This window comes from Ahaetulla prasina, chromosome 7 (genome assembly GCF_028640845.1).
Source record: "Ahaetulla prasina isolate Xishuangbanna chromosome 7, ASM2864084v1, whole genome shotgun sequence".
NCBI lineage: Eukaryota > Metazoa > Chordata > Lepidosauria > Squamata > Colubridae > Ahaetulla > Ahaetulla prasina.
Window position 1 is genome coordinate 6,885,499 of NC_080545.1, and position 144,179 is coordinate 7,029,677.

At 43.4% G+C, this 144,179-nt stretch overlaps 1 protein-coding gene across 1 annotated transcript; it reads right to left on the bottom strand.

Moving 5' to 3' along the window:
- Positions 1-8,353: 8,353 nt before the first annotated feature.
- On the bottom strand, positions 8,354-102,359 carry SLC2A13 (solute carrier family 2 member 13). Its single transcript, XM_058189536.1, has 10 exons — positions 101,544-102,359; positions 77,271-77,430; positions 74,215-74,423; positions 51,403-51,511; positions 43,053-43,216; positions 41,821-41,941; positions 34,023-34,148; positions 12,666-12,787; positions 11,606-11,758; positions 8,354-9,357 (listed from the first exon to the last, which is right to left on the bottom strand). The coding sequence occupies exons 1-10, from the start codon at positions 102,172-102,174 to the stop codon at positions 9,131-9,133; spliced, it is 2,022 nt and encodes a 673-aa protein (XP_058045519.1). The 5' UTR covers positions 102,175-102,359; the 3' UTR covers positions 8,354-9,130.
- Positions 102,360-144,179: the final 41,820 nt, after the last annotated feature.

Sequence of the window (144,179 nt, forward strand, 5' to 3'; positions counted from 1 at the left end):
CTGCCCTGCAACCAAACAACAACTGTAGAGTAACCTGGGATTTAAAATCCTAGATATTCTATGCCAGGGTCTCCAACCTTGGCAACTTTTGTTTTTGGTTTAATGACCCCGTAACCCCTTGTGGGGTAGAGTCGGGCAACTGAATGGATCTTGACTGTTTACTGGCCAGATGCCCTTCCTGTCGCCAATGCGGAGTTTTTGTTCAGCAGATGTATTCTCATGGTGCCCAGAGAGAGAGAGAGAGAGAGAGAGAAATATCTGCCTCTCCCTAGGATCGAACTCACAGCCTTCTGATTGTGAGGCGAGAGCTCGACCTCTAGGCCACCGCACACCACCCGATCCTAAAACGTGGTGCCAGTTGTAATATGAACTAAAATTTCCCCCTCGAAGGCAGGGGTGTCCAACTTTGGCAACTTTTAAGACTTGTGGACTTCAACTCCCAGAATTCCCCAGCCAACATGGCTTCTGGGATTGAAGTCCCCAAGACTTAAAATTGTTAAAGTTGGATACACCTGCTTTATTTATACCAAGTCTGATAAACTTTATTGTCGCTGTCCTACTTAATTACGCTGAAATCCATCAGCAGCCATGTCTAATGATGATGAACCCTGCCCTGCAACCAAACAACAACTGTAGAGTAACCTGGGATTTAAAATCCTAGATATTCTATGCCAGGGGTCTCCAACCTTGGCAACTTTTAAGCCTGGAGGACTTCAACTCCCAGAATTCTAGGAGTTGAAGTCAGGGGTGAAATGCTTCCAGTTCGGACCGGATCGGTCAATCCGGAGCAATGGCGGCGGGTGGTTCAGAGAACTGGTAGCAAAAATCCCTGTCCAAGTGCACGGTTGCCGCTTCTTTTAAAAAATGCTTTTAAAAGGTAAAAAAAAGAGGCTCTGACGATCACAGCTGAGCTGTGCGATTGTCAGAGCCTTTTTTTTTTACTTTTAAAAGCATTTTTTAAACAATATTCACCAAAATAGATTGTAAAAAAATGTTTGCAAAAAAAAAAGGCTCTGACGATCACAGCTGAGCTGCACGATTGTCAGAGCCTTTTTTTAAAAAAAACTTTTAAAAAGCATTTTTACAACCTATTCGTTGAAGTCCTCCCAGGCTTAAAGTTGTCAAGGTTGGAGACCCCTGTTCTATGCTATCTCAAACATCAACCGCTTGGTCATCTTTGCTTATATAAAGTCAGTAAATATCTGGATCTAACATCTCAATTCTTTCTAGTCCAATGTCCGTTCTCTATATAGAAGAAATTCTCTCAGTCTCGTGTAGACGTGCTTCTAAAAAAAAAATATTCTTACATTTCTCTGCATAAGAAGACAGCTTCCATTTGACATGATCGGAAGTGGACTTCACATTCTTGTCACCACCGGTTCGCCCCGTATCAGAAATGTTCTGAGCCATTTTAAAAATGAAGAGCGAACCGGTAGTAGCTTCCTGCGGGTAGCTACCTGTGGACGGCGCGCACGAGCGAATTCCCATGTTGTTTGATGCCACATGGACAGCATGCTCGCATATTTCCCGATACATATTTTTTGGGTAAATTTATTTTTAATCACATTTTACAGACTGAGGAAAACAGCACGGGACCCATCCGCGCATGCGTGCGGCATCAAACACGGGAATTCGTGTGCGCCATACACACGTGTGGTGTCAAAAACCACAGCGATATATGATGGGATTGTGCCCAGGCGGGTGTGTAGGTCCACCCGCAGGCCGCTACTACTGGTTCACTCAAACTGGTCCAAACTGGATGAATATCACCTCTGGACAGGATTATTAAATATATCAGAAAGAGCTTATTTCTCCGAGTTTACTGAATGGATTTCCAAATTTAGTACTCTTCATTTTTAAAATAGCTCAGAACATCTTCGCCATGACCACTGACGGTGGACGTCAGTTATAAGCATTAACCCAACTGGTTTTAAGGATTTCCCGAGATATATATATATATATTTGGTAAATTTATTTTTAATCACATTTTACAGACTGAGGAAAATACTCAAGAAAATAATGCACATGGACCACTCAAAAAGCTGTTGGAAAGTTGAAACCAATCGAAGGATTTTGATAAATTAATTGGAAGAGTAGAATTCAACTACCTAATCTGGAGCCGGTTTAACTTCTGTTACGTTTCTGGATATAACAATATTCAGACTTGTATAGGTAACGGTAAAACATGATGGCTGCAGGCAGTTTAAGAATTTGATTCATCAAGCAGATCTTCCCATTAGTAGATTGTTTTCGATAGATCGAGACAACTGATAAATAGAAGCAGCAGCAGCAGCAGAAATATTTAAATGTTCAAATAGAAACAGCAACAGAAATATCTAAATATTTTGTCCTCTTCTAGTGCACCACTTGAAGCTATCGTGTCTTTTAAAAACAGACTTCTAAATCCAACAGACATCTAAAAATAATTAAAACATCAGAATGTGTTGTGCTTCAGCTTGTTGTTCCTAACGATTATTAAAAATAGACATTTTCGGTCGACGGAATTAATTCAATATCTACCCTATTTAGAATCTGAGATCTGTAACGTAGCTTTCTTGAACTTAAAAAATACCGCTTGCAAAATATAAAGAAAACCCTTGCTAAATAGAAGTATCCCACCTTTTACTCGTTCGTGTATAAACATAGATCCCAAAAAATAAAACACCCAATTTGTAGAGGGCTTATTTCAAGTATTCATTTAATTCAGCAGTATCATAAATAAACTCTTTTGTCAGGAAGGATAATTCTTAGCATAAATGACCAAGGCTGGGCTAAACTATAAAGCGATATCCAAAGGAAGACCATAAACCAGTAATCCTGGTTAGAATATGGGGGCAATGAACCTTGTGCTCTTTGTTAGTGAGTTGAAATATACTTGCTTTCAACTTCTAACAGGGGGAGGATGATAATAATAACAACAACAGTAGTAACAGAATTGGAAGGGACCTTGGAGGTCATCTAGTCCAACCCCCTGCTCATGCAGGAGGCCTGTACATAAGGGAGACAATAAGCTTCCTAAGGATGCATGACTTGAACCAAGGCCACCAAAATTTAAAACGATGATTAATACTTTTCGACGAGCAAAAGCTTCAGCAGAGCCTGGAAAAATAAGGTGGTTAAATCTAAACGGGAACGTGGTTTGCAAAGCGCAGCATGCGGCTTTCTAGGACAATATTTAATCATTTCAATAAATCAGGGAAGCCATGCACAACTCTTGATGCCCCAAAGGAAAATAAGTGAAGCGGAAGAGAAGAACACTGAATTTATCCCATTCGGTTTTGCACCCGAATCCTTCAAAGGGGCCGATTTCCACGGATCTCTTTCTCGCGTGCTGGATGTCCTATTTTTTCCCCTCCCACAGTTTAAGGCTTTAGGCAGGGAAACCAGTAAAAGGCATATATTTAAGGGCAGCATTTTGTAACTGGACTTCTTAAGTTAGTGGTAACACCGGGCTTGCAAATTCCGTGTCGATGCCGCGAAAGGTCAGAACACGACCGGCACAAAGGACAGAAACCAGTTTCATCCTAAAAGCAAAACCTGGTGTCATTTAGGTAGGAGGAAGGTAGTTGGCGAGTAGGATTAAGCGACATCGGGATGCAAGCCCCGCCTCTTTCCTCCAGCCCAAAGGGGGCGGAGCTTGGGCTTTCGTCTTTTCGGTTCGTAGAAGCAGCCAATCTTTATAAAAGATGGGGAGGTTAGTTACTTTAAGGCAACACTTGTCTCTTTATTTGAACTGGAACGGAAACGCTCAAAGTTAGCTTTGACACAAGGAGAACCGGGAATCGTAAGGTCGACGTGTCTATGCCCCTTTCACTTTTAAAATAAAATAAAAAATAAAAAAATGAAGTTCAGCCAATAACTCCTTGGCTGAACTTCCGGAAGGCTCAAAAAAAAAATCTGTTGAAACAGAATAAGAGAGTTGGAAGGAACTTTGGAGGTCTTCTAGTCCAACCCCCTGCTTAAGCAGAAGACCCTACACCACTTCAAACAAATGGTTATCCAACATCTATTTAAAAACTTCCAGTGTTGGAGCATTCACAACTTCTGGAGACAAGTTGTTCCACTGATGAATTGTTCTGTCAGGAAATTTCTCCTTAGTTCTAGGTTGCTTCTCTCCTTGATTAGTTTCCACCCATTGCTTCGTGTCCTGCCTTCAGGTGCTTTGGAGGCCGCGGGGGCCTGAACCTCGCCAAGGTCAGTGCTGCAGGTGTTAGGCGGAGACACGAACTGTTCCCATAACAAAAGAAAGCTTTATAATTGGACCATTTGCACGGGGAAAACAAGAGCTGGTTTTGCTTCTGCAGTTCCGAGATGGGGTATCCAATAAAATTATATTTTCGGGAATTCAAAAATCCCAAAGACTGTCTACTTCTTTCGAGTCCGCTAGTCGGACTGTTGACAATTTGAACACAAACAGTTGGGTTTTCTGCTCCACTGCTAAACCTCAGGCCCGGTTTGAATCTTGTTGCTTGTTTCAGAAGCCAGGTTTAAAACTTCCCCAAGTAGCTTACTTCCAGCATGTGGAGGAACTGAGCTTTAGGACTGTAATATCAACCGTTGAACCAAAATTGCTATTTACTAAAACAACAACCCTATTCCTACCTGTCTTGAAAATTTTGATGTGCAAATGGCACATTCGCAATTATTTTTAAACCTCATGTTATTATTATGACTTATTCGATTAGCTATAATGAAGAACGACATCATTTAAGTAGTGCATGATTATTATCAAATTGTCAATTATACAACGATGGGATAGCTTTACATCTTGTATGAATACGATCTTTCATTAATCCTTGGATTTAATAGACTGAATTTTAATCCACGAAACGGAAGAGAATTTAAGACGGTATTTTAATCTTGAATTAGCCATCTACTAATTAACGGCCCCAAAATTACTTTTTAAAAATACTTTTAGTGAAGAAAGTTATAAGATTTCTTCTCCGTTTGGGAGAGTTTAAAACTGACAGTTATAGATGATAGTTATAACCTTCTTTTTGCTTTTCCTGTAATCCACATGGAAACATTATTTCCTCTTTTAAAAAATAGCAAAATAATATTTATTTATTCTTTCGCTCGGTCTGTGATGGATGGAAAACACCTTCTCTTTGCTCTCTGCCACCTCTAGGGAAATACCGGCCTTATTGCAAGAGGCTGTTCATTGTAAGTCCTGAAATGAAATCTTCACGCTGAAGGACACACAGGTATCCTTTAACCCTCCTTGTGCAGCTCTCCAAAAGTTGAGAAATTTTGCTAATGAGGATCAAATAATGTCTTGCCCTGAAGCAAAACTGAATTGCTTCTGATCTGGGTTTTTTTTTTTAGGAAGGGGAATGGTGGTGAATTGCTTTCATTTGGTGAAGCTTCTTTCTAGGTTTGACATAAAAATCATGATTAACCAGGTCACCTCCCTGAAAATTCACTTCCTTCGACGATGTTGCTGTCTCATGCTCCAGGTTCCCTAAGTACTGGGAGAATGTCTGCCCTTAACTATAAGGCCTCGACAGTTTACTTAATTCAATAAATCAGTGGGACTTGTGCTTTTTCAAAGGTGCTTTTTCAAGAGTCAACTGGTTTTTCCTTTGAAGACGTTTCGCTTCTCATCCAAGAAGCTTCTTCAGCTCTGACAGGATCATAGTGGGGAATGGAAGGATTTATACTCCTTACAGACCGCTGGTCATTTGCTTCCTTTTGTAGAGTCGTTGAAGTTTATCTAGAGATTTAGCACCACTCAGGTGACCTTAATGACACAGATAAACCTCCAGGTAGCCTCAACGACTCTCTAAAAGGATGCAAATGACCAGCTGCCCGCAAGGAATATAAATCCTTCCATTCTTCACCATCCAGTCAGAGGTTCTGCGACCCAACAAGACAGACACAGACTTCAGAGGACAATTAGAACCGCAGAAAAAACAATGGCTAACAACCTGCCTTCCATTGAGGACCTGTATCCTGCACGAGTCAAAAAGAGGGCCGTGAAAATATCTACAGACCCCTCGCAACCTGGACATAAACTGTTTCAACTCCTACCCTCAAAACGACGCTATAGAGCACTGCACACCAGGACAACTAGACACAAGAACAGTTTTTTCCCGAACGCCATCACTCTGCTAAACAAATAATTCCCTCCACACTGTCAAACTAGTTACTAAATTTGCACTACCATTAATCTTCTCATCGTTCCCATCACCCACCTCCTCCCACTTATGACTGTATGACTGTAACTTTGTTGTTTGTATCCTTACGATTTATATTGACTGTTTCCTAATATGATTTGATTGCTTATTTGTTCCCTATGACTATCATTAAGTGTTGTCCCTTAGGATTCTTGATGAACGTATCTTTTCTTTTCTTTTTTTAATTTAATTTAATTTTATTTTGAATTTATATCCCGCCCTTCTCCGAAGACTCAGCTTACACTGGGTTAAGCAATAGTCTTCATCCATTTGTATATTATGTACAAAGTCAACTTTTATTGCCCCCAACAATCTGGGTCCTCATTTTACCTACCTTATAAAGGATGGAAGGCTGAGTCAACCTTGGGCCTGGTAGGACTTGAACTTGCAGTAATTGCAAGCAGCTGTGTTAATAACACAGACAGACTTAGTCTGCTGAGCCACCAGAGGTCCATAATGTACACTGATAGCATATGCACCAAAGACAAATTCCTTGTGGGTCCAATCACACTTGGCCAATAACAAAAATTCTATTCTTGTTGTGTCTTGCCCGCCCTCAGAGCAGCCGGGGCCTTCTTATCTGCTCCCGAACACGGAGGAATGTATGCCTTCCAGCCCCAGTCCTGGCTCCATGCCCAGACAAACTGTAGAAGAAGGAGCATCTCCCTGCCCCAGCCCTGACTCCATGCCCAGGCAAACGGAGCAGCTAGACCCCTCCCCCTCCTCCACAGCAGGTGAGCCTGAGGAGGGTTTACTCCCAACAGCTGCTGATTGGAGTAATCCTCGCATCAGAAGATTGGATAGGCGGAGGCAACAGAGGGAAGGGAGGGGCAGGCCTTAATGAGTGCTGAGTCATGGAGCCACACCCCATGGCCTATATAAAGGATCTGCTTTCTGGCAGTCTCTGAGTCAGGCAAAGTCGAACTTATCTTGCTGAAGTCACTTTCTGGTCTCCTGCCTGCCTTGGGAACTTTGCTAGGACTTTGGGCAGAGCTGCAGAGCCATGCCTGATTCGGATTTCCCTGACCCGGCCGTCAGCGGAGGAGTGGGACACGACAATTCTGTTCTAAAAAAAATTCTATCCAGTCAGAGCTGAAGAATCTGGAGCTGGTGACCCTGAGGACACAGATAAACGTCCACGTGGCCTCAACGACCCTCTAAAAGGACGCAAGTGACCAGCTGTCTGAATCCTTCCATTCCCCAACATTCAGTCAGAGTTGAAGAAGCTTCTTGGATGAGAAGCAAAACATCTTCAAAGAAAAACGAGAAAGTCCAACTGCCTCTTGAAACAAAAAAAATATCTTTGGGACAACCATGATCTGGGTGACCGAGAATATCCGCGGACAGTGGAACGACGTGCCTCCAGAAGTTGGTAATGCTCCGTATCACTTGAGCTTTTCAAGAAGAGATTGGGCAGCCATTTTTCTGAAGGAGTATAGAGTTTTCCTGCCTGAGCAGGGGGGGGGGGTTGGACTAGAAGACCTCCAAGGTCCCTTCCAACTCTGTTATTCTGTATTGTTTAACAAATGCCTTTCATTCTGCCAAAATAAATAAATAAATTAAATCATCGCAAGTAAAATCTGAAAACTCAGATGGGCGGCAAAGTTAGACTGCAAGAATCTGATGACAAAATTATCTTGGGGGTGTGCGGACTCTCCACGGAAGAAGGCTAATCTCTTCCTTCTTAAGAAAATTGAAAGCTCATCCTTCTCCATTCCCTCGCTTTGCTTCCACTCGAAACTGAATCAAATTCGGTTAATTCAACGCCAAATTGTTTGCTTAGAAGTCACCCTGATGAGGTTCTCATATTGGCTTTTGAGATTCGCATTATATATATATATATGTAGGTCTTTGGTTATTCGGGTTTTCTCCCGCGTAAAATTGGAAGTGTCTTGGCGACGTTTCGACGAAGTCTCATTCGTCATCTTCAGGCTTCAGCTTCGTGCTTCACGAAGCACGTGCTTCTGATCTGGTTTCAGCTTCGCGAAGCACGAAGCTGAAGCCTGAAGATGACGAATGAGACTTCGTCGAAACGTCGCCAAGACACTTCTAATTTTACGCGGGAGAAAACCCGAATAACCAAAGACCTACATACAAACACCCGCGAAAACCTCAGAAAACAAATAAATATATATATATGGGGTGGGTTTAGACCAGGAAGAAACCCACCCACCCACCCCTCAAAAATGAAGCAAAATCTTCACCACAAGCTTGGTAGAATCCCAGAGCCACAGACCACAAATCATTTAAAATGTTGTAATTCTAAGATCTCAGCTTTCCTTGTGCAAAGGACCATCGGTGGGAAAGAATAATTTCTAAAGATAAGTGCATCCAGAGAAAGCAAGCCCCCAGAGGTAGCTGCTTTCTCTCACTGCACATGTCAGTTGCCTTTTTAAGATGAGTATTCATGTTACAATCGCTTTACAATTTCCCCTCAAAAAGACCCCATTTTTTCCTTCTTTCTGTTTTACTCCTAAGAGGTGGGGCTAACGTTTGTTCCCAAGTCCCGGGGTTCCAGGTTAACTGCTTTTATGAATCGCCTGGTTTCTGACTTGTTCTTTTTTAAGCGTTTTAAATTTTCGAGCTGGTCAACTAAGACGCCACCTCATCCCTCAACTCTCGTCCTGAAGTTTCAAGGACCTCGGCAAGCATCCAGAACAGGAACCCTTAAGAGACCTCAAGAGAGTCACTTCCACTCTGCAAGCTCTTTCCTTCTTGCCAATTCTTCTCGGCGATCGCCTCTTGGCTAGCGGATAAGAGGATGTGGGATTTTATTTCTATTTCCCCCCCTCCCTCCCTCCAAAGGGCACGGTTTAAAAATAGGGAGCTGTTTCCACGGAGGCAGTAGGAAGGAGAAGCAGATCAGAAACAGGCCAGTGAGGTCACTCAGCGCAGCTCCTTCAGCATCCCTCAACCAAGGCTTTCGAAAGATCTAACCGATCGGCGGCTGAGATTTATTCCACGTCAGAGGCGTCGTTGTCGGAAAGATGGTAATTACTTCCCTTCACCCGGATGTACTCGATATACCTCCCGTCCTCCGATTCGGGAATGCCACATGTACATAGCGAAGTCTCAAACAAGCATTCAATTTCCTCTAGTTTTTTGCCTTTGGTCTCTGGAAGGCAGCCGTAGAGAAAAAGGAGTCCCACGAACGCAAATCCGGCATAAAGGAAGAACGCGCCTGGAGTTAAAAAACAAAAGCAAAGAAACACGTCACCCCACACAGAGTTAAATACATAGGTTGGGATTTTATTTTTATTTTTCAAAGAGAGTTTCTAAGGCTGTGCTTCTCAACCTGGGGTCCACAGATCCCTGGAAGTGGGGCTGGCACAGTGCAGAGGTGGGTTTCACATATTCTTAACACCGGTTCGCCATACGCGCACGTGCTCGCTTCACACGCACAAGCACCTCCCCGCGCATGCACCTGGCCTCAAAAACATGACTAAATAAGGTAAAGGTTCCCCTCGCACGTAAGTGCTAGTCGTTCCCGACTCTAGGGGGCGGTGCTCATCTCCGTTTCAAAGCCGAAGTGCCAGCGCTGTCCGAAGACGTCTCCGTGGTCATGTGGCCGGCATGACTCAACGCCAAAGGCGCACGGAACGCTGTTCCCTTCCCACCAAAGGTGGTCCCTATTTTTCTACTTGCATTTTTTACGGGCTTTCGAACTGCTAGATTGGCAGAAGCTGGGACAACTCACGGGAGCTCACCCTGTTACGTGGTGGTAGGGATTCAAACCGCTGAACTGCCGACCTTTCAATCGACAAGCTCAACATCTTAGCCACTGAGCCACCACGTCCCTTTTTATGGCTAAATAGGACGGTATTATGCCACAGCGGGGGCAGGCCCACCCTCAATCACCGCTACTCGTTCAACCGAACCGGTCTGAACCGGCTAAATACCATCACCGGCGCAGTGTCATCACAGGGAGTCTGCAAAGGTTTGAAAAAAAATGTTATGCTTTAAATCTCGAGTTAAGTCTTGGGGCTCCATGGCCACAAAAGGTATTTAAAGGGGGTCCATGGTGAAGAAAAGGTTGAGAAACGCTATTCTGACACTTCGCTTAAGTTCCATATTTCAAAAATATTACACAGGTGGTTTCATTCAAAGCATTATATAAAATCAAGGACACCCCTACAAATCTAATATTCATTCATTCATTCATTCATTCAATTCCTATACCCACCCATCTCAGTCAATGATTCTGAGCAGCTTACAATTGTGTGTTTGTGTATATGTGTGTGTGTGTGTATTCTATACCTACCCATCTCAGTCAATGGTTCTGAGCAGATTACAATTGTGTGCTTGTATGTGTGTGTGCATGTGTGTATTCTACACCCACCGATCTCAGTCAATGATTCTGGTTGCCTTATATATATTTTCCTTCCTCCCTCCCTCCCTCCCTCCCTCCCCTTCCTCCTCTCTTTCTTTCTTTCTTTCTTTCTTTCTTTCTTTCTTTCTTTCTTTCTTTCTTTCTTTCTCTTCCTTCCTCCTTTCCCCTCCACCTCCCTCCCTCCCTCCCTTCCTTTCTCTTCCTTTCTTTCTTTCTCTTCCTTCCTCCCTTCTTCTCCTCCTCCCCTTTCTTTCTTTCTTTCTTTCTTTCTTTCTTTCTTTCTTTCTCTTCCTTCCTCCTTTCCCCTCCACCTCCCTCCCTCCCTCCCTTCCTTTCTCTTCCTTTCTTTCTTTCTCTTCCTTCCTCCCTTCTTCTCCTCCTCCTCCCTCTTTCTTTCTTTCTTTCTTTCTTTCTTTCTTTCTTTCTCTTTCTTCCTCCCTTCCCCTCCACCTCCCTCCTTCCTTCCTTTCTCTTCTTTCTTTCTTTTTCTTTTCTTTCTTTCTTTCTCTTCCTTCCTCCCTTCCCCTCCACCTGCCTCCCTTCCTTCCTTCCTTTCTTTCTCTTCCTTCCTTTCTTCCTTCCTCCCTTCCCCTCCTCCTCCCTCCCTTCCTTTCTTCCTTTCTTCCTTTCTTCCTTTCTTTCTTTCTCTTTCTTCCTTCCTCCCTTCCCCTCCTCCTCCCTCTTTCCTCCCTCCCTCCCTCCCAGTATCATGTCAGAATCATGTTTGCATGTCAGAAGGTCGCAAAAGGGGATCACATGACCCCGGGACACTGCAAACCGTCGTAAGTGTGAACCAAGTGTCTGAATGTTGACGTGACCAGGGGGGTGCTGCCAGAGGCATAAGGGTGAAAAAAGGGTCCTAAGTCACTCCTTTCACTGGCGTTGTAACGTCAAAGGGCCACTAAATGAAGGATTGTAATTCAAGGACTACCGTATATTACAGTTAAAAATATTAAGGATGTTTTAAAACATTTTAAATTTACAATAAAGCAACTCAGGTTGCCAAGCCAAATAACTGAAAATGAAAAACGAAAACCCCAACGTAGCCGAAATTAAATTGTTCTGGGTCTTGTTTTAAGAGGGAAAAAAAAATACTTACCATAATAGGTCAGATATTCAGCTGTGTGCAGGAACGTCAGCGATACCAGAACGTTGAAAATCCAGTTGACGCCAGAGGAACACGCGTTGCCTGTACTTCTTGCCCAAAGGGGATAAATTTCGGAATTGACGGTCCATGGCATTGGCCCCATTCCTTTTGGCAAGTAATTGAAAAATAACCAGTTACAGTAATTTTAACTTCCACCGAGGATTCTTAAATGATTAAGGGGGGGGGGGAGATGTCCTGAGTAATATTTGCCTTCAATATAAATGCACGAGGTGAAGACTATTCACCCTAATATCGGTGGTTCTCGACTTGCGGACACAGTTGAGGCCAAAATACAGTTGTTAAGCAAATCATGCAGTCGGTAAGTGAATCCATTCCCCCGCTTCTCCCCCCCCCCGCATTGCCGCTATGTCTACCTGGTTCAGTTCAAATTAAGATTCTCAGTCTACAGGTTTTTTTCTTCATTCGATTCACTGATTTTTATCCACCCTGGAATTGATTTTATCCATGTGAAAGCAGCACCGCCTTCCTTAAACAAGGCTAGATGGTTCAAGGAGATACAGTAACCGAAAACAGAATAACAGAGTTGGAAGGGACCTTGGAGGTCTTCTAGTCCAACCCCCTGCTTAGGCAGGAAACCCTACACCACTTCAGACAAATGGTTATCCAATCTCTTCTTTAAAACTTCCAGTGTTGGAGCATTCACAACTTCTGGAGGCAAGTCGTTCCACTGATTAATTGTTCTGACTGTCAGGAAATTTCTCCTTAGTTCTAAGTTGCTTCTCTCCTTGATTAGTTTCCATCTGTTGCTTCTTGTCCTGCCCTCAGGTGCTTTGGAGAATAGTTTGACTCCCTCTTCTTTGGGGCAGCTCCTGAGATATTGGAACTCTGCTATCATGTCAAACAGGGCAAACCAGCGCTTCCAGTGTTATTTTCACAGAAAAATAAAAATTCAGACATCTAAGGTTTTTGGCCAAGGTTACTGAGTTTTTCCAGCTGATATCATCCAATTTCTTTTGGTCAAGGAAAGTTAAGTTCATCAAATTTGGCTTACCTGGTGCGAAGAAAACCAGGTACAATATGAGCCCCAGCAGCGCGGTCCACGAATAGGGCGTTGGACAGAAGTTATAAGCCCAAAAGAGATCTTCGGTTTTGAGTTTGGTTTCATTGGCGCATCTGCAAGGAAGGAAGGAAGGAAGGAAGGAAGGAAGGGGGAGGGAGGGAGACAGAAAGAGAAAGAAAAAGAAAAAGAAAAGAGAGAGAGAGAGAGAGAGGAAGGGAGGGAGGGAGGGAAGACGAAAGGAAGGAAGGAAGGAAGGAAGGAAGAAAAGAAAAAGAAAGGAAGGAGGGAAGGAATGAAGGAAGGGGAGGGAGAGAGAAAGAAAAAGAAAGAGAGAAGAGAGAAAGGGAGTGAGGGAGAGAAGGAGGGAGGAAGGAAGGCAAAAGAGGAAGGACAGAAAGAAAGCAAAGAAAAATAAAGGAAGGAAGAAAAGAAAAAGAAAGCAAGGAGGGACGGAGAGAGAAAGAAAAGAAAGGAAGGAGGAAGGAATGAAGGAAGGAGGGAGAGAAAGAAAGAAAGAGAGAAGAGAGAAAGGGAGTGAGGGAGAGAAGGAGGGAGGAAGGAAGGCAAGAGGAAGGACAGAAAGAAAGCAAAGAAAAATAAAGGAAGGAAGAAAAGAAAAAGAAAGCAAGGAGGGACGGAGAGAGAAAAGAAAAAGAAAGAAAGAAAGAAAGAAAGAAAGAAAGAAAGAAAGAAAGAAAGAGGGAGGGAGGGAGGGAAGGAGGAAGGAGAAAGAAAAAGGAAGGATAGGAAGGAGGAAAGAAAGACAGAAAGGGAGGAAGGAAGAAAGGATGGAAAGAAAGGAGGGAGGGAGGGAGGAAGGAAAGAAAGAATAAATAAATATTTGAAGAGAAATGCAATGCTTGTTTCCAAGAACACAAAATTAGAACAATCTTAACTCATGGTTTTTAAGCCTAACTCTTCTCCTGAAATAAATTGAGTGGTTTCTGCTTAAAAGTAGATAATGGATCACTGGGCATGTTATAAAATCTCTGGAACCATATCAGAAATGTACTTTATTGTGAAATTACTCAGGCAGTTAAAAATCATATTCCCACTGCATAATTCCCAATGCAATTAGGTTGTTTTTAAAATGATGTTTATTTCCTTTCTCAATCAAATAGGCAGAATTCAATCACTGAATTCTGCGGCCTATTTAAATTGAGGACTCTACGGCATGTAAGAGAAGCGGTGGCTCAGTGGCTAAGACGCTGAGCTTGTCAATCGAAAGGTCGGCAGTTCAGCGGTTCGAATCCCTAGTGCCACGGAACGGGGTGAGCTCCCATTACTCGCCCCGCCTTCTGCCAACCTAGCCGTTCGAAAGCAGGTAAAAAATGCAAGTAGAAAAAACAGGGACCACCTTTGGTGGGAAGGGAACAGCGTTCCGTGCGCCTTTTGGCGTCAAGTCATGCCGGCCACATGACCATGGAGACGTCCTCGGACAGCGCTGGCTCTTCGGCTTTGAAACGGAGATGAGCATCGCCCCCTTAGAGTCGGGAACGACTAGCACATGTATGCGAGGGGAACCTTTACCTTGACCTTGACGGCAAATGTAATTCTTCAGGGATCTACAATTTGGGATTGTAACTCTTCCAATATCTAAGGGACTGCCACAGAGCAGGAGGGGGTGTTCAAACTGTTCTCCAAAGCAGGGGTCTCCAACCTTGGTCCCTTTAAGACTTGTGGACTTCAACTCCCAGAGTTCCTCAGCCAGCTTTGCTGGCTGAGGGACTCTGGGAGTTGAAGTCCACAAGTCTTAAAGGGACCAAGGTTGGAGACCCCTGCTCCAAAGCCCCAGAAGGCAGGACAAGAACCAACGGATGGAAACTAACCAAGCAGAGAAGCAAGAACAATTAATCACTGAAACAATTTGCCTCCAGAGGTTGTGGGTGGTTCCATTTTAAGAAGAGACTGGACAGCCACCTGTCTGGAATGGTCTAGGGCAAGAATGGCTAACCTTTTTCTCGTCGTGTGCCGAAAATGCGCGCCGGCACCCATAACGCAATGTGCCCCCTCTGCGCATCCGCGCACGGCTCCCCTCGCCCCCCACGCATACGTGCATGACCCCCCCACCCGCCTCCCATTTTCGGTCCAGCAGGGCCCCGCTGCAGCCTCCTGGGACCAAAAATGGGCTGGGGGGACACACAACCATACCCTCTGCCCCCCCCATTTTGGGCCTAGCAAGCCTCTCTGTAGCCTCCTGGGCCCAAACCTGGGCCGTATAGGGGGAGCACCGCACTCCCCTGCGCATGCATGACCCGCATGCGCCCCACCTCCCGCACATCCCCAAAATCAGCCAGCTGGCGGGAGGCACGTGCGCGCATGTGTGGTAAAGCTGAGCTGGGGACGGCTCGCGTGCCCGCAGAGAGGGCTCTGCGGGCCAGCTGTGGCCATAGATTAGCCATCACGGGTATAGGGTCTCCTGCTTGAACAGGGGGGGGTGGACTAGAAGACCTCCAAGGTCCCTTCCAGCTCTGTTATTCTTCTGCTATTGACGGCTGTATATCCTACAGCCATTGTTGTAAACCGCCACAAATAATAGCACATTTCAAAAGGCCCAGTTCCTTCCCTGAGCATCACGGACAGCCAAATTTTCACCTTGATGTCAGTTTAAAGGAAGGACAAGAGAACAGCACAACTCCGCGGCATAGGAGTTAAATTCAGTATTGCTTTTTTAGAATTATTTTTTTCTTCCTCGCAGGTGCGCCGTGATGAATGCAGGCTGATTATCCCTTCTCAAGTGTCTTGAAGAAAAAGCCAAAAGAATATTATAATTGGCCTGGTACATTTTGGAAAGTGCCTTCAGCTGCCCACTCATTTAATGTTTTCTTGGGAATTGCTCCTCGGTTTACTGTCTTGCCCTTCCCCCTTCCCGTAGGGATCAAAGCACTGAACAGCTGACAATCTCAACTAAGCCAAACATCCCTCATTAAAACGGACCCTGTGTGCAAAACGCAATCGCACTGTAAACTCAAAACCTGGGAAGATGCTGGGCTGCCACAGATAAGAGGGGGTCAAGTTATTCTCCAAAGCACCTGAAGGCAGGACAAGAAGCAACGGGTGGAAACTAATCAAGGAGAGAAGCAATTTAGAACTGAGGAGAAATTTCCTGACAGTTAGAACAATTAATCAGTGGAACAACTTGCCTCCAGAAGTTGTGAATGCTCCAACACTGGAAGTTTTTAAGAAGATGTTGGATAACTGTTTGTCTGAAGTGGCGTAGGGTTTCCTGCCTAAGCAGAGGGTTGGACTAGAAGACCTCCAAGGCCTCTTCCAACTCTGTTATTCTATTTCTATTCTATTCCACTCTCCACTCCATTCCATATATTCTATTCTATTCTATTCTATTCTATTCTATTCTATTCTATTCTATTCTATTCTATTCTATTCCATTCCATTCCATTCCATTCCATTCCATTCCATTTTTTCTATTCTATTCTATTCTATTCTATTCTATTCCATTCCATATTTTCTATTCTATTCCATTCCATTCCATTCCATTCCATTCCATTCCATTCCATTCCATTCCATTCCATATTTTTTCTTTTCTTTTCTTTTCTTTTCTTTTCCTTTCCATTCCATTCCATTCCATATTTTCTATTCTACTCTACTCTACTCTACTCAATCATTTAACTGGGATGGTATGAGGGTCCTGCCTTGAGTAGAGGGTTGAACCAGAAGACCTCTGAGGTCCCCGCCATTTTCGTCCCAAAAACTATGATGCGTCTTATACTCCGAAAAATACGATAATCAAACAGAGAAGCAACCTAGAACTAAGGAGAAATTTCCTGACTGTTAGAACAATTAATTAACTTGTCTCCAGAAGTTAATCAACAATTAAACAAGTTGTGGATGCTCCAACACTGGAAGTTCTTAAGAAGATGTTGGATAACCATTTGTCTGAAGTGGTGTAGGGTTTCCTGCCTAAAGCAGGGGGTTGGACTAGAAGACCTCCAAGGTCCCTTCCAACTCTTGTTATTCCATTACTCTGCTTTTCTGAATATTTTGCACACAGCACTGGTATTTTTTTACTCTGTTCTGTTTGGCCCTTGCAGAATTAATATTCATGCTTGCATATAAAACTGATTCTCCTCCCCCACCCCTTAAGCTCTGAAAGATGCAGAATCGTTTGAATATGATCCCAGGTTGGTATAGTGTCGGTCGTTTGATGATGTCGAGGGATGCAAGTTGGCTCCCAAGGCAATATATAAACACACACTACACACGGGTCGCAGCAGCACCAGGCAGCTGGGAAATCATTTAGACAGAAAATCAAACCTAAATTACAGTGTTCAATACGGGCCTGAGGGAAGCAATGGGATGCGTGCCGACCAGTGAAATCCCACTGCAGAAGCCGAATTGGTACCCGAGAGACCTCGGAGGTCCTTGTGAACAGAAAGTGTTTGCAAAATCCCACATTGATATTCCTCTGAAGCTCAGGCCTTGGTGTACCAAAGACTTTACGTAAATCGAAACTTCATTTGGGTCATGAATATAAATTGTAGATGAGAGCATGTTGGGAGGAAACACAACGATGCATTTATTTAATAATAATAATAACGACAGAGTTGGAAGGGACCTTGGAGGCCTTCTAGTCCAACCCCCTGCCCAGGAAGGAAACCCTACACCATTTCAAACAGATGGTTATCCAACATTTTCTTAAAAATTTCCAGTGTTGGAGCATTCACAACTTTCGGAGGCAAGTTGTTCCACTGATGAAATGTTCTCACTGTGAGGAAATTTCTCCTTAGTTCTAGGTTGCTTCTTTCCTTGATCAGTTTCCACCCATTGCTTCTTGTTCTACCCTCAGGTGCTTTGGAGAATAGCTTGACTCCCTCTTCTTTGTGGCAGCCCCTGAGATATTGGAAGATTGCTATCATGTCTCCCCTAGTGCTTCTTTTCATTAAACTACACATACCCAGTTCCTGCAACCGTTCTTCATATGTTTTAGCCTCCAGTCCCTTAATCATCTTTGTTGCTCTTCTCTGCACTCTTTCTAGAGTCTCAACATCTTTTTTACATCGCGGCGACCAAAACTGAATGCAATATTCCAAGTGTGGCCTTACCAAGGCATTATAAAGTGGTATTAACACTTCACGTGATCTTGATTCTATCCGTCTGTTTATGCAGCCCAGAACTGTGTTGGCTTTTTTGGCAGCTGCTGCACACGGCTGGCTCATATCTAAATGGTTATCCACTAGGATTCCAAGATCCCTCTCACAGGTACTACTATTGAGCAAGGTACCACATATACAGTACCTGTGCATTTTGGTTTTTTTGCCTAAATGTAGAACCTTACTTTTTTCACTGTTGAATTTCATTTTGTTAGATAGCACCCAATGTTCAAGTCTGTCAAGATCTTTCTGTATCTTGAGCCTATCTTCTGGAGTGTTGGCTATTCCTGCCAGCTTGGTGTCATCTGCAAATTTGATGAGTTCCCCATCTATCCCCTCGTCCAAGTCATTGATGAAGATGTTGAAGAGTACTGGGCCTAAAACAGACCTTGGGGTACTCCACTGCATACTTCCCTCCATGTGGATGTAGTTCCATTGAGGACTACATGTTGAGTGTGGTTGGTCAGCCAGTTACGAATCCATCTGGTGGTGGTGCTGTCTAACCCACATTTTTCTACTTTATCTAGTAGTAGGTTATGGTCTACTTTATTAAATGCTTTACTGACGTCCAAGTAAATTATATCGACAGCATTCCTCTGGTCTACTAATTTTGTCACTTTGTCAAAGAATGCAATAAGATTAGTCTCGCATGATCTGATTTTGACAAACCCATGTTGGTTTTTGGTTATTACTTTGTTTGCTTCTAGGTGTTCCGTGATTCGTTGCTTGATTATCTTTTCCAGAATCTTCCCCGGTATTGAGGTCAGGCTGATAGGTCTGTAGTTTCCTGGTTCTGTTTTTTTTCCTTTTTTGAAGATGGGAACTACATCAGCTCTTTTCCAGTCCTCTGGCAGCTCCCCTGTGCTCCAGATGCTAACGAGCACTGCACATCAGAACAACTAGACAGAAGGTCAGTTTCTTCCCGAACGCCATCACACTGCTAAACAAATAATTCCCTCAACACTGTCTAACTATTGACTAAATCTACACTACTATTAATCTTCTCATTGTTCCCATCACCCATCTCCTTCCACTTATGACTGTATGATTGTAATGTCTGTAAAGACAAACTGTTTAATAAAAATTATTTTAAAAAGAAAAAAAAAGAAAAGAAAAAAGAAAAGAAAAGAAAAGAAAGTTGGTCTAAGGGGTTACAATTCTTTCTCTGAACTATTCCCTCTAAGGAAAGTCCCCCCTTTCAATTGCCCCTAAATTAAGATGTTTTTAAAAGGAAGAAAAAATAAATAACCCATCGACAAATATTCTCTTAACTTTAAACTGGCGCCTCAGTCCTTCTAGGCTTTTAATTGCTTTGCTGATCTTGTTTCCAAGATCAATTCCCAGGCTTCCTATCTCCCAGGATCGAAAAGTCAAAATTGCAGGCAGTTGTTTTCCAAACTTGTCACATTTAATTAGCTTCTCCTTCTAAAGTAATTCCCAGAGCTGCTCAATCCCTCCCAAAAGTTCAGTGCTTCTGAGCATATTTGTTAGAGCTGGAAGAAAACTGTCAGAATTTTAGCAATTCCCCTCCCAACCTATATTTTAAAAAAAACAAAGCAAAAAAAAACAAACTCTGGAGATATATCAATAAGATGATATTTTAGTTTTACATCATATTTATAGTTGTAGTTGTTGAAAAAGCTGAGCCAAATCTCTCTCTCTCTCTCGCTTTTTGGAATAATTATTATTTTGGAATATTGAATTATAAATCTTTTGAAGGGAGCAGATATTAAAAGTCTTCTTTGCAGAAAAAAATACTCAAGATGAGGGCTCGGCATCAGAGGCAGAGAGGGAGTTAGACAGCAGCGAGGCAGAGGAACAGCTGGAGCCCGTTCCCAGTGTCTGCATGCGCACAGCTGCCAGAAGACAAGAACAACTAAGAAAGCAGGGCCAACTCAGGAGTAAAGCCACACCTTGGATATGATTGGCCCCTCCCATAGGACATAAAATACACACACACACACACACACACACACGACACTGACCTGCTGCAGCCTCTTTGCCTGCGCGAGCCCCCACCCCCGGCGCCCCGTTTTGGCTTCCAAGTTGGTGCAGGAGGCTTTCCAGGCCGAAAACGGGGCACGAGGTCACCCCCCCCCCCATGTCCCGTTTTGGCCCTGGAAAGTCTCCTGCACCAACCGGGAAGTCAAAACGGGGCACAGGGGGCAGGGCACATGTGTGTGTGGGGCCGGCGCACATGCGCGAGGATGCGTATGCATGTCGGCAGGGGACATGCGCAGGGGGCACTCGCATTGCATTTTGGGGGTTCGGCCACGCGCACGTGCATACAGGCCGAAAAGATTAACCATGTAGAAGATACCAAGGCAAGTCAGAGAAGCTAAACCTTATCAAGCCACATTTGAAACCTAAAAGGCCTCAATTCCTCCCCAATTACAGCTAGTCCTCGACCTACGACGGCAGCTGAGCTCTTTCTGTTGCTAAACGAGATAGTTAAGTGAGTTTTTGCCCCGTTTCACCACCTTTCTTGCAAGAGTTCTTAAGCGAATCACTACCGTTGTTGTTAAGTGAGTAATAATAATAATAATAATAATAATAATAATAATAATAATAATAATAATAATAATAATAATAATAATAATAATAATATTTTAATTTGTATACCGCCCTTCTCCCGAAGGACTCAGGGCGGTGAATAGGCAGATAAAATATAAATACACACAGTAATTAAAACATCCTTAAAAACTAATTTAAATGCCCAAAATGTTAAAAACGTACTCCCCGTAAAATCACAAAATTTTAAAACCCATCCAATAAAAATAAAATCAGGCTAGTCCAGCCATACGAAATAAATAAGTTTTAAGTTCGCGAAAGGTCCTAAGGTCAGGTAATTGTCGAAGTCCGAGGGGAAGTTCGTTCCACAGGGTCGGAGCTCCCACAGAGAAGGCCCTCCCCCTGGGGGCCGCCAGTCGACACTGTTTGGCTGACGGCACCCTGAGGAGTCCCTCTCTATGGGAGCGTACCGGACGATGGGAGATAGAAGCCGGCAGTAGATGGTCCCGTAGATAGCCCGGTCCTAAGCCATGGAGCGCTTTAAAGGTGGTAACCAATACCTTGAAGCGCACCCGGAAAACAACAGGTAGCCAGTGCAGTCTGCACAGGATAGGTGTTACGTGGGAGCTCCGAGACGCTCCCTCAATAACCCGCGCAGCCGCGTTCTGAACTAGCTGAAGTCTCCGGGTGCTCTTCAAGTAACACAGCTGTTAAGCAAATCTGGCATGACTTTGCTGTCAGAAGGTCACAAAAGGGGATTGCATGTCTCCCCCACACACCCCGGGGACACTGCAACCATCATAAGTATGAGTCAGTTGGCAAGCATCCAATTTTTTTTTTAAATTTGCATTTATATCCCGCCCTTCTCCGAAGACTCAGGGCGGCTTACACTATGTCAAGCAATAGTCTTTATCCATTTGTATATTGTATACAAAGTCAACTTTTATTGCCCCCAACAATCTGGGTCCTCATTTTACCTACCTTATAAAGGATGGAAGGCTGAGTCAACCTTGGGCCTGGTGGGACTAGAACTTGCAGTAATTGCAAGCAGCTGTGTTAATAACAGACAGACTTAGTCTGCTGAGCCACCAGAGGCCTGATCACAGGACCAAGGGGATACCACAATGGTGGTATGAAAAATGGTTCAAAGCAGGGGTGAAATGTTACCGGTTCGGACCGGATCGCTCAATTTGGTAGCGAAGGTGGCGGGTGGTTCGGAGAACCAGTAGCAAAAATTCCTGCCCCCACCTCCATGCCCAGCTGAGCCGCACGATCATCAGAGGTTTTGTTTGTTTTTTTAAAAAAACTTTTGAAAGCATTTTTTCTTCAGGCAAAAAAAGGCTTTTAAAAGTAAAAAAAAAATGCCTCTGATGATCGTGCGGCTCAGCTGGGATCGTCAGAACCTTTTAAAAGTATTTTTTTGACAACCTTTTCGGCCGAAGAGGTTGTAGAAAAAATGCTTTTAAAAGTTTTTTAAAAAAAAGTTGGCCACACCCACCCAGTTACATTACCCACCCCCACCAAGCCACGCCCGCAGAACCGGCAGTAACAAATTTTACATTTCACCCCAGTCCAAAGACTTTTTTTCAGTGCTGTTGAATGGTCACTATACGGAACTGTTGTAAACCGAGGACTAAGCTGTATTTTTTAAATAACAGCTGTTCCAACCCACACATTACCCATGGATGAAAAATCCGATCAAGTAAGCAAAGCAATATGTTGCCTGAGGCTGCGCAGGTAGTCCTCAACTTATGACTATAACTGAGCCCAACATTAACGTTGCTAAGCGAGACGCTTCTTAAATGAATTTTGCCCCATTTTACGACTTTTCATAGTTCACAGTTGTTAAGGGAATCCCTGCAAAGACAGATTATATGTTTATATTATGTATGTTCGTGTTGTGTTGTGTTGTGTTGTGTTGTAATAAAACCAATAAAAACTAAAAAAAATGTGGCAATGAAAAAGGGGCAAAACTCGACCACAATTTTTCCTTTTGGGAATTATAATGGATTGTACAGGGATTGAGACTAAATTGATTCTGAATTTAATAACAGCAGCAAGACTGTTGATTGGACAATACTGGAAGAAAGAAGAGGTACCTACAATAGAAGAATGGATACTGAAAGTCATTAATTTGGCTGAGATGGCTAAAATCTCAGCGTTTTTAAAAGACAATACGCAGGAAAGATATTTAATTGAATGGAAAAAATGGATTGATTATCTACAAAACAGATATCAGATTAAGAAATATCAGATTGCCTTTGAATAATTAGAAAGTTATTTTATGTAATGGGGAGGGGGTTGGGAGATGAAAAGCTTTGGATGTGGTTATTTGGATTGGAAGGAAAATTTTATTCTATGTTTGGTTTATGTATAACAATACCTTGTGATTGACCCGGGAAGCCGGGGAGGAGGGGGAAGGGTTTTTTTGGGGAGGGGGGGAAAAAGTTTTTGTTTTTTAAAACTCTTTCAATAAAAAAAAAAGGGGGGGGGCAAAACTCGTTCGACTAATTTCTTCACTTAGCCATGTAAACTCTGCTCTCAATAGCGGTCGTAAGCTGAGGAGGGTCCTGTACTGACGGGGGCCAGAGGACGACATCGTCAAACGAACAGAAAGCCAGCAAGGAATAACATTCTCCGGCTTGCGCACAACTTTATCATGACAACTTAAAAGAAACTTGCTAGGCAACTGAAGTGGCGATTGTGGTCATAACGGTATCGTTTTCATTAGCTTTGCTTTATCGATGTGATAAACACGATGAAGAGCCAGACTATTTAGATTGTTCAGAACATTTATCTCAAATTGATCTGACAGCAGCGTGCGGAAAGTGTTTATAGACCCCCCCAAATAAAAATAGCATCCTAGATAACTGCCAAAAGCTCTTGGGAAAGAAACTATAAATTGATGATGGCAACTACTTATCGAGAAAACTTGTCCAAAGTGTTTTATAGATGGCACATACCACCGGCAAGACTTGGCAAAAACGTTTAAAAATATGTCCACCAAATGTTGGAAATGTAATCAGAAAACCAGACACATACTATCACCTGTGGTAGACATGCCCAAAACATGCAATTTGCACATGTACGCCGTCCACACATGTGTGCGGCGTCAAAAACATAGTTGTTGTGACTCCAGCCCCCGAACCTGGCCCCATGCCCGAAAGTGACTCAGCAAGTGAGGGGGAAGGGCTGGTAAGGCTTACCTCGGGAGCATCTATTCCTGTGGCTCGGCTCCAGGAGCCAGACCCAGACCAGTTGGAGGATGTAATGAGGCCGTCATCCCGATTCCTCCCTTCCCCAAGCTACGCCTTCAGATCCAGCTGATAATAATAATCAAGCTTGGCTTGACCAGCGCTTCAGAAGATTAGAGAGGCGGCGTCATCAAAAGGAAGGGTGAGGCAGGAGCCCCACCCCACAGGATATATAAAGAGCTTTGGGACTGCTCTCACTCCACGGGAAGCAAAAGTTTAGCTGAACCGTTTCAAAAAGAGCTGAAAGTCTTCCTACGTGAGTCATTTGTTTGAACTTTGGCAGGCAGCTGCAATTTCTCTGCCAGGACTGATAAGAGCTGTGAATCCACTGGCTGAAGGCCAACTCGTGGGTCTGAAGTGGGGAAGGAGACAGAACAATAGTGATATAGGATGGGATTGTGCCTGGGCTACTACCGGTTCGCCTGAACTGGTCCGACCCAGCTGAATACCACTTCTGATTGTAAGTCAAGGACCACCTGTATTCTGCGTAGCTGAAGCACTTTCAGCCTCTTTAATGAACCGTATTTATCTTCCTTTAATACTTTCTCATTTTTACAAATTGAGAGAGCCGAGTTGATTCCCCCCACCACCAGTCTGAGAAAAGCCATTGAGGTATTTTTTGTTCTTTTTTTTGGAAAAAGGTGAAACAGGTGCATTCTATTTTTGTGAACGACACAACAGCTGCTTTAATAAGGATCGATAAATCTATGCTGAAGGAAAGTGACTTAATTGATGTGCCAGAGTCTGAAAATGAGACTGCATTTATTAAGCAGTCTGTTACGCTTGATAATGATGACAAAATTTACATGGCGCTCTGCGAAGTTTGGGGAGGGAGGAATTAAGTTAGCCACAGGTAGTCCCTGACTTACGACCACAACAACGGAGCCCAAAATTTCTCTTGCTAAACACAGCCGTCCTTAAGTGAGTTTATCTCCCATTTTATGACCTTCTCTTCCCACCATTGTTACATGAATCCCTAAAATTGTGAAGTTAATAGCAAGTTAAGTGAATCTGGCTTCCCCCATTGGTTTTGCTCGTCAGGAGAGTCACAAAAGGGGATCACGTGACCCCGGGAAACCACAACTGTCACAAATATGAGTTGCCAAGCATCCAAATTTTGATCAGACCCCTCCCCCGGGGTTTCTGCAATGGTCGTTACATGCAAAAAACGGTCATAGGTCCCTTTTTGCGGTGGTGTTGTAACTTTGAGCTTCCACTAAATCAGGGGTGTCAAACTTGATTTCTGTTGTGGCCAGACAGCAGCCCGCAGATCTGGCAGCGGAGTCGGACAGTGAGGAGGCTGGGGAGGACAATGGGCCAGTCCTGGAGTCAGGGGAAGGCCCTGACGAGGGCTCTGTATCGGAGGCAGAGATGGGGCCGGGGCCATCTGGGAGCGACGCGCAGACTCCAGAGCCTCCAGGGGAGGACAGCAGAGAGGCAGAGGAACAAGAAGAGCCTGTTCCTAGTGCATACATGCGAAGAGCTTCCAGAAGGCAAGAGCAGCTGAAGAAAAAAGGACAACTTGGGAGTAAGGCCAGAAGATGATTGGCCCCTCCCATAAGGCTTAAAAGAGCAGCAATGAGCCGTTGGGTTCTTTGTAGAAAAGCAACGTTGATTCCATTGCTTCTTGTCAGCGTCCCTTGAACTTTGTGGGGTTTTTGTCAAGAAAATCCTTTGGCAGGTTGCCAAAGACATCAAAGTTTGGTGATAAGGCCGATGGACTGGTTATTAAGAATTTTGTTTTGGACGAAGCGGAGAATGAATTAATTCTCAGCTGTTTTAATGAAATAAGTTTGTTGAGGACTGAATTGTGTTTACTAATCACTACTTGGGCCTTGGTCACAACAATTTCATTGAGGACTGCAACAGGGTTGTGTCTGACCTTGGTGGGCGTGGCTGGGGGGGCGTGGCCAGGGTAGGTGTGGCCAGCTCTATATCACTTGTGTCAGGGGGCACCTGTGGTGTCCCGACTGCTTTGCCAGTGAAAATGGACTCCCGAGCTCCGTTTTCGGCTACGACGGTCTCCTGCATCCCTCTGCCAGGGAAAACGGTGCTCGGGAGGGCCAAATGTGGCCCTCAGGAGCTCCGCACTCAGCCCTCCCAAGCTCCGTTTTTGCTGCAGAGGCACTGTGGACGAGTCCTTTGCTATTTCCAGGGGGGCCCTGCGGGCCAGATCTAAATACCCTGTGGGCCACATTCGGCCCCTTGGCCTTGAATTTGACACCCCTGCCCTAAATGAACTGGTGTTACTCATGTTTGCCTTTATTCATTGGGCAACACACATTTATTTGTGTGTGTGTGTGTGTATGTGTGTGTGTGTTTTTTTATCCGCATAGCTCCTTGCTATATTAGCTTTTAAGGAAATGGCTGGTTGCTATAAAGAAAATTATAATGCAGCACGGCGGTTTATTAAGGAAGGAAAGGGGGAGGCGAGCTGGTGGCAATTGCCAGGGGTTTTAATGAAGCGGAGAGTAGCTTTTCACATTCGTGGGCACAACAAGCGTTTGGAAAAGATAATTTATTTTTTTTAAAAGGTCATGTTAGTCCAGCTGCCTTGGATGTAGCCATGCAATGCTTTTCAGAATACTAATCGAGGCTCGGAGAAGCATTTGATCGGTTATGCGAGTCAAGAGAGCAAATTTCATCTCAGGTCAATAATGTGGACCGCGGGTAGTTCTTGACTTACCAACATTGCTTTAGTGACTGTTCAAAAGTTACAACAGCCCTGGAAAAGGGTGGCTTATGATCTTTCTTCGCACCTTCTGTGGCTGCCCTCTTGGAAGGATCTGTAGAAGAATTACTAGATTCTCGAACAGCTTTGCTCCTTAGGGTTGCATCTGTCTTGTAAACTCGCAAGATTCTCTTTTTTTTTGGCCACGTGTATGCGTACGTTCAAACTAGACTGGGATGTTTCTCTGTGTCATATATGTGTGCGTGTGCGGGTATATGCGTAAGGGTTATCTTTTGAGAGCGGAATGCAATGAAATTTCATTTTTATGGATGCTGATTAGTGTACATTTAAAATGACAATAAAGTTTTATTCTATTTTGCGTTCTATAGTCTATTCTATTCTATTCAGCATTCTATGCTATTCTGCAATTTATTCTACACGTCCTTTCTATTCTATACTTCTATTTTATTCTATTCTATTCAGCATTCTATTATATTCTGCACGTATTTTCTATTCTATATGTCTTTTCTATAATATACTTCTATTCTATACTGTTGTGACCCAGGCCCAAATAGGTAGTAATAAACTTAGCCCGTGGAAAAGCTAACTTTATTCGAACAGCTGGGAATTACTTCATTCTCAGCGTCGTTCAACTCAAAGTAAAACAAATGCCTCCCAACACAAATTCCTCAGTTATCTCGCAAACCTTAGTCCAATTAGGCAAACTGCCAAAGGCCCTTCCTGGCAAATGTCCAGAAGCCACAAAAACAAAGACATACACGAAGCAGAAGATAAAGCTGAAGACACAGCTACAACGTTGTTTTCCGGCAAAGCTGAAATGCTGGTGCTGGTCTGTTTTAAGACTTATGGGAGGGACCAATCATCTCTTGGCCCTACTCCAGAGTCGTCCTTTTTGATTGAGCTGCTCTTGCCTTCTGCCAGCTCTTCTCATGCGTGCATTAGGAACAGGCTCCTCCTGTTCCTCTGCCTCACTACTATCAGTCTCTGGATACCCTGGAGTCCGCACCCCACTCCCTGAGGGCCCTGGCCCCACCTCAGCCTCATCGCTCTCCGACTCCATTGCCAGCTCCGTAGGCTGCTGACGGACCACAAATATACTTCTATTCTATACTATAATCTACTTCTATAATTATTTCTATTTCTATAATCTATTTCTATTCCTATTTTAACTTTATTCAGAAGTTGTGGATGCTCCATCATTGGAGGCTTTCAAAAAGAGATTGGCTAACCATTTGTCTGCAATGGTACAGGAACTCCTGCTTGAGCAGGGGGTTGGACTAGAAGACCTCTAAGACCTCTTCAAGCTCTATTATTCTGTGTTCTAAGAAGCTTCTTCGGTTCTTGGTTGAGAAGCAGAACATTTTCAAAGGAAAAAACCAAGAAAGGCTAGTTGCCTTTGGAGATTAAGATATCTTCAATTGTATGCAGCCCAGAGAATGAAAATTAAATTGTATTCTATATCATTGTCATTTTCTTCTATACTTGTGCTTTAGTTTCTTCCTTGGGTACAAAGAAGAATTCTTCCATTAGCCATTAGAGAATGAAATTTCTACCGGAACCCGTCCTCTAGAATTTGAAAAATGCTATTAGATTCCGAAATGAATTATTCACCACCATCCGACACAACGCTAAAACTAAGATCTTAGTTGTCTCATGAAAAACATGAAATACTATCCTTAACCCATCCAAAATATCTTTTTGCATGGTTGGACGGATGACAAGGTTTCCAGTGTGAATTCTGTTATATCCTCTTTTATTAAAAAAACGAGAATTTTAATTGCTTGCACTGTAGTTCCCTGACAGGGCGAAGGGCCTGTTTCTTTCTTTACGATCAGCTGAAAATGCTATGGAAGTTTAATAGCACTATGTAAAAAAATAATAAAAAAATTGCAAATTGCAATGCTTTCTATATAACGTACTAGCTGATAACCTGGCATTGCCCAGGTATTTCGTTATCCCAATCCTGAAATTGCTCGTGGCATTCCAGAATTATGCTGGATCATACACACACACACACACACACACACACACACACTTGGGGTGCTAAGGGTGTCTTACCCCTACAGTATTTGTTTCCAGATAGTAAGTCATCTGTGCAACAAGTTTGGTTGAAATTGCCCAAGGCGTTCCAGAGTTATGCTTGAACATACACACACAGAGAGAGAGAGAGAGGAGCCATTGAGAGGGGCCTTTCTTCCCCCTACTCCCATGCCCACGATCCCTGCCCTCTCACTTCCCCCTTCCATGCGCTCCTCTTTCCCATCCTGTCTACAATCCTGGCATTTTGCCCCAAATCCACCAGGGGGCGCCTGCTGCCAAGAGACGGGAACATCAGGCACTTCCCCATTGGTCCACTGGAGGGTGAACGTCACAGCTGGCTTTCCAGAGGAAGCTGCAAAGGAACGGACATCACAAACAATTGTCATCACAAACAATTGTCGCTCTGGACGCTGCACTCGGTCTCCTTAGTGGCCCAGGCGTTCCAGAGTTATGCTGGAACACACACACAAACACACTCACCTGGGAGCCATTGAGTAGGGCCTTTCTTCCCCCTACTCCCAAGCCCATCATCCCTGCCCTCTCCCTTCCTCCTCCCATGAGCTCCTCTTTCCCGTCCTGTGCGAAAGCCCTGCTTCTCCTTCACAATCAGCTGAAAATGCTATGGAAGTTTAATATTGGCCAAGTGTGATTGGACACACAAGGAATTTGTCTTTGGTGCATATGCTTTCAGTGTACATAAAAGATACGTTCATCAAGGTACAACATTTACAACACAATTGATGATCAATATATCAATATAAATCATAAGGATTGCCAGCAACAAGTTATAGTCATACAGTCATAAGTGGAAAGAGATTGGTGATGGGAAAGATGAGAAGATTAATAGAAGTGCAGATTCAGTAAATAGTCTGACAGTGTTGAGGGAATTATTTGTTTAGCAGAGTGATGGCCTTCGGGAAAAAACTGTTCTTGTGTCTAGTTGTTCTGGTGTGCAGTGCTCTATAGCGTCGTTTTGAGGGTAGGAGTTGAAACAGTTTATGTCCAGGATGCGAGGGATCTGCAAATATTTTCACGGCCCTCTTCTTGATTCGTGCAGTATACAGGTCCTCAATGGAAGGCAAGTTGGTAGCAATTATTTTTTCTGCAGTTCTAACTATCCTCTGAAGTCTGTGTTTTTCTTGTTGGGTTGCAGAACCGAACCAGACAGTTATAGAGGTGCAAATGACAGACTCAATAATTCCTCTGTAGAATTGGATCAGCAGCTCCTTGGGCAGTTTGAGCTTACTGAGTTGGCGCAGAAAGAACATTCTTTGTTGTCCTTTTTTAATGATGTTTTTGATGTTAGCTGTCCATTTGAGATCTTGCGATATGATAGAACCCAGAAATTTGAAGGTTTCTACTGTTGATACTGTGTTGTCAAGTATTGTGAGACAGTAATAGAACTATGTGGACAAAAAAACCAATCACAAATTGCGATGCTTTCTACATAACATATAATCAAAATTACCCTGCATTCAGCAAACGTTTCCTCTGCCTCTAATTAAAACTTCTGCACTGCAATGTCAGAGGTTCGAGGAATTCTTCTTCGGTGTGGCCCTAACAATGACTGACTGAGGAAAAACGCATCACACCCGAAGGTTATTTAACAATTACCGTGAGAAATAAAAAGCAATGGTGAAAGTTTCCCGCAATAGAAAGAAATACAGGTAGCCCTTGACTTGCAAACTCATTTGAGCCCCAAATTTCTGTTGCTGAGTGAGTTTTGCCCCGTTTTACGACCTTTCTTGCCACAGTTGTTAAGTGAGTCACTGCAGGTGTTAAACTAATAACAGGGTTGTCAAGCAAATCTGGCTTCCCCATTGATTTTGCTTCTCAAAAGGGGATCACATGACCCATTCCTGTTGTGTCTTGCCCGCTCTCACAGCAGCCGGGGCCTTCTTATCTGCTCCCGAACACGGAGGAATGTATGCCTCCCGGCCCCAGTCCTGGCTCCATGCCCAGACAAGCTGAAGAGGAGGGGGCACCTCCCGGCCCCAGCCCTGGCTCCATGCCCAAGCAGGCTGCAGAGGAGGGAGCACCCCCCGGCCCCAGCCCTGGCTCCATGCCCAGGCAAACGGAGCAGCTAGACCCCTCCACAGCATGTGAGCCTGAGGAAAGTTTATTTCCAACAGCTGCTGATTGGAGTGACCCTCGCATCAGAAGACTGGATAGGCGGAGGCAACAGAAGGAAGGGAGGGGCAGGCCTTAATGAGTGCTGAGTCATGGAGCCACACCCCATGGCCTATATAAAGGATCTGCTTTCTGGCAGTCTCTGAGTCAGGCAAAGTCGAACTTATCTTGCTGAAGTCACTTACTGGTCTCCTGCCTGCTCTGAGGACTTTGCTAGGACTTTGGGCAGAGCTGCAGAGGCAAGCCTGATTCGGATTTCCCTAACCCGGCCGTCAGCGGAGGAGTGGGACACGACACATTCCATTCCATTTCATTCCATTCCATTCCTTCAATCGTATTCCATTCCATATTTTTTATTATTCTGTTCTGTTCCATTCCGTTCCATATTTTCTATTGTTCTGTTCTGTTCTACATTCTATTCTATTCTATTCTATTCTATTCTATTCTATTCTATTCTATTCTATTCTATTCTATTCTATTCTATTCTATTCTATTCTCTACGCCAGTGGTAGTCAACCTGGTCCCTACTGCCCACTAGTGGGCGTTCCAGCTTTCATGGTGGGCGGTAGGGGTTTTGTCCAATACTGAAACACTTTCCTTTTTTTTAATTTGATTGACTTTTAAAAAAAAATTTCACAGCACTATTTAAAAACATTTTGATTAGATTTTCATAAAATTCCCCATGACAATTTACATTTCTGAAAATATACTATTTGTATCGCCCGCGCATAAGTTTAGTTGACGTTACCTAATTGAAACTAAATGGCGCTATAGTGCGACCGCAAACAAAAGAGCCTCGTCCCAGAATAGCTCGCGCATCTCCCCCCCACACCACCCAGCTGTAACAGAAAAGCAGAGCGGGTAGCCGTCGCCCCTCCCCCAAACCCAATACACGATGTGCGAGAGGCATGCGCAGACGACAATACACTTTATAAATCACCATTACTGTGGAACCGGTGTGCGGTTTAGAAAATTTTACTACTAACAGAGATACAAAAGTGGGCGGTAGGTATAGAAAAGTTGACTACCCCTTGTCTACACCATGCCATGCCATATTTTCTATTCTATTCCATTCTATTCCATTCCATGTTAATGGTGTTAATACCACTTTATAATGCCTTGGTAAGGCCACACTTGGAATATTGCATTCAGTTTTGGTCGCCATGATGTAAAAAAGATGTTGAGAGTGTAGAAAGAGTGCAGAGAAGAGCAACAAAGATGATTAGGGGAATGGAGGCTAAAACATATGAAGAACGGTTGCAGGAAGTAGGTATGTCTAGTTTAGGGGAGACATGATAGCAGTGTTCCAATATCTCAGGGGCTGCCACAAAGAAGAGGGAGTCAAGCTATTCTCCAAAGCATCTGAAGGCAGGACAAGAAGCCGTGGTGTGGCTCAGGCTGTAAGAAGCCTGTTATTAAAACACAGCTGCCTGCAATTACTGCAGGTTCTAGTCCCACCAGGTCCAAGGTTGACTCAGCCTTCCATCCTTTATAAGGTAGGTAAAATGAGGACCCAGATTGTTGGGGGGGCAATGAGTTGACTTTGTAAATATACAAATAGAATGAGACTATTGCCTTACACACTGTAAGCCACCCTGAGTCTTCGGAGAAGGGCGGGATATAAATGTAAATAAATAAATAAATAATAAATAATAATAAATAAGAAGCAATGGGTGGAAACTAATCAAGGAGAAAAGCAACTTAGAACTAATTTCCTGACAGTTAGAACAATTAATAAGTGGAACAACTTGCCTGCAGAAGTTGCGAATGCTCCAACACTGGAAATTTTTAAGAAAATGTTGGATAGCCATTTGTCTGAAATGATGTAGGGTTTCCTGCCTGGGCAGGGGGTTGGACTAGAAGACCTCCAAGGTCCCTTGCAACTCTGTTATTATGTTATGTTATTATTTATTCCATTTCATTCCATATTTTCTATTGTTCTGCTCTGTTCTATTCTATTCTACATTCTATTCTATTCCATCCACTCTGTTCCATTCCATATTTTCTATTCCATTGTGTTCCATTCCATTCTATTCCATTCCATTCCAATCCAATAAATTTAATAGATAAATAAATAAATACTGTGAAGACTTACTTCAGAATGTTATTGTGACGACTGGTATGAAAGAACCCTACTGAAAAAGTGGCAATGAAGCAGACAGGATTTGTTTGAACACGATAAGATACAAGACAGCTTGTGTGCAGTGTATATATATGTACTGTACAGCTAAATCAAATGCATTTAGTTTTCTATATCTGAGTAAAACCTGCCTTAAAATTCAATCTAAGAGCACCATGGAGCACATATCAAACTGCAGTCTTACACACAGACACAAAAAAAAAAGAACGTAAATGCAACGTAAATTTTCTCTACAGATGATACAGAATCACAGTCACCAGGAGCAATAATTCAGTCATAAAATGGAAACACTCAATCGGCTTTTAATATAATAAAAATGCTGGCGTTTCTTGCACCTACAGCAAACAGATTTTGTACTGATGAAAGGGGTCTTTAAATAGCGGCGCTAAGCATTATAAAATATATCTTCCATTCCAAATGAAGTCTTCTGTGAATTTTGTTACTCTCGCGTGGCACATATGACTTCAACATCAAAAGTAATTATTGTTTAAAAAAATATATCTGTCCATCTATCCCCAGTGTGGCTAATTAAGAATAGAGGGGAAACACACTGAAGTCCTGACATCATCAAATAAGTTGGAAAGTCACAAGACTGCCACGTACAAACGCTGCTTTCAGTACCATTACTGAGCCAACCTTGAGCCGGTAAGGATCGAACTGCTGACAGAGGGCAGAGTCAGCCTGCAATACTGCATTTTAACCATTGTGCCACCAGGAAGAGAATGAGAAATGGAAGGAGGGAGGGAGGGAGGGAGGGAGGGAGGGAGGAAGGAAGGAAGGAAGGAAGGAAGGAAGGAAGGAAGGAAGGAAGGAAGGAAGGAAGAACAGCAATAGCACTTAAATGTATATATTGCTTCAGTGTTTTACAGCTCTCTCTAAGTGGTTTACAGAGCCAGCATATTATCCCCAACAATCAGTGTCCTCATTTTACCAACCTCGGAAGGACGAAAGGCTAAATCAACCTTGAGCCAGTCAGGATCAAACTGCTGGCAGTGAGCAGAATCAGCCTGCAGTACTGCACTCTAACCACCGTGCCACCAGGAAGGAAAATAAGAAAGGGAATAAGAGAGGAAAAAAGGGAGGGAGGGATAGCAGTAGCATTTAGACTAATATACCATTTCACAATGCTTTACAGCCCTCGCTAAGTGGTTTACAGAGTCAGCATGTTACTCCCAACAATCTGGGTCCTCATTTTACCGACCTCGGAAGGATGGAAGGCTCAGTCAACCGTAAGCCAGTGAGAATCGAACTGCCGGCAGCCAGCAGAAGCAGCTTGCAGTACTGCATTCTAACCACTGCACCATCATGGCTCTTGATTTTATCTTATAGTGTGTTTATGAGAATTCCTTTTCTCATAAAAACACTGTTAAGTACCATCCTGAAAACTAATGAAGAAACAGCGGTGTTTTCTTTCTAAGGTACACCGAAAAGCATTTCTTACAAAATGAAGCCACACCAAAAATAACTTACCTGCCCCAAGCGGCTTCCATTGTCGATTTCTTGCTAGCCGGAGCGCAAGACGATTCGATAACACTTGACTTGTTCAGTTTGTAGCAAAACCCGCACATTGGATCCAGCATGCAGCCATTACAATTGCTGAAACGAAGAACGAAAAGTCACCGGAATAAATAAGACAGCCTTTTTTTTTTTTTAAAGAGAAGTGTTCATTAAAGAAGAGTGGGAGTTCACTGGTTTCTCAAAACGACAAGCCAACGATGTGCCAAAGGTTGCTTTTTTTTAAAGAGAAGTGTTCATTAAAGAAGAGTGGGAGTTCACTGGTTTCTCAAAACGACAAGCCAACGATGTGCCAAAGGTTGCTTTTTTTTAAGAGGCAACTGGACTTTCTTGGTTTTTCTTGGAAAACCATGAATGAGTGAATGAAAATATAATGGCCTGGCTAAAAAGGAAGTCCCGAGGAATCGTATCGCAAAATGGGAGTGACAGAAGGCGAGATCCTTTCCCTGAAAAAAAGCAGATGTCAGGGTTCCGAGGGATGCCCTAATTAAATCACGAGCCTCGAGCCAAGATTCAAAAGAAATCCAGTTATTTATTAGGAGCTTCATCGGCACATTCGCAAGTGAAGCCAGCTCTGACTCTACGTAATTTACGCCCCAATCAAGTCCCTGTTTCCCCCCTCCCCCAGCGTGCGTCATCAATAGCAATTTCACGGGTTGTACTCCCCTCCAGCCGCTGTGGGTAACCCTGGGATACAGCCTTGAGAGACAGAAGTCTGGAATGTGCATCTTTTCTTTGGCTGATGTGCCGTTTCGTCGGTTTCACACACACACCCCCTTGCTTATGGCAACTCGAGAGCAGGCCAGGGATGCCTTGTGAGTTGACAGCAGACCTATATTTTAAGAGAACCAGTTTGGTCTAGCACAGGGGTGTCAAACTCGATTTCATTGAGGGCCGCATCAGGGTTGTGTTTGACCTTGGGGGGCTGGAGTGGGCGTGGCCAGGGTGGGTGTGGCCAGCTCAATCTCATTTGTGTTGGGGGGGGCGTCTGTGTTGGCCGAGCACTCCGCCAACAAAAACAGGCTCCCGAGCTCCGTTTTCGGCTGTGACGGCCTCCTACAACCCTCTGCTGTTTTCGCTGGCAGAGGCACCATTGGCCAGTCATTTGCTGTTTCTAGGGCGGCCCCGCGGGTCAGATCTAAGCACCCCACAGGCTGGATCTGGGCCCCAGGCCTTGAGTTTGACACCCCTAGTCTAGTGGTTAAGGCACTGGGCTACAATGCAAGAGACGTTGAGTTCAAGTCCTGCCTTAGCCATGAAAACCAGGTGACTAACTCTGGGCCAATCACCGGGAGACTTTGAGTTCTAGTCCCACCTTAGCCTTGAAAGTCGGCTGGGTGACTTTGGGTTGGTCATTCTCTCTCTTCCCACCTCACAGGGTTGTTGTTATGGGGAAAAAACAGGAGGAGGAAAGTGTGTTGGCTAAGTTTATTGCCTTGAGTTATTTGTAAAAATAATAAAGAACACAATATAAAATAAATAAAATTAAGATGCTACTTGTTGTCTTCTTAAAATCATACTACATTTAGATTTAAATGAACCTTTGATATTACATCAAAAGCGCTGAGTCGAAACAAAGAACAACTTTCTTCTAATTAATATATTAAATAACGGATTGCTTCAAAGTCCTTTTAGCTTACTTGGTAAGCGGATAAAGATAATTGCCGGAGGGGCGAAAAAAAATCACAAAAAAGGCAGATCCAAATGTTACTTCCCATAAGCATAGAAAAAAATTACAGAGAGAAACATCTTCCACAACAGACACAAGTTTTAAAGATTTTTTCAGAAAGCATGCTGTGGAAAAGGGGGGAAACCCCCCCAAGAAAAATAATATTCCAATTACAAAAACAACATTCGTACTAAATAAACATCAATGAAAGAAGGAACTGGTGGAATGCAATTAAAATTAATTGAAGCAATGGTGCCTGAACAGGATTTACTCCCAAGTCTTTAACAAATATCAAAAAGCAGATGCCAAGTAGTGGGTTCCCACTGCTTGTAAAAAAATATTGAGTATTTCAAGCGTAAAATCTGCACCAGCTGAATCTTCCAAGCGATATCTATATATATAAAATGAAGGATGGGAGTTCTGGATGGTAAAACCGGCTTGCTTTCATTTGTAACAAATCCACTTTTAGCAAATATTTCTGGCTATCGTCTCCGAGCCGACAGAAGCAGAGAAAACCAAGAAGGGAATAATATGGGAATGGGATGGGAAGTTACGGGAATACATCCAGTCTTTTAGAAAACAACTAATGCAACCCCAAAGGTGCTTTTTTCAGGAGGCAACTGGACTTTCTTGTTTTTTCTTTTGAAGATGTTTCGCTTCTCATCCAAGAAGCTTCTTCAGCTCTGACTGGATGGTGGGGAACGAAAGGATTGATATTCCTTGCGGACAGCTGGTCATTTGCATCCTTTTAGAGGGTTGTTGAGGCCACTTGGAGGTTTCTCTCTGTCCTCAGGGTCACCTGAGTGGTGCAAATGGTTCCTGTAGTCTGCAATTTTTCCTCTGGAAATCCGTTCCTACTCCCACACCATTCAAAGGGTGTTCATCCCAAATTGTATAGCTAAACGTCTGGAGACTCTGAGGACACAGATAAACCTCCAAGTGGCCTCGATGACCCTCTAAAAGGATGCAAATAACCAGCTGTCCGCAAGGAATAACAATATTTATTTCGAAAGTATCAGACGCGTAAACTCTCTTTTGAGTTGAAAACTGGCCTGCTGCCCCTCTGGCAATTTTAGATTAAATTAGAGATTTAATAAAGAGAACCGTACTAAAAGCTAAGTTAAGTGCAAGAACCCCCAAAACCGTTTTACTGCTTAGCTAATAATTTCAGGATTTATTACCAAGTCATCCTTCATCTCGACAGCATGAACTTCCCAATCAAATTTTAATTACATGTCGATTAGAGCAAGGGGAAATGGCTCGAGCAGGCATTTTAAGGTTTCTTCCGAGCATCTCTGGATCAAATCCTTCGGTGTGTTTTTTTTTTGAAACCATAATCTTTTCATTATAAAATATGTTTCTAGAACTCAGAATAACAGAGCTGGAAGGGACCTCGGAGGTCTTCTAATTCAACCACTCTGCTCAGGCAGGAAACCTTGTGCCATTTCAGACAAATGGTTGTCAACTCTCGTCTTAAAATCCTTCAGTGATGGAATCACCCACAACTTCTGGAGGCAAGCTGTTCCACTGATTAATTGTTCTCACTGTCAGGAAATTTCTCCTCAGTTCTAGGTTGCTTTCTCTCCTTGATGAGTTTCCATCCGTTGTTTCTTGTCTTGCCTTTTAGTGCTTTGGAAAATAAGTTCACCTTCTAGTCCTTGTGACAGCCCCTCAAATACTAGAATACTAATAACATATCCTCCCCCACCCGCCCAGTCCTTATTTTCTCTATTTTTTTTCTCTGAAACAAAAAAAATGACCAATGACCGTTTTCATACTCAGAACCAATTCAGCATCTCCACGTTTGTGTAATAAAAATTCAGACGCATGGCAACCGACTCGTATTTACGACGGTTGCAGTATCCCGGGGGGTTACGCAATCCCCTTTTTTTGAGGCCTTCTGACGAGCAAAGTCAATGGGGAAACCAGATTCATTTCACAATCCGGTAACTAACTTAACAACGGCAGCGATTCAATTAATAAGTATGCCCCCCCCCCAAAAGTCGACCATTAACAAATTTCTGCTTAACCGCAGAAATTTTGGCCTGAATTGTGGTCGTACGCTGACACATCAGGGGTGTCAAACTCGATTTCATTGACGGCCGCATCAGGGCTGTGTTTGACCTTGGGGGGAGGGGGCGGGGAGGGGGGAGTGGCTGGGGGGGGCGTCATTAGCTCAACGTCACTCGTGTCAGGGGAGCCTGTGGTGGCCTGAGCACTCTGCCAGCAAAAACAGGCTCCCAAGCTCCGTTTTCGGCTGTGACGGCCTCCTGCAACCTACAGTGGTGGGCTTCAGCAGGTTCTGACCAGTTCTGGAGAACTGGTAGTGAAAATTTTGAGTAGTTCGGAGAATTGGTAATAAAAATTCTGACTGGCCCCGCCCCTCCCATCTATTCTCTGCCTCCCAAGTCCCAGCTGATCGGAAGAAATGGAGATTTTGCAGTATCCTTCCCCTGGAGTAGGGAGGGAATGGAGATTTTACAGTATCCTTCCCCTGGAGAAGGGAGGGAATGGTCCTTTGCTGTTTCCAGGGCGGCCTTGCGGGTCAGATCTAAGCACCCCGCGGGCCGGATTCGGCCCCCCGGCCCTTGAGTTTGACACCTCGACCTATATTGTCTTCTATCAATTGGATGAATCTTATATAAAGTAAAAAAAAATAAAGTAAGGTACCCAGAAGCACCCCGTGTTTCTCTCCTTCCGCGAGAAATTCCTTAGCAACACTGCGTTGATTCAACAACAACTCCTTTATATCACGGAGATGTTATATCAACATTATTATATCAAATTCAAGAGCATCTCATAATGAAACAATTAAAAAGCAGCAGAAAATTAACCCAGAAGAAAAACAATGGACGATTAAAAGAATTTAGTTAAACAGCAATTCATAAGTCTTTACTGGCTTGTATTCAGGCCAATCCAGAATGTTTGTAAAACTGCATACAACTCAAGCAAATTTCAGCACATTTTAACAACTACCATCTATGTATGTACCAGGGGTGAAATGCTACTGGTTCGCACCGGTTTGGGAGAAGTGGTAGTAAAAAAAATGCTGCCAATTTGTCTGAACTGGTATTTCCAACGATCAGCTGTGCCGCGCGATTTATACCCTGCTTTCTAGCAAATATAAATCGCGTGGCATAGCTGTTCCACCCCTCACTGTTCTACTTACCTTCTTAAGCCTCCTTTTTCAGCGCTGCGCAGTAGCGCCTATGGTGCGCATGCACACGAAGCCTGCGTTTGCCAAGCACTGTGCACGTGTGTGTGAGCAATGCACATTTGGCGTGTACTGCGCATGCGTGCGCAGCGAACCGGTGGCAGAGCTCTGAGGATTTTACCACTGGTATGTACCGATTTTTAACACATTGTCAATCAATTGTACAGCCCAATTAGTAATACCAAGGCTTAATTCCATACAATGAAGAATAATCATCCTGGCATAGTTGTGAATTCAACCACTATTTCTGTCCCTTTCAACTTCATTAATGGATGGCAAACTAAAATCATATTTATGTTATGTTGCTATCTGATGTTACGGATGTAATTTCAACAGTTCTTGCTCACCCATTAAGTTTCCCAGGTTTAATTTCTGTTGATTTGCTCCATAATTGGAGTTAAAGGAACTTTTAATCATCTGTAGACGATGTTTATAATTAAAGAGTTCACATCGAAGAGATTCCTGCAATTTGCCCTTAAAACAGCCTACGTTGCACTTTCGCAGGTCTTCCCTCTGCTCCTAATTCTCAGTGAGGTGCTTCTACTGAGCCTCCTTCTCGGTCAGATCCAATTTGAACTGAGCCAGCTGTTTTGCCAACTCTTTCTCCTGGTGGCTGCTTAGCTCCAACAACTGCTTCCTGTTGGGGCCCAAAGGAGGCCAGGCGGGGAGGTGAGGAGGGGCTGGGAGGGGAGGGGTGAGTAGAGGACGGCGAAGCGCCCCTCGACGTGAGTGACATCGATTTGGCCACGCCCAGTCAGTCACATGATCACCTAGCCATGCCCACCCAGTCGGTCATTAGGCAGATCATATTAGTGGTCCGCGGGATTTAAAATTATGAATTTAGTGGTCCCTGAGGTCCGAAAGGTTGGGGACCCCTGTTGTAGACAACATTCGTCATCATCTTTTAATGACCCCATCAGTGGTGGGATTCAGCAGGTTCAGACCAGTTCGGGCAAACCGGTAATTGTGACCTATGGGTGGGTGGGCCTGCCCTGCCCCCTGCCACGTCCCACCTGCCCCCTGCCTTGGTGCTATGCCATCCTATTCAGCCACGTTTTCTAACCACACACACAAGCAAAGTGCATGTATGAAAGGCGCGTGCGGGGCAAAGCGAGTGTGCACACTCACTCACATTTTCGGTGCTGGATGAACCGGTTGTTAAATTATGTGAAGCCCACCTCTGGAGCCCATAATCCCTTGCGGGGTGGAGTCTGGGCAACGGAATGGAGCTGAGTGTTTACTGGCCGGATGCCCTTCCTTGTTGCCAATGCGGAGTTATATTCAGCAGATATATTCTCATCATGCTCAGAGAGAGAACTATCTGCCTCTACTTAGGATCGAACTCACAGCCTCCTGATTTAACACATTAAATCACTACTACTTGTATCAACTTGCCAGTTAGTGTGCATATAGAAATATGTATTGCTACTCCCATCTGACTAGATCAGTGGTAGTCAACCTGGTCCCTACTGCCCACTAGTGGGCGTTCCAGCTTTCTTGGTGGGCGGTAGGGGTTTTGTCCGATACTGAAGCACTTTCCTTTTTTTAATTTAATTGACTTTTTAAAAAAAATTTCATAGCATTGTTTAAAAACATTTTCATTAGGTTTTCATAAAATTCCCCGTGACAATTTAAATTTCTGAAAATATACTATTTGTATCACCCATGCATAAGTTTAGTTCACGTTACGTAAGTGAAACTAAATGGCGCTATAGTGCGACCGCAAACAAAAGAGCCTCGTCCCAGAATAGCCCGCGCATCTCCCCCCCACAACCCCCAGCTGTAACAGATAAGCAGAGCTGGTAGCCGGCGCCCCCCCCAACCCCAATCCACGATGCGCGAGAGGCATGTGCAGATGACGATACACGGCGCATTACTGTGGAACCGGTGGGCGGTTAGAAAATTTTACTACTAACAGAGATACAAAAGTGGGCAGTAGGTATAAAAATGCTGACTACCCCTGGACTAGATGAATCGTAAAGGAGAAGGAGCTATTTATGCCCTCAAGATCATCATTTCAATGCAGGAATCCAAGTTAAAAGGTCCTTCGTAAATCCAGCTTTGGCCTGAAAAGATTTAGCAAAGAGGGACTCAGGACCTCCTCATGGTAAAAAGGTTTTACGGGAATAGAGATTCTGTGACAGGTAGCTATCAATTTACAACCATTTCTTTAGTGGCTGTTTAAAGTTAACCAACCACAGGCCAATGACTTGTGAAAGCAAGTTCGTAAAATGGGAAAAAACTCATTTAATTTCCTTCGCAATGAAAACATTGGCCTCAGTTGTGGTTTTAAGTCAAGGACTAGCTGTAGAATTAAGTACTTTATTCCAGAGGTGAAACACTCCTGGTTTGGACCGGGTCGCCCGATCCGGTAGCAATGGCGGCAGGTGGTTCGGAGAACCGGTAGCAAAAATCCCTGCCCCGCCCCATGCCCAACTGAGCCGCACAATCATCAGAGGTTTTTGTTTTTTTTTTAACTTTTAAAAGCATTTTTCTTACTGTTTCAGATAATTCCAGATAAATTCAGATAATTTAATAGACAATTATTAAAACAGCCTTGTAACTATTGAATCAAAAACTGCAGTTTTGAATATTAGGTTAAAAGAGGTCTTTGTTTTACATTCTTGTGTTGTTGTTCTAATTCACTGTGGGGAAAAATAATTAGGGTATGTTTTTCTAATGTTTGAATAGTGCCAATTAAAATATTCAAAGGGATATCAAGACTGCTCCTGGATTCAGGAGTTCTGCACCCAAAATGCTTGGCTAATTGTAAATTCTTAACTAATGTGAACATTCATTATATACCGCATTTCATCTTAGAACCACTGCAGAAGCTTCAAAGGTTTAATGAGCTAATCAAAACTACTTACCTATATTTTGTGCAGCTGGAGTTTTGGCCCGAGTGGCTTTCGGGGTTAAGAGTGACTTGTGGTGAAGTTTGAGCCGAGAGCAAAAAACCCAAAGCTAAAACAACCAGGGCCACAGTAGTACCTATTAAAAAAAAAAAAAAAAACATTCCAGGATATTGTACAAAATTCACACATATTCACACAATTGTTAAGCGAATCACTTAATTCAGGGTTAGGGTTAGGGTTGAAATCCCTAATCCTAACTTGAAATCTGGCCCTCAATTAAATCAAATTTGAATTCATTGAGGGCCACATCAGGGTTGTGTTTGACCAAGGGGCTGGGGGGTGGGGTGGGCGTGGCCAGCTCAATGTCACTCAAGGCTCCATTTTTGCCCGTGACGGCCTCCTCTCTACCAGCGAAAATGGAGCCGGGGGGGGGGGGAGCGGCACTGGCTTTCATGGCTAAAACGAGACTAGAACTCCCTGTCTCCTGGTAATCGGTCTAAAGTCACCCAGCTGGTTTTCATGGCTAAGACAGGACTAGAACTCCCCATCTCCTGGTGACTAGCCCAAAGTCACCCAGCTGGCTTTCATGGCTAAGGCGAGACTAGAATTCCCCATCTCCTGGTGATCGGTCCAAGGTCACCCAGCTGGCTTTCATGGCTAAAACGAGACTAGAACACCCTGTCTCCTGGTAATCGGTCTAAAGTCACCCAGCTGGTTTTCATGGCTAAGACAGGACTAGAACTCCCCATCTCCTGGTGACTAGCCCAAAGTCACCCAGCTGGTTTTCATGGCTAAGACAGGACTAGAACTCCCCATCTCCTGGTGACTAGCCCAAAGTCACCCAGCTGGTTTTCATGGCTAAGACAGGACTAGAACTCCCCATCTCCTGGTGACTAGCCCAAAGTCACCCAGCTGGTTTTCATGGCTAAGACAGGACTAGAACTCCCCATCTCCTGGTGACTAGCCCAAAGTCACCCAGCTGGTTTTCATGGCTAAGACAGGACTAGAACTCCCCATCTCCTAGTGACTAGCCCAAAATCACCTAGCTGGCTTTCATGGCTAAAGCGAGACTAGAACTCCCTGTCTCCTGATGATCAGCCTAAAGTCACCCAGCTGGCTTTCATCGCTAAGACAGGACTAGAACTCCCCGTCTCCTAATTTCTAACCTGATGCGTTAACCATGAGGCCAAATCTCTACGGTCTGTTTTCAAAGGCGCTTCCATTTGTTCCCCTCCATTCTTACATACCCGCTAAACTTCCCAGGGTAAGTTTGCGCCGCCCAACTTTTTCTACAAGCCAGACTCCCACAAGCGTGAAAATGAAATTAGTGAAGGCGGTCAAAGCGGCAAGCCAGATAGCCAGGCGGTCATCTCGGACACCCGACATCTGCATGATGGTTGCGCTGTAGTACCTGAAAGACAAATAACCTTATATGTGAAGTACATTCACCGATTCGGACAACAGACGAAGCGACAGATCGGTCTTTTGTCATGGATAGCGATAGACGAAACGGTTCCGTTCGAGGGACGCTAGTATTACGCTCAAATCCGTCAAGACACAATAAATTGGATCCTTGGAAGATTCTGGCACTCGGGCAAATCGATGTTTCTCTCTCGGCATCCGTGCTACTGTTATTATCTCAAGCAATTAGTGAGCATAACACCGGAAACAGATCCTACAGGGAAGAGGCATGAGGGGAAAAAAGGCATGCTGTAGTCGTGCAAAATGTGATTTCTTGCCTTCCCCGCATTTGAAAAATTTCTAAAAACTGTATTCTGGTAGCTGCGGCAAATTCTTCACTGTGGCAAATCAAATTAACTGGTCTGAAATATTAAGGGAGAAATGGAACGAGTTGTTATTTCGGTGGCAATAACCACTGAAGTAGGGGTTTTATTTTTTTGTTCCAAATTTATGGCTATCCACCGATCCATCTTTTTATCCTTCCATCTATCCTATTATCTATCTATCTATCTATCTATCTATCTATCTATCTATCTATCTATCTATCTATCTATCTATCTATCTATCTATCCATCCATCCATCCATCTATTATGTCATCCATCCATCCATCTCTCCAACCATCCATCTGTCTGTCCGTCCGTCCGTCATCCATCCATCCATCTTTCTGGAAGCAGTGGTGAAATGTAAAATTTGTTTCTAATTGTGGCTTGATGGGGGGGGCTTGGTGGGGGGCAGAATGTTACTGGGTAGGCGTGGCCAACTTTTTTTTTACTTTTAAAAGCATTTTTTCTACCACCTCTTCCGCCGAAGAGATTGTAGAAAAAAAAACGGCTTTTAAAAGGCTCCTCTGACGATCCCAGCTGAGTTGCCTGATCGTCAGAGGCTTTTCTTTTCTTTTAAAAGCATTTTTTTTGCCTTTAAAAGAAAAAAAAAGCCTTTGATGATCAGGCAACTCAGCTGGGATCGTCAGAGGAGCCTTTTAAAAGCATTTTTTCAACAACCTCTTCGGCGGAAGAGATTGTAGAAAAAAATGCTTTTAAAAACTTCCGACGATCCCAGCTGAGCCGCGCGATCATTAGAGGCTTTTTTTTTTAACTTTTAAAAGCATTTTTTCGGCCGAAGAAAAAAATGCTTTTAAAAGTAAAAAAAAAAACACAACCCTCTGATGATCGCGTGGCTAAGCTGGGCATGGGCAGGGATTTTTGCTACCGGTTCTCCAACCACCCGCCGTCATCGCTACCGGATTGGGCGATCCGGTCCGAACGGGAGCATTTCACCCGTCTGGAAGTCATATTACCTTGATGCCTTCAGGATCCAGGCCTGCCACAATCCTACCATGGGAAGTTGGGGGGTGGGAATTGCATGAGTGGAGTAGAATTAGCCATAATAAAACTTTGCAGAGAAGTTCAAGGCCAGGGTGTCCGACAGCTGTGCTGAGAAGAAAGTGGAGGTTGTCTTCTGTACTGGGGGACATGTGGGAGAAGTGGGCAAGGTCTTGAACTTTCTTTTGCGTGAGGAAAACCTGGAAGCTCTCAGATTCGGGTTTTCCCAGATGCGCTCTCACAGAGAGGGACTCCTCAGGGTGCCGTCGGCCAGGCAGTGCCGGCTGGCGAAACCCAGGGGAAGGGCTTTCTCTGTGGGGGCTCCCACCCTCTGGAACGAACTTACCCCAGGACTCCGCCAACTTCCTGACCTTCGAACCTTTCGCCGCGAGCTTAAGACACATCTATTTATCTGCGCAGGACTGGACTAGATTTTTTAAATTTGAATTGGTTTTAATGGGGATTTTATTATGTGTATCGCTATTTTTAATTATTCAGCCATATGTAATAAGTTTTTTAATGGATGTTTTATTTTGTATTTATATGTATATTTTATTTGGCTGTGAACCGCCCTGAGTCCCTAGGGAGATAGGGCGGTATAAAAATACGAAAAATAAATAAATAAATAAAATAAATGTGCCAATATGACATCTCTAATAAAAGTTAGCTTTGAGGAATTGCAAGCCTCGGAGTTTGATTTCGTTGGGGGTGTTACTTGGAACCCTGACATTAACCTGAATCTTGCAATTCCTCAAAGCTAACTTTTATTAGAGCTGTCATACTGGTCACTTTCTATCTCTCTATCCATCCATCCATCTCTCTATCCATCCATCCATCTCTCTATCCATCATCTCTCTATCCATCCATCTACCCATCCATCAGTCTAACTATCATCCATCTATCCATCCATCTACCCATCCATCCATCCATCCGCCAATAATTCTCACCATCTTACGCCACCCATGAAAGTTCTCCTGAGCATCTAAATATATGCACCCATCCATTTTTTTAGTCCATTTGCTAAATGTACCCTGCAAGGCTCTCTATGCTGGTTTAACCCTACTGGAGTAGTTACACTGACAAAAACCGAAAAAATATTGTACCTGGGGGATTGTCGTTCACAGAGTTAGCATTTCTAGTTGGTTAGATAGCTTGATGGTGGCTATCCAATTACTCAGCACAGTCCAAAACGCAAGCAGGAGTATTTCCAAAATGTAAAATGCCAGTGAATGTTTCTATCTATGGAAACACAGTCATCTTTAATTGTGTCCAGTTCTGTCCAACCCTAATAATATGTTTGGAGTTATTATTAGCCACTACCGGTCCTTGAACAGTTAACATGTCTGCTAAAGATGTTTTCTCTTTTGAGATGTAAAGCTAAAAATAACAGGTGTTACGAACCTATGATGGTACTTCAAATGCTTTTCCACTGTTTACATGTCAGGTTGATTGGATGGTATGTCTTAATAATGGACTAAACTAAAGTTTAAAAATAGAGATTGAAAATAGGTATCAGCATCCAGCATGACAGCAACTAAGGGACCAAGACAATGGTCATGGCATTTAAGAAGTGATCCAGTACAGTTGGAAAAAAAACCTCTTGCGTTTAGAAATATCTCAAGTCAGGGGTCTCCAACCTTTTCGATTTGTGGACTTCCAGAACTCCTCAGTCAGCAGGATAGCTAGATAAAGATGACAGGTAATAAATGTAGATAAACAATAAATAACGGATGGATGGAGGACAGCTAAATAGATAGCACAGATGGATAGAGAAGATAGATAATAAATATAGATAAATGATAAGTAAATAATACATAAATAATGGATAGATGGTTGGACAGATAGATAACATTGATAGTAGAAAGGATAGATAATAAATATAGATAAATGATAAATAATGGATGAGTGGATGGAGGACAGATAAATACCATAGACAGGTAGAGAAGTTAGATAATATAAATAATAATAATGATAGATACATAAATAGTGGATGGATGGTTGGACAGATACAGTAGATAACATTGAGAGTAGAGATAACAGATAATATATATAAATGATAAATAATGGATGGATGACATATAGCATACATAGGTAGAGAAGATAGATAATATAGATAAATATATTTATAGATTTCACCCCTGATCTCATGTGCCGATTCATAAGATTAAGACATGGGGAAAAAAACAACCCAACAGATTTCAGGCGTATATTCCAAAACGTTTTCCCAACAAGCAGATGAAATAGCAGCAGCTATGCAAATCTCCCATTGCTTTCATGAAAAGAGAACAACGGCAATAAAAAAAAAAATCAAAAATTCAGGATTCTGAACAATATATCATTACGGAAGGGGTTAAATCCAGCAGGTTCTGACAGGTTCTGGAGAACCGGCAGCCGAAATTTTGAGCAGTTCGGAGAACCGGCAAATACCACTTCTGGCTGGCCCCAGAGTGGGGTGGGAATGGAGATTTTGCAGTATCCTTCCCCTGGAGTGAGGAGGGAATGGGTATTTTGCAGTATCCTTCCCCTGGAGTGGGGAGGGAATGGAAATTTTGCAGTATTCTCCCTCTGGAGTGAAGAGGGAATGGGGATTTTGCAGTATCCTTCCCTTGGAGTGGAGTGGGAATGGGGATTTTGCAACATCCTTCCCCTCTAGTGGGATGGAAATGGACATTTTGCAGTATCCTTCCCCTGGAGTGAGAGGGAATGGGGATTTATTTATTTATTTATTTATTATTTTTATTTTTATACCGCCCTTCTCCGAAGACTCAGGCTGAATAGCCAGAATAAAACAGCCAGAATAGCCAGAATAAAACAGCCAGAATAAAACAGTAACACAGCAATTAAAACCATATATCACTAAAAATCTACCGTATATACTCAAATATAAGCCGATCCGAGTATAAGCCGAGGTCCCCAATTTTACCCCAAAAAACTGGGGTAAACTGGGGACTCGAGTATAAGCCAAGGGAGGGAAATGAGGCAGCTACCGGTCAGGGAAAGCCTCCCTCCCTCAGCCGAGAAGGCTGGCGGCTCCCCCGCCCCGCCCTCTCACTGCACCGGCAGGGCTTCCCCGCGCTAATGCAAAAGCCCGCCAAGTTTGCACCATCCGGTATAATGTGAAAAAAAGAAGAAAAAAAAAAAACCTCGAGTATAAGCCGTATATACTCGAGTATAAGCCGAGGGGACGTTTTTCAGCACAAAAAACGTGCTGAAAAACTCGGCTTATACTTGAGTATATACGGTAATTCAATTTGGCTAAGAGTTAAAAATAATAGAATAAAATTATAAAACCCCTATAAAACCCCATTAAAATTTCCATTTAGGCCAGCCCTGCTCGATGAAATAAGAAAGTCTTGAGCTCGCGCTTAAATTTTGCACTATCCTTCCCCTGGAGTGGGATGGGAATGGAGATTTTGCAGTATCCTTCCCCTGGAGTGAGGAGGAATGGGGATTTTGCAGTATCCTTCCCCTGGAGTGAGGAGGGAATGGAGATTTTGCAGTATCCTTCCCCCGCCATGCCCACCAAGCCATACCACGCCCACCAAGCAATGACCACAGAACTGGTAGTAAATAAATTGGGATTTCACCACTGCATTATGGTGTATACCCCTCAATACTAGGCTCTATACTGGAAAGTACAACCTCTTAACCCCCAGTGTAATTTTTATTCTTTTATAGATGGAAGATTACACGCATAGAGATTCACTGAGCTATTCCCCTTTGGGATAAGCAACGTTATGAGAAACGCAGAAAAAGAATGAGAAGCGCGGAGGCAAAAGAAATTGAACACAGGAGATAAGAGAGAAGGAGAGGAAACTTAAATCTGGTTTAGTAACGCAATTCATTATATGTCTTCATGTCTTTCTGCCCTGTGGAGCAACAACAGTGTGCTGCAGCAGCCAAAAAAGCCAACGCAGTCCTAAGCTGCATTAACAGAGGGATATAATCAAGATCAAGTGAAGTACTAATAAAGGTAAAAGTAAAGGTTCCCCTCGCACATATGTGCTAGTCGTTCCCGACTCTAGGGGGCGGTGCTCATCTCCGTTTCAAAGCCGAAGAGCCAGCGCTGTCCGAAGACGTCTCCGTGGTCATGTGGCTGGCATGATTCAACGCCAAAGGCGCACAGAACGCTGTTCCTTTCTCACCAAAGGTGGCCCCTATTTGCATTTTTTTATGTGCTTTCGAACTGCTAGGTTGGCAGAAGTCGCAAGTACATGCCAGTTGCCAAGCCTTCTGAATTTTAATCACATGACCATGGAGACGTTTTATATCAGCCTGGGCAGGGATTGATGGCCATTTATATTTTAAAGCTCTTTCATAATTCAGCTTCCTTCTCCTCCGCCGACTATCAGGAAAGCATAGTCCCGTCTGATTTCACACGGTTGCCTTGGTAATAACTAACGCTACCAAATCCAGTTTCTCTGCCCAATTTAAAATCTATTAATAGGGAAACAAAAACTATGTGGGGGAGAGAAACCACTTCGTTGACATACACGGCTTTGGGAACGATCGAATGGGGTAAGATTGTTGTGGCCCGCCGGCCCCAGCAGAGCTGGCAGCAGGGTCGGACAATGAGGAGGTTGGGGAGGAACATGGGACAGTCCTGGGGGCTGGGGAAAGCTCGAACAACGGCTCTGCATCGGAGGCAGAGAGGGAGCTAGACAGCAGCGAGGCAGAGGAACAGCTGGAGCCCGTTCCCAGTGTGCGCATGCCCAGAGCTGCCAGAAGACAAGAACAACTCAGAAAGCAGGGGCAACTCAGTAGTAAAGCCACACCTTGGAGGTGATTGGCCCCTCCCATAGGAAACAAAAGAGGAGTGAACAGGGAGTGGGCTTTTGCAGGAAACAATTCTTTTGTTCTGTGACTCTGAGAGACTCTGTGTCAAGTTTTGCCTTGTACTGTGGTTGGAAACATGTTAGGTGGCAGCTTGCCAAACGAGATAAGGTGTGTTGAGAAATATTCCTTTGAAAAACAGTTTGGGCAAACCTTGCTGACTGTGAATGAATGTAATTCACAGTCGTGTAAATAAAAGAGGTTTTTCTGGGACCAATTCCTGCTTCCTGCTTCTTAAGGGAGCCTCGGTCAGAACAAAGACAGAGAACGTAGTTCAGCGATTAAAAGAAAATGAATTTGTCCCGCAGAACCGAATACAAGCCTTGTGTGTAATGAGTTGTTCAATCTATCAGAGCAAAGGCCGCCAGGGTCCCACACTTCGTGGATGGCTTCACCTTTATTTTTGAGGATGTGAAAACAGGTTTAACGGGTGAGAAAACCGACCTATCTGGATAACCAAACTTTATCCATCAGAGCGCGCAACAAGAAGCAATCACACCCAAAGATTTAAAAAAAGCAGGCAGCCTTAAACGGAAAGGACTATCTGAGATTGATGTCGGGTCACCTTGTCGCTGTTTGAGTCCATGAGATATTTTTTTTTGGCGAATAAAATGTGTTTTATCTGCAGCCTGTCCAAGAGAAGCAGTTTTTCTTTTAGAAGGCTAAATTCCTTCCTTTTTTCCTTCCTCCCTTCCTTCTCTCCTTTCCTTCCTTCCATTTTCTTCCCTCTAATTCCTACTTCATTCCTGTTTTCTTCTACCTAATTTCTCCCTTCCTATTTTTCCTTCCTTCCTTCCCCCTTTCCCTCTTTCCTTTCCTTCCGTTCTGTTCTTCCTTTCCTTTCCTTTCCTTTCCTTCCCCCTTTCCTTCTTTCCTTCCTTCCTTCCTTCCCTCCCTCCCTCCTTAACCTTCCCTTCCCTCCTTCCTTCCTGGTTTGGGCAACACAGGCGGTCCTTAGGTTAGGACACAATCGACCCTCAAATCTTACGTTGCTGAATTTTACACTGATTTTAAACCATGGTTTAAACTGTGGTGTAAATCGACTTGATTTAAATCAAATTAAATCAAATGCAAAGAGCTGGAACAAGCATTTCTGTTAAGGTAAAAGCCACACCTGGCCTTGGGGTTTAACATAACATAATAAGAAAGTTGGATGGGACCTTGGAGGTCTTCTAGTCCAACCCCCTGCCCAGGCAGGAAACCCCACACCATTTCAGACAAATGGTTATCCAGCATCTTAAAAACTTCCAGTGTTGGAGCATTCACAGCTTTTGCAGGCAAGTTGTTCCACTCATTGATTGTTCTAACTGTCAGGAAATTTCTCCTTAGTTCTAAGTTGCTTCTCTCCTTGATTAGTTTCCACCCATTGCTTCTTGTCCTTCCTTCTGGTCCTTTGGAAAATAGTTTGACTCCCTTTTCTTTGTGGCAGCCCCTGAGATATTGGAAGACTTTCTATCATGTCTCCCCTGGTCCTTCTTTTTATTAAACTAGACATACCCAGTTCCTGCAACCGTTCTTCATATGTTTTATCCTCCAGTCCCCTGATCATCTTTGTTGCTCTTCTCTGCACTCTTTCTAGAGTCTCAACATCTTTTTTACATCGTGGCGACCAAAACTGGATGCAATATTCCAAGTGTGGCCTTACCAAGGCCTTATAAAGTGGTATTTACATTATACGTATTTATTTAGTATAATATGCTATTTATTTAGAAACATTAGTGCTCATTCACGTTCGGACAGTTTTCCTTCCCCGCTGGCTAGAAGTCCTTCAACTGATTTGGAACAAATCATCAAAAAGGTTGAAGCCAAAACGTTCCCAGAGCAAAGCCAAAAATGTAACGTAAATAGTCATATATAGGCATTATATCGAAAGGTGGCTTTAGTACTTTTAGCATTGTTAAACCGTCTTAACGCTGTTTTCCGTCTCTTAAACTGAAAATAAAGGGCGGAATTCTCTTTAAAAAGTTGAATGATACATACATGACTGTGTTAATACCTGCCAGCTGTTGGAACATCTGTAAACCACAGCCCACAATCAGCTGCCTTCGGGTCGGAGGATAGGTCAGCATTCGGTAGATCACCGGTCCAGCTTCAAAAGAAAGAGAGAAAAACGTTTTTAATTCATTGACGGTCTCAACCTATCGCTTTTCAAATCTTCTTGACATGCAGCTAGTCCTCATTTACAAAAATTGAAATCGCAAGCACGTCGAGGCGCCTAACGCCTTGGCATTTGGGAAAGAAGTTGGGAAGGCATGTTGAAATGATAATACAGGTAGTCCCTCGACTTACAAAAGTTCACTTAGTGACCGCTTGCAGCCTCCCCATGATCATGTGATCAAAATTCAGACGCTTGGCAACTGGTTCATATTTATGACCGTTGCTCTGTCCCAGGTCATGTGATGCCCTTTTTCTGACCTTCCTGGCCCCAGTTGTTAAGTGAATCACTGCAGTTGTTAAATTAGTAACCCGGTTGTTAAATGAATCTGGCTTCCCCATGGACTTTGCTTGTCAGAAGGTCGAAGGGGATAAGTCATAAGTCTCTGTTATAGTGCCGTTTTAACTTGTCACTGAATGGTCACTAAATGAACTGCTGTAAGTTGAGGACTACCTATATATCCGGATATCTATATGTAGCTATATTTTATATAGATACAAATAGAGTGGAATGAAGTAAGAAAATAAAAAATAAAATAAGAAAGCAAGACAAAATAAAAACAGAAAATAAAATATGAAAGTAAAGTAAAATGAAATGAAATAAAATAAGAAAACAAAATGAAGTGAAACATAAACTAAAATAAAAAATATAATAAAAATAAAATAAAACAAAATAAAAATAGAAAATAAAATATGAAAGTAAAGTAAAATGAAATGAAATAAAAAAATAAAAAATAAAACAAAATAAAATAAAACAAAATAAAATAAAAAATAGAAAATAAAAAATACAATAACAAATAAAATAAAACAAAATAAAAATAGAAAATAAAATATGAAAGTAAAGTAAAATAAAATGAAATAAAATAGAATAAAAAAATAAAATATTAACTATTAGAACAAAATAAAATAAAACGTAAAATAAAATAAAAAATAGAAAAGGGGTATTTTAATGTTTTGCTCGCATCAATGTACTTTTTTTTTTTTTTTTGCAAAGGACTATTAATACTTTGGAAGTTTGGAATTAACTTTGTATATCTCCTAAAGCAGGGGTCAGCAACCTTAAACAATCAAAGAGCCACAAAGTTCATAACCGGAAGCCCACGTTCAATTCTGGAGCCGACCGGAAGTCCAGTTCCCCCTTCATTGTCTCCTCCTAGTATGGTGTCCCTTTTTGTCTGCTGACCGGAAGTCCCCCACCATAGAGTCTCCTCCTAGAGCAGCATCCTTTTTCCTCTACCTGTCCTAACCGAAAGCCCTATCAATTGTGGAGCCGACCAGCAACAGGGAGCCGCAGCAGAGGGATGAAAGAGCCACATGCGGCTCCAGAGCCGCAGGTTGCCGACCCCGGTCCTAAAGCAACTAGGTGGCAGTCTCTTTTTATATTAAAAGGACAGTATCTTGTGTTCCGAAATGTTTATACTGTTAAAACCTGTGTTGTTTTGAAACACAACACCTCCAATGTTGACTTCGGAATTAAAGTATTCCAAAGGGGACAACAAAATCTTTGATGTTATTACTCAGTGGCCGGAGTGTCTTTCTAAGATCTAACCTCACTGGTTCTTCTGGTTAGACGAGAAAACCTTACAGCATTTTGCTACAAGTGAAGTTTAAATCACAACCGTTACACAGAGAAAAATACATCTTTTTATTTTTTTTATACTTTACAGGGTGAAATTCCAGAAAATCTTCCATTTGGCAATACCGATGTATTCTTTACTACAGGTAGTCCTCGACTTACAACAGGTCATTTAGTGGCGGAGGTTACGACAGCACTGAAAAAAATGACTTATGATGCAGAGGTGCTATTCAGCAGGTTCAGACAGATTCTGCAGAACCGGTAGCGGAAATTTTGAGTAGTTTGGAGAACCGGCAAATACCACCTCTGGCTGGGCCCAGAGTGGGGTAGGAATGTAGAGTTTGCAATATCCTTCCCCCAGGAGTGGGAAAGGAATGGAGATTTTGCAATATCCTTCTCCCAGAAGTGGGGAAGGAATGGAGATTTTGCAATATCCTTCCCCCAGGAGCGGGGAGGGAATGGAGATTTTGCAATATCCTTCCCCCAGGAGCGGGGAGGGAATGGAGATTTTGCAATATCCTTCCCCCAAGAGTGGGGAAGGAATGGCGATTTTGCAATATCCTTCCCCCAGAAGCGGTGTAGGAATGGAAGTTTTGCAATATCCTTCCCCTGGAGTGGGGAAGGAATGGAGATTTTGCAGTATCCTTCCCCTGCCACGCCACCAAGCCATGCCCACAGAACCGATAGGAAAAAAATTGAATTCCACCACTGTTATGATAGTTTGCAGTGTCCCCATGATTCATGCGATCCAAATTCAGATGCTTGGCAACAGACTTGTACTTATGACAGCTGTAGTGTCCCGGGGGGGAGAGCCCTCCTTTCATATATAAAAGGCACCACAGACAGAATCAGCAAGATCCTCCACAAACACAACATCAAGACAGCATTCTGCACAAACTGAAAAATATCCACCATCCTAAGAAACCCCAAAGACAAAATTGAGTTAGAAAATCAAGGAGTATATGAAATCCCATGCACCGCCTGCCCCACCACATACATCGGACAAACCAACAGAAGAATAAGTGCACGCATTGAAGAACACAAGAACTCAGTCAAAAAAGAGGAACCAACTTCTTCCCTGGTCCAACACTTTAAAGTCACAGGACATGATATTGACTTTAAAAAGACCAGAACTATCGCCAAAACTGAACACTTTAACAACAGAATAATCAGAGAAGCCATCGAGATAGAAAAACGCCCACACAGCATGAACAAACGAGATGATACCTCCCGCCTACCAGCCATTTGGAAACCTGCCCTTATTGACAAACGAGTCCCTAACACGAGGAATGACACCAGACCCACACTCACGAGGTCCACACAGGATGTCACCACCACACATCCACCCAGAAAGCAGACCCAAATCCACACTGATCATGAAGCACGACTAAGGACCAGAAGTCAGACCGCAGCTGCAACATTAGCCATTTCAAACCCTTCTAATCCATACATGCAGCAGACTGACACCCAATATGAAGATGTAGCACGACCACGAAGCCAAACAACAGCAATGCAGCTCACCAGCTCAAATCCCCCTGCAACTCAGACTAATCTGAGCACAACTAAGCCCCCACCCAACAGGACACAACCCCAGCCAATCAGAGCACAAAAAAAATCCCCATCCAATCAGAGTAGCCAAGCTCCCACCCAATCAGTTCAAACCCACACTAGCAGTTAAAAGGAAGAAACAGCTGCGATCACACATTGCTCCTAGAAGCACGAAGCTGAAGCCTGAAGATGACGAATGAGACTTCGTCGAAACGTCGCCAAGACAGTTCCAATTTTACGTGGGAGAAAACCCGAATAACCAAAGACCTACACACACAAACACACACACATATATAGAAAGAAAGAAAGAAAGAAAGAAAGAAAGAAAGAAAGAAAGAAAGAAAGAAAGAAAGAAAGAAAGAAAGAAAGAAAGAGTTGGCTGAGTCACAACTGAAAAGACAAACATGAACCCGTGAAAAAGGTATTAGAAGGAGAGCTGACAACTAATAAAAATGAAATGATGGGTTGTTGTTTTTTTATAGCACCCTGATATAGAGCGTTCAACGGCTGCAGCATCGCACGGCACTGTAATGAAAATAACTATTATTGTCACTTTAAAAACAGTGAGACTATTAACTCAAATAGCTGATGGTGCAAATTACAGGTGTTTGTTGTTGCTCAACACGGCAAGGCAGAGGAACTGAATTCTTCGATAAATGCTTCGCTTGTGCTCAGCAACTCTCAGTTTGGACATACTAGAGAGCGAGCATATCTTCTTTTACACACCTCTCTGCCTTCCAGCTATTGCATTACAAATATATTAAAGTATTTCTAATGGTGTTTCAAGACTACGTACAAGACATTTTGAAAGTATTCGCAGGAAAAGGGATGGCAGAACCTAGAGGCGGAGTTAAGAGAGGGATTAACCTAGAACCATGATGGCGAACCAATGGCACGCAGAGCCATCTCTCCAGGCACGCCAGCCATCACCCATTGCTCTTCCGGGTTCCGGTCTTTGCGTGCACAGGAGCACCGGAAACCGTTAAAGCAGCTCCCTAGCGCGCAAGTGCATGCCGGGAAGCTGAGCTTCCAGTTTCTGGAATGCGCATGCGCATCGGCCAGCTGATCTTCAAGCACGCATGCGCACCAGAAACCGGAAGACCAAGTGAAGCTCAGTTTCCCGGCACGTGCATGCATGCCAGGGAACTGCTCTTACAGTTTCCGGCACTCCTGCACATGCGCACTGGGGAGCTGCTCTTATGTTTTCTGGCGCTCTGTGCGTGCGCGCTCCCGTTTCGGCACTTGGTGCCGAAAAGGTTTGCCAACACTAGCCTAGAATCTCTATGTGGTCACAAGCTGAATTAAGTCCAACCTCCCTTGAATTCAATTGAGCCGTGTCTAACTCTAAGCAGTGCTGCACTGTTATTTTAGAAGATTCCTGTGCGTAGGCTTTTAGCAATGAAGCTGTTCAATTGGAACTTCACCTATGGACCTGGTCTTTTGCGCCTAACATATTTCAAAACACAATCTCAAGAAGCAGAAAACTGAAAATACAGCCATCTATCCATCTCTTACTAACCAATAAACCCTGAAATATTTCCTGCTTAAGTACCACCACTTTTGACAATTAAGGTCTCAATTCTTTCGCACCTGGATTTTGCACTATTGTATACAAAATACTATGTATTACAGTCTACTAAGTCACCTGTATTTATGGGTGCCCCTGTTCAGTAGAAGAAAGGACTGCAGATTTCATTGTTTGCCTATTTTCGCGTATATACGCATATATTTAAAAACCTGGAGAGAGTAAATAGCAAAGAATGTTCTTCCTATATGCCCAAAGTCAACGGCCACTATCTGAAGGCAAGCCGTCCCACTGATTAATTGTTCTATCAAGATGAGTTCTCTCCTTGATTAGTTTCCATCCATTGCTTCTTGTCCTGCCTTCAGGTGCTTCGGGCAATAGGTTGACCCCCTCTTCTTTGTGGCATCCCTTCAGATATTGGAACATTGTTATTATGTCACCCCAGTCCAGTGTGGGATGCTGCCGGTTTAACAACAAGTTAGGTGAGTGCGTGTTTTGCGCGCGCGCTTAGGGTGCTTGCGCACAGCGCTTAAAATGGAGCATTTAGAAGCTCAGCTGCTTACCTTCCAAGTCAGCAATGGTAAATAGAACACCGAGGGGGGGCCTGGAATCAGCTGTGCCACCCAATTGAGATGAGCTAGAAAGCAGGAAATAAAGAACAGGATAGAGCAGGGGCGGGGCCAACTGATTGTCGGAGTTACCGGTTCGCCTGAACCGGTCCGAACCGGCTAAAATACCACCTCTGCCCCAGTCCTTCTTTTCACTAAACTAGACATACCCAATTCCTGCAGACATTCTTCATATCTTTTGGCCTCCGGTCCCCTAAGAAAAATATCATTTTTTCTACACACTTAATATGTCGAGCCGCGTCCACCGCTCAACACATGAGCAGCAGCACATGAGCAGCAGAATATACGGCACGGGGTGGATTCGGGTGGGCGGTGCACAGCTACATTGTGGAGTGGGGCGAGGGTGCATGAGTGATACACAGGACCGGGATAACTTCGGCACCGCCTTCTGTTACCACATGCCTCCCACCGGCCGGTACGCTCCCATAGAGAGGGTCTTCTCAGGGTGCCGTCAGCCGAACAGTGTAGGTTGGCAACCCCAGGGGGAGAGCCTTCTCTGTGGGGGCACCTACCCGCTGGAATGAGCTTCCCCCAGGACTTCGACAACTTCCTGACCTCCGGACCTTTCACCGCGAGCTTAAGACATATCTATTCTTCCGAGCAGGACTGGCTTAAATAGGGTTTTTAAACATGGATTTTATTGGGGTTTATTTTATATTTTGTATTGTATTTTAAATTTAGGCTATATTGAATAAGTTTTTTAAATAGTGTTTTTATTGTAATGTATTGTATTATTTTATCTGCCTGTTCACCGCCTCTGAGTCCTTCGGGAGAAGGCATACACACACACACACACACACACACACACACATTAATAATAATAATAATAATAATAATTATTATTATTATTATTATTATTATTATTATTATTATTATTATTATTATTATTATTATTATTATTATTATTATTTGATACCCCAGAGCAATGTGAGCGGTGGTGGGGGCACTGGGGCCAGGGTGCTGGCTTCGGAGAAGGGAGAGAGAGAGAACGAGCGGATCGGAACGGCGACGGAAAAGGCTACAGGTGAAAGCAATGAGCGGCTCGTTTAATCAGTCCCTCCACACAGATGAGATAGAGTGAGCCTGGGAGCGTGAGGGCGTGGCGTTCCAGTGAAAAGGGCGCTGAGAGGCAGACGCTCTCAGCGCCGACTTTAAACTTGCAGAACTCCATTTGTCTTGAAGCTGGCTTGTAGCTGAAAATAAACCTGCCTTTGACAAGGATTTAGCCCGTTTGAGTTCTTTGTGGCACCTCAGCACAAGTGTGGCCAAGCAGGCTGAGTTAATAAGTCATACGATTTGCCATTTTCTTCTCTGTTTCATAGAGAGTTTTATTTCCACGATTGGCTGTGCTGACGTTCTAACGCACTGTAATTCTGTCAAGTACTGTCAAGTGTGGAATTAAATTTTGTAAATATAATAACTACATTATTCCACAGTGGCTCTGTAGTGCTTCTGGTATCAGTGAGATGGCTGCAAACAAGAGCTTGAACATCGGGTTTTGTGAGGGAACAGATATGGGAGAAGAGTATCTTGCTTATCTCCTTGTTTCTTTGCAATTATTTAATTACAGAAATAATTACCAAAGCTCATTACAGAGAGATATCCAACCTAGAAGTGAGGAGAAATTTTCTTGGCAGTGAGAAGAATTAATCAATGGAATAAGCTTGCCTTCTGAGGTTCTGGGTGCTCCATCACTGAGGTTTTCCAAAATCGATTGGACAATCATTTGACCCTGATGGTTTAAGGTTGCTTCCCTTGTCAGTGTATAAGAGTCCATGAATTCGAATAGACGTGGCAACAGGTCAGCCAATGGGGACTGTTTGGTGACTGAGACAGTTTGGAGCCTGGGTGTGGCTTAGCATGACTGTTCTGTATATAAGACGGGGTGAAATCCAGCAGGTTCTGACAGGTTCTGGAGAACCGATAGCTGAAATTTTCAGCAGTTCGGAGAATCAGTAGCGGAAATTTTGAGTAGTTCGGAGAACTGACAGATACCATCTCTGGCTGGCCCCAGAGTGAGGTGGGAATGGAGATTTTGCAATATCCTTCCCCCAGGAATGGGGAGGGAATGGGGATTTTGCAGTATCCTTCCCCTGGAGTGGGGTGGGAATGGAGATTTTGCAGTATCCTTCCCCTGGAGTGGGTAAGAATGGGGATCTTTCCCCTGCCACGCCCACCAAGCCACGCTCACAGAACCAGTAGTAAAAAAAAAAATTGGATTTCACCACTCTTCTGGTTTCTGGCGCGTGCATGCTCACCAGCCAGCTGGTCTTTATGTGCACCAGAAACCCGAAAACCAGCTGGCTGGTGCCCATGTGTGTGCAAGAAATCTAAAAACCAGCTGGCCAGCGTACATATGCACTCCGGAAACCCAAAGACCAGCTGACCAGTCTGCATGTATGTGCAGGAAACTCAAAGACCAGCTGGCTGGCGTACAGATGCGCTCCGGAAACCCAAAGACCAGCTGGCTGGTGTGCATGCATGATCGGAAACTCAAAGACCAGCTGGCTGGCGTACACATGCGCTCTGGAAACCCAAAGATCAGTTGGCCGGTGTGCATGCATGCGCAGGAAACCCAAAGATCAGCTGGCCGGTGTGCATGTATGCACAGGAAACCCAAAGACCAGCTGGCCGGTGGGTGCATGGTCTTCGGGTTTCTGGCGCTCTGGCGCATGTGTGCATTCTGGTTTGGGCACTCGGTGCCAAAAAGCTTCACTATCACTGTATAGGGTGTACTGCTTGAGCATGTGGTTGGACTAGAAGACCTCTAAGGTCCCTTCCAAGTCTGTTATTCTGTTATTTCTAGTCTGTTATTATTATCCCCTCACATCCAGGACATAAACTGTTTCAACTCCTACCCTCAAAACGACGCTATAGAGCACTGCACACCAGAACAACTAGACACAAGGACAGTTTTTCCCGAAGGCCATCACTCTGCTAAACAAATAATTCCCTCAACACTGTCAAACTATTTACTGAATCTGCACTACTATTAATCTTCTCATAGTTCCCATCACCAATCTCCTTCCACTTATGACTGTATGACTGTAACTTTGTTGCTGGCAATCCTTATGAATTATATTGATATATTGACCATCAATTGTGTTGTAAATGTTGTACCTTGATGAACGTATCTTTTTTTTTATGTACACTGAGAGCATCTGCACCCAAGACAAATTCCTTGTGTGTCCAATCACACTTGGCCAATAAAAAATTCTATTCTATTCTATTGTATTCTATTCTATTCTATTCTATTCCATTCTATTCTATTCTCTGCTAAACAAATAATTCCTTCGACACTGTCAAACTATTATTAAATCTCACTACTGTTAATCGTCTCATAGTTCCCATCACCAATCTCTTTCCACTTACGACTGTATGACTATAACTTGTTGCTGGCAATCCTTATGATTTATATTGATATATTGACCATCAATTGTGTTGTAAATGTTGTACCTTGATGAACGTATCTTTTCTTTTATGTACACTGAGAGCATATGCACCAAGACAAATTCCTTGTGTGTCCAATCACACTTGGCCAATAAAAAAAATTCTATTCTATTCTATTTTCCCAGCGCTGTTTCATTTTAAGTGATGAGCAGAAGAGACACGATCATTAACTAACCGGTGGGGATGGGGGAGGAATCTTGATGCCTTATCAGCGGAGCAAATGTTGCGGCTTTCAGAGTAGATTAATTCATTAGAGACTCAAGCCCAACCTATTCACCAGATATTACTGTAAAGACGGCATCTTTCTCAAAACAACTTTTTTTTTAAAAAAAAAACCCAGCTTATTAAAGCACGCAGTTGTTTACCTATTTTTTGTTGTTCTTCACAGCTTAGAATGCGGGCTGGGTTTTTAGGAGGCATAAAACCGGAAGCGGTTTATGTCCTTAAACAACCTCGCTTTTTTAACTTTTCAATTACCGTGAACGGCGTGGTTTTAAGTTCATCGCTTTCAAAAAAGACACAAAAAAAATTAGAAAAAATAATAATAAGCAAACTCCCCGATGCCCTGCCGCGCAGATTGCCGTTCTCGTTGCTAAGATACGTTGGAAAGGGATTTTGTGAAAAAGTGTGGACCGTGATGATTTGCTCGGGAGCAAATTTTTCTGCTGCTCCACAATAGCCTCCACTCTCCCCCACAGCTAAAAAGCAAACCCTGTCAAAAAAATCCAAAAACGTGTTTCGGAGAATTATTAAATCGGTTTATTCATATACGTCCGGCTGTATTCTTATCGCTGTTAAACGTGTACCTGAAAAAAAGAAAAACTGTTGGCCATGGCTACAAATCAGATTAACTGAATTGGAAGGGACCTTGGAGGTCATCTAGTCCAGAGGTCCCCAACCTTTCGGACCTCGGGGACCACTAAATTCATAATTTTAAATCCTGCGGACCACTAATATGATTTGCCTAATGACCGGCTGGGTGGGCGTGGCTAGGTGATCATGTGACTGGGTGGGCGTGTCAACTCGATGTCACTCATATGGAGGGGCACCTCACCAGCCTCTACTCACCCCTCGCCTCCAAGCCACTCCTCGCCTCCCCAGGCTCCTTAAGGCCCCAACAGGAAGCAGTTGTTGGAGCTAAGCAGCCAGCACAGGAAAGAGTTGGCAAAACAGCTGACTCAGTTGAAATTGGATGTGACCAAGAAAGAGGCTCAGCAGAAGCACCTCACTGAGGACTAGGAGCATAGGCTTTCCAAGCAGAGGGAAGACCTGAGGAAGTGCAAGGCCAGGTACTGGCACCTGGAGGCTCAGCAGGCTAAGATGGTCAGCCAGTTCCAGGCCATGATGCAGTCCCACTGGAACAAAGCCCTCCGGCTCTTCGCCACCAGCAGAGCTCCCCTCCAGCCTTTGCCCAAAGCCCCACACCAGGAAGCCAAAGCAGATCCCAAGTCAGAATTTCTGCCCCCCTCTGAACCACACAAAAAGACCCCAAAGGGGGAGACTTTCTTCAGCAATACAACATTCATTGCATTTATCCGGCCCATGGACTGCACTTTGAGGACCCCTGATTTAGTGCAATATAAAAAATGCAAATGATTTTTCTGTGGACCATCAAAATTTTCTCACAGACCACCAGTTGGTGACTGCTGTTCTAATCCAACCCCCTGGCTCAAGCAGGAAACCCAGTATCATTTCAGACAAATGGTTGTCCCAATCTCCCCTTAAAAACCTCCAGTGTTGGAGTAGTCACAAGTTCTACTAGTTAAAACATCTATTTCAGGTTATCCTTGACTTACAACAGTGGTTCTCAACCTTTATAGTGCTGCGACCCCTTTAATACAATTCCCCACAATGTGGCAACCCCAACCAATCTCAGCGCGCCTCAGCAGCCGCAGAAGGGGAGAAAAAGCGGCAAACTGTTTTTTTGAATTTATTGCGCCTGAAGCCGTATTGGCTAGCGATCTGAGCTGCTTGCGATTGCCTTGAGGACGGAGGCATTAAAGCGGAGACTCCTCCTCTATTAAGTTTATGGACCCACAGGTTGAGAACCACTGACTTACAACAATTCATTTAGTGACAAAAGCTCCAACAGTGCCGAAAAAGGTAACTTATTACCATTTTTTCACCCCTTAATTCCCTGGCCGCTAGAGATAAAATTGAAATGTAAAGTAGTGTGATGGGGATTTTGAAATAATATGTTGTAAATGATGAAATACAATAATTAGTTGCTGTTATAGTAAGAAATCAGGAATTAAGGGCGGATAGCGATATTGCTCATTATGTATTTAGAAGAGATTAAGATAAGATGCGGAAGGTCAATTAAGTTAAAGGGTTTCAATGTAAAAATTGAATAAGATGAAGTACATTGTTTATAGCCAACAAATGTGATGGGGATTTTGAGAAATATGTAAATTGTATTTGGAAAAAAACAAAAAAAAGGGATTGGACTAGATTATAAAAATCAGTATATAACTATGTTATAAGTTGTATAAGATGTGACCCGGTCAATACTCTGTTCATAAAATATGTATGTAAAAGAATAATTTAATAAAATTATAAATTTTATTATATATAATAAAAGAATTACCGTTAATGTTCACATGTACTTAGGTAGTGAGTGTTCAAACTTATTTCACCCAGATACGCCATCTAAACCTTGATTTTAAACCAATTGCAGGAAAAATAACAGGTCCACTAACATCATTTTCTAAGTTAAATTAAGTGGCTTAATCTACCTTTAAAATCTTTGCCTTAACAATTATCAATCTGGCTACAAGGTTCAAAGAAGTTTAAAAACTCATCTGACAATGTTCAATTTTATATCTTCTGTTGACTCAATGAACCTCTAGATCTAAAAACTTTAAAAATAAACTAACTGCAAATAGAAGGAATAATTATTAAAGGCATATAATCGTTGCTCAATATAGCAAAATGGGAAAGGTACCAGAGTCTTTGTGTTTTTAAGATATATATATAAAAAGAATATCATGGCAGAAATTGAAATATGTAAATTGTATTTGGAAAAACAAAAAAAAAGTAGGGAAAAAGAATATCATGGCAGAAATTGAAATATGTAAATTGTATTTGGAAAAAACAAAAAAAAGGGATTGGACTAGATTAGAAAAATCAGTATATAACTATGTTATAAGTTGTATAAGATGTGACCCGGTCAATACTCTGTTCATAAAATATGTATGTAAAAGAATAATTTAATAAAATTATAAATTTTATTATATATAATAAAAGAATAATTTAATTTGAAATAAATGGTATTTTAAAAAAATACCATTGCCACATCTTTCTGGTCACATGATCAAAATTCAGATCCTTGGCAACTGACTCATATTTATGACGGCCGCAGTGTCCCGGGGGCATGTGATCCTCTTTTGCAATCTGGGGAACCCAGATTCATTTAACAACCGTGTTACTAACTTAGCACCTGCTCTTAACAACTATGGTGAGAGGTCGTAAAATAGGTCAAAACTCGCTTCATAAATGTCTCGCTTAGGTTTTGGGCTCAATTGCAGTTGTAAGTTGAAGACTACCTGTATTAAATAAAAGAATTACCGTTAATGTTCACATGTACTTAGGTAGTGAGTGTTCAAACTTATTTCACCCAGATACGCCATCTAAACCTTGATTTTAAACCAATTGCAGGAAAAATAACAGGTCCACTAACGTCATTTTCTAAGTTAAGTTAAGTGGCTTAATCTACCTTTAAAATCCTTTGCCTTAACAATTATCAATCTGGCTACAAGGTTCAAAGAAGTTTAAAAACTCATCTGACAATGTTCGATTTTATATCTTCTGTTGACTCAATGAACCTCTAGATCTAAAAACTTTAAACATGTCATTTTCAGAAAAAACAGGCCAAAAAAATCCTCAAAAAGAGGCCGAAAAATCCTCGAAAACGGGGCAATTTTTTTTTCAAAAACAGGCTGAAAAAGTCCTCAAAAATGGGACCAAAAAAAGCCTTGGAAACGGGCCGGAAAAGCCCCAAAAACGGGCCCAAGAAAGCCCCAAAAGGGGCCCAAGAAAGCCCCCGACGTAGGCTAAAAAAAGCCTTGAAAATGGGCCAATTTCCCCCCACCCACCCAAATGGAGGCCAAAAACTTTTGTTTATTGTTTTCCTTGTTTAAATTTAAGTGCGTCTTATAGTCAGAAAAATACGGTATATGTTCAAGGTATGCTGAAAAGATCACATTTACCTTATGCCCATAAACTGAAAAACTGTATTTTTATTTTTAAAAAGTTCAAATCAATAATGTACTTTAAAAAATAAACTAACTGCAAATAGAAGGAATAATTATTAAAGGCATATAATCGTTGCTCAATATAGCAAAATGGGAAAGGTACCAGAGTCTTTGTGTTTTTAAGATATATATATATATAAAAAGAATATAAATTTTTGAGTTTAATGCCTAAGCGATTGAAGTTTCCTCAGCTAAGATCTGAACCCAAATCTTCTCTGGAGCTCAGGTGGGTGTCCTAAAAGTCATTTCTTTCTCTTGAAACATTTCAATCCAGGTTTCTGATATCTATTTACGATGTAAGTAGTCCTTGGTTAATGACGGCAAAGGCAGGAACTCTGTTGCTAAGTGACATGTTCCTAAAGCTTAACGTCATGCTAATGCTGTCAAGACTCTCAGAATTATTTCTCTTTATTAACAGATTCCCAATCTTAGCCTGTCCTTCTCATCAGGACACAGGTTGAATCTCTTCAGAAAAATCGTCACAGGAACTAACAATCAAGGACCCTTTCCGTATCCAATATCCTTTAGATCAGGGGTCTCCAACCTTGGCAACTTTAAGACTTGTGGACTTCAACTCCCAGAATTCCTCAGCCAGCTTTGCTGGCTGAGGAATTCTGGGAGTTGAAGTCCACAAGTCTTAAAGTTGCCAAGGTTGGAGACCCCTACTTTAGATGCTGGAATTACTTAATCATCATCTATTTACTCCAGCTGAGATAGCCGAGCCATAGTTCAGCGTACAGGTAGTTCTCAACTTATAAACCATTCGCTTAGTGACCAAAGTTACAAGGGCACAGAAAAATAAACGTGTTCTGACCCAGTTTCCGAAACACGACAAACCCTCTGAAGTAAAATCAATGATTCCTCTATTAGGAGCGCCAGCAGACCCGGCCAAAAAAAAATAAAAATCTCTCTCAACACAGGCTAACAAGGCCACCCGTCACGGAAAGGAATAGTTGTCTGCCATATCTATTCATCTTCGTCCTCTGCCTTTTGTCCCCAGAGCTAGGGTGGGGCTTCACTAGCAACAGTGGCTCTTCCGTCCCAAGGACCGGCCCATAGATTTCCACTGCTCTCCTCTCCTCTGCTTTCTGTACATCCGCGCGTCAGGCACTGGACCCAGGTGTTCCTCCTTTTCCTCATCAGACACCTCCAGGCTTGGGAGCTGTTGACTCTCGATCTGAGGGCTGACAGACGGCCCAGGCTCCGCCGCTATCTCTTTCTCTGCCAGCTCCATTTCCTCTTCCCCCTCGGAGCTCTCAGGTTGCCTGGATGCTGACCCCGACTCCCACGCCTTCTCCTCATCTGATTTGTCTGCTTGAAGGGCTGGCGGCCGACAGGCCACAACAATGACTTATGACCATTTTTCACAACTTATGACCTTTATAGCACCCCATGCTCATGGGATCAAAATCTGAATAATTGGCCAAGTGCCTTATATTTATGACTTGTAATTCAGCGGCCCACATAATCTATGCTTTCTCCTGGAATATTTTTTTTTTTAAATCTCATTTTAAAATCTAGATCTAGATCTAAGTTCTAAATTTCCATGAGAAAACTGACCCCAATTGAGCCCAAAATTTCTCCTGTTAAGCAGGTTAGTTGTTAAGTGAGCTTTGGCCCATTTTACGACCTTTCTTGCCACCTTTGCTAAGTTAATCACTGCAGTTAATAACAAAGAATCCGGCTTCCACCCCATGGACTTTGCTCATCAGGAGGTCACAAAAGGGGATCGCGTGACCTCGGGTCACCGCAACTTTCCTGAGTCACTTGCCAAGTATCTGAATTTTGATCGTGTGACTATTTATTTATTTATTTATTTATTGTATTTTTATACTGCCCTTCTCCGAAGACTCAGGGCGGTGTACAGCAAAATAAAACATAAAATATCAAAAGATTTAAAATACAATATTCATTTAAAAATCTGATTCAATACGCTGAAAATTTACCATGGGGATGCTGCAGCGGTCGTAAGTGAAAAATAGTCACAAGTGAATTTTTTTTAGTATCGTCGTAACTTCAAACGGCCACTAAACAAACTGTTGTAAGTCAAGGACGAACTCTATTAGATCAGGGTGGACACAACCTGACAACTTTCAAAACTGAAGTTTTAAAAAGCTTTCTGCAAGCAATTCAGGAATATGAATTGCTTCCTTTTTTTTTTAGCAGATAGTCAGAAAAGAGGGAAGGCAGGAGAGGGAGAGAGGGAGGGAGGAAAGGAAAGGAGGAGAAGACAGGACAAAGGGACTGTCAAAGGAAACAAATCTATTTTTGAGCTGTGAAAATTGCTCCAATCTCAAGAAAGGACTTGAAACAAAACACTCTGGCTTTGTTCCAAGTTTCACAGGGACACACTTAAAGCAGCATTGTTCCAAACACTCCATAAGTCTTAAGCCATGTGTTGCCTCATTATTTTATACATCTTGGTTGGATTGGTTTTTAAAAATATATTTTCCAGAAGAACCAGTAAATTAGCAGGAGTCAGGGAGCAGCAGAATAACAGGATTGGAAGGGACCTTGGAGGTCTTCTAGTCCAACCCCTCTGCTTAGGCAGGAGACCCTATACCATTCCAGTCTCTTCTTAAAAACCTCCAGTGTTAGAGAACCCAAAATTTCTGGAGGAAAGTCATTCCACTGATTACCGTATATACTCGAGTATAAGCCGAGTTTTTCAGCACGTTTTTTGTGCTGAAAAGCGCCCCCTCGGCTTATACTCGAGCCAAGCCGTTCAGCCCTTCCTCTTGCAGCGAGTCCTTTCTACCGCAGGCAGCTAGCTCTCGTTAGTGCGCGCATGCGCATTTATTCCTATGTGGACACACGCCAAGACACCCCCTCACGCACAATTACCCGCGTTAGTTATAATTGTTGACAGCGTTGACAGAGAGGGCACGAGGGAGAGGCGAGGCAAGGCAAGGGACCCCGATCAAGAGTTATAATTGTTGACAAATACACACGCAGGGAGCGAAGAGTGAAACCTCCCGGTTTCAAGCGAAGGAAGGAGGCGCCTGGCTACACACCCGCCTTCAAAGAAATAGCTGGCATTCATGGGCGGACGGGCGCAGACACACACACACACACACACACACACACACACACACACACGCCGCCTCCTAAATTCATTTCCCCACCCCACCCCACCCCTTTTTCTTGGCTGCTTCTTTTCTCCTCCCCGGCGCCGCAGAGGCCGCCTAGGGCTCTCCTTACCCAGCCCGTGCAAGTGCGGTCAGCTGCCAAATCGACGCTTCCTCTCCTCCCACTGAGGAGGTTTCAAGCTCTGGATTTAAAATCCAACCGAAAGGGGACGCGGGGGCTACAAACAAGACAGGGGAGGGGAGGGGAGGGGGGAAGGGGAAAGGGACGGAGGGAGGGAGGGGAGGTCGAGGGGAAGCGCAAGAAACTTGTCAGGTAAAACTCAACAGGCAAGGCGGAAAAAACAGGGAACTGGGAAAACGCCCAACTAGGGAGAAAAGGAAGGTGGTGTTTTTTAAAAACAAAAGTCCCAAACCCAGCGACGGAACCTTTTTCAAAACCGCTGCCGAGCCGAGAAGTGACGGACGGATGGACGGCCGACTCATGAGGCCAGAAGGTAGCCCAGCCGCCTCGCCAGGCTTTTCTCAGTTACTGCGGCCCCGCCTCCTCCCTTCCAGAAGCGGTTTAGCAGGGCTGCTTTGGAAGAGCCTTAAACGAGCCCGCCCTCAGCCACCCTCCCTTCCCTTCCTTCGGGCCTCCAGCTCCAGCAGCAGTCTATCCCGTGGACGAACGCCTCCTGCTTTGCCTTCCTGAGCCTAGCCGGCCCCGCCTCCTCCCTCCAGAGCGGTTCAGCAGGGCTGCTTTGGAAGAGCCTTAAACGAGCCCGTCCTCAGCCACCCTCCCTTCCCTTCCTTCGAGCCTCCAGCTCCAGCAGCAGTCTATCCCGGTAAGAATCCGCCTGCCTACCTTCCCGGAGACTGGCCGGCCCGATCTCCTCCCTTCTCTAGCGGGCAGGTGTCTAGGGCTAAAGAACCTTGAGCTCCACCACCCCTCTCCCTTCCCTTCCTTCGAGCCTCCAGCTCCAGCAGCAGTCTATCCCGTGGATCCCAGCAGTCTATCCCGTGGACGAACGCCTGCTTTGCCTTCCCGGAGCCTAGCCGCCCCGCCTCCTCCCTCCGTAGCGGCTCAGCTGGGCTGCGAGCCCCGCCTCGGTCGCCTTCGCCTGCCCTTTGCTGGCCTCGCCTGGGCAGGGCTGGGCAGAGCCGGTGACATCACCTCCACCGCCCACCGTTGCCGCCCGCCGCCCGCCGCCGCCCGCCGCCCGCCTCCTCCCTCCGCCTCCTCCCTCCGCCTCCTCCAGCAGCCAGCAGCGTGGCCGGGCGCCGGGCGCTGCAGGGCCGGGCTGGCGACGGCCTCCTGGCGGCAGCAACGGCGGCGGCAGCAGCATCAACAGCACCAGCAGCACCAGCGGCTCCCGCAGCAGCCCCGCAGCCGCCTCCTTCCCCGGGCGCCACCTGCATGAGCCACCGCAGGCGACAAGCCGCCCATCAGCATCCAGGAGCACATGGCCATCGACGCCTGCCCAGGTCCCATCCGCCCCATCAAGCAGATCTCCGACTACTTCCCGCTTCCCCGCTGCCTCCCCGCCGCTTTGCTCAGCCGGAGCCTCCTCTCTCTCTCTCTCTCTCACACACACACACACACACAGAGACTTCTAAAGTGGGTTTAATGATATTAGAGACCCTTATTGCCCTGCCAAAAAAAAAAAAGAGCCACCCCAACGCCTATGAAAATTAACCTTCTCTTCCAAGAGACACTGTGCAGGGTATTTTCACTGTTGGTGTGCATACAGGCTTAGATTTGTGCTGGGTTCTTAGTACTTAGAGCACTGACCTTCAGAGGCACCCTGGTCCCTTGGAAGCTAAAGGAGGACTCATTTTCATGCTTGCAGTGTTCAATTTGGGAAGGGCATCCAAAGAAGTGGTAGATCCTTGTGTGTCCAATCACACTTAGCCAATAAAAATTCTATTCTATTCTATTCTATTCTATTCTATTCTATTCTATTCTATTCTATTCACTCATTCATTCATTCATTCATTCCTTGTGTGTCCAATCACACTTGGCCAATAAAAATTCTATTCTATTCTATTCTATTCTATTCTATTCTATTCTATTCTATTCACTCACTCATTCATTCATTCATTCATTCCTTGTGTGTCCAATCACACTTGGCCAATAAAAATTCTATTCTATTCTATTCTATTCTATTCTATTCTATTCTATTCTATTCTATTCTATTCTATTCTATTCATTTTATTTTGTCAAATACATATTAAATAATTATATAAATATAAGCATGAATTGAATACATAAAAGGAATACAACTAAAGGGAACATTAGGACAGGGACGGTAGGCACGCTGGTGCTCTTATGCACGCCTTACAGACCTCTTAGGAATGGGGTGAGGTCAATACTAGATAGTCTTTGGTTAAGGCTTTGGGGATTTTGGGAAGAGACCACAGAGTCAGGTAGCACATTCCAGGCATTAACAACTCTGTTACTGAAGTCACATTTTCTGCAATCTAGATTGGAGAGGTTCACTTTTAAGTTTGAATCTATTGTGTTCTCGTGTATTGTTGTGGTTGAAGCTGAAGTAGTCATTGATAGGAAGTACATTGTAGCAGATAATTTTATGAGCTATGCTCAGGTCATACCAAAGGCGGCGTAGTTCTAAATTTTCTAAAGCTGGGAATCCTCCTTCCCCCTTTTGCACTTTTATTGTTTTTCGTTCAAATAAATATTCATGTTATTTTACTTGGCTCTATCTTTATTTTTTACATTGACCAGTAGCTGCCTCATTTCCCACCCTCGGCTTATACTCGAGTCAATAGTTTTTCCCAGTTTTTGTGGTAAAATTAGGTACCTCGGCTTATATTCGGGTCGGCTTATACTCGAGTATATACGGTAATTGTTCTCACTGTCAGGAAATTTCCCCATAGTTCCTTAGTCACAAATGCCACATTTGATGACTTGATCTCTGAAGTTATGTTAATTCAACAGAAAGATTGTGTGTGTATGTGTGTGTGTGTACATATGTATATATATGTAGGTCTTTGGTTATTCGGGTTTTCTCCCGCGTAAAATTGGAAGTGTCTTGGCGACGTTTTGACGAAGTCTTATTCGTCATCTTCAGGCTGGTGTTTCGACGTTTCGACGAATAAGACTTCGTCGAAACGTCGCCAAGACACTTCCAATTTTACGCGGGAGAAAACCCGAATAACCAAAGACCTACATACAAACATCCGCGAAAACCTCAGAAAACATGTATGTGTATATGTGTGTGTGTGTGTGTGTGTGTGTGTGTGTGTGTATATGGGGTGTGTGTGTGTATATATATATATATATATGGAGAGAGAGAGAGAGACAGAGAGAGAGAGAGGGACTTTGTATGTATGTATGTTCCAGCATAACTCTGGAATGCCTTGAGCAATTTCAACCAAACTTGGTACACAGATGATTTACCCTCTGGAAACAAATACTTGGGGTTGGGGTGGGGGGGGGTAAGACACCCCTAGGGGTGTGTGTGTGTGTGTGTGTGTGTGTGTGTATTCCAGCATAACTCTGGAACACCTCAAGCAATTTCAGGATTGGGATAAAGAAATACCCGGGCAATGCCGGGTTATCAGCTAGTTGCATATAAAAACCAGCAGATTCTGATAATTCCTGCTGCATTCACAAGTCAATCAAAGACATCACTTGATGAAGCTTCAGTTTCCAACTCCTAAGCCTGCATGGTTTTATATATAAAGTACAGAATATAGAATAACAGAGTTGGAGGGGACCTTAAAGGTCTTCTAGTCCAATCCCCTTGCTCAAGCAGGAAACCCTATACCATTTCAGACAAGGGGATATCCAGTCTCTTCTTTAAACCCTCCAGTGATGCATCTACAGCTTTTGAAGGCGAGTTGATTAATTGGTCTCCCTGTCAGGAAATTTATCCAGAACATAATTATGTGTGTTAAAATTTCCTACCACTATATTGCCATATTTTAGCTCATTACTGAATTTCTTTTTCTAATGAAAGTTCAAAATATCTGCTTATGGTATATTACAAATTAGGGGCACTTTTTAAAAATCTTTGAAGCAGAAATATATCCGGGGGGGGGGGGGAATGGTCATTTTTACTATTTTAATTAGCTGTCCTTTTTCCAAGACTGTACTTAGATATCAATATTTTCTTACTTCTTTTCATGTTACAAATGTTAAGGCCAGTGGGGAAAACGGAATCCTGTTGTCATAGCAACGGAAGATAAATACGAGGAAGCCATAGCACCTTTGAAGCAAAATGTGAATAAAACTATTTTACCCAGGAAGCTGTAAAACGATGTATTATGAATTTGTTTTGCTAGCACATCAAAGTCCTTTTGAACCCCGACTGCTTTTTTTCAAAAGGCAACTGGCTTTTTGTTTTTACCTTGAAGAGGTTTCGCTTCTCATCCAAGAAGCTTCTTCAGTTCTGATAGAACTTCTCATAGAACTGAAGAAGCTTCTTCAGTGAGAAGTGAAACCTCTTCAAGGAAAAACAAAGGAAGTCCAGTTGCCATTTGAAAAAACAATTTTGGGACAACCATGACCTGGAAGATTGAGAATCTCATATGTGCTTTATAAGTTGTTGTTGTTTTTTAAGTGTGGTATTAAACGGGTAACTTTATAGCTAGAGATTATAAAAAGATTCTGAAGGCTCCTCAGATTTAAATAATCCAGTAGCCTTTTGACAAAAACACCTTTGGGATAACCGTGACCTGGATAACTGAGACTCTCCACAAATATTTGAATATATGAACATTATCTAATTATTCACTAATAACTGATCTCAAAATATACAGCCTCTAATTTACAAGCTACATCTTTACGAAAAGAAGTTTTTCCAAGGTGAATTGCAAAGCGGCAAATGCTATCACACAGATTTATGTCGCGGGTAATTTAATGTTCACCGGCAGACATAAATTGCAAGCAAAAGTACACAGAGCTTTGAGAATTTCGAATTCCTAAAGAATGCTCTGCTGCTACTCAGACATTACTCCTCATCTGTGTACTGTCAACTCTGCAGCTGTTCTAAGATTTATGCACTTCTTAAGCTGTCTTACAGAGGAAAGAACTCTGCAAACAAGAACAACGATTTGATTATTGAGAAAAAGGTGAGCATGGATGCTAACAACTTACATAATTTGCATGAATATGGACATCCAGTGAATCCTAATTTTAAATAAACAATGTGGCTGCCTGGCTGGCTGAATCTAAAATATTTAAGTCTTCGTTAGCCTTTTCAAAGATTATGAAAGATGCACAGCTTTAGAAATAATTTACATTTCTAAATGACAAACAGGTCATTTGCATTCTTTTGGTTTGAAAAAAGGGTCGAAGAGGCCATCTGTGTCCAAATTGAACAGCCCACTCTCAACAGAGGGGGAAGGATACAACATCATCTATCTCCAATCTACAACACTGGTCCTTTCAGCAGTTCCAAGATGGCTCCACACCCATTTGCACCCTGAGGACACAGACAAACCTCCAAGTAGCCTCAATGACCCTCTTAAAAGGATGCAAATGACCAGCTGTCCAAAAGGAGTATAAATCCTTCCGTTCCCCACCATCCAGGCAGAGTGGCAGGCCTGAAGATCCAATGCAAAAGATGGCTTCCAGATAGAGTTGAAGAAGCTTCTTGGATGAGAAGTGAAACCGGGGTGAAATGCTCCTGGTTCGGACCAGGTAGCCCGATCCGGTAGCGATGGTGGCAGGTGGTTCGGAGAACTGGTATCAAAAATCCCTGCCTCCCCCACATGCCCAGCTGAGCCGCGCGATCATCAGAGGTTGTTTTTTTTTTTAACTTTTAAAAGCATTTTTTCTTCGGCTGAAAAAATGCTTTTCAAAGTAAAAAAAAGAGGCTCTGATGATCACGTGGCTCAGCTGGGATCGTCAGAGCCTTTTAAAAGCATTTTTTTCTACAACCTCAAAGAGGTTATTAAAAAAAATGCTTTTAAAAGGCTCTGACGATCCCAGCTGAGTTGCCTGATCGTCAGAGCCTTCGGCAGAAAAAATGCTTTTCAAAGTTAAAAAAAAAAGCCTCTGATGATCGCGCAACTCAGCTGGGATCGTCAGAGCCTTTTAAAAGCATTTTTTAACAACCTCTTCGGCCGAAGAGGTTGTAGAAAAAATGCTTTTAAAAGTTAAAAAAAAAAGCCTCTGATGATCGCGCAACTCAGCTGGGATCGTCAGAGCCTTTTAAAAGCATTTTTTAACAACCTCTTCGGCCAAAGAGGTTGTAGAAAAAAATGCTTTTAAAAGTTAAAAAAAAAAGTTGGCCATGCCCACCCAGTCACACCCACAGAACCAGTAGTAACAAATTTTACATTTCACCACTGAGCAAAACGTCTTCAAAGATAAACCAGAAACTTCAGTTAATTCTTGAAAAAAAAAAAAAAAAAGCAAGCACATTTGGGACAACCGTGACCCGCATGACTGAGAATCTTCACAGACATTTAAGAAAACAACCGTTTTTTACAGGCAAATCAAGCAGGTGCAATTCCACTTAAAACGGCGGTGCCAAAGCAACTTATTAAAATTCTGTTGTAGTTAAGTCGCGGCCTGTGGCTAACCGTACGCAAAAGGACGAGAAAAATTCGAGCCTACCTGCCCCAACTTCTTTTTCTTCCTCGTCAATGTTATTCTTGATGCTGTCGTATTCGTCGTCTATTGTTTGATTGCCCCGCATCCGTGAGAGAATTCGCCGTGCTTTTTGAGTCTGTCCTTTCTGGATAAGCCAGCGGGGGCTTTCGGGAAGGAAAAGGAAACCGACGAATTGTACGACAGCGGGAACTGCTGACAGACCCAGCATATACCTGCAGGGAGAGACATAAAATTACAGATGTTTTTTTCATAGGGGCTTATTAACGGTCTCTTCCTAGAACAGGGGTGTCAAACTCAAGGCCCGTGAGCCAGATTCGGCCCGCGATGTTGTCAGATCTGGCCCGCGGGGCCTGTTGTGGTCCATCAGCAGCTTACAGAGCTGGCAATGGAGCCGGATAGCGATGAGGCTGAAGTGGGGCCAGGGCCATCGGGAAGCGAGGTGTGGACTCCAGAGCCTCCAGAGACTGATAGTAGTGAGGCAGAGGAACAGGAGGAGCCTGTTCCTAATGCACACATGAGAAGAGCTGCCAGAAGGCAAGAACAGCTCAAGCAGAGAGGACAACTCAGGAGTAAGGCCAAGAGATGACTGGCCCCTTCCATAAGGCTTAAAACAAACCAGTAACAGTGTTTGGGCTTTGCCGAAAAACAAAGAAGTTGATAGCTTCGTCTTCTGCTTTGTCTACGTCTTGCCTTTAGTTTTTGTGACTTCTGAACGTTTGCCAAGAAAGGCCTTTGGCAGTTTGCCTAATTGGACTAAGGTTTGTGAGATAACTGAGGAATTTGTGTTGGGAGGCATTTGTTTTAATTTGACTTGAACGAAGTTGGGGATGAAGTAATTCTCAGCTGTTCAAATAAAGTTTTTTTTTTCCCCACGGACTGAGTTTCTTACTATCTACTTGGGCCTGGGTCACAACAGGGCCGTCCTGGTCTACCCAATGCAAAGAGGAAATATATCAGCAGTTTGGGCAGTGGCGTCAAACTGGCCACGGCCACCCAGTTGTCCACACCTGCCCGGTCGGCCATGCCCCCCCCGGTTCCCCCGAACTCAACCACAGCTCTGATGTGGCCCTCAATGAAATTGAGTTTAATACCCCTGTCCTAGAGGAACAGCAAAAGTTTAAGGTTTTGGATATTTTTTCAAGGGAGTCCCTATGGCAGTGATGGCTAACTTTTTTGCCATCATATGCCAAAAATGGGGGGAGTGCGGGGAGATCACGCATGCACATGCCCACACCCATAATTCAATGCGCCCCACCCCCCGCGCATGCGGTCATGAATCACCCCCCCCGCTTTTAGCACGCGATGGCATGGTGGGCCCGGTAGGCCTGTTTTACGGTCTCCCCAGGCTCCAGAGGCTTTCTAGGAGCCTGGGGAGGGTGAAAAGGGCCTTCCCCAGCCCCCCGGAGGCCCTCCAGAGGCCGGAAACAGCCCGTTTCCCAACTTCCGGTGGCCCAGAAGGCCCAAAAATCAGCTGGGCGGTGAACGCATATGTGCTGGAGCTGAGCTAGGGCAATGCTCGTGTGCCCACAGATATGGCTCCGCATGCCACCTGTGACACGCGTGCCATAGGTTCGCCATCACGGCCCTATGGGTACCCTGTTTCCCTGAAAATAGGACCCAACCGGAAAATAAGTCCTAGCATGATTTTTCAGGATGCTCATGTTATAAGCCCTACCCCCAAAACAAGCCCCACTTAAGCTTGTCAGCCAGATGGGTGCATTTAGTACCATATTCACCCAAAAATAAGACCTAAAAAAACCAGAGAATCTGCCCTAATGCGTCTTTTTGGAGCAAACATTAATATAAGACCCGGTCTTATTTTTGGGAAAACATGGTTCTCTTTGCTGACGATGTTAAACTATTTAACACCACCAACAATACTACTACCCTTCAAAGAGACCTTGACTTTGTATCCGATTGGTCTAAAACTTGGCAACTTCAAATATCAACCAGCAAATGCTCAGTCTTACATATTGGAAAAAAGAACCCAAACACTAAGTACAAGCTTGATGGACATTACCTTACTGATGACCCCCACCCTGTCAAAGACCTTGGAATTTTCATATCAAATGTTCTAAGTGCCATAGCCCATTGCAACTACATAGCAAAAAAGGCTCTAAGAGTTGTAAACCTAATTTTGCGTAGCTTCTTTTCCAAAAACACTACACTACTAACCAGAGCATACAAAACATTTGCAAGACCCATTCTTGAATACAGCTCACCTGTCTGGAACCCATACCACATCTCTGACATTAATACAATTGAACGAGTCCAGAAATATTTTACAAGAAGGGTCCTCCGCTCCTCTGTAAACAACAAAATACCTTATACCACCAGACTTGAAATCCTGGGATTAGAAAACTTAGAACTCCGCCGACTCAGATATGACCTGTGTTTAACACACAGAATCATCTATTGCAATGTCCTTCCTGTTAAAGACTACTTCAGCTTCAATTGCAATAATACAAGAGCAAACAATAGATTCAAACTTAATGTTAACCGCTTCAATCTTGATTGCAGAAAATATGACTTCTGTAACAGAGTTGTTAACACTTGGAACACACTACCTGACTCTGTGGTCTCTTCTCAAACTCCCAAAAGCTTTAACCAAAAACTGTCTACCATTGACCTCACCCCATTCCTAAGAGGACTATAAGGGGCAGGCATAAGTGCACAAAAGTGCCTACCATTCCTGTCCTATTGTTTTCTTTATTATATGTGCTTATATATAATGTTGTGACTAAATGAATGAATGAATGAATGAATGAATGAATGAATGAATGAATGAATAAATAAATAAATAAATAAATAAATAAATAAATAAATAAATAAATAAATAAATAAATAAATAAATAAATAAATGGTAGATCTCAACTGACAACCACAACCGAGCCCAAAACTTCTGTGGTTATGCGAGGCAGTTGTTAAATGAATTTTGCCCCATTTTACGACATACAGGTGCTGTAAACAAAATTTATTTCAGGAGTGTGACAGCGAAAAGGAGGGGTTGTGATTACATTTTAAAATAATAATTAAAATAAAATAGAATTCATACCAACCTCCATCCGCCCTTGGGAAGGTAGCTGAAGGCGCCGTCTACAACACTGGCAAAGAACTGCCCACCTGTGATGAAAAGTGTATTTATAGTCACTAAACGGCCTCGCAGGTGAGGTGGGGCCACTTCTGCAATGTAGACAGGGACCGTCATGGAAGCAATGCCTGCAAGAGATAAACCGTAATCATTAAAATTGTTATCAGTGATTTAATTTATCAACATTACTATGAAATTTACCATATTTTTCAGAGTATAAGACGGTCCGGAGTTTAAGACGCACATTAGTTTTTGGGGAGGAAAACAAGGGGGGAAAAAAAGTCCGCCTCTGCCCACCAGCATCCATCGGTATTCATCCGGCTAGCGACCTTGCAGCAAACAGCCTGGTGACAGCTTCAGCACGAGCAGCTGATTGGCGGTTGGATTGGCCTCTCAGAATACCGCCAATAGCTGTTCCAGGCTGTGGGGATCACCACAGCCCATTGCCACCTCACATGTCACATTTCTGGCCTCCACGCACTCCATTTTAGATCCATTCCAGGCTGTCAGGATCGCCACAGCACAACACCGCTAATCGCTGCCTCTGCGCGTCACGTTTTTGGCCCGTTCCAGGCAGCGGGGGGATCACCTTCCAATTCCCGGTGCCTGGAACCGGTCAAAAACACGATGCATGGAGGCGGCAATGCGCTGTGGTGATCCCCGCAGCCTGGAACAGGTCTAAAATGGGGCGTGCGGAGGCCAAAAACGTGATGCACGGAGGCCGAAAACGTGATGCGCTGAGGCCAAAAACGGCTGAAGGGTGGGGGCCGGTGGGTGGGCGGGGCTTCAGCAACATTCGCTGTATAAGACGCCCAGACATTTCCACCCACTTTTTTTGGGGGGGAGTGCATCTTACATTCCGAAAAATACAATAAGTTCAACATTTTAAATCACAGGCACGTAAGGTCGCCTAAGAACCTTGGCATGATTGCAGGACGTTGGGAAGGCATGTAGAAACGATAATACAGGTAGTCCTCGACTTACAACAGTACATTTAGTGGCCGTTCAAAGTTGCAACAGCACTGGAAAATGTGACTTATGACTGTTTTTCACAGTTACCACCTTTGCAACATCCCCAGGATGATGGGATCAGCAGTCAAACGCTTCCGCAACGGGTTCATATTTATGACCCTTGCTGTGTCCCAAGATCATGTGATCCCCTTTCGCGACCTTCTGACAAGCAAAGTGAATGGGGAAGCCAGATTCACTTAACAACCAGGTTACTCACTGATCAGCTGCAGTGATTCACTTAAATATGATAAGATAAGCCATCAAATGGGGCAAAACTCACTTAACAGACGTCTCCTTCACAACAGAAATGTTGGGCTCAATTGCGGTCGTAAGTCGAGGACATACTTTAGAAAAGCATTAAAATTCCACGCCTGTTAATTTCAACCTGGTACTCACAGCTCTAAATATTCATTTCTGCCTGGGAAGGTAAACATTTCACGTTTTGAATCATATACAATTTCAATCTTCTTTTGATGATGAAAAACCAATTTTGAGTATGCTAAACTGCAGAAGAAGGAGGAGGAGGAGGAATCGAATCGAATAGAATAAGGAAGAGGAAGAGGAATAGAATAGGAGGAGGAAGAGGAGGAGGAAAGAAAAAACAAGATCTCTCAGTTCCTCACTGCCAACTCTGAATTAAATGGACAACATTAAAAATGTGTGTGACTGACACCTGTCCAAGCATCAAGTAATTAGCTAGTTAGGCTACATTAACTACAGAGGATGCATTTATCGTCAGAATATGTAGATAATCATTAAGTGTTATAATATTTACAACAGAGCCAGTTTGGTCTAGCGGTTAAAGCACCAGGCTAGAAAGCAGGAGACTGCGAGTTCAAGTCCTGCCTTAGCCATCAAATGACTCTGAGCCAATCACCAAGCAACTGAGTTCTAATCCCACCTTACGTAAGAAAGCCAGTTGGATGACTCTGAGCCAATCAGCAAGCGACGGAGAGTTCTAATCCCGCCTTACGCAAGAAAGCCAGTTGGATGACTCTGAGCCAATCACCAAGCGATGGAGAGTTCTAATCCCGCCTTACGCAAGAAAGCCAGTTGGATGACTCTGAGCCAATCACCAAGTGACGGAGAGTTCTAATCCCGCTTTAGGCATGAAAACCAGTTGGATGACTCTGAACCAATCACCAGGAGATGGAAAGTTCTACTCCCGCCTGCTGGGTGACTCTGGACCAGTCCTTCTCCCTCAGCCCAACCCACCTCACAGGGTTGTTGTTGTACGAAAATGAGGAGGAAGGAAGATTTAGTATGTTAGCTTCCTTAACAATAAAGTCAGGGTATTATGCCCAGTTGCTATGTGTTTTTATTTTTGTTTTGCTTTTTACATTTTTATTTGTTTTATTGTATGCTAGAGACGCCTGAAAGAAAGGCAGCTAAGTAAATAAATAAACTTGAATTAGAACAAGCGTAGTGATATGTTCATGAGACTTTAACCCTTCAGCCCTTTCAAAACTGTCAGGTTTAATGCTATTAAAATCAAATTTTACCTTAGCTAAGATGTCCATAAAATGAAAACAAACACTAATCATTAAGGAGCTTAGAGCCCTTATTTTAAGAGTACCCAAATCTTAGATATAAATAAACAGTTTCCAGGTTAAACTGAAACTAACATTAGACTTGCTTTTTAAAAGTAGATTTCTCTGTCCATTATTTTTACCGCTACGCTGCCAACAATCAAATATTTTATTGGTATAAATCGGCACATATAGTTTATCGCCCTCGGTAAGTCATATATGTGAAAATAAACTTTAATCCTTAGAAAATCAGTGCTTGTTCCTATCACTGGAGAAGATCTCAGAACTAGCAATAAAATAAAACATGGTGTTTATAGTTTATTTGCAATTTTAATGACTATGGTGGGGGGTAAAAAAAACCAGCTGTATTATCTGCCCTAACAGCAACCTTTAGACAAATACACACACACACACATACACACAAATGTATACACTTATAAACATAACTGTGTTCAGGGGGATAGTAGACATACTATTTGCTGCCATGGCAACCAATCCTTTCCAAGACCGGTAAGGCAACAGTACAATTTAGCCCGTCAATGACACGTGTCACTTTATAACTCAGCTTCGACAGAATATATTTATATTCCACAACATCATGAAGCGGAGAGATCGAAAAACCACAAATAAGCACGTCTTGTGGGAGAACGTCCTTTAAAAAAAAAAAATAGCATATAAAGATAGAAAACTATCTTACTCCTGCTCGCTGAAATCTTTGCACATAAAATACATTTTTTTGAAGATTTAGTAGGCTGAGACAAATCTATATTTGAAAAGGAGTGAATCGTAACAAACATCTTCCAGCTGTTTTTCAGTCCCAAAAAAACCCTCAAAACTATAGTTAAAATTATTTTCATCTACAACTAATTGCATTTTCTTTTTTTTTCTTCTTTTTTATAAAGTTTTCTATTAGCAACTCAAATTAAAAACAATGGACATGGTTTGACGTCTCTGGTTTTAAACACTGTCATCAAAATTTACCTTACAGATACTACAATTTCCTTAACTTTGTATAAATTATTTTATTATTTATTTTATTTATTTATTTATTTATTTTATTAAATTTTTATACCGCCCTTCTCCCGAAGGACTCAGGGCGGTGTACAGCCAAAGTAAAAACAAAGATATATACAGTTTAAAACAACAATTAAAAAGAGCAAATTTTAAAGGCCGATTATTAAAATTTAAATTAAAAAGTTAAAAAATATTAAAACCCCAATTAAAATACATCACTAATTATGCCAGTCCCGCTTTAATGAATAAATATGTTTTGAGCTCACGACGGAAGGTCCGAAGATCGGGCACTTGACGCAAACCGGGGAAGTTCATTCCAGAGCGTCACTGCCCCACAGAGAAGGCCCTACTCCTGGGGCCGCCAGCCGACACTGTTTGGCGGACGGCACCCTGAGGAGACCCTCTGTGCGAGCGTACGGGTCGGTGGGAGGCAAAGGTAACAGCAGGCGGTCTCGTAAGTACCCGGGTCCTAAGCCATGGAGCGCTTTAAAGATAGTTACCAAAATCTTGAAGCGCACCCGAAAGACCACAGGAAGCCAGTGCAAGCTACGGAGCAGCGATGTCACGTGGGAGCCACGAGCGGCTCCCATTACATCGCAGCCGCATTCTGACTAACTGCAGCCTCCGGTGCACCACAAGGGCAGCCCCATGTAGAGAGCACTGCAATAATCCAGCCTAGACGTAACCAGAGCATGAGTGACCGTGCATAAGGCATCCCGATCAAGGAAGGGACGCGAACCAGGCGAACCTGGTAAAAGGCCCTCCTGGCGACGGCCGCCAGGTGTTCATCAAAAGACAGCCGTCCGTCCAGGAGGACACCCAAGTTGCGAACCACCTCCTTTGGGGCCACTAACTGCTTCAACAGTCAGCTGGGGATGCAGCTGACTGTACCGGGATGCCGGCATCCACAGCCACTCCGTCTTGGAGGGATTGAGCTTGAGTCTGTTTCTCCCCATCCAGACCCGTACAGCTTCCAGGCACCAGGACAGCACTTCGACCGCTTCGTTGGGGTGGTCCGGGGTGGAAAAGTACAGCTGAGTATCATCAGCGTACAGATGATAACTCACCCCGAAACCACTGATGACCTCACCCAGCGGTTCATATAGATGTTGAACAGGGTGGGCGAGAGAATCGACCCCTGAGGCACCCCACAAGTGAGGCGCCTCGAGGACGACCTCTGCCCCTGTCAACACTGCTCATGCATCGTCAGAGAGATAGGAGGAGAACCACCGATAAACGGTGCCCCCACTCCCAATCCCTCCAACCGCGCAGCAGGATACCATGGTCGATGGTATCGAAAGCCGCTGAGAGATCTAATAGGACCAAGGCAGAGGAGCAACCTGTCCCTGGCCCTCCAGAGGTCATCCACCAACGCGACCAAAGCCGCCTCCGTGCTATAACCGGTCGGAAGCCGGACTGGAACGGGTCCAGATAGACAGTTTCCTCCAGGTGCCGGGGAGCTGCCATGCAACCATTTCAACAACCTTCGCCACAAAGCGAAGGTTGGAGACTGGACGATAATTACTCAAAATAGCTGGGTCCAGGAAGGCTTCTTGAGGAGAGGTCTCACCACCGCCTCCTTCAAGGCGCGGGAAAACCCTTCCATCAAAGAAGCATTTATAATCCCTGAGCCAGCCTCGTGTCACTTCCTGAGCAGCCAGCACTAACCAGGAAGGGCACGGGTCCAGTAAACATGTAGTTGCATGTAACCTCCCAGCAACCTGTCCATGTCCTCGGAGCCACAGAATCAAACTCATCCCAAATAACCTCAACAAGACGCGCCTCTGTCGCCCGGCTGGATCATCGCAATCTTGGTCCAAACTATCCCGGTTGAACGATTTTATCGTATAGATAACCGTTAAACTCCTCAGCTCGTCCCTGCAGGTCATCCCGTCCCTCTTGATGGAGGAGGAACGGGTCACCAAACAGGGCGGCCGGGCGGTTATCTGCCGATGCAATGAGGGTGGAAGCGTGGGGGCAACCGCCTCCTCATTGCCACTAGGTAGGTCCTAGTAAAGGACCTCACTAGTGTCCGATCAGCCTCGGAACAGCTAGACCTCCAAACACTCTCTAGGCGCCTTTCTCCGGCGTTTCATCTCTCTCAGCCTCGGAAAACCAGGGAGCCAATTGAGATCTACGCCGGGTCAGAGGTCAGGCACGACACGGTCCAAAGCCCCAGCCGCAGCCCGCTCCCAGGCCGCAACCAGTTCTTCAGTCGTGCCGTGGTAAGATCCTCAGGAAGCGCCCAAGCTCCGCCAGGAACCTCTCCGGTCCATCAGGCGCCTGGGACGGAACCAACGCATTGGCTCCGCCTCCCGCGGTGGTGAGCGCGGTCTGAAAGTCTAGGCGAAGAAGAAAATGATCTGACCATGACACCGGTTCTTTCACTAAATCTCCTAAATCCAGATCATTTACCCACTGACCAGAGATAAAAATCAAGTCTAGCGCCTCCCCCAATGTGTGTAGGGCCATCAGTTACTTGAATCAGGTCCAAGGCCGTCATGGAGGCCTGGAACTCCTGAACCACCGTCGACGACAAGCCGGCAGATGGCAGGTTGAAATCCCCCAAGACCAGTAGTCTGGGGATCTCCCCCGCCACGCCAGCAGCACCTCTAGCAGTTCAGGTAGGGCTGTAGTCACGCAGCAAGGAGCCAGGTACGTGATCAACAGCCCCATCTGATTCCGTGGCCCCCCTTCACAAGGAGGGATTCACAGCCAGCTATCTGAGGAACAGTGGACTCCCTCGGCTCCAGACTTTCTTTAATCACAACCGCCACCCCCCCACCCCTACCTTGGGTCCTCGGCTGATGGAATGCACGGAAACCCGGAGGGCACAGTTCGACCAGGGGTACACCCCCTTCTGTGCCCAACCAGGTCTCCGTAATGCCCATAAGGTCCGCGGACTCCTCTGAATAAGATCACAAATCAGGGGAGCCTTGTTAACCACGGACCGGCATTGCAAAGCATCAGCCTAAGACCCAAGCTCTGAGGGTCTTGACCATCCGGGAACGAGTGAGGACTGGGGCCGGAGCACGTGATCGCTTAAACATCGAACACGTGCTCCCAAAGAGCGATACGGCCCCTGCCTCCGCCATATCTGCCCCTCCCACTCACCGTACAGATGGAATAATGTTCTCCGCCTGTACAATCCCTCCCGCCTGTCTTCGGACCAAGTGAAATAGTGTCGTGAGCCCGCTGGGACTGGACATACCTCCCGACGGGTCACTCCCCACCACAATCCCTCCCCTTTAAAAGCCCCTTATTAAAAAACCTATTAAAAAACCCCCAGAGATTCTTCTTCGAGGCATATGTAATTCACGTTACATATCAAATATATAAATTATTTCCTCTATTACAATTGCATTTTCAAATGTGGTTTGACCTAAAATGACCAGCTAAAGTGACCAGTCATTAAGATTCTGTATTCCAGTATCAAAATTTATACAATTCTGTTCAAGCTCTAAAACAGGAGTGTCAAATCAAGGCCCACACGGGCCGGGGCCGGTCCACGGGGTGCTTAAATCTGGCCCGCGGGACTGGCCTGGAAATATTAAAGGACCAGCTCACGGTGCCTCTGCCACCTAAAACAGGCCTCATGGGGCTTCCAGGTCACCCGTTTTTGGCCAAGAGAGTGCTGCAGGAGGCCATGGAAGCTGAAAATGTGACGTGGGGGGCACACACGCCCCCCCATGCCCCGTTCTGGCCAGCAGGGTGCTACAGGAGACGTAACCCTAACTCCGTGATGGTGAACCTATGGCACGCGTGCCCAAAGTGCCCATGTCGCCTGGCACGCACAGCCTTGCCTGTTTGTCTTCCGGGTTTCTGGTGCGCATGCGCATGTGCATGTAACGATTAGCTGTCCTTCGCACGCACAACAGTGGCAAAAACTGGTGTGCGCATTAGCGCCCGCCAGCTGATTGTCAGGTACTGTTGTGCCTTGTCCTCCCTCCTCTCCTCAGCTGGGCCCCTCCCGTCTCCAACCGGGCCTGTTATCAGACTCCGAGTCTGATAATGAAGATGAACGGCCTGTCATGCCTCCAGCCCCTGGCCCTGGCCCCATGCCCGGACAGGATGTCAGGAGTGAACAGATAAGCCCGATAAACTTCACTCCTACAATGTGTGAACAGGAAGCCAGCCACGTGCTGGAATTACTGACAGCAGATCCAGCTGAAGAGACTTCAAAGTGGGAGGATCCTCGCTTCCAGAGATCTGAGAGGCGACGCCAGCAGAAGGAAGGGAGGGGCAGGCCTGGATAAATGCTGAGTCATGGAGCCACACCCCACAGCCTATATAAAGGACCTGCTTTTGGCATTCCAACCTTGAGTCAAGCAAAGTCTCATCTAGTTTGCTGCTATCGGACTCTATCGCTGAAGTCACAACTTGGACTCCTGCCTGCCCTGATAAACCTCAAAGGAATTTGACAAGCTGCAGAGGCTTCGTTGCCACGTTTGATACGAACTTCCTAGACCCGGTCGTCGGAGGGGCAGTGGGACACGACAGGTACGCATGCACGCCAGAACCCGGAAGTTTGGATTTTCTGGAGTGCGATCCCTTCGCGCATGCAGCAGTGCTGAAAACCGCCCTGCGGGAGTGGCCACCAGCCGACAGGCCACAACAATACCCAGCAACCACAGATTGGTCTTGCATTTCTTACCAAAGGAGAATGCATTTCTTACCAAAGGAGAATTTAAGAGGCAAAGGCAAGGTTAAGACTTTAATCATTCCTGCAGAGAGCTAATAATTTGTGGGAAGATAATTAAGGCAACCCAGACATCTTTTCCGTCGCTTAAAGTTTTGTGCTGTAATGCTTTAGGTGTATTCAGAAACGGACTATATAAAAATGCACTCGAAAATTCGTTAGGCAACCCTGGGTTGAGAGCAATTCATTTGTGCAGGAGTTAAAATTTATTTCTGGATCTGGCGGCAGAAACCAGTATTATAAACTAAAATCCGGTGGCAGGAGGTTAACTTTAAAGTCCCTACAATAGATAGGTAGATTATGGACTACTTGCACATAACCAACCTTGCTTGCACGCAACTGCTCCAATCTATCCATCTATCTCTATCTGTCACCAGATGTCGGTCCATTCAGAAACTGGAGTGTAAAATTGACATTAATTTATGCACACCTTCAATCCAAAATGATTTGTCTTTGGTCTGGCAAGGCCTGATAACGTTTTATTTGCAAGTGAAATATTCTTTTCTTTCTTTCTTTTTTTAAAAAATCTACTGTATAGATGAGTAAGCTTAATGAATTTAATCGGGGGAGGGGGGGCTATTCTGCTAGACAATAGATAGGTAAATGTTGATATAGTTGTTTTATTATGCAGTATATTAATCTCCCTTGGAGGGAAAAAAGGCTACCGATAAATACAATTAAGTATCCTTATTACAGGGACACGGTGGCTTAGTGGGTAAGATGCTGAGCTTGTCGATCGAAAGGTCAGCAGTTCAGCGGTTCGAATCCCTAGTGCTGCTGTGTAACGGGGTGAGCTCCCGTGACTTGTCCCAGCTTCTGCCAACCTAGCAGTTCGAAAGCAGGTAAAAAATGCAAGTATAAAAAATAGGGACCACCTTGGTGGGAAGGGAACAGCGTTCCGTGCGCCTTTGGCGTTGAGTCATGCCGGCCACATGACCATGGAGACGTCTTCAGACAGTGCTGGCTCCTTTGGCTTTGAAACGGAGATGAGCACCGCCCCCTAGAGTCAGGAACGACTAGCATATATGTGCGAGGGGAACCTTTACCTTTACCTTTATCCTTATTACAGAAGAAATAAATTCAGCATTACCAACCATCTCTATCCATATTGATTAGGTCAGTTTCATGAATCTGACTATATGGCAGTCCTGATTTTTTTTTTTTAGAGCATTTAAGTCACTTTTAATGAAACAAAATTCAAACTAAATTTTAACCAGAACATTAGGGAGAAAAATAAAGAATTATTAGTTTACTAATCCGCCATCTCTCATGAAAATGTGTTTTTTTTTCTTACTGCTTTTTAGTGTTATTTTAAATTTGAACTTAAAACAGTACAGTTGATCTGTCTATTTATTTATGATGCTTAAGCTGTTAGCTAAGCTCCTTAGCGCCCTCTGATGGATGACAATAAATCTGACTGCTTAATACTGAACTTTTAAAGATTAATTAGCGTGGTTCTTTTTTTTCTACTGGCAAGAAATATATATATTCTCTAAGGAAATACCAGTCTTTCATATTCCAAAAGACAAAAAATATGTATTAATGTTTTATATTATTTCTGTACTTATATTCTGAGTTGCCGAATGACAATATTAATTACCTTTGGGTACCGGGGGCCTAGGCAATTCCCACTTCTTATTACTACAGGTAGTCCTTAACTTACGATGGCAAACTGAGCCCAAAATTGATGTGGTTAAGTGAGAAATTGGAATTTTGCCCCGTTTTACAATTTTTCTCACCGCATTTGTTAAGTGGACCGCTGCATTTCTTAAATTAGTAACACGGTCATTAAGTGAATCTGGCCTTCCCCATTCATTTTGCTTGTCGGAAGGTCGCAAAAGGGGATCGCATGACCCCAGGACGCTACAACCGTCATAAATATGAGTCGGTTGTCAAGCATCCGAATGTAAATCACGGTGACCATGGGGAGGCTGCAACGGTCGTAAGTGTGAAAAATGGTCCTAAGTCACTTTTTTCCCCAGGGCTGTTGCAACTTTGAACGGTCGCTAAATGAACCATCGTAACTCGAGGACTAGCTGTAATCGCAACCTAGTTAACCCAGCTTTCTTCAGCTACTAGACTGTCACATAAACAAAATGGAAATTAAATTGTAATCCGTGAAAGAAACGATCAACAAGACCTGACTTTTGATTGGCAATTTACGTGCGATTAACTTTGAACGGGGTGATGAAAGCTGTTTTTATCAGGGTTGGTTCAGCAAACAAAGCAAGGCTTAGCATGATGTTTTGAGAATCAGAAGTCTGCAACCTCAAGCCAAGCTCACCTGATTGAGGAGGGAAAGGGTAACCAAGGTAATAGCTGGTTAATATTTGACAGGGCGAACACTATGAAATTCCAGAGCTATACACCAGATTTGGAGATTTAAAAAAGAAAAAAAGGAATTGGAAAGATAATGGTCATCCCCAGGTATTTCCAGAGGGGTAAAGCTCAAAATTTTTATCCATTTCCTCGTGGCTTAAAGTTGTTCACATAGAATAGAAATTATTGGCCAAATGTGATTGGACACACGAGGAAATAAATATATGTATGTATGTATGTATGTATGTATGGAGGGAGGGAGGGAGGTGGGGTGGAGCTGTTGCCTCCCAATCAGGAGCCTATGAGTTCAATCCTAGGTAGAGGCAGGTATTTCTCTCTCTGGGCAACAATGAAAATACTATATATTTTTCGGAGTATAAGACGCACCGGAGTAAATGACGCACCACGATTTCAGAGGTAAACAAGAAAAAAAAAAGTTTTTGCCCTCCCCTGCCCTCCGCAGGCCTCCCAAACCCTCTGCGCATCCCGTTTTTGTGAAAAACGGGCCTGTTTTTGGTGAAAACGGGAAGCGCGGGGCGGGGTTTCGGGAGGCCAAAAATGGCTGTATTTGGTATATAAGACGCACCAACATTTCCACCCTCTTTTGGGGGGGGGGGAGGAGTGTATCTTATACTCCGAAAAGTACATCTGCTGAACGGAGCTCCGCATTGGCGACAGGAAGGGCATCCGGCCATTAAACGCTCTGCTAGCTCCATTCAGTTGGCCAGACTCCACCCTGGGATTATGGGGTCGTTAAATTATATGTATGTGTGTATGTATGTGTCTCCATTTCCATCTCATTTCTTTTAGGGCTTTTAGAAATAGTTTACCGAGGTACAATGGTGCACAGGATTTTGAATTTTTTACCACAGGTAGGCCTCAAATTCATTTAACGACCGCTCGACGTCAGAAAGGCCCTGAAAAAAAAACTGACTTGTGACCATTTTTCACACGTGCAACCATTGTAACAAGCCCATGGTCACCAAAACAAAATTCAGATGTTTGGCAACTGATTCATACTTATGACGATTGCAGTGTCCCTTTTTACATCCTCCTGACAAGCAAACTCAGTGGGGAAGCCAGATTCACTTAACAACCAGGTTACTGAGTTAAAAATGGCGGTGATTCACTTAACAACTGTGGCAAGAAAAATCGTACCATGGGGTCAAACTCACTTAACAAACATCTTACTTCGCAACATAAATTTCGGGCTCAATTGTGGTAAATGTAGATTAAACTTGTTAATTGCTGAGCCACTTCAATAAAAATAAATTGATGGTGCTTCATTTCCACCATGACTAATTTATCCCACGGATTTCAGGTACTTGTAAGCGTAGATTGATCGTTCTTGACAAGTAATAAATATGCAGAGCATAAAAAAATTAATCCTTTATTCCTCCATCTCCAAATTCAGTCATCATCATCATCGTCTTTTAATGACTCCATAATCCCTTGCAGGGCGGAATCTGGGCAACTGAATGGGCTGAGTGTTTACTGGCCGGATGCCCTTCCTGTTACCAATGCGGAGTTTTCCCCCCCCAGCAGATAGATTAGATTAGAATTTGTCTCTTCTGCTCATCACTTAAAATAAAACAGCACTGGGAAAATAGAATAGAATAGAATTTTTTTTATTGGCCAAGTGTGATTGGACACACAAGGAATTTGTCTTGGTGCATATGCTCTCAGTGTACATAAAAGAAAAGATACGTTCATCAAGGTACAACATTTACAACACAATTGATGATCAATATATCAATGTAAATCATAAGGATTGCCAGCAACAAGTTATAGTCATACAGTCATAAGTGGAAAGAGATGGGTGATGGGAACTATTAATAGTAGTGCAGATTCAGTAAATAGTCTGACAGTGTTGAGGGGATTATTTGTTTAGCAGAGTGATGGCCTTCGGGGAAAAAACTGTTCTTGTGTCTAGTTGTTCTGGTGTGCAGTGCTCTATAGCGTCGTTTTGAGGGTAGGAGTTGAAACAGTTTATGTCCAGGATGCGAGGGATCTGCAAATATTTTCACGGCCCTCTTCTTGATTCGTGCAGTATACAGGTCCTCAATGGAAGGCAATATATATTCACATTGTGCCCAGAGAGTGAAATATCAGCCTCTACCTAGGATCGAACTCACAGCCTCCTGATTGTGAGAGAGCTCCACCTTTAGGCCACCGCATCACTCTCCATCTCCAAATTCAGTGAGCTGCTAATATTCACATGTATTTACCTGAAAATATCTTACTTCTGATAAAACAGCCACCAACATTAGAGTTGTACTACAGATAGTCCTCAACTTACAACCTTTTGTTTAGTGACCATTAGAAGTTACCATGACACTGAAACAATGACCTATGACCAATTTTCAAACTTACGACCGTTGCAGCTATCCCCCTGGTCACATGATCAAAATTCAAACGCTTGGAAACTGGCACGTACTTATGACAGTTGCAGCGTCCCAGGGTCACATGATCCCCTCTTGCGAACCTCTGACCAGCAAGAGGGCCGTGGTGGCTCAGGCTGTAAGAAGCCTGTTATTATAACACAGCTGCCTGCAATTACTGCAGGTTCTAGTCCCACCAGGTCCAAGGTTGACTCAGCCTTCCATCCTTTATAAGGTAGGTAAAATGAGGACCCAGATTGTTGGGGGGGCAATAAGTTGACTTTGTAAATATACAAATAGAATGAGACTATTGCCTTACACACTGTAAGCCGCCCTGAGTCTTCGGAGAAGGGCGGGATATAAATGTAAACAAAACAAAAAAATCAATTGGGTTTAAGATCAATGTGTTGCTGTATCATTTTCTCTAACCAAATTTGAATTTTTGCCCAATAATTTCTCGCTTCTGGACATGTCCACCACATGTGATAATACGATCCCGATGTCTGGCGGCATTTTCAACATTTAGTCGATTTATCTTTGAACATTTTTGCCAATCTCTCCGGTGACATGGGCCATCTATAAGACATTTTATACAAATACAATCCCAGTTTCGAGAGATAAAATCTAATTAATTCTTATAGTAGGGGTCGGCAACCTTAAACACTCAGGAGCCACAAAGGTCCTAACCGGAAGTTCCCCATTCAATTTTGGAGCTGACCGGAAGTCCTGTTTCTCCACCATAGTGTCTCCTCCTTTTTCCTCTACCTGTCCTAACCGAAAGCCCTATCAATTGTGGAGCCGACCAGCAACAGACAGCCGCAGCAGAGGGAGGAAAGAGCCACATGCGGCTCCAGAGCTACGGGTTGCTGACTCCTGTCTTAGAGCAAACGAATTGTGATTTTTTTTTTAAATTAATAAGCTGCCTGTGATGCACTAAATTAAGAGTTTGCCAATTTTTCTTGGCTTGTCCATGATTCATTCTAGCCCTATGTCGACTTAATGATCGTTTCTCAGAAATAAATATTCAGAGAGAATATTCACTGCGCTGAAAAAGTCCTGAAGTTGTTTAATAAAGACGTATCTTCTGTCTTCATGTGCAATTTGATATTAACTTACATCTTGTTATTTAACAGAGTCCTTAACATTAATGTGGCTATGAGACAATACAGAGAGACCTCGACTTACGACAACTGAGCCCAGAATTTCTGTCGCTAAACAAGGCAGTCATTAAGCAAGTTTTGTACCTTTCTACAGCCTTTCTCCTAGAGTTGTTAAGTGGATATCCTCGCATCTTAAGTTAGTAATACGGTTGTTAAGCAAATCCAGTTTTCCCCATGATTTTGCTAGTCAAAGGGTCTCAAGACGGGACCACATAACCCCAGGACAATGCAACCGTCATAAGTATATGCCAGTTGCCAAGCCTCCGAAGTTGGATCACGTGATCGTGGGAATGCCACAACGAACGGTCGTAAGTGTGAAAAATGGTCATAGATCGGCACTGAAAAAAGCAAGTTAACTACAAACGGTCACTAAGCAAAGGCTTGCAAGTCGAGAAACACCTGTACTGATCCCTTCAGTTTCCGAAAGATTTGGAGCAAAGCTTGCCAGAGTACATATTATAGAACCAGCTGCGCAGGTGATAGAGGGAGTTCCACGTAACTCCCATGTAACTCTTCTCCTGCGCAGACTGCACTGGCTACCTGTTGCCTTCCGGGTGCATTTCAAGGTTTTGGTTACCACCTTTAAAGCGCTCCATGGCTTGGGACCTGGGTACCTACGGGACCGCCTGCTGTTACCTCATGCCTCCCACCATCCCGTACGCTCTCACAGAGAGGGACTTCTCAGGGTGCCGTCAGCCAAACAATGTCGGCTGGCGGCCCCCAGGGGAAGATCCTTCTCTGTGGGGGCTCCTACTCTTTGGAATGAACTTCCCCCTGGATTACGTCAAATACCTGACCTTGGACCTTTCGCATGAATTGAAAACATATTTGTTTATTCGGGCTAGCTAAACGCTTTTAAACTGTTTAGTTTTTAAATTTTAAATTCTATTTATATTTTAAATTGGGGTTTTAGATTTTAATTATTTTAATTTTTCGGCCAATTGTGTAATAAGTGTCTTAATTTCGTTTTTAATATTGTATATTGTGTATGTTTTTAGCCTGGCTGTACACCGCCCTGAGTCCTTCGGGAGAAGGGCGGTCTAGAAATTCAATAAATAATAATAATAATAATAATAATAATAATAATAAAAATAATAGAAGCGAAAATTGTTCGAACGCTTTTTAAAGATTTAAATTTCTAATTGACGGGTTGTTCCGAGCGGAACGAAATGGAAGCCTTCATGAATAATGGATCGTCGCTCAAAATGAAAACGTCACACACAAAATGGCCGTCATAAAAAGTTCTGCCAAAGTTTGGGGTTCCATTCCCATCCCCAGCTTCCCCTTCTAATAGAAAGGAACGGACTGACGGGAGATAAATCAAATCTGAAATCAAATCCAGATTGGAAAGATGGGGCTAGTGTCCTGCGCGAGTCTATAGAGGAGCCAACAGAATTACTAATGAAATTCTCTCGTAGGAAGCAGCCGAAAGGAATATATTAAAAAGAGCGAGGGAGACAGACACAACAACAGACACAAATAGACAAGAAGCATTCGTAAGAGAGGGACCGACGGAAAGGCATTATGAATTCTCAAGTTGACACACCTGTTTAAAGCAGGTGTGTCAAACTCATTTCACTGAGGGCCGCGTCAGGATTGTGTTTGACCTGGAGGTGTGGCCAGATGGGCGTGGCCAACTTGGCGTCACTCGTGTAATGGCCCAAGTGCTCTGCCAGCCAAAATGGACTCCCGAGCTCCATTTTCACCCGGACGGCCTCCTGCAAATCCTGTGGCCTCCCAATTTTCACTGGCAGAGGCACCACAGAGTTCCTCTGGCAGAGTTCCTTCACTGTTTCCAGGGTGGACTCGCGGGCCAGATCTAAGCACCCCGCGGGCCGGATTCGGCCCATGAGCCTTTATCAGAGTTTGCAGTAGAAATTAAATCCAGAAAAGCACACACAGAGAACTGTTGATGCATCAGGATTCATTAACTTCTCTTTATAGACATATTTAACGCATGAAGATAAATGTACAATACCAAAATAGCTCCTTCAACATAGTAGCAGGTACAAGCAAAACACAAGGCAGGAGAGAACAGTTAAGTTTCAATTTCAGCAGAGCCGACTCATTTCAGTTTCTCTGCACAGACTCAGAAGCTGAAGGGCTAAGCCATGCCCAGACTTCTTACCTAAGTTTCTGTTTCCAAAACAGCCCTCATTGGCTGACCCAATTGCTATGCCTATTCACTGGCTGACCTGTTCCAGTCTATGAATATTCATTCATTGAGGGAGCTGTTCGGAGCTCCCACATAACACCTATCCTGCGCAGACTGCACTGGCTACCTGTTGTTTTCGGGTGCGCTTCAAGGTATTGGTTACCAGCTTTAAAGCGCTCCATGGCTTAGGACGGGGCTATCTATGGGACCGCCTACTGCCGGCTTCTATCTCCCATCCTCCGGTGCGTTCCCACAGAGAGGGACTCCTCAGGGTGCCGTCAGCCAAACAGTGTCGACTGGCGGCCCCCAGGGGGAGGGCCTTCTCTGTGGGGGCTCCTACTCTTTGGAATGAACTTCCCCTGGATTACGTCAAATACCTGACCTTGGACCTTTCGCATGAATTGAAAACATATTTGTTTATTCGGGCTAGCTAAACGCTTTTAAACTGTTTAGCTTTTAAATTTTAAATTCTATTTATATTTTAAATTGGGGTTTTTTAGATTTTAATTATTTTAATTTTTCGGCCAATTGTGTAATAAGTGTCTTAATTTAGTTTTTAATATTGTATATTGTGTATGTTTTTAGCCTGGCTGTACACCGCCCTGAGTCCTTCGGGAGAAGGACGGTCTAGAAATTCAATAAATAATAATAATAATAATAATAATAATAATAATAAAAATAATAGAAGCGAAAATTGTTCGAACGCTTTTTAAAGATTTAAATTTCTAATTGACGGGTTGTTCCGAGCGGAACGAAATGGAAGCCTTCATGAATAATGGATCGTCGCTCAAAATGAAAACGTCACACACAAAATGGCCGTCATAAAAAGTTCTGCCAAAGTTTGGGGTTCCATTCCCATCCCCAGCTTCCCCTTCTAATAGAAAGGAACGGACTGACGGGAGATAAATCAAATCTGAAATCAAATCCGTACGATTGGAAAGATGGGGCTAGTGTCCTGCGCGAGTCTATAGAGGAGCCAGCTGAATTATTAATGAAATTCTCTCTCGTAGGAAGCAGCCGAAAGGAATATATTAAAAAGAGCGAGGGAGACAGACACAACAACAGACACAAATAGACAAGAAGCATTCGTAAGAGAGGGACCGACGGAAAGGCATTATGAATTCTCAAGTTGACACACCTGTTTAAAGCAGGTGTGTCAAACTCGATTTCACTGAGGGCCGCGTCAGGATTGTGTTTGACCTGGAGGGGTGTGGCCAGATGGGGCGTGGCCAACTTGGCGTCACTCGTGTAATGGCCCAAGTGCTCTGCCAGCCAAAATGGACTCCCGAGCTCCATTTTCACCCGGGACGGCCTCCTGCAAATCCTGTGGCCCTCCCGAATTTTCACTGGCAGAGGCACCACAGAGTTCCTCTGGCAGAGTTCCTTCACTGTTTCCAGGGTGGACTCGCGGGCCAGATCTAAGCACCCCGCGGGCCGGATTCGGCCCATGAGCCTTTATCAGAGTTTGCAGTAGAAATTAAATCCAGAAAAGCACACACAGAGAACTGTTGATGCATCAGGATTCACTAACTTCTCTTTATAGACATATAACGCATGAAGATAAATGTACAATACCAATGTAGCTCCTTCAACATAGTAGCAGGTACAAGCAAAACACAAGGCAGGAGAGAACAGTTAAGTTTCAATTTCAGCAGAGCCGACTCATTTCAGTTTCTCTGCAGAGACTCAGAAGCTGAAGGGCTAAGCCACGCCCAGACTTCTTACCTAAGTTTCTGTTTCCAAAACAGCCCTCATTGGCTGACCCAATTGCTATGCCTATTCACTGGCTGACCTGTTCCAGTCTATGAATATTCATTCATTGAGGGAGCTGTTCGGAGCTCCCACATAACACCTATCCTGCGCAGACTGCACTGGCTACCTGTTGTTTTCGGGTGCGCTTCAAGGTATTGGTTACCACCTTTAAAGCGCTCCATGGCTTAGGACCGGGCTATCTATGGGACCGCCTACTGCCGGCTTCTATCTCCCATCCTCCGGTGCGTTCCCACAGAGAGGGACTCCTCAGGGTGCCGTCAGCCAAACAGTGTCGACTGGCGGCCCCCAGGGGGAGGGCCTTCTCTGTGGGGGCTCCTACCCTGTGGAACGAACTTCCCCTCGGACTTCGACAACTACCTGACCTTAGGACCTTTCGCCGCGAACTTAAAACCTATTTATTTCGTATGGCTGGACTAGCTTGATTTTTTATCTTTAGATTTTAATTGGATTCGATGGGTTTTTTAAATTTTATAATTTTATAGGGGAGTAAGTTATTTTAATATTTGGGCTAATTTAATCAGTTTTTTAAGGGTTGTTTTAATTAGTGTGTATATTTGTATTTTACCTGCCTGTTCACCGCCCTGAGTCCTTCGGGAGAAGGGCGGTATACAAATTAAAATATTATTATTATTATTATTATTATACTCTGATATCCTTGAGTTTGACAGCTCTGGTTTAAAGCAAAAAGGGCCCGCCTTATTAAAACGAATTTCCAAAAGATTTCAAACAAGCTGAAAAGCCATACAGACAGTCCTTGACTTACAACTGTTCATTTAGTGGCCGGTCAACGTGACGGCAGCACTGAAAAGAAGGGATTTGTGACCGCTGCAGCATCCCCAGCTCACGTGATCAAAATTCGGATGCTTGGCAACTGGTTCGTGTTTATGACGGTTGCAGTACCCTGGGGTCCTTTGACGATCTTTTGAACTCAGATTCACTTAACAGCCATGTTACTAACTTAACAACCGCAGTGATTCACTTAACAACCGCGGCAAGAAAGGTCATAAAATGGGACAAAATTCACTTCACAAATCATCTCGCTTAACAGCGTACGTTTTGGGCTCAAGGGTGGTCGTAAGTCGAGGACTACCTGGGTAGGCTTTGCAGCAAGACCGTTCTACTCTACGTACATATTTGGCTACCGTTTATCAGCAGATAAATGTTATTCCAATATTTTTCTTAAAAAAAATAATAAATTATAGATTTCTCTAGTCACTATTTTTTTTTTTCAGTCTAATCTATTTTTCTGAATTGTTATGAGGATAGAAGAGAGGGGAAAAACAATATAAGCTTCTTTAAATTACTTGAAAAGCATAACAGTTACAGCCTCTAATAGCATCATTTAGTTCACGCTGAAAGTATTGGTGCTTATTACCATCTTAGTATATATACAAAAGCAAAATTGTAAAACTTAAAAATATAACAACTATGTGCAGTTCTCAAAACCTTAGTTGAACTTCCAGATTTTATGCCACTTTTAAAATATAATGTAGATGCCTTTAAGACAGTAATCACATCGACCAGATTGAATTAAATTAGAATCACAGAATTAAGCAAATTTAAATATCCTCATCAACTTGTGTATTTTTGTTTTGCCTGCTTGAAATGTGGCAGGTGACAAAAACAACCAAAGATTAAATAAAAGTCCAAAAAATACATGGCACATAAACTATACCCTATTGATAAATTAACCTTAGGAGACTAACTTCTTAAAAGATATTTTGAGAATAAATATTAACTGAACAGAAAGAGCATTTAAGGAATATTTTACATAAGAAATGAAAGATCCATTTTGGGATATCATTTAAAATTCTGACTTGGTATGAAATCACAACACTTCGGCAGGACTTACTTCGGCTGGATATGCTGTGATATAGTGTAATAAGTGGAAAGGATGTTTATTTGCGGTTATTTAAGTTTAAACAAATGATAAACAGCTTTAGCTACAACACTGATAAAGTTAACCAATTGTTTAGATGAGGTTAACATTTTTCCCCAAGGTATCAAATGAAGCATCTGGATTTTAAGTGGTGCTCTGGGTTAGTTCATGAGAAAGTCATTGAGCTACAGCAGACTATTCAAAGCACTATATATGTTATACAGAACACAAGTGGTTTAATGGACAGCTAACAAATGGACAGCTAACATCAAAAACATCATTAAAAAAGGACAACAAAGAATGTTCTTTCTGCGCCAACTCAGTAAGCTCAAACTGCCCAAGGAGCTGCTGATTCAGTTCTACAGAGAAATTATTGAGTCTGTCATTTGCACCTCTATAACTGTCTGGTTCGGTTCTGCAACCCAACAAGAAAGACACAGACTTCAGAGGATCATTAGAACTGCAGAAAAAACAATTGCTACCAACCTGCCTTCCATTGAGGACCTGTATACTGCACGAATCAAGAAGAGGGCCGTGAAAATATTTGCAGATCCCTCGCATCCTGGACATAAACTGTTTCAACTCTTACCCTCAAAACGACGCTATAGAGCACTGCACACCAGAACAACTAGACACAAGAACAGTTTTTTCCCCGAAGGCCATCACTCTGCTAAACAAATAATTCCCTCAACACTGTCAGACTATTTACTGAATCTGCACTACTATTAATCTTCTCATCGTTCCCATCACCAATCTCTTTCCAGTTATGACTGTATAACTATAACTTGTTGCTGGCAATCCTGATGATTTATATTGATATATTGACCATCAATTGTGTTGTAAATGTTGTACCTTGATGAACGTATCTTTTCTTTTATGTACACTGAGAGCATATGCATCAAGACAAATTCCTTGTGTGTTCAATCACACTTGGCCAATAAAAATTCTATTCTATTCTATTCTATTCTATTCTATTCTATTCTATTCTATTCTATTCTATTCTATTCTATTCTTAATAAAACACCATGGATAACCAACATGAGTAAGACAATCTTCCAAATGAATTGAAAACGATGGTATCAAGATCCAAGCGATTTTATTTCAGATTACATTTCCGTTCCTTAAAATGGGCCCTTTGTAGCGGATGAAAAGAAAACCAGGCACGTTTTAGAAGGACGGGAAATTCGGACAGGAAATCTGAACAGTTGTTTAGAAACAACACCGAACTCCCGTTTGAATTCTACATATTCGCACAACCGACCGTCTCCTTTCCATCGGCCAATCTCAAGAAAAGTTTATTTGGGTTTCCGTAGCCACAAAAACTGCAAGGATGCAAGAAACGTATCAGCGGCAAACCTGCGTCGCTGGAGGTCTTCGAGAAAAGATTAGACCGCTATTTGTCCGGGATGCAATAAAATCACCTGCCTCGGGACGGGGGGTGGGGGGGCTGGAGTAGATGACCTCCAAGGTCCTTTCCAGCACTAGGAGTCTATGTCTATGTCTCCAAGGGGTTAGAAAACAGACCACAATTTTATGGGTGTGTAAAGCTGAAAAAGGCCCACCACTGCACACGGAAGGTGGGGGGTTGTCTTAAAACAGCCCCCTCCAAAAAAACGACCGTGTTGATGGGTCTACCCCACAAGTCAAGTCAATAAGTCAAGTCAATGGCATCAAGTCATTGACCCAATGGGTCAAATGGGTCTACCCCACAAGTCAATAAATGTCTGGGGCTAACAGGGGGTTCAGTAAATGTTTGGGGTTCAGTAGGTGACCGATGGAAGGTCAGTAGGAGCCAATTCATATTTGGGGATCTTTGAAAAAGCTCTAAGGCAGGGGTCTCCAACCTTGGTCCCTTTAAGACTTGTGGACTTCAACTCCCAGAGACCCTGACCAAGGTTGGAGACCCCTGCTCTAAGGCACCCCAAAGTCCTGTTCCGGCAGCAAGAATGCCTCCCATTGTCAAAATTAATCTCAAATTAATATCCGTAATGCTAGGCGATCAAAGTGGCGCTTACCGCATTATTTTCAAATAATGAAGGTTGGGGGAAGGGAGGGGTCAGTGAGCCATTAGAAGGGTCCTCGGTAAAGGGTTTGGATGAGCTAAAGAGTTTGGGGAAACACCCCCCCCCCGTTAAACCTGAATTTTGCTCCTGAAAGAAGAGGCAGGATGATGGGATGGGAAGTGTTTTCTGTGATTTAGGGGGGTGGGGAGGGAGGGCTTTCTCGCAGGCGTTTCATTACTCAAAGTAGATGATATCATCAGTTGTAGAAGGAGAAGGGGCTTGCTCTCGGTTTATATACTATGTAAGTCCACTGCCTTCAAGCACTGATGATGTGACCCAGTTTGGTAATGAAACCTCTGCAAGAAAACCACCAAGCTCAGCGAGCACCGAGGACCCTACGGTCTTCCTCCTCCTCTCCTTCTCTTCCGTTACACAAGCCTCTCTCCCTCCTAAGACTGATGATGTTCCCTAGTTTGGGTCGTGAAACGTCTGCGGGAAAAACCCCAATTCAGAGGACTCCCACAATCCTCCTCCTCCACTCCGCAAACTCCCCTCCTTTCTAGCACCGATGATGTTACCTAGCCAGGGAATGAAAAAAGAAAGTTTTCTGCAAGAAAACAAGCACGCACCAAGGACCGCCCCCAGTCTCCTCCTCCTCTTCTGCACACTCCCCGCTCCCTCCTAGCACGGATGATGTTCCCTAGTTGGGTAATGAAATGTCTGAAAAAAAGCAACAAAGCTCAGACAGCACCAAAGGTTCTTTGGTCCCCCTCCTGCTCCTCCCTACAAACCACACTCCCTCCTAGCACTGATGACGTTCCCTAGCCAGGCAATGCAACGTCTTTAAGAGAACCACCAAGCTGGGAAAGCACCAAGCACCCCTCATTTTGTCACGGCAGCTGACGTGGGGAGGGGGTATCGTAACCCCCACCCAGTAATTCCCCTTGCCAGGAGGCCGCCCCCTCCCTAGGATCATATTCGAGGTCTTCTAGCCCAACCCCTTGCCCAAGTAGGAGACTCTACACCATTCCAGACAAGTGGCTGTCCAGTCCCTTATTCAAAACCCCCAGTGAGGGAGCACCCACAACTTCTGGAGGCAGGCAGTTCCACTGGTTAACTGTTAAGAATTGCTAATTGCTTCAGTCTTAAGAATTGCTAATTGCTTTCAATTAACTGGTTTATTGTTAGCAATTGTTAATCGGTTCATTAACGATCATTAACCAGTTCATTAACATTATTAACTGGTTCATTATTTACCTTGAACCAGTTAATTGCTAAGCATTATTAATCGGTTCATTAACCATTAACCTGTTAATTATTTACTATTAATCGGTTAACCATTATTAATCAGTTCACTGTTATCCATTATTTGGTTGATTATTTACTATTATTAACCAGTTCACTGTTCACCATTATTAACCGGTTCATTGTTATCCATTAACTGGTTCATTATTTACTATTATTAACCAGTTCATTGTTATCCATTAACAGGTTAATTATTTACTACTATTAACAGGTTCATAGTTCACCATTATTAACCAGTTCATTATTCACCCTTATTAACCGGTTCATTATCCATTATTAACCAGTTCATTGTTATCCATTAACTGGTTCATTATTTACTATTATTAACTGGTTCATAATTCACCATTATTAACCAGCTCATTATCCATTATTAACCGGTTTAATTATTTACTATTATTAACTGGTTCATTGTTCACCATTATTAACTGGTTCATTGTCATCCATTAACTGGTTCATTATTTACTATTATTAACCGGTTCACCGGTCACCATTATTAACCAGTTCATTATCCACCATTATTAACCAGTTCATTATCCATTATTAACCGGTTCATTGTTCACCATTATTAACCGGTTCCTTATCCATTATTAGCCGGTTTAATTATTTACTATTATTAACCGGTTCACTGGTCACCATTATTAACCAGTTCATTATTCACCATTATTAACCGGTTCATTATCCATTATTAACCGGTTCATTATCCATCACTAGCCGGTTCAATTATTTACTATTATTAACCGGTTCACTGGTCACCATTATTAACCAGTTCATTATTCACCATTATTAACCGGTTCATTATCCATCACTAGCCGGTTCAATTATTTACTATTATTAACCGGTTCACTGGTCACCATTATTAACCAGTTCATTATTCACCATTATTAACCGGTTCATTGTTCACATTAACCGGTTCATTATCTATTATTAACCGGTTCATCGTTCACCCTTATTAGGTTCATTATTTCCTATTATTAACCGGTTCACTGGTCCCCCCAGCTCCCCCTCCCCCTTACCTATGCCCAGCCCGACCACCAAGCGCCCTCCGAGCAGCGTCTCCTTATCGGGGGCGGCGGCCAGGAGGACGGCGCCGGCGGCGAAGAGCAGGCTGGCCAGGAGGATGCAGGCGCGGCGGCCCCACCAGCCGTTCAAGGCGCCGCCCAGCAGAGCGGCCAAGGCGGCGGCGCCCACCGTGCCGGAGACCAGCAGCTCCTGCCAGGCGGCGTCCAGGCGCAGCTCCTTCTTGAGCAGCAGCAGAGCCCCGGAGACCACGCCGGTGTCGTAGCCGAAGAGGAAGCCGCCCAGCGCCGAGAAAGCCGCCACCACGTAGACGAAAGAGGCCGGCTCGTCCTGCTGGAACTGCCGCCGGGCCGCCCGCTCCAGATCCGAGCAGCCGCCGCCGCCTCCTCCTCCTCCTCCTCCTCCGCCGCCCGAAGAAGAAGCCAGGCTGTTCAGGCTGGAGCAAGACTCGGCGGCCGCGATCAGGCTCCGCTCGCCCAAGCTGGCCGAGCCTTCCCGCCTGGAAGAAGGAAGAAGAGGCGGCGGAGGAGGAGGAGGAGGCGGCGGAGGCTGCTGCCGCCGCCGCTTCTCCCCCATCAGGTTGCTCAAGCTCCGCAGCGTGTATTCCACGTTGGCCTTGCGGGACATCGGGACGCCGTTGCCCACCGGCCGGGCTCCTACTTGACTTCTTCGCCTCCTCTTCCCCTTCGGCTTGCCTGCAAGGCTCCGCAGCTGCCTTTCATGCTCCGGCCACGCTCGGATTGGAGCGCCGCGGAGCGCGACAGCAGCAGCCCCCCGTCCGCTCACCTCCGAGGGCGCTGCCCTCTCACGCCCGGCTGGGAGGAGCAGGAGGGAGAAGGGGGGGAAAAAAAGGGGGCGGTACGGGAGGTGATTGGTTAGCTTTGCCGAGGGGCGTGGTTGAAGGTGGAGCTAAGTGGGAGGGGCTTTTGTCTCCTCCTCCTCCTCCTCCTTTGTTTTGGCCCTGCGAGTTTTTATTTATTTTTTTTATTTATTTATTTTATTTATTTATTTTATTTATTTATTTTGTTTATTTTCGTATTTCGTCAAGCAGCATCTATTTGATAACAGAGGCAAGTGTAAACCTAATTTTGAATACGTGAAATGAATAGAATAGAATTTTTTTTATTTAATTTTTAAAAAGAGTTTATTATTTATTTCTTTTATTATTATTTTTTATTTTTGTATTTTGTCAAGCATGTATTTGATAACGGATGCAAGTGCAAACATAATTGTGAATACATGAAATGAATAGAATAGAACTTTTTAATTTAATTTTTAAAAAGAATTTATTTATTTCTTTTATTATTTTTTTATTTTTGTATTTTGTCAAGCATGTATTTGATAACAGATACAAGTGTGAACATAATTGTGAATACACAAAATGAATAGAATAGAATCTTTTTTAATTTTTTTAAAAGAGTTTATTTTATTAGTTTTATGTATTTAATTTATTTAGTTATTTATTTTATTTATTTTTGTATTTCGTCAAGCATGTATTTGATAACAGATACAAGTGTAACAATTTTGAATACATGAAATGAATAGAATAGAATCTTTTTTTATTTAATTTTTTAAAGAGTTTATTTTATCATTTATTTTATTTTAGTTATTATTTTATTTATTTTTGTAATTCGTCAAGCATGTATTTGATAACAGATACAAGTGTAAACATAATTTTGAATACATGAAATGAATAGAATTTTTTTTAATTTAATTTTTTAAAATAATTTTATAAATTTATTATTTGTAAATGGATATGAATAAAAAGAAACATTAGGACAAGGAAAAAGTTTGGGGAAAAAAATATATAGAATCATAGAAGGGCAGAGTTGGAAGGGTCCTTGGAGATCATCTAGTCCAACCCCCTGCTCAATAGATGTCTCTCAATTGTGTTTTGATGGTGTTTTTTATTTCTTTGGGCATGTGCCTGTTGTTGTCGACTTGTCATTGTTGTGGTGTGGTTCCATTCTTTCGGATCTTGTCAGGGAGATTCAATTCAATTCCAAACTTTATTGTCAATGTACAACATGAGTACAATGAGATTGGAGGAGCCTCCCTTAGTGCAGTCCCCCCGCAACACAAAATACATCTCAATAACTCATAAAAGAAAGAATAACTCATAAAAGAAAGAATGACTCATAAAAGAAAGAACTCTAACCCAATAGATCAACAATAACATTTCTATGCTTGTAAACTTCATTTGGAGACAATGATACTGCTAGGTATTTGTTGCTCCAACTATTATAAAAGAACTTCCCCCCCGCCATCTAACTTTGAAAATAACGATCAACTTTATAATGCCTTGGTAAGGCCACACTTGGAATACTGCATTCATTTTTGGTCGCCACGATGTAAAAATGATGTGGAGACTCTAGAAAGAGTGCAGAGAAGAGCAACAAAGTTGATTAGGGGACTGAAGCCTAAAACATATATAAAGAACGGTTGCTGGAATTGGGTATGTCTAGTCTGGTGAAAAGAAGGACTAGGGGAGACATGATAGCAGGGTTCCAATATCTCAGGGGCTGCCCCAAAGAAGAGGGAGTCAAGCTATTCGCCAAAGCACCTGAAGGCAGGACAAGATGCAATGGATGGAAACTAATCAAGGATAGAAGCAACCTAGAACTAAGGAGACACTTCCTGACGGTGAGAACAATTAACCAGTGGAACAACTTGCCTCCAGAAGTTGTGAATGCTCCAATACTGGAAGTTCTTAAGAAGATGTTGGATAACCATTTGTCTGAAGTGGTATAGGGTTTCCTGCTTAGGCAGGGGGTTGGACTAGAAGACCTCCAAGGTCCCTTCCAACTCTGTTATTCTATTTGTTTGTGTTTGTTTAGGTATAACACACGTGTATCTATTAAGTGTTCAAATATTATCTTAAATGATAAGGAGAAAAAGTTTTTTTTAAGTGAGAACAAGCTTTGAAATGTCATCTGATACGGAACCTCTTATGTTTTACTCAATCTACAGTATGTAAGCTTTTTACTTCTTCTTACTTTGCTATCATATTAACTGATATTTCAACAGTAAAATCCTGCTCTTATCTGTTCCAGTAGTAAGCAGAAGGTGTCAACACAAAAAGGCAATGCTTATTTGTGCTTATTAGGTGTTGTGTTGTGACATTGTGTTGTGATCACACCTCACACTGTAGTAGGTCAAGGTTGCTAAGCCCAGTTTAAGAAAGAAAAACTTGGAGGTTTGCCTAGCACACTAAGTTACCTTTGGTCTAACTAGGTTACATAGAATGAATCACTAATGATGAGATTGCATAATATGCTAAGCCGTAAAACATAATTATTAAGTCACTTTGACATGATTCATGCAGTCTCCAAACCAAAAACAAGTATTTAATCTTAATGCAATGTTCAAAACTAACCAGTAAGTCTATTTTGAATTTACTGACCCCTCACATCCTGGACATAAACTGTTTCAACTCCTACCCTCAAAACGACGCTACAGAGCACTGCACACCAGAACAATTAGACAATCCAGAGGCTGTGAGTTTAATCCTAGGTGGAGGCAGATATTTCTCTCTCATACACTGAGAATATATCTGCTGAACAAAACTCCGCATTGGTGACAGGAAGGGCATCTGGCCATTCCAACGCTCTGTTAGCTCCATTCAGTTGCCCAGACTCCATCCTGGATCACGGACCAGATCGTGTGATCCAGTAACTATCGCAGCCAGTAGTTTGACGATATGTTAACGATGGCAGAGTGAAGCTCCACCCACCCGCCTGGGTGTTATTACTTCCTGGTTTAACCAGGAAGTAATGTGTTTTTTACCTTCTGCACATGTTCAGAAGGTTTTGCGTTTGCGCAGAAGGTCTGGGCGCACATGTGATGCACGCACGCACTTCCAAGCCGGTAAAGAAGGTAAATAGATTTCAACCCCAGATTATGGGGTCGTTAAATGAAGATGATGATCAGATTAGATTGCAGCCCCCCCAAGAAGTGACCTGCAGCAGACCCAATAAAACAATTTACCATCTTGTTGCTGTAAATCCATTAATCTTTTCCTTATGAGTTAGCATTCCGAAGGATTACACAGCATATCATTCCTCCTTTCTAATTCCCTGGTATTATTTGGTTAACCGGTGGGTAACAGATCATAGTGTGAAATGTCCAATAGCCTATTTTGTTTCCGTTCCGACATTTTCCGTGCCTTTTCCTAAAAGCACAGTCATTCAGCGGGATTTAAAACATGCAAATCCTATGAAGCTAATGCTGGTAATATTTGTTCTGACCAGCAGGCCTCCGAAGATTAACAATTGTTATTGCAGTTATAGGTATTAGGCTTGCAACTGTAAAGTTATAATGTCGAAAAAGCAGGGGGGGGGATTTTTTGGGTGGTGGGACCAAAGCTTTTCTGCAAATACGCGCAAAAAGAGAGTGGGGTGCATTTCGGAGACCAGCATTGTTGTAATATAAGGCAAGGAAGATCAAATAAATCCGCATAATAAAAGGACGCTTGGTATTGGCTCTTCAGCACAAATTTTTCCGACCAGCAGAAAAGGAACTTTCTTTCATTTTTCTATCGTTATAAAAACCTAACGGTGCTTCTGTTTGGATGAATTGTTCTGTTCCTGCAGTGCGGGGGGGGAGGGGGGGGGCAAATCAAATATCTATATAAGGACCCCACAGCCAGAGTTATGAAAGTACTAATGTAGTCATGACACGGAATGATTAGTGGCCTCCTCTTGTGAGTTTTAATAAAAAGGAAGAAAAAAATTCCATTAAAAGCTACCAAGCTGGGACATTCTCTTGTAGAAGCCCCTGTGATCGTTTTGTAAGGTCCCAAAATGTACTTGAGTCACCAGAATGGCTGTTATGACCCAGGCCCAAGTAGGTAACGCAATCAGTTAAAAACAAAACAAAACAGACTTTATTAGAACAGCTGAGAATTAACTCATTCTCAGCATCGTCCAAACTAAATCAAAGCAAATTCTTCATAACACAAGTCTTCAGTCTTATCACCAACCTTGGTCTCATTAGGCAAACTGCCAAAGGCTTTTCTTGGCAAAAGTTCAAAAGCAGAAGACGCCGACAAGAAATAAATGCAGCAAGACAAGGAGCACATCTATCAGTGTTGTTTTCCGACAAAGAGCCCAAACACCGTTGCTGGTCTTTTAAGCCTTATGGGAGGGGCCAATCATCTCTTGGCCCTACTCCTGAGTCGTCCTCTTTGCTTGAGCTGCTCTTGCCTTCTGGCAGCTCTTCTCATGCGTGCATTAGGAACAGGCTCCTTCTGTTCCTCTGCCTCACTACTGTCAGCCTCTGGAGGCTCTGGAGTCCACACATCACTCCCTGATGGCCCTGGCCCCATCTCTGCCTCCAACACAGAGCCCTCATCCGAGCCTCCAGGACTGGCCCATGTTTTTCCTCAGCCTCATCGCTGTCCGACTCCGTTGCCAGCTCCGCAGGCTGCTGGCGGACCACAACAATGCCAAAGAGAGAGACTCAAGAAGAGGCTTGGGAAAATATCAGCTTTAATTTGTACAAAGAAGAGCTGGGTAGATCATACCACTACATACAGACGAAGAGCATGCAGTGAAAGGCTACACCGTGGGGAAGGTATGCCGTTCTTTTATACCTTCAGAGATATCAGCTTAGTACCCAGTTCTGGCCCCCTGCCCCATCCCTTCCTTTCGAAGTGTGGCAAGGATCAGGGGAGTTGAGTGCTTAGCAACAGAGTGGCTGGGTTCTTAGCAACACAGGTCTTTGCACGATGTAACCCCGCCAAATCATGACATACCCTGCTTCTTGAGATATCCACCAGGCATGGAGTTGTACGAAAAAACAAGATACCAGAAGTTAGATCACTGGTAGAAAGCAAATGCCAGAGGCAATTCCAATGCTTAGCAAAGCAATTCTTACAGAAGCAAAACAGCAAGTCAAACCAATTCTGCTGACGCTACTATTATGTCCCACTAATTCTACCTATTCCTATTATTATTATTATTATGTCCCTTCAGTTTCATAGGACTGTAGAGTTGGAAGAGGCTGTCGGCTTAAATTGGAATTAAAACTTTACACAGACAAATGACCCTCTGCTCTTGGCTTTGAACAGGTCCCATGAAAGGGAATCTCCCAATTGCAAAGGGTGAGGGGAAGAAAAAAGAAGGAGGGGAAGGGAGGGGAGGGGAGGAAAAGGAGGGGAGAGGAAGGGGAAGAAGGAAGAAGGGAAAGAAGGAGAAGGAGGGAAGGAAGGGAGGGGAGAGGAAGGAAATAAGGAGGAAGGGAAGAAGGAGAGGGAGGAGGGAAGGGAGGGAGGGAAGGAAAAGGAGGAGAGGAAGGAAAAGGAGGGAGGGAGGAAAGGAAAAGGAAGAAGGAAAGAGGAGAGGAAGGGAAGGGAGGAAGGAGAGGAAGGAAAGAAGGAGGAAGAAGAGGGAGGGAGGAGAAGAAGAGGAAGGGAAGGGAGCGGAGGGGAGGGAGGGAAGTGGGAGGGAATGGAAGGAAGGAAAGAAGGAGAGGTAAGGGAAGGAGGGAGAGGAAGGGAAAGAAGGAGGGAGGAGGGGAAGGGAATGAAAGAAGGAAAGGAAAGGAAAATGTGGGAAGGGAAGGGGAGAGAAGGGGAGGGGAGGAGAGGAGATGAAAGGAAAGGAAAATGTGGGAAGGGGAGGAGAGGGGAGGAGAGGAGAGGAGGGGAAAGGAAAGGAAAGGAAAGGAAAGGAAAGGAAAGGAAAGGAAAGGGCCCTTCCAAAGATTAGTTTGCTTTTTACAGAAACACCGGGGGGATGTAGGCATTTCGAGGAAAGAAAATGAGATAGGCTCAGGAATGAAATGAGAATTCAAGACGAGCCAAGGATGAGCACATCCTTCGCAGAATATTATCTTGACCTCCCGAGATTGCCCTACAGACTCAAAAGGTTGGTTGAGTCATGGACAGACCGTTTCGGATCAAAATACAACCTACGCCTCAATTATGGAAAGGGCAAGAAAAGGAACCGGAAAAAGGGGTTGTGTACGAAGACTTAGAACGATAAAGCCCCCCGAGTCCAGATGCAGAGAGTAAAACGGATTAACATTCTCTCTGATGCCATCAAAGATAGAATCGCAAAAGAGAGAACGCAGCTTCCGTTTCCCTCCATGATTGCGGAGACAACCTGGATAAGGAAAAATCAAGCAGGTCGTTTTTCCCTGTTTCTATTGAGAACAAAGCATCGAATACCTGAACATAAAAATACAAGATTCCTCGGGGAGCTTTAAGGAACTTTAAAAAAAAAAAATAACCACTCAATTAATTACAGTATTTAAAGTACCATTGAAAGTCGTAGGCTGGACACGTCACCAGGGGTGGGCTTCAAAAATTTTGGCAAGGGGTTCTCTGCCTAGTTGCTGGGTGGGCGTGGCCATGGTGGGTGTGGCCTAGTCAGCCTCCTGCACAATGGTGGGTGGGGGAGGGGCTTTTTTGCCCTCCCCGGGCTCCGGAGGCTTTCCTTGAGCCTCTGGGAGGGTGAAAACTGCCTCCCCAGGCTCCAGAGGCCCTCCGGAGGCCGGAAACAGGCCTGTTTTTTCCTGAACTTTCGGTAGGCCCATTTTTCGCCCTCCCCGAGCCTCCGCACACACCCTGCACCCAAAACGGGCCACGTGGGGACTCCTGGGAAGGGTGGGTTGGGTGGGGCCAGTCAGGAGTGGGATTTGGGGATTCTCAGAACTGCACAGAATCTTAGCTAGAGGTTCTCCGAACCCCCGCGAACCCCCAGCAGCCCCATCCCTGCATGTCACCATTGTGAGACCGACACCATTGTGAGGTTTCAGTTATGCGTAGCTTGTATCAGAATACAGGTAAGTTCTCCACTTACGACCACAATTGAGCCTCAAATTTATGTTGCTCAATTTGTTACGAGAATTTTGCTCCATTTTACGACCTTTCTTGCCACCGTTGTTCAGCGAAGCACCGCCGTTCTTAAATTAGTAACACGGTTGTTAAGTGAATTTGACTTTCTCATTGCTTGTCCGAAGGTCTCAAAAAGGGGTCGTATGACCACCACCACCCCCGGGACACTGCAGCCATCGTAACTATGAGTCAATTGCCAAGCGTCTGAATTTTGATCACGTGACCCTGAGGAATACTGCAATGGTCGTAAGTGTGAAGAACGGTCGTAAGTCACTTTTTTCAGTGCTGTTGTAACTTTGAACAGTCTCTAAAACCACGATGGCAAACCTATGGCACGTGTCCCACAGGTGGCATGCGGAGCCATATCTGTGGGTACATGAGCGTTGCCCTAGCTCAGCTCCAGCGCGCACATGCGTGCCGACCAGCTGATTTTCAGGCCTTCCGGACCCACCGGAAGTTGGGAAACAGGCCATTTCCGGCCTCCTGAGGACCTCCGGGGGGTGGGGAAGGCCATTTTCACCCTCCCCAGGCTCCAAGAAAGCCTCTGGAGCCTGGGGAGAGCAAAAAATAGGCCCACCAGAAGTTGGGAAACCGGCTTTTTCTGGCCTCCGGAGGACCTTCTGGTGGGTGGGGAAGGCCTTTTTCACCCTCCCCAGGCTCCAAGAAAGCCTCTGGAGTCTGCGGAGGGTGAAAAACGGACCTACCAGGCCCATTAGTAACCTTTTTGCCGTCGTGTGCCAAAAGCGGGGGGAGCGCGTGCCTGCAGAGCAGGGCGGGGCGTGGGAGGCATTGAATTACGGGTGTGGACACACGCACACACGTCCCCCCCATGCTCCCCCCTCCCGCTTTTGGCACACGGCAGCAAAAATGTTAGCCATCACTGCTCTAAACGAAAGGTTGCAAATCGAGGTTGTAAATTGTATATCAACAAGAACCTAGGAGTTATATACTGGATTGTAACCAGCATATATTCTGGAATAAAAACGAGCTGTATACGTCATTTTTATTCCCGAATGAGGCTGGATTATCTTCTGTTCCGGTTCTAAGAAACTTTTTTGGCGTTGTCGCTAAAATTATTTGCGCGACACAGCATTCCCTCTCCCTCCCCGCGTGTGACATCTCAGTGCACAAGTACACCGAAGGCATTGTGTGCAAGACGAGAGTTAGCACGCTCTGAGGCTCTTATAGAATAGAATTCTTTATTGGCCCAGTGTGACTGGACACACACAAGAAATTGGTCTCCTTTATCCTCATTTGTGTTCGCTTCAGAGATCTCCACAAGAGGGTCACTGAATCACTCTTTGATCAAGAGATACATTTATTTTTTTTTGAAAAGAAGATAAAAGAACAAAGACAGAGCTTGGAAATCTCGCACAGGGAACTTCCCGTCTGATTTTTTTTAAATATTTTTTTATTTTTTTAACAAAAAAGAACAAACAAAAAAAGTAATACATAACATACATTGACATAAAACATATATTCCTTCTTTACATCAACTTCGTTTTCCTTATTCTTCTCATATTTACATCCTTATTCCCCCTCTCGTTTCATTTAATTATACTTTTCTTTTTTGTCCCATTCTCCCTTGTTTCTATATATCTTCTATCCTATCTATCCTTCTAACTATTCATTTTCTTTCATGCATTGCCATTTTGTATAAGGTAAAGGTAAAGGTTCCCCTCGCACCTATGTGCTAGTCGTTCCCGACTCTAGGGGGCGGTGCTCATCTCCATTTCAAAGCCGAAGAGCCAGCGCTGTCCGAAGACGTCTCTGTGGTCAAGTGGCCAGCATGACTCAATACCAAAGGCGCATGGAACACTGTTCCCTTCCCACCAAAGGTGGTCCCTATTTTTCTACTTGCATTTTTTTACGTGCTTTCGAACTGCTAGGTTGGCAGAAGCTGGGACAAGTAATGGGAGCTCACCCCGTTTCGTGGCAGCACTAGGGATTCGAACCACTGAACTGCCGACCTTTCGATCGACAAACTCAGCATCTTACCCACTAAGCCACCATGTCCTTGCCATTTTATATACATGTATATATAAGCTTTTCATCATTTACTATTTCTAGTCTCCAGCCAATTATACAATTTGTTCCATACTGTGTAATATTCTGACTCTTCTTTTTCTTTTAACTCCTTCGTTAATTTGTCCATCTTAGCACAGTCCAATATTTTCTTTATCACTTCCTCCTCCGTTGGTATATTCTTGTTTTTCCACTTCTGTGCGTATACTATTCTGGCAGGTGTTATTATATGTAGAATTAGGTATCCTATTTCTTTACTGTATTTCGTGTTGAGTATTCCCAGCAGGAAGGTCTCTGGTCTCCAGTCTATATGTTGATCAGTTATTTCTTCCGGCCACTTTTTAATTTTAACCCAGATTTTTTTCGCTGTTGGACATGTCCACCATAAATGGTAATACGTTCCATATATCTTTTTACACTTCCAACATAATGTGGAGGTGTTTGGGTACATCTTAGCAAGCCTTGCTGGTGGGAGATGCCATCTATAACAGTGGTCACCAACCTTTCGGAACTCAAGGACCACTAAATTCATAATTTTCAATACCGCAGACCACTAATATGATCTGCCTAATGCCCGACTGGGTGGGCGTGGCTAAGTGGACATGTGACTGGGTGGGCATGGCCAACTCGATGCCATTCATGTCAAGGGGCGCCTCGCCAGCCTCTACTCGCCCCTCTCTTCCCAGTGACTCCTTGCCTGCCCTCTCGGGCTCCTTACGGCCCCAACAGGTAGCAGTTGTTGGAGCTAAGCAGCCACCATGAGAAAGAGTCCATAGTTTGAGGACTCCTGATTTAGCGCAATATAAAAAATGCAAATAATTTTTCTGCAGACCACCAAAATTTTCTCGCGGGCCACCAGTGGTCCACGGACCACCAGTTGGTGACCACTGATCTATAAAACATTTTCAACAGAGTGGCTGTGGATGCCGGCATCCCGGTACAGTCAGCTAAATCCGCGGCTGAACATCGGTGGCGAGTCATTGGCCCCGATGGAGAGGGTCCGCAACTTAGGCGTCCTCCTGGATGAACGGCTGTCTCTAGAAGAGCATTTGACGGCCGTCTCCAGGAGAGCGTTCTACCAGGTTCGCCTGGTACGCCAGTTGCGCCCCTTTCTGGACCGGGATGCCCTATCCACGGTTACTCACGCACTCGTGACGTCTCGCCTGGATTACTGCAATGCTCTCTACATGGGGCTTCCCTTGAGGGGCATCCGGAGGCTACAGTTAATCCAGAATGCAGCTGCGCGGGTGATAGAGGGAGCCCCTCGTGGCTCCCATATGACACCTATCCTGCGCAGACTGCACTGGCTTCCTGTGGCCTTCCGGGTGCGCTTCAAGGTTTTGGTGACCACCTTTAAAGCGCTCCATGGCATTGGGCCGGGTTATTTACGGGACCGCCTACTGCGACCGAATACCTCCCACCGTCCCATGCGCTCTCACAGAGAGGGTCTCCTCAGGGTGCCGTCAGCGAGGCAATGTCGTCTGGCGACGCCCAGGGGAAGGGCCTTCTCTGTGGGGGCTCCCACCCTCTGGAATGAACTACCCCCAGGACTTCGTCAGCTTTCGGACCTCCGGACCTTCCGCCGCGGGCTTAAAACATACTTATTTAATTGTGCAGGACTGAGCTAGATTTTAAATTTTGGGTTTTAAATTGGGTTTTATTTCTATTTTTAATTGGACGGGCTTTAGAATAAGTTTTTTAAATGTTTTATATTGTATTTATATTCTATTTATCTGTTTTTAGTGCCTGTAAACCGCCCTGAGTCCCTAGGGAGATAGGGCGGTATATAAATATGATTAAATAATAAATAAATAAATAATAATAACTGGTTTTCCTTGAATGCCGCTGACATTGTCATTTTTATATTTGTTCTCCACATTTTTTCCCATTTCTCCAATTCTATATTGTATCCAAAGTTTTTTGCCCATTCGATCCTTGTTTCTTTAACCGTTTGATTTTTTTTAATTGGGCTGTGTACAAAAATTTTGGAAGTGCTGTAGGGCTATGTACAAACCAGGAATATCACGTGAAGTTATCGACATACGACCGCATAAATTGAGCCCACACAAATTGAGACGTGTGTCAAGAGAGTTTTGCCTCATTTTGCAACCTTTCTTGCCGCAGTTGTTAAGTGAATCGCTGCAACTGTTAAGTCCGTAACTCGGTTGTTAAGCGAATCCAACTTCTCCGCTGATTTTGCTTGTCACAAGGTCGCAAAAGAGGATCACATGACCCCGGGTTGCTGCGAGTGTCATAAATATGAGCCAGAAGTCAAGCAATCCGAATTTTGATCACATGATCAGGGGAATCCTGCAACGGTCATAAGTGTGAAAAACAGTGTTGTGGCCTCTTGGCCGCCAATCCCTCCAGCAGCCGAATCAAATGAGGAGGAGGCGTGGGAGTCAGGGTCAACATCAGGGCAACCCAAGAGCTCCGAAGGGGGAAGAGGGAATGGAGCTGTTAAGAGAGATGTAGCTTGGGCCTTCCGTCAGCCCTCAGATGGAGTGTCAATAGCCCCCAGGTCTGGAGGTGGCTGATGAGGAAGAGGAGGAACAGCTGGGTCCAGTGCCTGATGCACGGATGCGCAGAAGGCAGAGGAGAGGAGAGCAGTGGAAATCTATGAGCCGGTCCTTGGGACAGAAGAGCCACCGCTGCTAGCGAAGCCCCACCATTGAATCATGGTGCATGTGTGCAGCACATTTTTGGCGCACAGCATGCATGCGCAGCCAGCTAAACCGGTTCAGATTTTACCACTGGTTTAGGAGCTGGGGATTTGTGGTGTTTGGGGATTGTTTTGTGCGTTGGACCTGGTCTTTGGGCGTTAAGTGAATTTTGTTGTATGAGTATATTGTCTATACATGTACAATGACAATAAAGTTATTGTTATTATTATTATTGGTAGCATTGTTCGAAAAAGATTTGACCCAGTCAATACATTGTCCACAAAATAGGTATGGTGTGAAAAGAAAACTGAAAAGAAAACATGTTTTTTTTAAAAAAGGGGGAAGTATCACATGACCTCAGGACACAGCAAACGGTCGTAAGTAGGAACCAGTTGCCAAGCATCTGAATTTTGGTATATAAATATGATTAAATAAATAAATAAATAAATAATAAATAAATGATCATATAACTATGGGGATGCTACAGTGGTCGTAAGTGTGAAAAACGGTCATAAGTCAGATTTTTCAGTGCCGTTACAACTTTGAACAGTCACAAAATGAACTGTTATAACTCTTCAATCCAGGGAAGAACCTTGTGAGAGAAAAAAAATAATTCCTATATCTATACCAGAGGTCTCCAACCTTGGCGACTTTAAGCCTGGCGGACTTCAACTCCCAGAATCCCCCAGCCAGCAAAGCAAAGCTGGCTGGGGAATTCTGGGAGTTGAAGTCCGCCAGGCTTAAAGTCGCCAAGGTTGGAGACCTCTGATCTATACGATACGTTGTTTTTGGTAGCTTTCAGAAATTTCCACGTTAAGAAGAATTCGATCTCTTTAAGCAAAACCAGCCAACTAATTATTTCTGCACCAAGGCGAACTGATCTTGCCTTCCCACCACTGCATATAATTTATGAGTGACATATTAATAAATTAAATTATTTGAGCAGGATTTGCAAATGGAAGAGACACGGCGTCTGTCATATCCTCTAGACCAGAAATGCCAGATATAATTTTTGTTATAAATACAGCCCAATTATCCCTGCCATGATTAATATGGTTGGGTCACTGCAACAGGCCCGTGCTTTTATTATTTTCAAGCCCAGAAAATTGCATCCGAATGCCACTTCTTGGATGGCAAAGTCGGCGGATTGATTGACTTATGAAGAATTTTAATTTTGAGCGAACCTCCGAGGTGGCAAACAAAAAGCCACACAACGCGAGGGTGGGAAAATAACACAACATCTAAATATCAGTTCATAAAATGAAACAGAATATAATCACCTTGTCTGATTTCATGCCCAAGAAAACAGTTAATGTTTAAATGCTTTATTTGTAACAGTAAAGATATATAAAGTGGTTACAGTCGTTTGTCACTTTTTCCTCATTCCCCAGCTTGGTCCTGCTTCTGTGACTTTTAAATTCTTTAAATTGTTTCTCTTTTTTCTATTAATGGATTCCAAGCGTATTTTATTAAGTATCAAAAAAGGAGTGTTTGCATCTGCTTTAATCATCTCTTTTTTATGACCCCATAATCCCTTGCGCGGTGGAGTCTGGGCAACTGAATGGAGCGGAGTGTTTACTGGCCGGATGCCCTTCATGTCGCCAGTGTGGAGTTATATTCAGCAGATACATTCTCATTGTGCCCAGAGAGAGAAATATCTGCCTCTACCTAGGATCGAACTCACAGCTTCCTGATTGGGAGGCGAGAGCTCCACCTCTACACCACCGCGCCACTCTTGCGTCTGCTTTTATGCCTTTACAAATCTATTCCAGAAGATCTGATAAACCTACAGTACGGCATAGGTAATCCATGACTTACAACAGTTCAGTTAGTGACTGTTCAGAGTTACAACGGTACTGAAAAAAGTGACTTATGATCGTTTTTCACACTTACGACTGTAAGTGTTGCTGTAAGACTGTTGCAGCATCCCCATGGTCACGTGTTCAAAATTTGGATGCTTGGCAACTGTCTCATATTTATGACGGTTGCAGCGTCCCAGGGTCGTGTGATCCCCTCTTGCGACCTTCTGACAAGCAAAGTTGAAAAACGAAGCCAAGTTCACTTAACAACCATGCTACTAATTTAGCAACTGCTGTGATTCACTTAACCACTGAGCCAAAAAAAGTCATAAATTGGGGCAAAACTCGCTCGACAAATCTCTCACGTAGCAACTTAAATTCAGTTGCGGCCATAAGTCGAGGACTACCTGTACTAGGTAGTATTGAGCAACACATTTGTTGTGAAAAGCTGCTTTAGAATACACTTAGGTGCACGGATGCAACGCCTCTCAGTACCTCTTTAAAGCAGCTGCATCTTTTCGCAGGATTACACAACAGCGTGTGGGAGCCCTCCACAAGGCTAACATGTTGAGGATGTAAATTTAAAAGTCATGAGTTTTTAGAAGTTTTTAGAAGTCTATTTAGAAGTTTTTAAAAGTCTGTTTGCTGTGAAAATTGCTGTGCATCGTTTCTGTAAAAGTTTCGTAACAGATGTATTTATCCTTGCCAGAACTCGCAATTTTTATTGCCTCCTTCATCTGCCGAACTAACATTTTAAAAAACACCACATCTGTTGAATTCTATCGGTGGTTTATTTTGTCTAAAACAACTGAAAGTCAAATCTAAATCTGTTGGTTTCTTGGTAAACAGTTAGAGAGAATTTTCTTGCCTTATGTAATATGGTATGTATTTTGATCTGTAAAAATAGAATTTTTTGTTGAAGTATCTACTTATAGTAATCTAGTTTAAATGTACTCTAACCTTGTGATAACCAGTGAAGGAGAACAGAGTAATAAAGGCCACTTTAACTATATTATTGTTTATAGCCTATTATTGTTCTATTTAAGCTTTGCGTTTCACAGTCTTTGATGGATGTTGGAGAGAGAGCAACAACTGTGTGGCAACACAGATTGGGTCACAATACAGCTAGAGCTGGTATTCAGCCGGTTCAAACCGGTTCACCCGAACCGGTAGCGGAAATCACCAACCCGCCCTGGCTTCACTGGTGGGATTCAGCCAGTTTGCACTATTTCGAGAGAACTGGTTGTTAACTTCCTGAGCAGTTAGGTGAACCTGGTTGTTGGAAGAAATCATTAGGGCAGAGAACCGGTTGTTAAATTATTTGAATCCCACCACTGCCTGGCTCCATGCCATCCTATTTACACATGATTTGGAGGCCGGGTGCATGTGCGGAAGGATAGGCGCATGCGCAGAAGGATGGGCGCATATGTGGACGGGTGCGGGCGCGCGCTCACATTTGTGAACCAGTAGGGAAAATAAGTGATTACCACTCCTGAATACGGCCACTCCACTACACAAGATAGCTACTATTGGTCTCTTCTGAAACAAGAGGTATTTATGAACCATTACTTCAAAGATATTCATGGACCCATCTGTGAAAAGATATTATGCATGGAAGAAGCAACCAAATGTTCATAATTAGATTGTTCATGGAACAAACCATCCGAATATTTATTTGACTATAAAAGAAGCACGACCTGGAAATTTAGATGCTGTCGTTTCCATCAGTTCTTACCTATCCGAGCCTCGTCCAATTTAATCCACATGTTTATTTGCATCTGAGTTTCACCGTATTTGCTTTCAATCAGCGATGGCTTCCAGTTGGTCTAAAAGACAGGCCCTTGAAGAACTATATCTATTCAAAGGTTTCTTTCTTTCTTTTTTTTATTGAATTTTAAAAAAACAAAACAAATTCAGTGGACTTTGCTCCACACTTCTGGTTTTTAACACCTATGTCAAATCAAATTTACTATGTCATACGTTCTCAGTTTATATATAGGTTTACATATCTCCTAATTCCATTTATATCAAGTATATACCATGTTATTACTACTATTACAACTTGCCTTCCATTGAGGACCTGTATACTGCACGAATCAAGAAGAGGGCCATGAAAATATTTGCAGATCCCTCACATCCTGGACATAAACTGTTTCAACTCCTACCCTCAAAACGATGCTATAGAGCACTGCACACCAGAACAACTAGACACAAGAACAGTTTTTTCCCGAAGGCCATCACTCTGCTAAACAAATAATTCCCTCAACACTGTCAGACTATTTACTGAATCTGCACTACTATTAATCGTTTCATAGTTCCCATCACCAATCTCTTTCCACTTATGACTGTATGACTATAACTTGTTGCTGGCAATCCTTATGATTTATATTGATATATTGACCATCAATTGTGTTGTAAATGTTGTACCTTGATGAACGTATCTTTTCTTTTATGTACACTGAGAGCATATGCACCAAGACAAATTCCTTGTGTGTCCAATCACACTTGGCCAATAAAATTCTATTCTATTCTATTACAACTCTATACATATTTAATATAACTATTCTACCCTCATAATTACAATATACAATATACATTGATATATACATTTCCAGACACTCCTTATCTTTACTTTCTGGCATACTTCCTCCTCTCAAGCCAGTCATAAAATTTATTCCAAACCTCGTAATACCTTGATTCACATTTATCTTTAAGATCTAGGGTAAGTCTATCCATCTCTGCGCAGTTGTAAATTTTATTTATTATGTCTTCTTCCGAGGGTACATCTTTGCACTTCCACTTTTGGGCAGATGTTAGTCTTGCAATATGTGCAATATTAAATAAGTAACACTTTTATCTTGTTTGTCATCCATCATACCCAATAAGAAAAATTCTGGTTTGATCTCGATTTTGATTATTAACATTTCCTCTAACCAGCTTATTTGCTGCCAGTTGTTTTGTGTTTTTTTGGCATTCCCACCACATATGGTAATATGTTCCTAATTCCATTTCACACTTCCAGCAAATTGGAGAATATTTTTTACTAATCTTTGCCAATCTTGTGTGTGGGATATGCCACCTGTAAAACATAAAAGGTTTCTTTTTAAGTTGGTAAGCAGAGGTAGCATTCAGCTGCTTCACCCAAACAGGTAGCGGAAATCGCAGGTGGGCCTGTCCACCCACCCATTCACCCGGCTCTATGCTGTCCTATGTAGATACGTTTTTGGGCCATGTGCATGTGTGGAAGGCACATGCATCAGCAAAGCACATGTACGGAAGGCTGGGTGCATGAGTGGACAGAGCGTGTGTGAGTGAATAAAGCATGTGTGCTAGAGCGGGTTTCAAAACCCGTCGCTATCTGTTTGCTTGCGGGTGCAGGCGTGCTCATGGGCACACGCACAATGTTTCTGCACATGTGCAGAAGCATCCGGGCAGGTGGGCAGAGCCTCCTGCCACTACCGCTAACAACCCACCACTGGCGTGAGCATGCTCACATTTGTGAACCGGTAGGGAAACTAAGTGAGTACCACCCCTGTTGGTAAGGATGGGGCATCCCTGATTGTCTGAGACAGTGGTGAAATCTAAATTTCTTTCCTACAGGTTCTGAGGGCATGGTTTGGTGGTGGTGGGTCATGTGACTGGGTGGGCGTGGCTATGTAATCATGTGACTGGGGGATCAAAAGACAGAAACTCACTAACAATGCCCTGCTGCAGTTGTGTCCCCCTCCCCCTCTGACGACCGGGTCTAGGAAGTCCGTTATCAAGCGTGGCAACGAAGCCTCTGCAGCTTTGCCAAATTCCTTCCAGGTTTCTCAGGGCAGGCAGGAGTCCAAGTTGTGACTTCAGCAAACTAGATGAGACTTTGCTTGACTCAAGGTTGGAATGCCAAAAGCAGGTCCTTTATATAGGCTGTGGGGTGTGGCTCCATGACTCAGCATTTATCCAGGCCTGCACCACCCTTCCTTCTGCTGGCATCGCCTCTCAGATCTCCGGAAGCGAGGATCCTCCCACTCTGACTAGATGAACTCCAGGTCCCTTCCAGCCCTGGATTATCCTCTGAAGCTGCGTCTAGTGCCAGGTTTGTAGTCCTTCCTTCCTTCCTTCCTTCCTTCCTTCCTTCCTTCCTTCCTTCCTTCCCTCCTTCCCTCCCTCCATCTCTCTCTCTCTCTCTTTCTCACAAAAATGAACCCTCCCCCATTTTTCCATCCCACCCCCACCCCCGTAAAAAAAGGCTCTGATGATCACATGCCACAGCTGTGATCCTCGGAGCCTATTTTTACCTTTTAAAAGCATTTTTTTACAACCTATTTGGGCAATAGGTTGGAAAAAAATGCTTTTAAAAGGTAAAAAAAAAAAGGCTCTGACAATCGCAGCTTTGGCGTGCAATTGTCAGAGCCTTTTTAAAAAACCTTTTAAAAGCAGGAAGTAATGACACCCGGGCGGGTGGGTGGAGCCTACCGGCTCTCCGAACCACCTGCCACAATCGCTACCGGATCTCCTGATCCGGTCCGAACCGGGACCATTTCACCCCTGGTCTGAGACAATACAGAACTACATTCATCTTTACAGGGAATGGCCAGTTGTACATAATCAGATTTATTTCCATGTGGTTCAAAGCCTCTACTGAGACGTTAACTCAGGGACCATTGTACTTTAGATGCCAGGCATGAAAGATCAGGTCCAGACGTGAAGATCGAATTAAGATCCAATCTGGGTCCATCACTGGGACTAGAAATTCAGTCTTCTGAGCTTTTGGACTCATCCTGGAGCCCATCTTCAGAGAACTTCTCTCTACTGGAATATATGCTTTGGGCTATTCTATGTGTTTTATTTATGTGGTGCCTTCCGATTGGTTGATTGGTGTGTTGATGGTCAGCTGTTGTTTCCTTGTGTTGCCAAGTTCTCAGCTCCTAAGTACCTGATAAGCTGTTGGTAAATTAGCTTTCCTGTCCAATGACAAGGGCCCTGTTTCCCAGGCTTCAATCATTTCCCTGGCTATTTTTGTACCGGCAGGGCCGACAATCTTAGTAGCTGCAAAATTGAATATAGCTGATTTATTGCTATTTATCCCTATGCGTAGGAATCTTCTCAACTAATAGCACCTGCTAGGAGTTAGATAAACATCAGTGAAATTCAAAGGAGGTTAGACTTTAGTCCACTTGTGGCTAGGTAGGAATTTTAGACCGATCCCTCTCTTAACTCCGTCTCCCAGATTCTGCCATTCCTTCCTCTACATCAGATGACAAGATAGGCTGTAATTTTGGGAGCTGATGACACAGATGTTTACCACTAGCTATTTACAACTCACAACTGGCTATTTTTAAAAATTTATGGCGAACTCCATCATCTTCATTGCATCAATAAAGACAAGGAGCACTACTTTGTCCTACTCACTGTGTAAGATCTGTTTTTTTATTCACATTAAAATCCAGTACCATGAGTATGTTGTGGGTTTCAATTTAGAATAGAATCACAGAGTTGGAGGGGACCTTGGAGGTCTTCTAGTCCAACCCCCTGCTTAGGCAGGAAACCTTAGGCCACTTCAGACAAATGATTATCCAATCACTTCTAAAAAATCTTCCAGTCTTGGAGCATTTACAACTTCTGGAGGCAAGTTGTTCCACTGATTAATTGTTCTAAATGTCAGGAAATTTCTCCTTGGTTCTAAGTTGCTTCTCTCCTTGATGAGTTTCCATCTGTTGCTTCTTGTCTTGCCCTCAGGTGCTTTGGAGAATAGCTTGACTCCCTCTTCTTCGGGGCAGCCCCTGAGATATTGGAACACTGCTATCATGTCTCCCCTAGTCCGTTTGTCGAGATACAGCAGAACTCCAAAAAAAGAGTATGCTTTTTTTCCCCAGATGTGAAATATTTTTTTTTCTCTGTTCCATGCATATCCCTAAAATCAGTGCTGGATCTGGTTTGTTATGTTTTGACACCTGACATCATCTTCTTGCTGTAATTTATTCCACAGATTTCCTACAGCCTGGATGTTGTTAATCCCTACTTAAAAATGAATGACATGCTGCGGGCAAAAAGTCTCATTGTTGCACCTTTATCGACAAATGCCATTGGATAATTATTCGCATATGAGTTATTAGAAGATGACAGTTTGCAAGAAAGGTGTCTGATATTTTGCAAGTTACATATTTTGCATTGACAACAAAGGATTGGATTTGAATTTAAGACCATTGTGGGAAGCTCCCCTCCCCTGCCCCGAAGAATGAAATATGTTCGGAAATATTAAAAAGGCAGAATATTATATTTCCCTAAATGAGAAATGGAGAACCATGCTTTTGTAGAGGCAGAAAGCAGCCACCACTTTTTCTTAATAGCCCACAGCAGATGTCAGCACTTAAGACAGTGGTTCTCAACCTGTGGGTCGGGCTCGTTGGGGGTCGAATAACAATTTGCAAGGGATCACCTAAGACCATCGGAAATATGGGAAGTATACTTGCGAGCCGAAGAATCGCGCTCCAATGGTTCACTCCACAAGCCAGTTGCAGGCTCTTCAAATCGCTAGCCGAATTCGGCTTCAGGCGCGATGAATTAAAAAAGAGATAAATCTTTGCTCTGATGTCTCCCTCTCAAGCCAGCTGCAATCACTCCCAATCGGTAGCCTAATCTGGCTTCAGGCGCAATAAACTTAATAGGGGAGGAGTCTCCGCTTTAATGCCTCCTTCCTCAAGGCAATCGCAAGCAGTTCAGATCGCTAGCCAATACGGCTTCAGGCACGATAAATTCAAAACAAAAATAATTTTATGGTTGGGGTCGCCACATCGTGGGGAATTGTATTAAAGGGGTCGCCACATCGTGGGGAATTGTATTAAAGGGGTTGCAGCACTATAAAGGTTGAGAACCACTGACTTAAGAGATAAAAAGCTTATTGAAAGAAGACAAGTATCTAGATAGCTCTATTCATAGGCAAATACCCTCACCCAAGAGCTAAACCAGGACAAAACCCATTAAGCCACAATAGAAATTGCATCACCCCTCAGAGCAGTCCAAACTTCAACCAAACCTGAGAGCTCAGATAAACACCCTTTCTTCTTTTGCCTATAGAGCCAGCTATGACCGCTACATGACCCCATAGGAATCTGACAACAGCCAGTAGAATACATGTTTTTCAGCGGTGGTATTCAGAAATGGGTTTCAGCAGGTTCTGACCAGTTCTGGAGAACCGGTAGTGGAAATTTTGAGTAGTTTGGAGAACTGGTAGTAAAAATTCTGACTGGCCCCGCCCCCATCTATTCTCTGCCTCCCAAGTCCCAGCTGATGGGGAGGAAATGGGGATTTTGCAGTAACCTTCTCCTGGATTGGGGAGGGAATGGAGATTTTACAGTATCCTTCCCCTGGAGTGGGGTGGGAATGGAGATTTTACAGTATCCTTCCCATGCCACGCCCACCAAGCCATGCCATGCCTACCAAGCCACACCCACAGAACCGGCAGTAAAAAATTTTGAAACCCACCATGTTGGTATTGACTTACCTTCACTACTGGTTCACAAACTTGAGCACGAGTGAAGCGAGCGTGTGACACCTCTGCGCAGGCGCAGGACCTTCTGCACCTGTGCAGAGCGTCAAAAACGGTATGTGATGACATCTGGGTGGGTGGGCGGAGCCTCCCGCAGCCGCTGCTACTGGTTTGTCCGAACCGGATAGAACTGGCTGAAGACCACCACGGATGTTCTTGCACAGGCACAGAAACAGGAAGCTCAAAATACAAAGCCCAAAGAAGGTATAAACACCCTCCCTCTCAATTCCATTTTGGTCAGCTGCCCAGAACCTCAAAACCACGTGGTCCTGTCCCTCAATAAACCATCTGTCCAATCAGCCTCTGTGTTTCCAGTGTCTTTCTCCCAGCTTGGAATTGAACCAGATGGATATTTGTTGCGACACCTGTGATGGTGAACCTATGGCACGCGTGCCACAGCCCTCTCTGTGGGCACGCGAGCCGTCCCCAGCTCAGCTTTATCACGCATACACATGCATGCCTCCCACCAGCCAGCTGATTTTCAGGATGCATGGGGGGGGGGCGGGGTGCATGTGGGTCATGCATCCGCGGGGGAGCAGTGTCCCCCCCTACACGGCCCATTTTTGGGTCCAGGAGGCTGCGAGGAGGCTTGCTAGGCCCAAAACAGGGGGCAGGCGGTGTGGCGTGTCCCCACCAGCTGATTTTTGGGTCCAGGAGGCTTCGGAGGGGGGCTGCTAAACCCAAAATGGAGGGCGGGGTGTAGCGTCCCCCCCACGCCTGGTTTTTGGGCCCAGGAGGCTGCAGGGAGACCTGTTAGGCCCAAAAGGAGGAGTGGGGTGGGTCACGCACGCATGCGTGGAGGGCAGGAGGAGCCGTGCGCGCATGCGCAGGGGGGGCACATTGCATTATGGGTTTTCATGATGAGAAAAAGGTTAGCCATCCCTGTCCTCCGCCATCGTAGTCAATTTCATATATTGTAATTTTTTAATATGGCATTCTCTTACTTCTGCTGCCAAGGTGGGGCTTTGAGTTCCCTGCAGGCAGAGAAGGAACTTCAAATGAACATCCCCAGGTTTTTCCAAACGCTAACAAGGCCACATCGCCCTGATTTCATCAAAAACACAGATTGGGATTGTTTGTTTTCCTTCTGTTCCTTCAGGATTTCTTTCACCATGCACTGAAAGCATAATTCAGATCAGTTTTGACGGAACAAGCTGTGATTATTGAAGTCTACTGTCAGACAGCTGCTAACTCTGCGGCTTAATTGATGGGGAAACTCGGCGCAATTTCTTTGAATTATGGAGCGGAACAAAAGAGGGGTTTGCAGCCAAGTCAAGAGCAAGACACAAACCATCTGTTGTGTCTGCGCCCGCCGAGCCGGGCCCCCTGCCAGAAAGTGACTTGGAAAGTGAGGAGGAAGGGCCATCAGGACTTACCCCGGGAGTACCGGCTTCCCTGGCTCAGCTCCAGGAGCCAGAAGCAGGCCAGGTGGAAGAGATAACGAGGCCTCCGTCCCCTGACTCTTCCCCCCAGGCCACGCCTCCAGACCCAGCTGATGGCAATCAGGCCTGGCTGGACCCTAGGTTTTGTAGGCAGGAGAGGTGGGAACAACAGAAGCAGGGGTGGGGCAGGCCTAGGAAGTGCTGAGTCATGGAGCCACACGCCACAGGAGATAAAAGCAGTGAGGGTTGCTATGCCTCTTCGTAGAAGGCAAATCAACTGCTTAACTAGAGCTGAAGTACTGTTTGTTGACTCATCGGCATCAAGGGAGATAACAGAGTCACTTGGCAGACGCTCGCTAGTTTGCTGTCAGAGCTGATAGTGCCAGCTAATTAAGCCATCACTCGGACTGAGGCGAGGGGGACAGAACACCATCCTTACTTGAGAGGAAATAAACTCAGAGGGGCTCTTTAATCTATCCTGCTTCCCCCAAAATAAGACATCCTCTGATAATAAACCCAATCGGGTTTTTGACCGCAATGCAATAAGGCCAAGCGCTTATTTCAGGATTCAAAGAAAATAAGACAGGGTCTTATTTTCAGGGAAACACGGTACTATATTGGGGATGTTATGGAAATACAGTTAATCAAAACCCTTTTTCATGTTTTGAGCAAGTCAGAGCTTTCTGCCTTCAGAAAGAATAAGTGCTCTGTTTTCCAACTTCAAGGAAGAAAAAAAGTAAGACTATATGGAACTGTTACGCCTCCCACCGCCCCAAAAAAACATGTGATATTTCTTTCAGCAGCTTTCCGTTAATGGAAAGAATTGATTCCATTGTGAAAGCCAAATCTGGCCCTAGCTCTTGCCTCAGTTTACCTTCCCAATAAGCAACGTATCTAGAAATATTTTACAAGAAGAGTTCTCCACTCCTCTGACCGCAACAATACACCTTATGCCACCAGACTTGAAATCCTGGGTTTAGAAAACTTAGAACTCCGCCGCCTTCGGCATGACCTGAGTATAACTCATAAAATCATCTGCCACAACGTTCTTCCTGTCCAAGGCTACTTCAGCTTTAATCGCAACAATACACGAGCACACAATAGATTTAAACTTAAAGTGAACCGCTCCAATCTTGATTGCAGAAAATATGACTTCAGTAACAGAGTTGTTAATGCCTGAAATGCATTACCAGACTCTGTAGTCTCATCCCAAAATCCCCAAAGCTTTAACCAAAGACTATCTACTATTGACCTCACCCCATTCCTAAGAGGTCTGTAAGGGGCGTGCTTAAGAGCACAAACGTGCCTACCGTTCCTGTCCTAATGTTCCCTTTGATTGTATCCAATTCGTATGGTTATTTTATGCTTATACTTATATATATTGTTGTGTTTGACAAATAAATAAATAAAATAAAACTGACTCAGAAGATCATTTAAAAGCAGTTTATTAAGGTACCCTGATAGTGGGATCTTTCTATCGGGAAAAAAAGGAAGAGAGAACCCCGCGAGCCCCATATTACATTCCTTTTTTTATAGTTAACACACCAAAGGAAACGCAAGAGGAAAGTATTGTGACCAAGGCCCGAGTAATGATTACTAAACACAATTCTGTCCTCAACAAGCTTATTTTATTATATGCAGTCAGAAATTCATAACGTGGAAAAGAAACGATCACCTGACAACGGTGGATCTCAACCTGTTGGTCGGCGGGTCCTGGGGGCATCGGATGATGTCATCATGGGGGCCCCGTGAATATTTGATGCAGGCTAGTAACTTTAAATAAAAGGGACATAGTGGCTCAGTGGCTAAGACGCTGAGCTTGTCGATCGGAAGATCAACAGTTCAGCATTTCGAACCCCAAGTGCCACGTAACGGGCTGAGCTCCCGTTACTTGTCCCAGCTTCTGCCAACCTAGCAGTTCGAAAGCAGGTAAAAAATCCAAGTAGAAAAATAGGGACCACCTTTGGTGGGAAGGTAACAGCGTTCCGTGAGCCTTTGGCGTTGAGTCATGCCGGCCACATGATCACGGAGACGTCTTCGGACAGTGCTGGCTCTTCGGCTTTGAAATGGAGATGAGCACCGCCCCCTAGAGTCAGGAATGACTAGTACATACACCTTTACCCTTAGTGCCTTAAATCTTGAATTAAGTCTTGGGAGTCCATGGCCATAAAAGGTATTTAAAGAGGGCCCATGGTGAAGAAAAGGTGGAGAATCATTGTCTTAGAAAAACCACAACACAAATTAAACAAATATAACCTTCCCTTTGCTCTGGCAGCCATTTTCTATGTTTAATTATGACACCAGAGCAGCTGGGGGAAAGGCATTGTGCGATACTTTTTACAATTTTGTCATCCAGGAAAATTTTGTCTCAATACAATTCGCTCCAACCATAAACCGTTTAATGATCCATTAAATGTTTTTGATGTTTTTATGCGGTAAGCCACCCAGAATCATTTGGTATGAAATGGGTGGCAAATAATATCATAATGAACAAATAAAAATAACACAAATATGGAGCAGACGGACAATCTATAACAAACCAAAAACTGCTTACCTTCCTTGACTTGGTTCAATTAAGACACATTCAGCCAAGGTAAGATTTAAATTATTTTGGGTCTTCATTCCCCCCCCAGAAATTCTTGACATCTAAAGTAAGACTTATAAAATGCAGGTAGTCTTCAACTTATGACTGTAATGAAAGGAATGAGCAAGAAACAGCTGTTTGTCTAGTATGATCATGGATTCTAGCCCCTAGCACGCTAGGCAAACAGCTGCCTCTAGCATATTCCTTTTGAGGTGTATTCCCCATGAGTTTGCTTACTCTCTTGCAATCCCTTTCTCTCCACTGAATATAAAATACAGTGCACACATCAACTCCCTTCTTACTAATTATCCCAGCACCACGGTGAGCAGGAAAGCTGAAAAAAAATTGTAAGCACAGTGGTGGTTTGGTAGTTCCAAATTAACTTCACTACCTTTTTCCAAAAATCTGTTGTGTGAAAGAGACAGAGTTCCCACAGTTGGTGGTGTCATTCTGAAAATTAAAAGACCTATCTAAAGACACCAAACTCTAGGGGAATAATTACCTGACAATTGATAACAGAACAACAGACTTGGAAGGGGCCTTGGAGGTCTTCTAGTCCAACCCCCTGCTCAGGCAGGAAGTCCTACATCCTTTCAGAATGGTTGTCCAATCTCCTCATAAAAACTTCCAGTGATGGAGCATCAGGGGTGAAATCTAGCAGGTTCTGACAAGTTCTGGAGAACCAGTAGCAGTAATTTTGAGTAGTTTGGAGAATTGGCAAATACCACCTCTGGCTGGTATAGGGTGGGGTGGGAATGGGGATTTGCAGTATCCTTCCTCTGGAGTGGGGTGGGAATGGAGATTTTGCAGTATCCTTCACCTGGAGTGTTATTTTACAGTAACCTTGCCCTGCCATGCCCACCAAGCCATACCCACAGAACTGGTAGTAAAAAAAATTGGATTTCACCACTGTGGAGCATCCACAACTTCTGAAGGAAAACCATTCCACTGATTGATTGCCCTCACTGTTAGGAAATTTCTCCTTAGTTCTAAGTTGCTTCTTTCCTTGATCAGTTTCCACCCATTGCTTCTTGCTCTACCCTCAGGTGCTTTGGAGAATAGCTTGACTCCCTCTTCTTTGGGGCAACCCCTGAGATATTGGAAGACTGCTATCATGTCTCTCTTAATCCTTCTTTTCATTAAACTATGGATAGATAAAAATGGTAGATTCCTTTCTTCCTTCTTTTTTTCCTTCCTTCCTTCCTTCCTTCCTTCCTTCCTTCCTTCCTTCCTTCCTTCCTTCCTTCCTTCCTCGATTAGTTTCCACCCATTGCTTCTTGTTCTGCCTTCAGGTGCTTTGGAGAATAGCTTGACTCCCTCTTCTTTGTGGCAGCCCCTGAGATATTGGAAGACTGCTATCATGTCTCCCCTAGTCCTTCTCTCATTAAAGGATGGATAGATAAAAATGGTAGATTCCTTCCTTTTTTTAAAAAAAAATTTTTAAAATTTGAATTTATATCCCGCCCTTCTCCGAAGACTCAGGGCGGCTTACACTATGTTAAGCAATAGTCTTCATCCATTTGTATATTATATACAAAGTCAACTTTTATTGCCCCCAACAATCTGGGTCCTCATTTTACCTACCTTATAAAGGATGGAAGGCTGAGTCAACCTTGGGCCTGGTGGGACTTGAACTTGCAGTAATAGCAAGCAGCTGTGTTAATAACAGACAGACTTAGTCTGCTGAGCCACCAGAGGCCCTATTCTATTCTATTCTATTCTATTCTATTCTATTCTATTTTATTCTATTTCTGGAATGTGTGGGTCGAAACACAGGCGAGGAGCCAAACTTCCAGCAGCAATGTTTTTTATTATACTCAGTATAAACCAACATCCAGTTTCCGGCTAACAGCCCCTTTTAAAGGGAAACTGCCAACCTTTAACCAATAGCATTCCTTCCTTCCTTCCCCCTTTCCTTCCTTCCTTCCTTCCTTCTTTCTTTCCTTCCTTTCCTTCTTTCCTTCCTTCCTCCCTCCCTCCCTCCCCCTTCACATGTTTCTTTCCCATTCTTTTTCTTCTTAGACTCTTTAAAATATTTGCTGTTCTGGCTCTTTCAACCTTTCAAGCATTCCTTTCAAAGTAAATTTCTTCCTTTTCTCCAGCAAGCATGGGGCCTTGTTCTTAAGCTTTCAGGTGAAAGGAAGTGAGAGGAAACAGTATGGCATTTTTCCCCCCTTTCATACCAAGCGTCTCACAAAAATCTGATTTTTTTTTTCTTTCCTAATTGAGAAAAATCTGTTCCAGAGCTGCCCATGCAAAGAGTTCGCCATGCCAGACACCCACTCCAGCCATCTGGTACGGAGACCAAGGGAAACTGTTCTCCTCAGTTAAACAGGCTAAATGCCCACACTTCAAAAAAAGGAAAGGGGAATTGTAACAAAAATAGAATTAAAAATATTAATAAGGTAAAGATAAAGGTTCCCCTCGCAGATATGTGCTAGTCATTCCCGACTCTAGGGGGCGGTGCTCATCCGAAGACGTCTCCGTGGTCATGTGGCAGGCATGACTCAACGCCAAAGGCGCACGGAACGCCGTTACTTTCCCACCAAAGGTGGTCCCTATTTTTTCTACTTGCATTTTTTACCTGCTTTCGAACTGCTAGGTTGGCAGAAGCTGGGACAAGTCACGGGAGCTCACCCAGTTATGCAGCACTAGGGATTCGAACCGCTGAACTGCCGACCTTTCGATCGACAAACTCAGCGTCTTACCCGCTAAGCCACCACGTCCCTTTTTAAAAAATAATACGCAATAACCAAAAGGAAAAATAGTCACAGGCAAAAAAAGGAGGACCTCAATAAGGGTACATTAGAGACAAGAAGCCGTCGAAAGCTGGACTTTTAGGCATAAATTTAAATAAATAAATAAAAACAAATTTAAAAGTATAATTGGTGGCCATTTTTTAAAATTGGTTTTAATCCCAAAGAATAAAAAGAGGAATTGTCCTATCTTAGCCAGATTTCTATGCCAGAAAACGCTGAGGAAAAACCTGAAGCAAACTTATCCTGAGTAGGATTGTACAGGTAGTCCTCGACTTACGACCACAACGGAGCCTGAAATTTCTGTCGTTAAGTGAGACATTTGTTTAAGAGGGTTCTGCCCCGTTTTACCAGATTCTGGCCACGGTCGTTAAGCGAATCGGTGCAGTTGTTAAATTAGCCACACCGTTGCAAAGCAAATCTGTAAAGCATTGTAAAAGTGCCCGAATTTGGATCGCAGGACTTCAGGGATGGGCGTATGTGTGAAAAACGGTCATAAGTCACTTTTTTCCAATGCCGTTTGATGGTATTGATTGCTTGATGGTATTGATTGCTTGATGGTGGGGTAATGTGACTGGGTGGGCGTGGCCAACTTTTTTTTTTTTTACTTTTAAAAGCATTTTTTCTACAACCTCTTTGGCCGAAGAGGTTGTAGAAAAATGCTTTTAAAGGGTTCTGATGATCCCAACTGAGTTGCCTGATCGCCAGAACCCTTTAAAAGCATTTATTTTACAGGCTCTTCGGCCTAAGAGCTTGTAGAAAAAAATGCTTTGAAAGGTTTCTGACGATCCCAGCTGAGTTGCCTGATCGCCAGAACCCTTTAAAAGCATTTTTTTACAGCCTCTTCAGACCAAGAGGTCGTAGAAAAAATACTTTTAAAGGGTTCTGACGATCCCAGCTCAGCCGCGTGATCATCAGAGGCTTTTTTTTACTTTAAAAGAATTTTTTCGAGGGAAGAAAAAATGCTTTTAAAAGTAAAAAAAAACCCCACCTCTGATGATCGCGCGGCTTAGCTGGGCATGCGGGGGGGGGGCGGGGGCGGGGGCAGGGAGTTTTGCTACTTGTTCTTCAAACCACTCGCCGCCATCGCTACCGGATCGGGTGATCCGGTCTGAACCGAGAGCATTTCACCCCTGATTACAGTGTGTTCTGCTTAAGCAAGCATTCTGTGACAACGAAGCATGCACGCTCCTTTCTAAAGCTTTAAAGCGTGGATTTCCGCTCCTGTGAAGCTTGGCCGAGTCCTTTTGCTTATACGCAGATTGTGCATGACTATATACATGATTATGTAACACGGACCTGGGTTATAGGTAACGGCTGACAAATAGAACCAGAGCGCTGGAAAAGAAGAACGAAAAACATCTTTGATCGAATGATGGCTAGGTGGCTAGATTCTGCCCGGCAGCACTGGGGATTCGTCAGAAATATGTGTCTAATCCACCATAGTTGTGTTACATAAGAAATGTGGCAAACCCATTGCAACTTCTTATTCTTTTCCCTTTTAGTATTAAACTGACAATGGACCACACAGTTGATGGATTGTAATTTTTAGTATAGTTAGACCCTGTATAATTGGCAGACTGGATTTGATCATAGATTTTAGATAGAATAGAATAGAATAGAATAGAATAGAATAGAATAGAATAGAATAGAATAGAATAGAATAGAATAACAGAGTTGGAAGGGACCTTGGAGATCTTCTAGTCTAACCCCCTGCCTAGGCAGGAAACCCTACATCACTTCAGACAAATGATTATCCAAAATCTTCTTAAAGACTTCCAGTGTTGGAGCATACACAACTTCTGGAGGCAAGTTGTTCCACTGATTAATTGTTCTAATTGTCAGGAACTTTCTCCTTAGTTCTAAGTTGCTTCTCACCTTGATTAGTTTCCACCCATTGCTTCTTGTTCTGCCCTCAGGTGCTTTGGAGAATAGCTTGACTCCCTCTTCTTTGTGGCAGCCCCTGAGATATTGGAAGACTGCTATCATGTCTCTCCTAGTCCTTCTTTTCATTAAGCTATGGATAGATAAAAATGGTAGCTTTCTACCTTTCTTCCTTCCTTCCTACCTTCCTTCCTTTCTCCTTGATTAGTTTCCACCCATTGCTTCTTCTCCTGCCCTCAGGTGCTTTGGAGAATAGCTTGACTCCCTCTTCTTTGTGGCAACCCCTGAGATATTGGAAGACTGCTACCATGTCTCCCCTAGTCTTTCTCTTCATTAAATTAGACATATCCAGTTCCTGCATATCCAGTTCCTTCATATGTTTTAGCCTCCAGTCCCCTAATCTTCTTTGTTGCTCTTCTCTGCACTCTTTCTCGAGTCTCCGCCTCTTTTTTACATCGTGGCAACCAAAACCGAATGCAGTATTCCAAGTGTGGCCTTACCAAGTGTTATTATTTTATTTGCTAGAATTTTTAATTGCATATTTACTGGGTATTTTTATTTGTCCCAAGTTTATTTGTTTTGTGACTGTAAGAAACTGAATTGAGATGAACTGAATGCATGCCCTTTTATCCAGAGAAGGTAAGTATTGAAGGAAAAGCAATTATTGTCTTTGGTTTGGGATGGGGTTTTTTGGGTTTTTTTTTTTGGTCTTTTGTACAGGTAGTCCTCGACTTACAACGGTTCATTTAGTGACCGTTCAAAGTTACAACAGCACTGAAAAATGTGGCATGATCATTTTTCACAGTTATGATTTTTGCAGCATCCCCGTGATCATGTGATTAAAATTCAGGTGCCTGGAAACTGTCTCACATTTATGGCGGTCGCAGTGTCCCAAGGGGGGGCGGGTTTGTCACGCGATCCCCTTTTGTGACCTTGTGACAAGCAAAGTCGATGGGAAATGCCAGATTCACTTAACAACCGGGTTACTAACTTAACAACTGCCGTAATTCGTTGAACGACGGTGGCAAGAAAGGACAAAACTCACTTAATAACATATGTCTTCCTGAACAGCATAAATATTGGGCCCAAGTGTGGTCGTAAATCAAGGCAGGGGTGGGATTCATTTGTTTCCGACTGGTTCGGGTGAACTGGATACTAATTTTAATCTGGTTCCCTGAACCAGTTGTTCCAAGGACTGGCTGACCCCGTCCATCCTACCTCTCCCCTCCCAGGAATCTCCACGTAGCCCATTTTGGATGCCGAGTAAGTGCAGGGCACGTGAGGGCAAAAAATGGGCCTACCGGAAGTCCAGAAACATGCCTGTTTCTGGCTTCCGGACGGCCTCCTGTTTTCGCCCTCCTGGAGGCTCCAGGAAAACCTCTGGAGCCTGGGGAGGGTGAAAAACGGGCCTACCAGAAGTATCGAAAGTCAGAAACAGGCCCATTTCCAGATTTCGGAGGGTCTCTGGTGGCTCGGGGACCGTCCTGGAGGCTCGAGAAAAGCCTCTGGAGCCTGGGGAGGGTGAAAAAGCCTTCCCCCCTGCCATGGTGCAGGAGGCTAAGTAGGCCACACCCCCATGGCCACGCCCACCCATCAACCGGGCAGTGAATCGGCTGCTGAAATTTTTCACTCCCACTCCTGAGTCGAGGACTACCTGTATTTATTGTCTGAAAAATATACGTCTGTAGTAAACATCACTCCGATAGAAAGGAAATGCAGGGGCTTAAAAACGCAGGATAAACATTCTTTCAAATTCTTTTCAAAAAAAGCATTTGATAACGTCAATTGGCATTTTATCTTCCTACAATTGAAGCAAATGGGCTTCGGCGAAAGATTTATTAAAGCAATAGAAACCATATACTATAAATAGTCAGCCAAGATAATGATAAATGGTGAATCGACGGATGCGATTCGAATTGAAAAAGGTACAAGACAAGGTTGGTACAAGAAGGAAGAATATAAACTTCAAGCTCTTGCCGACGATCCGGTTTTTATTATCGAGGATCCTTTAGAATCTATAACTTGTTTGATAGAAAGAATTGATGAATATGGGAAAGTGGCAGGCTTGAAAATTAATAGAGACAAAATGAAACTTTTGATAAAAAATATGTTGATGAAGCAAAAAAATGAGTTGGTAGAACGTTCTGGGATGCAGATTGCAAATAAAGATAAATATTTGGGGATATATTTTACCCCAAGGTAAGATATACCCCACTTTAAAAGAAAATAACTATGGTAAACTCAAACAGCAGATTGTGGCAGATTTGACTTAGTGGGAACACCTACAATTGTCTTTGTTGGGAAGAATATTAACAATTAAGATGAATATATTACCTAGAATTCTGTATTTGTTTCAGACTAAACATATTAAATTGACCAGAGGGTACTTTGCGGAATTAAATAAAGCGATGCTGAAGTATATTTGGCAAGGGAAAAAAGCAAGGATAAAAATAAAACTATTTTTTTAAAATTTAATTTTGTCACAACAGTATACACAAACATTGTCATAGTAAAAAAAAAACATATCATGAATATATATATATATATATATATATATATATATATATATATATATATATGATATGCATAGCTATATTAATTAGATATAATAAAAAGAACAATAGGACAGGAATGGTAGGCACTATTGTGCTGTTATGCACGCCCCTTATAGTCCTTTTAGGAATGGGGTGAGGTCAATAGTAGACAGTTTTTGGTTGAAGATTTTGGGATTTTTTGTAGAGACTATGGAGTCAGGTAATGAGTTCCAAGCATTAACAACTCTGTTGCAGAAGTCATATTTTCTGCAATCAAGTTTGAAGCAGTTGACATTACAAGACGAGAATTAGAGGCGGTTTTGGGCTACCTAATTGTGAATTATATTCTCAAGCAGCGAATTTCATGTGGATTAAAGAATGGATAACCCTAAAAAACAATAGAATATTGACTTTGGAAGGCTATGATCTGTTGTTGGGATGGCACGCCTTTTTATGGTATGGACAAGCTAAATTACAGGGCTATTTTAGAAGACATATAGTCAAAGAAACGTTGTTGTTAAATTGGGAAAAGATTAAGAAAAGTCACTTCTTAAAAATTCCATTGTGGGTTTCACCTATTGAGGCATTTTCTCACTCAATAACATTTAAAAAGGAACATATTGTTAGATATAATGAATTGTTGAATGAAAAGGGTGAGTTAAAATCTAAACTGGAATTAGAGGCAGAGGGTATAACAGTGAATTGGTTTGCATATTTGCAAATACAATCCAGATATGATAATGATGTTAAAACAGAAGGCTTAACCTAACGAGTTTTGATGAGATCTTAACAGGTTCAGATGACAACCTGATAAAGAAATTGTATGGATACTTATTAGAGGTGAAATTAGAGGAAGAACAAGTTAAAGAGACAATGATTGCTTGGGGGAGGAATTTTGGTTATGGGATAGACTTAAGAGGATTGGCAGAAATTGTGGATGTATAATTATAAAATGACAATGTCTACAGCGTTCAAAGAAGATTTGTATAAGATGTTTTACAGGTGGCATCTACCCCCGACAAGAATTGCCAGAATGTCTAAGGATAAACCTGAAAAATGCTGGAAATGTCATCAGATACCTGGATCGTATTACCACATGTGGTGGACATGCATTGAAGCGAAAAAATATTGGACTAAAATACACATGCGGTTGGAAAAAATGATTAAAAAGCATATTGACTTTAAGCCAGAAGTCTTTCTGTTGGGAATTATACCGGAGATATATACTAGAGATATAAAATATTTGATTGTGAATATTATTACAGCAGCTAGGATTGTATTTGCAAAAAATTGGAAAAATGAAAAGTTACCTTCGCAAGATGAAATAATTAGAAAAATGTTGGAATGTGCAGAGATGAGTAAGTTAACATTTGAAATTAGAGAACAAGAAGATAAGCAATATTATAAAATATGGGATTTATTCTACAATTGGTTAAACGGAAAGATATGTTAGGAAAAATGAGTATAAGATATATGTATGAAAGAGATGTTTATTTTCTGAATGCACAGAAGATATGTTAACACCCACACAGCACGTTGTAATGGAATTGATTTGATGAGGGTTTTTTTTATTCTATGTCTAAAAATAAATAAAAATTTTCCTAAAAAAAAACATACTTTCAAGTTGGATAAGTTTACATTTTGGTTGAGCGACGAGGTTTTCATTCAATTGCACACAGAGAGTGTTTCACGGCATCTAGAGTGAAGATGTATGTATTGATAGCATCACACTAACAACCCGTGTTATATAATTGGATCAGCTGCATCGTGACATAGAACTCAAGTCAGGCACATTGCAAAATTCAGATCATGTGTGCAACAACTTCCAGATGTGTGGGATGTCATCTTGGGTTATATTTTTTTTCAATCTCCAAAACCAGATGGCTGTAATCTAGTCGAATTCCAGACATCCAGAATAGGCGCAGTACAACTTTTGTTGTGTTCTTGTCAGGCTCCAAAAGCGAGAAAGACATGTGATTTTTCCAGGTCAATTGCTTCCATACTTATAGACAGAATCTTGCCAAAATGAAGTACCCTTCTTCTATCTAGACAAAATGGCCACGTTTTGTGAACTGTGCGGGAGGAGCTGTCTTCACCCCCTTTCTCTCACACAAACTATCCGAACTGAGCTGCCTCTTACTCCTTTGGAATGCACCCCTCCTTCCTGGGAATCCAGACTACGTTCCATCTCAGTTCTGCCATCTGTTTGTAGATTTATAATCCTTGCAAACATACTCTCCTACTTTTCCAGTTGTTTTATTCTGGCAAGTTTTCCTGGAGTTTCTGTTCCTGTCCAGGGTTGTCTTCGGGATGTCATCAAAGCTGTCCATGATTTTCGTGTGACGCATACGTGTGATGCACATAAAGAACAGGTGGAACTTGATTATACCAGTGTAGCCAGCCGGTTCGGACCGGTTCGGGAGAACTGGATATTAACTTTAATCTGGTTCGTCGAACTGGTAGTTGCAAGGACTGGCTGACCCTGCCCACTGCTCCCGTCCCCTCCCGGGAGTCTCCACGCAGCCCATTTTGGATGCCAGGTAAGTGCAGGGCCCACACGGAAGCTCTGGGAGGGTGAAAAACGGGCCTACCGGAAGTACCAAAAGTTCGGAAACGGGCCCATTTCCGGCCTCCAGAGTTTTGAGGAAAGCCTCCGGAGCCTGGGGAGGGTGAAATATCCCCCCCAATGGTGCAGGAAGCTAAATAGGCCACACACTCATGGCGAAGCCCACCCAGTAACCGGGCAGAGAAACGGTTGCTAACATTTTTCAATCCCACCTCTGACTGTGGCCATCCTTTTGATTGTATTTTTTTCTCCTCGCATCCTGAGAGCATCTCTGCTCTTATCTGTGTTGGGAAGCACCCAACCTGGCCAGGAGGAGGAATCAAGCTGGGAACTAGCCTGGAGTCACCGTGTAACCACAAAATGGCTAGGACTGACTCTCCCTCAGTTTCCTGGAGCCTTATCTCATTGTTCCCAGGGGTGGGCTGCCAGACTGGGCATGTGGTGACTCCAGCCCCCGAACCTGGCCCCATGCCTGAAAGTGACTCCGAAAGTGAGGGGGAAGGGCCAGTAAGGCTTACCTCGGGAACACCAATTCCTTTGGCTTGGCTCCAGGAGCCAGAACCAGACCAGCCGGAGGACGTAATGAGGCCTTCATCCCCTGATTCCTCCCTTCCCCAGGCTATGCCTTCAGACCCAGCTGATAATAATAATCAAGCTTGGCTTGACCATCGCTTCAGAAGATTAGAGAGGCGACGTCATCAAAAGGAAGCGTGGGGCAGAAACCCCATCCCACAGGATATATAAGGAGCTTTGGGACTGCTCTCACTCCACAGGAAGCAAAAGTTTAACTGAACCGTTTCAAAAAGAGCTGAAAGTCTTGCTACGTGAGTCATTTGTTTGAACTTTGGCAGGCAGCTGCGATGTCTCTGCCAGGACTGATAAGAGCCGTGAATCCACTGGCTGAAGGCCAGCTCGTGGGTCTGACGTGGGGAAGGAGACAGAACAGGGCAGATCCCCGTTTTACAGGCTGAACATAATGAAGTAGTTAGCTTGAACTCTGCATTGTGCGGCTCTGGTTGTTTGCACCTGACAATCTTGTGCCTGACAAGCTGAGAACGATTGTCTTCACCCACATTCCTCAACTGCCCTTTACCAACCGTCCAGTTTTCAAGTGTCCCTGTTTAATTGTCACATTGATCTTTTGGGTTTTGACATCCTGCCAAGAACGCTCTCATTTATCATGTTCGTAGTGGATATTTTGAAGACCAGTCTATTTTTTTCCCCTCCTTTAACGCCTTCACTATTTTAATTTGTCCTGATTTTTCAAGCGTCCATATGATAGCTTCTGTTTTGGGGAGCTGAGTCCATTTAGGTCTGACTCCCTTCCGATGAAATGGTGGTCCCAGCTAAAATAATGCTGATTTTACTTTTCTAAGAGTCCACTTTTTGCGAGGGTGTGATTCTGTGGTTTTTATGGTTCAACTTTTCTTAGGGCAGAAATACTGATCCCATCTATAGGACAGGTTTTTCCTTCCTTCCTTCCTTCCTTCCTTCCTTCCTTCCTTCCTTCCTTCCTCCCTCCCTCCCTCCCTCCCTCCCTCCCTCCTGCCCTTCCTCCCACCTTTCCTCTCCTTCCCTTTTCTTTCCTTTCCTTTTTCCTTCCCTCCTCCCATCTTCTTCTCCTTCCTCCCACATTTCCTCTTCCTTCCTCCCCTCCCCTTCCTTTCTCCCCTCTCTTCTCCTCTCTCCTCCCCTTCCTTCCCTCTTTCTTTCCTTTCCTTCTTTCCCTCCCTCCCATCTTCCTCTCCTCCCTCCCTCCTTCTTTCCCTCCCTCTCCACCCCTCCCCTCCCTCCCTTCCCTCTTTCCCTTCCTTCTACAAAATTGTCCCAGTACAACAGCCCATTTAGTAAGCTCTGTTTAGTGCTTTTTTTAAAAAAAAAAAGCCTTCTAGCCATTGTATTTCAGACTCTTTTATTCTGTCTCTCTATTCAGATTAATCTTGTTGAAAGAAAATAGTAATAGATCTTTCTAAAAGTGAAGGAGATCTTGGTGGAAACTGCTTAGTCAGCCCAGATAAAATCCAAATGAACTGATCTTTGCGTGAAAATCCATTGATATTTTTCTTCGGAAAAGCAGCTGAACCGGCTGAATCCTACCCCTGCATCTATCTCATTTCTTATTGTATTTATCGATTCGTTCAGGAGTTGGTGTTCTAAACTTGACAGCTCCGTTATGTGAAACCGAAAGGCAGGATTCAACAAGGGTGTCGTAATCAGATTTATGAAATCTTAATTTTTTTTTGAAAAGAGGTCTTTTTCGTGGCACCCCAGATGGGACTGGCACTGATCCAGTCACAATGATAACAATCCGTGTTGAGCAGGTTTATGACGGACAAGTGAGGACCCTAGGATGGTCAGTGTATGACAACCTTAAGAAGTTGGAGAAGTACCCCCTTGATGTTAGTGCAAAGGCAAAGAACTTGTTCATAGAAATGGCAGAGGATATTGCTAAAACCTTGACTGTGAGGAACTGTTTTGTATGTGGGGGGACCAATATGGGAGAACAGTGGCCCTGGGAAGCCATGGAAACCAACCCCACATTATACAACAATCTCTCCAGCACAGGGAACATTACCAAAAAGACCCACTTATTTTTTATTTATTTATTTATTTATTTATTTTGTCACAACAATATATGTAAGTATCATACAAAAAGATTATATAGTATATAAACATATATATGAGTAAATATTAGGAGGTATAAGCATATATATATAGGAAGAAGAAAAGAAAAACAATAGGACAGGAACGGTAGGCACGTTTGTGCTCTTATGCACGCCCCTTATGGTCCTCTTAGGAATGGGGTGAGGTCAATAGTAGAAAGTTTTTGGTTAAAGCTTTGGGGATTATGGGAAGAGACCACAGAGTCAGGTAAAGTGTTCCAAGCACTGATGATTCTGTTACAGAAGTCATATTTTCTGCAATCTAGATTAAAGCGGTTAACATTAAGTTTAAATCTATTGGTTGCTCTTGTATTATTGCAATTAAAGCTGAAGTAGTCTTTAACAGGAAGGACATTACAATAGATGATTCTATGAGTTAAACTTAGGTCTTGTCGAAGGCGACGGAGTTCCAAGTTTTCTAAGCCTAGGATTTCAAGTCCAAACTATTCTCAGGAATAGTTTGGACTCTGACCACAAACTTCTTCTTCTTCTTCTTCTTCTTCTTCTTCTTCTTCTTCTTCTTCTTCTTCTTCTTCTTCTTCTTCTTCTTCTTCTTATTATTATTATTATTATTATTATTATTATTATTATTATTATTATTATTATTTCATTTTGTCACAACAGTATACACAAACATCAACATAAGAAAATCAACAAATTATAAAAGAAAAATATATATATAAGCAAAAGTATGCAACAACCATGTTGATTTGATATAACGAAAGGGAACAATAGGACAGGAACGGTAGGCACATTTGTGTTCTTATGCACGCTCCTTATGGTCCTCTTAGGAATGGGGTGAGGTCAATAGTGGACAGTTTTTGGTTGAAGATTTTGGGATTATGAGTAGAGACTATAGAGTCTGGTAATGAGTTCCAAGCGTTAACGACTCTGATACAGAAGTCATATTTTCTGCAATCAAGTTTGAAGCGGGTTGACATTAAGTTTGAATCTATTGTTTGCTCTTGTATTATTGCGATCGAAGGAATTGCTTTGTACAATTTGGTACAGTTAATGTGGGAGAAGGCTTTCTGCATTGCTTTGCTACTGAACCTGCGCAATAAACCTTTCCTTCCCTGAAGAGCTGGCTCAAGTCTCATCTTTCTACAACATTTTCAAATCTAGCTGAGTGTTTTGAGCCACTAGGAGGCATAGCCCTCTGATTATTTTCAACTATTATAATTTCAGCGAGCTGTAGAGAATGATGGTTGTGTAAGAAAATGCCTCATTCAGGTTTGATCTATAATGTTTACTGAGTAATGTTTTAAGTGCACTCAGTCATGGGAACCAGAAAGCAAGTTTCATAAGAGGTAGCATATTTTTTTTTATTTTGGGGGGAAAATGACATTATTTCCCATATGTTTATAAAATCTCTCTGGTCCTAAGAGGCTATTCTAACCATGAACTGCAAACAAATGAAATGGCAGACAAGTACAGTGTGCAGAAAACTGAACTGCAATTCAAGTGTAAAACAATCCTTCTTGAAACACAACCTGCATGTTGAATGGACACAAATATGCAGCACCGTTGATACACAATACACGCAACGCTAAATTAAACATAAAGCAAGTATTTATCAACTCTAGCTTCCTATCTATTAAATGGAATTCAGAAATCCATTGTTATCTGAATAAGACAATAATGAAAGATTATAATTTAATAAAAACATGGGTATTATTATTATTAGGATTATATAACTTGTCAAACGTAAATATGATCAATATTATTTTATTGGTGTTAAAATGTGACTAGAAAGGGGATATTTTTTTAAACCTAATAGTGGCATAACTAAAAATTAGAAAGGGGATAAACAATGGAAGATTATAATTTAATATAAATCTGACTTATTATTAGAACTATATAAGTTTGCTAAACACAACAAATATGATTATTAATATTTTATTAGTAAAAGGAGTGACATTCAGAATTTGTAGAGTGGTATAATAACAACATATTGAAATATCGAATAATCAAAGAATGAAAGATTCTTATTCAACAAAATACGTGGTCTATTAATACAGTTTTATAAGATTGTCAACTGTATTAAATATAAAGAATATTGTTCAATAAACCCATTTGTACTAAAATGTAAGACACTCCAGTACCACATTGTTCGCACAATGCTATGTTTGTAAAAAAACTAAAAAACTTTTTTAAAAAAAGAAATCCAAGAGTAAATATAAGGTAAGCAATAAAAGCCAAGTTGTAATTTTTGCACAGGTTCCAAATAAAAAGTGCCAAAAGGAAAGTTTCACAGAAACAAAGATTTAGTGTCAGAAAGGTGTGTAAGTAGATAACACACTATATATCAGGCCTAGCCATGTCAATCTGTTGGATGTGTTCACTCTGTCTAGTCCAGGAGTCAGCAACCTGGCGCTCTGGAGCCGCATGTGGCTCTTTCATCCCTCTGCTGCAGCTCCCTGTCACTCAAAATATGGGTCACAACTGCCAATGCGCGACACCCACCAATGCACAATTTATTAAGCTTTTTGACCCCCGGTAGGCCAATCATGGATAAATCCAAGAAAAGAAAAGCTTCAGAAGAAAACAGAATCTTTAATTCAACTATATATGCTAGTTTTGTGGCCGCTTAGGAAATAGTCAGGCACGCGAAGAGTTTTGTGGCTCCCGATGTTTTCTTTTCTCTGGGTAAAACGTAAAGGTAAAGGTTCCCCTCGCACATAGTCGTTCCCGATTCTAGGGGGCGGGGCAGGGCAGTGCTCATCTCCATTTCAAAGCCGAAGAGCCAACGCTGTCTGAAGACGTCTCCGCGGTCATGTGGCCGGCATGATTCAATGCCAAAGGCGCATGGAATGTTGTTCCCTTCCCACCAAAGGTGGTCCCTATTTTTCTACTTGCATTTTTTATGTGCTTTCGAACTGCTAGGTTGGCAGAAGCTGGGACAAGTCACGGGAGCTCACCCCTTTACGCGGCGCTAGGGATTCGAACTGCTGAACTGCTGACCTTTCGATCGACAAACTCAGCTGTTTACCCACTAAGCCACTGCGTCCCTTACTTTCTCTGGGTAACGGGTCCAAATGGCTCTCTGAGTGTTTCATGTTGCCTGATCTAGTTGGTTAAAGTAACTTGGCAGCTGTGTTCAAAATAAGCCAAAAAGTTTAAAAGGCGCCCCATATAATTATGGCATTACATCAACCCTTGTGGTCAAGAAATGATCATTATGCACAAGATTGCATCTGACCTCTTCAAAGATCCTAGAGCTACACAGCCTGCATTTAAATATTAGGCTATAATTTCAGTGCAGAAGTTCAGTAAGGTTGGTAAACCAGTCCTATAAGGTCCGCGTTGTCTGTTTTCCTGAATCCTTCCTTTGTTAAAAAAGAAAAAAACCCTGAATTCTGAAGATTGATATTGTTAAACAAAGTTAAATAGAATAGAATTCTTCATTGGCCAAAGTGTGATTGGACACACCAGGAATTTGTCTTCGGTGCGTAAGCTCTCACTGTACATGAAAGCCATAAGTCAGTGTCGGCAAACCTATGGCGCATGTGACACTTCATCCCGAGAAGAATGCACGGCCTCCCTGGCTCCTATTCTGTGTTCCTGTGATCACACATGCACCGGTCAGCTAGCCGTCGCGGGAGCGGTGGAACCCAGAAGAGCGGCATTCCGTCACACATGCGCAGGCCAGCACCCAAATCTCCGGGTTGATGTCACGCGCATGCGCAATGGCCAGCTGTTCATCAGGTGCCAAAATTTAAAAAAATCAAAAAAATCTATCTATCTATCCATCCATCATCTATCTCTATCTATCTATTTATTTATTTATTTTATTTTGTCACAACAATATATGTAGGTATCATACAAGAGATTATATAGTATATAAACACATATATGAGTAAATATAAGGAGGTATAAGCATATATATAGGAAGAAGAAAAGAAAAAAAACAATAGGACAGGAACGGTAGGCATGTTTGTGCGCTTATGCACGCCCCTTATGGTCCTCTTAGGAATGGGGTGAGGTCAATAGTAGAAAGTTTTTGGTTAAAGCTTTTAGGATTATGGGAAGAGACCACAGAGTCAGGTAAAGTATTCCAAGCACTGATGATTCTGTTACAGAAGTCATATTTTCTGCAATCTAGATTAAAGCGGTTGACATTAAGTTTAAATCTATTAGTTGCTCTAGTATCATTGCAATTAAAGCTGAAGTAGTCTTTAACAGGAGGACATTACAATAGATGATTCTGTGAGTTAAGCTTAGGTCATGTCGAAGGCGACGGAGTTCCAAGTTTTCTAAGCCTAGGATTTCAAGTCTGGTGGGATAGGGTATTTTGTTTTCAGAGGAGTGGAGAACTCTTCTTGTAAAATATTTCTGGACACGTTCAATTGTATTGATCTCAGAGATGTGGTGAGGGTTCCAAACAGGCGAGCTGTATTCTAGA

Coding starts and splice junctions, on each gene's coding strand:
- SLC2A13 (XM_058189536.1), bottom strand. CDS start 102,174: ATGTCCCGCAAGGCCAACGTGGAATACACGCTGCGGAGCTTGAGCAAC. Junction 41,942..43,052: donor TACCCTGGGAAGTTTAGCGG/GTATGTAAGAAT, acceptor TTTTTTTAATAG/GTACTACTGTGGCCCTGGTT. Junction 11,759..12,665: donor CCTGGTTTTCTTCGCACCAG/GTAAGCCAAATT, acceptor ACTTGCCAAAAG/GAATGGGGCCAATGCCATGG.